Here is a 144,179-nt window from a genome sequence, read left to right as displayed (position 1 = left end):
CCAGGAGCTGGATAGGTGCAGAGACTGACTTTGGACATGCTTGGTGGAAGGCAGAAAACTTTGTGTCTCCCATAGAGAAGCTTCAGGATCCAGACTGCAGAAGCTGAGGTGGTCTGAGAAAGCCCAACTGAGAGATTCCGATGGATCTTTCTGGCACTCTGCGTGTTTGTTGCATGTGGTCCCAGGGAAGACTTCAGAACTGAGCTGAGCCACATAAGGAGTGAACTGCTCTCCACCTGACTCCAGAAGAAACTTTCCCTCTCCCTGGAACTCTTCCACACAACATGCATGGCTTCCCTTCTCCCCAAACCACAAGCTCCCCCATCTACTATCAAACTAATCTGCCATGTCATTCAAAATGTCCTGCCGGTTCACCCCTTGCCATGGTTTCCCACAACCTGACTTCGGTGGGGGCTGAGAGATGCCCCCTGAGCCCATGAGCAGGCGGTAAGTGTGGAAGAGTGGGCAGACTGGTCGAGAACAGGGGGCTTCTGCTGAGGTAGAATCAGCACACGAGACAGAAGGACATTTCAATAAATGCATACAAATAGCCCTTTGGAGATAAAATTGGAGTAAATAGAAGATTTTCAGAAGTTTCAAAATACGATTTATGAATTTAGAAAGTCAGCAGACATGAGAAATACAATGGTCCCTGTCAAGAATCGAACTCAGATTTTGGGAGAAGAAATGGGAGAAAAAGAGCTGAGCCCACTGAACAAAACACAAAGAAATAGAAAAAAATGAAGGAAGAGATAAGAATGGGCCTCACCTGGAGATTTATTATGTGAATAATAGAGTTTCTGAAGGAGAAAAAGCACTAGAAGGGGAGAAATTAATGCTTGTATAAATATAGAAGAAAATTTCCCTAAGCTGAAGAGAAACTGTTTTCTGTCAGAAGGTGCTTGCCAATTCCCAGGCAAACTTAATGAGAACAGACTTCTATCTAGCTATACATCACTGAAGTTTCTGAACCCGGAGAATGGAGAAAATGCAATGTTTCAGACAGAGAAAACACTGCTTGCATAATAAGAGAATCTAGGCTAAGAGCAAAGGGTTCCTGTGCAGACTTCTGGTAGACCAGGCCTGGGATCTGGGAGTCGAGGACAGGAACGTGCCATTCGGATGTGAGCGGAAGAAGGAGATTTGCAGACGTTCAAGAATTCAGGAATGTATCACCTTTGTTTTGTTACCAAGGAAGTCACACATACTCAAAAAAAAAAAAAAATTAATTCGATTCCAAAACTTAATGACAAAAAAAGCGAGAATACAAAAAACCGTGACAAGCATATATATTCCTATAAAATGTATAAATTTAAAATGATAAGGCTAAATGCAAATGAGCACAAATGATATATAGTTGTGCCGTCTCTCCTTCCTCCCTTTCTTTTTGCTTCAAGCACGAATTTATATCAACAGGAACTGAGGGATTCTTACTTTACACCTTCTGTCCTAATCCAATACTACTTTTTATTTTTATTCTTTTTAGAATAACGAAAAGCAATTTTACTAAAACTTAAGATTTACAGACGTTTCCAGACACGCCATACAAAATGGTCCCAAGCTTTTTCTTTTTTTCTTCTTTTTTGTTTGTTTTTTAAAGATTTTATTTATTTGACAGACAGAGATCACAAGTAGGCAGAGAGGCAGGCACAGAGAGGAGGAAGCCGGTTCCCCGCTAAGCAGAGAGCCCCATGTGGGGCTCGATCCCAGGACCCTGGGATCATGACCTGAGCCAAAGGCAGAGGCTTTAACCCACTGAGCCACCCAGGCGCCTCCCAAGCTTCTTCTTGAGGGAAGGATTCTAGTCGCAGTGTTATTAGTGAGGGCTACGAGGTCTGTCTCATTTCCCATTTTGGTTCAAATCAAGCTCGTCCATCTACAGCATCTAAATAAAGTTAGACTTCGCTGGAGAGCATATTCGAAAGAACTGGTTCGCTGCTTTTAACCAATGCAATTAGATTACCATAAAAAGGGGGGAAAGGAGCCCAGAAAATTAAAATAAAACTACCTCTTCCCCTAAAAAAAAAAAAAAAACAACAAGACACCCACACCCTGGCAACTAACCCTGACAGCTAACTACCTTCATTGAAGTGCTTTATGCTTAAACCAGGGTGGGGGACATGAATAAAAAGAGAAGGGTCACTGCCTTTAAACAGCTCACCACAGTCCAGATGGTACTTCTGGCCTCTGCTCCTGCTTTCCAGCAGTGACTCAGGACAAGAACAAGAGGTAGATTTGCTAATGGGCATTTAATCGCCAAAGGGCTGAGGATGTCCAGGCTTTTATTCTGTAATGTTTCTAAGACTGTGTCCTTTAAAAGGAAGACGTCTTGGCAGAACAGGAGAAGTGATGCCCACTTGAGGATCAGATCAATTTTAAAAATTATTGGGATGCCTGGGTGGCTCAGTTGGTTGGACGACTGCCTTCAGCTCAGGTCATGATCCTGGAGTCCTGGGATCAAGTCCCACATCAGGCTCCCAGCTCCATGGGGAGTCTGCTTCTCTCTCTGACCTTCTCCTCACTCACGCTCTCTCACTGTCTCTCTCTCTCTCTCTCTCTCAAATAAATAAATAAATAAATCTTAAAAAAAAAAAAAATTATTCACGGCAGACAACCTAGTCCATGCTCCAGCTCTCCGGCGGGGGCTTCGGTGGTCTCCCGCTGCTGCGCTCCATCATTTGCTAATGCATCGTCTGGATTGGGAGCGTTGAACCAAGCCTGGATGGCCAGCAGAACTGGGCGGATCTGCAGGGCCAGGGAGCACTTATCTTCCAACATAGCTAAGCATATTCTTCCCAACGTGTCTGGATGATAAGTTTTGGCCATGAAACATACTTTAGGGACTGCTATCGGGTAATTTTCTGGTAGGAATAGTTCAAGCTTAAAGGTCCCTCTTTCAAAGGGGGAACCCCGGGGGTCCAACAATGACTCTATGAAAATAACAGGCATGGTTCTCATCTGGTTCTGCTTTTATGCCAGGAACTGGTTCTGCCAGCAAATGCTGTTTCCCTGCTAATCCCTTGGGGGCAACCCCGCTGTCTTGTCGGATCCTGAGTTCCGCCTCTCGTCTCGATTCTCCCAATACTATTTTTTAAACATCTCTTTGCTCAAATTGTTATTATGTATGTATGTATCGGGAGGGAGGGAGGGAGGGAGGGAAGGAAGACAGGAAGGAAGAGAGGAACCCAAGTACCTTGTGAACATGGTTATTTGCCTACATTGCCTCATTCCAGGCCATTGAGGTGAAGGCAGAATTGAAGATGAATCTTGAACTCTTTTTAGTGATCTGCTTATTTTAGCGGCATGGACAAAGTAATTCTGAAACTACTTTAGCTGGATTCGAAAATGGAGCAGACTAAACGCCCTGGTTATTGGGAGCCAAGTTCTCACTACGGAAGAAGGGACACACAGATATGACTCCCACCGCCAAATCTGACACAATGTGAGTGCCAAAATAATGAAGCACAGTACTGAATTACACTCCATTGAAAACAGAGGGATTCATCAGTCCATGCTAATAGATTAGACTGATTAGACTGATAGGTAAACAGAGAGACGAAATAAGGGCTCTAGTTTGCAGCAGAATGCCAGGAGCTGATTGGTCAGTGTGCAGGGGGTGACGGAGCTGGAAAAATCACTCTTTTGCAAGCATCAGAAGTAAGGACTGAATCAGGCAAGAGTCATCCGTGAATGATCAATCTGGAGGGGATTTTGATAAGGAGCAGGACAGTTGCATAGCAGTGAGGTAGAGCACTCCTGACTGATTATTAGTGGTGAGGGAGAGAAAGAAAACCATAATGACAGAACAGAAAATAAGACAGTGGTCTGCACTGGCGATCAAACTTCACATCAGCTCCGGAGGCCAGGTGGGAGGAGCTAAGGGAGGCCCAAGCTCCCTTGAGGAGAGCAAGATGAGGAGGTGTAATCTGAATTAATCATGACGGAAGACTCAGACAAGCACAAAATAAGCAACCTTCTATTTTTTAAAATGTCAAGGGAAACTCTGATCCTATAAAATGTGAATGTTTTCCAAGAAGACATCCAGATAGCTAGCAGACACCTAAAAAAAATGCTCGACATCACTCATCAGGGGAAATGCAAATCAAAACCCCAGTGAGAGATCAACTCATGCGGGTTAGGATGGCTGAAACCAACAACACAAGAAACACCAGGTGTTGGTGAAGATGTGGATAAAAAGGACCCCTTGTGCCCTGTCGGTGGGAATGCCAACGGGTGCAGCTGCCGTGGAAGACAGTATGGACGTTCCTCAAAAAATTAAAAATAAAATTACCATATGATCCAGTAATTCCACTACTGGGTATTCATCCAAATACAATGAAGACACTAATCCCTAAAGATATAGGCCCCCCTATGTTTATTGTAGCATTATTCATAATACCCAGATTGGAAGCAACCAGTGTCCATTTATATGTAAGTGGATAAGAAGAGGTGGTAAATACACACACACACACACACGCACACAAGGATACTACTTAGACATAAAAAGAATGAAATCTTGCCAGATATATCTAGAGGATGTAATGTTAAGTAAAATAAATCAGAGAAAGATAAATACCATTAAATCTCACACGTATGTGGAATTTAAGAACCAAGACAAATGAACAAAGGAAAAAGAGCAAACAGAAACAAAAAAACAGACTTAAATACAGAGACTAATCTCATGGTTGCAGGGGTGGGAGGGGGCACTGAGAAATAGGTGAGGGGATTAAGAGAACACTGAGTAATGTATAGAATTGTTGAATCACTATATTGTTCACCTGAAACCTGCTATAACCCTGTGTGTTAATTACTCTTCAATTTAAAAACTGTGAATGTCATAAAATACCAAGAAAGACTATAGAAATTTCTAGACTAAAGGAGGCTAAAGAGGCACAATCAAATGTGATACTTAACCCTGCACTGGTGGGGGTGGGGAATGCCCTAGAAAACATTACTGCCGGAAGTCAACTGGCAAAACATGAATATTAACTATACATTAAATTAAAATATTTTAACAAAATGTACAAAACGGATAAGTATTGCCATGGAAATTGTAAGAGACTATCATTCTTAGTAAGGACACAAAAAGAGTAGATAGAAGGGTATTTATGTAACTTACCCTCAAAAAATAATTATATCCCTTTGTGTGTGTGTGTACAGGAAAGTAAATGATAGAGGAGATTGGGGTAAAAATGTTAATAAGAAGTCTGACAAAGGGCATTGCAGATGCTTTTTGTACTAGTTTTCTTCTTCTTCTCCTTTTTTTTTTTTTAAGATTTTATTTTTCAGTAATCTCTATACCCAATGTGGGGCTTGAACAACCCTGAGATCAAGAGTCACATGGGCCACCAACCAAGGCAGCCAGCCACCCCCCCCCCCGCTTTCCTAATTTTCCAATTTTTCCAATCGTAAAATTGTTTTCAAAAAAAAAAATTAGAAGATGGGCACCTGGGTGGTTCAGTGGGTTTCACCTCGGATCATGATCTCAGGGTCCTGGGATCAAGCCCCGCCTCCTCTCTCTCTCTTCCTGCCTCTCTGCCTGCTTGTGATCTCTCTCTGTCAAATAAATAAATAAAAATCTTAAAAAAAAATTAGAAGAAAGGATCCACAACTATGAATTCTAATTTTACAAACAAAATGTAGATGTCAGGCATGCTTGGCCGAGAAGACAAGGATGATATTAAATCTTTAGAGCGTCAAGGGGACACCGTGGTTCCAGCACACCGGTAGGGACTTCCAACTTGAAAGATGACTTAAAACGTAAGAGCTATAGAGTAACAGGTGTGTTGCCTGAGACAAAGGAGGATGGGGAAAAGAATTTGAAAAATGAATGTTCCATCAATGTCCCATTAATCTGGAAGAAATCTGAAAAGGGGAGAAGCATGAACAACAATAAATATAGTAAATGGCAAAGATACAGTAAAAAGGAAGGAATCAAACTACCACAAGAGATGGGAATGGAGGCAAGTGCAGGATCAGACAACAGGGACTTTCGGGCTGCATAAAGATACAATATGGCGCTCTTACACTCTCTAGGAAACATGTTTTCACAGAAAATTTGAAAATTAAGGGAAAGGTAAATATTAATCAGACATATGCAAACCAGAGAATATCGGATGAAAGGAAATTCCAAGGCAATTGTTTTGAGATTACCTGTAGGAGAGCCACATGGGTTTATAGGCGATGAGAAATCATTGTAGACCCCCCCATCTCCTGTCTACCCCTCAGAGGGTCTCTGTTATTTCCACAAGTGAAAGCTTGTGAGGTGCCTGGCTGAGTGGGGGGGTGGGTGGCGCTCAGTTGGTTAAGTGACCAGCTCTTGGTTTCTGCTCAGATCTGATCTCAGGTTCGTGTGATCGAGCCCCGCATCAGTCTCCACGCTCAGCACGGAGTCTGCCTGAGTTCTTCTCTCTCCCTCTGCCCTTCCCCCACTAAAATAAATAAATAAATATTTTTTTTAAAAAGGGAGGACTTGTCTCACCATGAATAACATGAATGATGGCTGCCACAGGCCATAATTTGGAAGCGATCCCTCATTAAATGTTGAACCTAACCTAATAATGCTCTATTGCTGAAGGCATTCTGATTTTTAAAATTTGTTTATTTATTTATAAACATATAATGTATTATTAGCCCCAGGGGTACAGGTCTGTGAATCGCCAGGTTTACACACTTCACAGCACTCACCATAGCACATACCCTCCCCAATGTCCATAACCCCACCATCCTCTTTATACCCCCCTCCCCCCGGCCACCCTCAGTTTGTTTTGTGACATTAAGAGTCTCTTATGGTTTGTCTTCCTCCTGATCCCATCTTGTTTCATTTATTCTTTTCCTATCCCCCAAATCTCCCATGTTGTATCTCCACTTCCTCATATCAGGGAGATCATATGATAGTTGTCTTTCTCTGATTGGCTTATTTCGCTAAGCATAATACCATCTAGTTCCATCTACGTCGATGTTAATGGCAAGATTTCATTTCTTTTGATGGCTGCATTATATATATATATATATATATATATATATATATATATATATACCACCTCTTCTTTATCCATTCATCTGTGGTTGGACATCTAGGTTCTTTCCATAGTTTGGCTATTGTGGACATTGCTGCTGCAAACATTTGGGTGCACGTGGCCCTTTGGGTCACTATGTTTGTATCTTTAGGATAAATACCCAATAGTGCGATAGCTGGTTCGTAGGGTAGCTCTATTTTCAACTTTTTGAGGAACCTCCATGCTGTTTTCCAGAGTGGTTGCACCAGCTTGCATTCCCACCAACAGTGTAGGAGGGTTCCCCTTTCTCCGCATCCTCGCCAGCATCTGTCATTTCCTGATTTGTTAATTTTAGCCATTCTGACTGGTATGAGGGGGTATCTCATTGTGGTTTTGATTTGTATTTCCCTGATGCTGAGTGATGTGGAGCACTTTTTCATGTGTCTGTTGGCCATCTGGATGTCTTCTTTGCAGAAATGTCTGTTCATGTCCTCCTGATTTTCTTTTTAACATAAAGAACCGCAAATGCATGATTTGGGGGAGTTGTACTACTGATCTCAGATATCTTCATTCATGCTGAAGAAAAGATAAGATAGCTTCAAATGGTGTGTCAGATCTACTAAAGTTATGGCTGTTACAAGCTTCAGGGTCTTTTTTATAAATTACTAAAAGCAAGTAGAGAACCCCCTACAGGGCAGTTCCCAGGCAGGCTTTAGGGACTGGCTCCTTTTTTCATGTCTGAGTTTCTGCTGCCACCTACAGTCTAGTCTGGGCACAGCACTTTGCCTTCTGGTGCTGTTTCACAGTTGCCCAATGGTCCCTTAAACACCTGTATGTGCTGCATCTTGCACAGTGAATATGGTGTGTATCCAGGACTTACAGACATACATCTATGTGTCAGGGAAAAAATGGAACAATTAATTCATACCGGGAACATCTTCCCAGGCCCTGAGATGACCCCTGTGTAGACTCCCAGGGTCACCCATTCTCAGCCTGGAAATTCCACGTAGTGCACACTACCCCTCCTGAGTTAGCCAGAGGTTGAGATGAGGCCACACCCCACCCACCCCGACCCCCCCAGTGGAAATAAGAATGACAAAATTCACAGGAAACACCAGCATCTATTTCCCGCTTCCTCTGAGCCAGACCTCCCGTCCGTTCATCATCCCACCTGCTCCTCACAATCAGATGGCTACTCTTACCCCTTCTTTACAAACAAGCAGACAAACCAAGGTTCAGAAAAATCAAGTTCCCTGTCCAAAAAAAATAATACAACTAGTAAATGATAAGCCCCAGGTTCAAACTCAAATCTTGGGTTTCAGAGTCAACAGCTCTTGATAGTATGACGTGCTTGATTCGCTCACGTACCTGGGAAGATCACCCCATGGCTGAGCAACCAGGAGGACCACCCCCCCCCCACCACGAATGGTAAAAAAGCCATGAGGCTTTTCTATATTTTATTTTCCTGATGGTATCTATAGAGAAATGTCCCATTCAAAACACCTAGGGTGGGCGCCTGGGTGGCTCAGTGGGTTAAACCGCTGCCTTCGGCTCAGGTCATGATCTCAGGATCCTGGGATCGAGTCCCGCATCGGGATCTCTGCTCAGCAAGGAGCCTGCTTCCCTCTCTCTCTCTCTCTGCCTGCCTATCTGTCTACTGTGAACTCTCTCTGGGGCGCCAGGGTGGCTCAGTGGGTTAAGTGTCTGACTCTTGGTTTCAGCTCAGGTCCTGATCTCCTGAGTGCAGAGATCAATCCCCCCAGGGCATCCTCATTCAGTGCAGAGTCTGTTTGAAAATTCTCTCCCTCTACCCCTCCCCCCCCCCCGTATAAATAAATAAATCTTAAAAAGAAACTGGAGCAACTGGGTGCATGACATTGCTAAGTTCACTCATCAGAGAAGTCAGATGAGTAAAAGGGCCATCTGAGGTGACTGCCCTAGCTGCCGGGAGCTGCCCCTCGGGTAAAGGACATTACCATTTCCCCTCCCCCTCCCTCCCTGCTTTCTTTCCTTTTTCCTTCATTTCTTCCTTCTTCCCTCCCTGCCCTTCCTTCCTTCTGTCCCCCGTTCATTCATGTCAACAGGTTCCTGGAGCTGTGTTGGCCCCAGAAAGCAAACCAGGATGCAATGCGGTGGTTGCACCGACAGGGCCGCGTGGGCTCCGGGGGGCACGGTACACCATCATCCATCACCGTCCGTCTCCAGTCCATTACCGCACTTCCTTCTTCAGATGCCTTCTTCATGAAAACGGTCTGATAGCTTCCCCAAACTACAAAGGTGATACAAACCTTTCTTTTTATTGGTATGGGTTTCAGAGTTTATATTTTCTTACTTTTTTCCACTTTCACCCAGTTTTCCGCCTTTTGCTTGGCTTGGCTTCACTCTATCTTCTCCCTGCCGCACGTGCCTCAGGATGGCCCCCACTTAGCAGGATGACGCATAGTGCAAATATTACATTTATTCCTCCACGTTTCTATATTCACACGTGGACATATAAATCCTTACACCTTTGGGAGGAGAAAAGTCAAGAGAACACTTCTTTCTGCGTGTACCTATAAAGTGTGCAAAGCTATTGCTTTTCTGTTGTCTTGCACCTGCTCAGCATCTGTGCACTCCTGCAGCTGGAAGTTTGCAGAAGCCACCTGCTTCAACCCCTGCCTGTGGCAAGTGACAGACAAAGCCCCCACCTTGGGTTATTCTCCTCTTAAAGATCTTTCTGATCATGGGGCGCCTGGGTGGCTCAGAGGGTTAAGCCTCTGCCCTTGGCTCAGGTCATGATCTCAGGGTCCTGGGATCGAGCTCCACATCAGGCTTTCTGCTCAGCAGGGAGTCTGCTTCCCGCCCCCCCCCCCCCCCTGCTTATAATCTCTTGCTCTCTCTGTGTCAAATAAATAAATAAAATCTTAAAAAAAAAAAGAAAAAAGAAAAAAAGAAAAAAAAAAGATCTTCCTGACCAAAGTCTTAGTGTTGACCCCAGGCAGGTGAACCCAGACAGGTCTGTGTTTTGCCTTTTAGAGCAGATACGATGTTTTCTTACATCTAAGTAACAACTCTCCAGCTTCATTTAAATCCCTTTTACAGAGTAAATATTTATTGGATCCTGTGTTTCTAAAATCCGTAAAAGTTATTTGAGAAAGTAAAGCCTATCCTCAAGGAGAAAGTACTGATAATTCCAGGGGAAATTCAAGGAATGGAAAGAGCCCAGGCTCTGAAGTCTCAAACCCAGCCCCACACCTGTAGGCTGTGTGGCTTTGGCCAAGCCAGTTCACCTCTCTGAGCCTCTATGTAGACATTATAAACTCCTTATTATCTCACAATTGAGATAATATATGCAAAGTGCTTCGCAAAAGCCAAGACGCGGACGTTAGTGATAAACTTTAAAGAATACTGCTGACCCAGTTTTCTATCCCAGAAGAGATGCTCCCGTTGGCTTGGCAGAGAGAAGCAGAAGGGAAGCAAACAGGAGAATGCAACAGGGTGACCAGGAGAAGGAGGTTCTAAGTCCACATCCCTTGTCCCCACATTAACCGTAGGACTTGAAATAACAAAAGCCCCCAGAGGAGCTGAAGATCTGAAGACTGGAAGTAGCCTCTATCTTACCTCCTGCGTGAATCCGGGGCGACAGCAGGACCAGGCATCCCTTCCCCGAAATGGAGAAGATGCCAGATGAGGCACCAGATGCCCCCACACGCACCTCGACTCTGAACCCCCTGTGGAACTTAGATGCAATGCTGTAGGGGTGAGGGGTAGCAGTGAGAACCCTGGAATTTGCAGCAGAAAACCTGATTTGGCTAACATGGCGTTTCGACTCTCCATGGAGTGTGGGCCCAACTATGAATTCAGATAGAAAAAATAACTGATAAACTTCACAGGAAGGGCTTGTGTCTGAGACCTGAGCAATCTGTTTCTCTTTTGCAAATAAAGCACTAGCTGGCTGTCATAAATGCCCCATCAAGGTTAACGATGATGGTCGCTAATGACTGTACAGGCTAAAAGAACAATGCAGTGAGGCAAGATGAGAAAGTTCTTTCAATTGGTTGTTTTTTTTTTTTTTTTTAAGATTTTATTTGTTTATTTGACAGATAGAGATCACAAGTAGGCAGAGAGGCAGGCAGAGAGAAGAGAGAGAGAGGAGGAAGCAGGCTCCCCGCTGAGCAGAGAGAATGATGCGGGTCCCAATCCCAGGACACTGGGATCATGACCCAAGCCGAAGGTGGAGGCTTTAACCCACTGAACCACCCAGGTGCCCTGTGGATGAGAAAGTTCTGAATGACAAAGGTTCCCAAGTGTGAGGGCCCTGGAGGTGCACAGCCCAGACCTCCTCCTGCAAGGAGCCAGCTGACTGGCCGCCCTGCGTCTCCTCTCCAGACTGCTCCAGGCCAAGGCCAAGGACTGGGGCTCTTCTGACCCTGCTTCAGCTCTGGAACACCACTCTGCTCCAGCCTCGCCAAGGACCGCACTCACCCAGCGGCAGAAAGGACCGAGGTGGCTTCATGAAGAGGGCAGCCTGCGGGACCCATAGGAAATAGACATGGCCCGGCTTAAATTCAGGGACTGAGCACTCAGATCCCTGGGACCTTTGGAGCAAGTGTGGGACTGGGCTCTGGACCGTCTGCTCAAGGTCTGTCCACCTGCAGACCTGGTTGAGGAGGCTGGGCTTGACGGTGCATCCTTCCAGGGAGGTATTGTCACCCAGCGAAGCAGTAAAGCATCGAGGCCCCTTCCCAGCCATGCTATCACAAAGCCCACCAGACACTGTGCTCAGAAGACACGCAACTGACAATCAGCTCAGGAAAAAGTCCCTCCCATACACAACTTTCCGAGTATTTCAGGAGAAGATCTAACATAAAAGCAAAAATGAAGTAAAAGAGACAAAAATAAACAAGTAGAAGCCAGAAATTCAGAAGAAACAGAGAGAGAATGCAGGGAGTGAAAGAAAATTCCATGGAAATGTTGAATATGGTCGGAGACATAAGCCAGCGCGGCATTTGACAAAACGAGATGAGTGTAAACCTTTAAAAAGAACGAAGAACAAGGAAAGCTTTGGAAATTAAAAATCTGATGGCCTATATATTTTTAAAAATCAGGACTAGTGTTGACAATAGATCTCTCAGGGCACCTGGGTGGCTCAGTAGGTTAAGCCTCTGCCTTCGGCTCAGGTCATGGTCTCAGGGTCCTGGGATCGCGTCCCCTGTCAGGCTGCCTGCTCTGTGGGGAGTCTGTTTCTCCCTCTGCTCATGCTCTGTCTCAAATAAGTAAATACAATATTTTTTTTAAAAGAAGAAAATAGACCCCTCAGATAGTTTTTTTAGAAGACAAGGGGAGGTGAAGGGTAAATGGATCAGGGAATCATGGCAGGAAGCAGGGCAGGAACGTGCACATTCGGTGGCCAGAAGTGTCAGAAGCTCAGAAGCGAAGGGCTGTGTGGGAGTAGAGAGAGAGGCACCCAGGGAGAGAGAAACAGAGGTTTTCCTCATAGTCAGCTTCTAGTACCAGACAGTTCAGACCATTTTCCAAAATCCAAAATTAAAATCCAAAGCGCCTCACATCTTTTCAGCTCATGGTGAGGCATAATTCTGCGAATTAAGGGGTGGGGATTGAGAGGGTGGGGAGTGAGGAAAAGGGCATTTGGGGAAGAGACGCCCCCTGGTGGCCTCGCACCTTCAATGCAGACGGATTTTAGATAAGAGGACAAAGGGAAAGTGATTTACCTGTAAGCAAAGGTCTGAAAACCACCTTGGGAGAAGCGCTTCTAAAGTTTCCGTGCAAGGTCAGGGCTATGCATATCTCCGTTCGAAGACTACTGATTGGGAACTCCAGGACTACAAGATCTTGCTAAGAGTACAGCATGCTAAGAGAAGCGCTTAGTTAGGCGAGATGTGAAGGGACTTGGCAATGATGCACTTCTGTAGGGTCTATGTTTCTCCAAACGGACTTCCGGGGTCACCTGCATCCAATATGACCCAGGTGTTTATTTAATATGTTTAAAATAAGCATTTCTAGACTTCACCCCAGGCAACTGACCTGGAATCTAGGAAGAGAGACCTGTTTTTCCTTAACGAGCAAGCCTTGTGTTTCCTAGGCACAGTAAAGTTGGAGAATATTCTCTTGATCATCTAGTTTCTATTTTTTTATCTAGCTGAAGCACCAGAGGGCATGTACTTAGCTGTATCGTTAGCCCACCGCTGCCTTTACTGAATTTCATCTTGTCTGAAGACTATGTAAAAGTTATGAACACATGTATATATGATGCACTCACATCAGTTTATTACATTGTTATAGAGCACACTGATGTCTCTGTCACTCTGTCTCCTGCACTGTAAGCCTTTTTAAGGAATTTAATTTAGAAAGCAGTGCTTAGAAATATAGTATTTCCCTTGCTGGTCTGGCATGAGATGCAACACACTGTAACGAAAATGTGTTGACCCTGTTTTTTTCTTTTTTTTTGCCCTAACTGCCAGAAGCTCATTAAGTTAACTTAAAGTTTAATCACATCAACTATGCTGAACTTTGTAATTAAAAAAGGGATATTTTTTCTTACTGATCTTGAATTTGTACATCAGTTTCATAAAGCCATTGTGTTTTTGTAATAAATGGTATTCAAATATAAATTTTTAAAAAGTTTTATTGATTTAAGCCATTTCTACACTCTGCATGTGTCTCGAACTCACAACCCCAAGATCAGGAGTTGCTGAGTCTGCCAGGTGCCCCTCAAATCTAAGTATTTCGCAAGACTTTCTGCATGTAACTTAGGCCATAAGGTTTAGTTATTTCTTTTTTATATTTTGTTAGTTATTATTTTTTGTTTTTTAGAATAACATAGATTAATTATACACAATTTTAGAGAGCCTGATAAAAGTATAAAGAAGAATCGATCTGCAATCTTATCGTTCAGAGACAGTCACAGTATTTTCTTGCTTTTCTTTCCTTCCTTTTTTGTATATATGGAGAGTTTTCAGGGTTTGGGGGGTTGTTATTATTGTTTTTACAGAATTGGAACCATACTATGTGCTGTGAATCCTGACTTATTTGAAAATTTAACGTGATTCTATCTACAGAAGCTTTTAACCCTGTCATTAAATATTCTTGAGAAACCTAACCTATGTATCCCTTCTTCTGGATATATCAAAATATATAGATCTCTTCTGGTTGCTTCTAGTTATCTTCTGCTATACCAATACTGTGATAAGCATATGATATACATATTTTATGTTCACCTGTGATCATCTTGAGATAGACTTCTAGAAGTAAAATCACTAGATCAATGGGTAGGAACATGTAAGTCTTTTGTGATGTTGTGTCATTACACTTTCTAGAAACGCTCTCTGAAGCTTGTTTAATTCTCTAGCTCCCCAAACTCCATAAAAATAAAACCCTTAGTTCTCCCTCTGCAAGTTTCTTTTATCCATTCCCGCGGCCCTAGTTCAAGTCCTGCCATCTCTTACATGGGCTGTCGGAAGCCCTCCCTACGTACGGGTGGTCTCTGATTCTTCTCTTCCTGCTCCTCCTCCCCTCTCCCCCTGCCCCCCTTCCTCTGCCCTCTCTCCTCCTTCTTTTTAACTGGGATGCTTTCTTTTCAGTATTTTGTTTTCCCTATACTCAAATTAGCTTTTCTTCCTCTTTTAATGAGGGAATAGTTGTCCATTCCATAGCACAGAGCCGTCCAGAAGTGGCTAGAGTAGTGAGCAATGTTCTTTGTCTTTTGGTTAAAAATGTCCAATTCCTTATCTTTATTAGGCGAAGAGCTTGAATGCCCTGTGTGCCCAAGAGGAAAAGAAGCCCACATTTGGCAGATGTGTCCAACAAAGCTTGGACAGATAGCTTCTCTAATCATGGATCTGGCTCTCTTTTTTCTTCACTTAAAAATGTTGAAAGGTTAATGTTTTATTACAACCTGGATGAAGTCCATGTTTCCTGCACCGTAATCAAGAGCATCAAGACCTGTTCCCAGCGTGGTTTCTGACGTTATCGCTCGTGAACACGCCGTTCTTCCTGCAGCCTAAGGGCCCCAGTGGTTCTGCTGAAAATGCTCCCAGTCTGGCATCTCATCTTTGATGTACTTGACCCTAGAGTCTCCCTCAGTCCAAATTCTACACAGACATCAGCATCAGTCTGCATGCTCCCCCGAGAAGCTTGGACTCAGTTGCTTGTGTTGCTGGCCGCCACAGAATCCCGCTTTGCCTAATGCTTCCAAATGGCTTCCTTTGCCTCCATCACAACCCCGGGGGAGCCCTCAGGGCGGGATCTATGCCTTCTTCTTTATTTCCGCATCTCCTAGCCCAGAGGCCAACGCATGTTTATGCTCAAGAGATATTTGTTGTGTGAATAAATTAATACTAAGTGGGAAATACAAAAACGAAGAACATGGAAAGACTAGCGAGGACCCTCCCCCCAACTGCCGCCATATAAGGTTAGTACTTCATTAGTACACTGCATACACTGAAGAGATCCATGATGGGATTTTCACAACCAAAGGGTAGCCTCCGGATCATCTCTATCGGATGACATTTGTTTTCCCATATCTTAAAATTAGGTACTGAGACAGGGTCTGTGGTGGAAAAGGCAGGATAATGGAATGGAGGTCAGGGTCATGCCTTCAACTTTTGGAACCATGGGCTACCAAAGTGGACTGTGTGAACACCTATTTGCTGAGGACCCTGTAATCCACTTAGAAAATAGTGACAAGAACTTCGGGATACTTCTCAGAACGTTCACTAGTCTGATGAATATTGATAAGCCAAGCCTGGAGACGGTCTCTAGTCCTCTGAAGTGGGGGGTGGGGTAATCCCAGAGAAGGACCAAAAAACCCTGCTTATTTGTTAGTCAAGTGCTTTTCGACCCCACGTCTACGAATTTATCTTGGGGCCCTTCATATAGGAGATTGTAAACTAAAAGAGTCAAGTTACCCGCCGGAAGCCTGGTGAATTAATGGCTGGAAAGGCGGTGGGTGAGCAAGGTCGGGAGAAGGTCCTGAAGGAGGAGGGCAGGACAGCCGCAGAGAATCTAGCAATTGCTCGTTGTCACCACCAGGTGGCGCAGCGGAACCTGAACGCTCCGCAGTCCCGGGCAAACCCCTCCTTCGGCGGTTGTCCGCAAAGAAAAGGTTGGGAAACGGAAATTTGCCTGAAGGAGGGCTCAGAGTCAGACACCCCTGAGACTGTAACCCAACACCTTAATTTCATCCTTCTCCCAATTTTACACTCTGATAGGCCGGACTCATGAGAGCCAATCGCTAAATTTTTTAAAATTAGAATCAGATTACATAAATTTACAATGAACTGGATTATATTTAGAACAAAGGCAAGGAACACTCAAAACGTCTTGGGTCCTAATTCTTTTATCACGTGTTCCCACGTTCTGTGCTCTTGAGGTTATACCCATCTCTCGTAGCGAGACGATACTATAAAATGGTATAAATACGAGATGCTGGGGAGTGCTACTGACCGCCTTTTGTCACGTGAAATTGGCCACTTGGTAATTGGCCCCGGAAACTAGCAAATGCTCCAGATCGGCTCTTCGGAGAGCTGGTTGCGAACATTCACCCGACAGCGGTGAGCGCGGAAGAGGGGAGGCTCCACAGGAACGGTGCCCCGAGGTCGAGGGAGAGGGCAGGGGCGTTACCAGGGGCGTCTGATAATAGCTCAGACACAGCAAAATGCAGCAGCTAAAAACTCGTGCTCTGCAGCCAGGATTGGGCTCTGCCCCCTGCTAGCTCTGTACCTTCAGCTACTGACTCTGGTGCCTATTAATCTATAAAAAGGAGGTTATGGTCCCCTACCCCACCGTAAGGCCATTGTAAGGACTCAATGAATTCCTGCACGTGTAAGGCACCTGACAGAGCTACATGTGTTGGAGATTAAGGGCAGGGCTGCAGCGAAAGTCACGATGATGCAAAGAGCAGAAATACCCTCGAATTTTACAACCCTAGGAACATCTATCAATCTTGTTACATTTTTGCATTTTTATTCAAAGATTTTATTTATTTATTTGAGAGAGAGAATGCACACAAGCCGGGTGGAAAGCAGAGGGAGGGGCAGGCTCCCTACTGAGCAAAAGCTTGATGCTGGGCTTGATTCCAGGACCCTGGGATCCTGACCTGAGCTGAAGGCAGATGCTTAATGACTGAGCCACCCAGGCATCCCACATTTTTGCGTTTAATTTCAAATAGTGATTTAAATTTATTTTCTGGAAAGAGACTAAACACAATGTCAAATTTCAGTCCAGAATAATACATGTTTACTGACATACATTCTGTTTTTAATATTTGGGAAGTAAGTTTAAAGGTACTGGGCTTAGTACTAAAGGCTTGTATCCAGATTTCTTAAATATTTCATAAACTTCAGAATATCGGTTGGGTTTTCCCAAAAGCATGCCATTTAACCCAACAGTGTATTTTAAATTGTCAGAGTCAAACAGAGATGTTGCTCAAAAATTGGGGTCATAGAAACTCCATGTCAAAAGCCTCTAATGAGGGATTAAGGATTCTTCTTTATATCTGAATGGCAGCAGCCTTCGAGAATAAATTTAGGGAATGATCTCTCATAGTGACAGAAAGGAATGACAAGAATTAAGAATGATCAGACATGTGATTCTCTTCCAAAATCAGAAATTAAAGGAAAGACCCAGGTTGGTGAAGTGAGGAGCTTGATCCATTAGGACTGAATTTTGCATGATATGAAATTGAGGATGTCCGCTTGCACCTAGTTGTGAAAAGCCCTTTCTGGAAGTTCTGGAGAATGTCAGAGTACTGCCTACCCTCTGAGATCCTGAAGTCTTAATGCTTTGCTGCTTGGAGCCAGAGGAAAACTCAGTGAATCACCAGAGTCACCTCCAACCAGCAGACACTGGAAAGCTGTTAACTACATGGGTCAGAGACGGTCAAACCCACTGCATTCATCCAGACTTTCAAGTTCAGACTGCCCAGTGTTCTACTCTACTCACGCCCAGTCCCTCACCCTTTTTTTGATTCACTAGCCAAACTCTTCTTTAATGGCTCTTTATGATTTTTGCCCCAAATTGTGAGAAATGCTGTTTTAAAATTTATATTTAAAACTATCACTAAAGGAAAAAGAATGCTTTTCCAAGATATGCAAAGATTAAGCAGGCAGGTTCTATAAATCTGTAATAAATAACAATTTGCTTTAAACAACAACAACAACAATGACTCTTTAACAGTGCAGACAAGTCCAAGTCCATCGCTCTGGTACTCTCATACCCCCAGAAAATGACAGGGTGTTTCTGCACCAGAGTATGCACATTCTTAGGATTCCTTCTGTTATATGATATATGCATGGCCTCGGGGGACAAACATGGGACACTCGAAGACATTTGAGACTACAGCTGTCTTACTGTCACGATCCCGTTCAGAACTATTTTGGCCCTGCCACAGCTGCTGGGAGGGCCCAGATGGGTGTAACCAGGCAAGAGGAGAGTAGTGATAAGGACAAGACAGCTGAACTGACAAGGTGCCATCGTCACATCAAGGGGGACAGCCCTTGATGGCACCTTTGAAAATTTTAAATAAGTGTATGTAAGAAAAACAGACACATGCCCGTGGTTGCCTAGGTATAAAATATAAAAAGCATAAAGAAGATGAATTTTCTTTTCTTTTCCCCCAGCTTTATGGAGATACAGTTGACAGACAACATAGTATAAGTGTAAGGTGTACAACAGGACACCTAACTTGATCTGATGCAAGTACAGGTTGTAAAATGTTTACCACAGTTAGGGTCGTTAGCTCATCTTTCATCTCATGTAATTACACGAACATACAAGATCTACTCTCTTAGCAACTTCTGAGTATACAATAGAGTGTTGCTACCTGTAGGTACCATGCTGTACCATAGATTGCAGAACTGACCTTTATAACCAGAAATTTGTGCCCTTTGACCAACATGGCCCCATTTCCCCGATTCTGGGGAAACGAACCTTCTGTTTTTGGAAGTTTCGTTGTTTTCAGATTCCACATCTAAGTGAGAACATACAGTATTTGTCTTTCTCGATGCCCTCAAAGGTCCATCCGTGTTGTCACGAAGGGCAGGATTTCCTTCCTCTTTAAGGCACAATAATATTCTTTTGTGTCTATAAGCCACATTTTCTTTCCTTTTTTTTTTTTTTTAAGATTTTATTTATTTATTTGACAGACAGAGATCACAAGTAGGCAGAGAGGCAGACAAAGAGGAGGAAGTAGGCTCTCCGTTGAGCAGAAACCCTGATGCTGGGCTGGATCCCAGGACCCTGAGATCATGACCTGAGCCAAAGGCAGAGGCTTTAACCCACTGAGCCACCCAGGCGTCCCATAAGCCACATTTTCTTTATCCATTCATCTATCAGTGGACACTTCGATGGCTTCTGTGTCTTGGCTATTGCAAAAATACTGCAATGAACATGGGCAGATCTCATTTTGAGTTGGTGTTTTCATTCCCTTTGGATAAATACCCAGAAGTGGAATTACTGGAACGTATGGCAGTTCTCTTTTTTAAAATTTTGAGGAGCCTCCCTACGGCTTTTTCATAGTGACTGCTTTCATTCATTCCCACCAACAGTGCACAAGATGGCCTTCTCTCCAGTCCTCGCCAACACTTGTTATTTCTTGCCTTTTTTGGGTCCTAACCATTCTAACAGGTGAGGTTATCTCTCTTTGTGGTTTGGATTTGCATTTCCCTGGTGACGAATGACGTTGGTTATCTTTTCAGGTACCTGTTGGCCCTCTGTCTGTCTTCTGGAAAAATGCCTGTTCAGATCCTCTGCCCATTTTTAGCCAGACTGCTGTTTTTTTTTTTTTTTTTTTTTTTTTTTTTCGCTACTAAATTGCATGAGTTCTTCATTACTTGGGATACTAACCCCTCATCAGATATATAATTTGCCAATATTTTCTCTCACCCCGTAGGTTGCCTTTTCATTTTGTTGATGGTTTCTTGTTCTGTGCGGAAGCTTTTTAGATCAAGGTAGTCCCATTAGTTTATTTTCACGTTTGCTTCCTTTGCAAGAAAATTTATTTTGAATGTAATGTCCCACCATCTAGATATAAGCACGATTTGCACTTTGGCAACATTTTTTTCAGACGTGTACCTGTGTGTTTGTGTGGAGAGAGGGGGGATGGGGGAGAGAGACGGAAAAAGAGAAGAAGGGAGGGAGACAGGAAGGGAGGGAAAGAGAAAGACATTTTTTCTTTTTCCCCCTCACTAGCTCTCCCACTTATTTTGAAACAGTTTCAGGCTTACAGAAAATTTGCAAAAGTAGTACCAAGAATTCCAGTTTACTCTTCACCCAGATTCCCTAAATATTAATGTCTTATCATATTTGCCTTCTATCTCCGTCCTCACATATGTGTTATATTTTTCTGAGTCGTCGGATGGAAAATCACAAACTGTTCCTTGGCTTCTGAATACTCCCGTATGTATTTCCTAAAAACAAGACCAGTCTTATGTATCGGGGTGGGGGGGGCATATGTATCCCTCCCCCCAGACTCCACAAAATTGGAAAATGAATGGCAATACCACAATATTATATACTCTACAGAATTTCACCAGTTGTCTCATTGCTCTTTTGGCAAAAGAAAAAAAAATCCCACCCAGGATCCAGTCCCACATCAGTTAAAAGAATTTAGTCTCTTGGGGGGGGGGGGTCTAACGTGGGCTGTTCTTTAGCTTTTCTTGCTGGCTCTTGAAGATTTTCTTGCTGGACATTTTTTTTGAAGATTTTATTTATTTATTTGACAGACAGAGATCACAAGCAGGCAGAGAGGCAGGCAGAGAGAGGGGACAGGAAGCAGTCTCCCTGCTGAGCAGAGAGCCTGATGTGGGGCTCTATCCCAGCACCCTAGGATCATGACCTGAACCAAAGATAGAGGCTTTAACCCACTGAGCCGCCAGGTGCCACTTATTTTTTTTTTAATAAAGATTTTATTTATTTATTTGACACACAGAGAGAGAGAGATCACAAGTAGGCAGAGAGGCAGGCAGAGAGAGAGAGAGGAGGAAGCAGGCTCTCCACCGAGCAGAGCCCGATACGGGGCTCGATCCCAGGACCCTGGGATCATAACCTGAGCCAAAGGCAGAGGCTTTAACCCACTGAGCCACCCAGGTGTCCCCTTGCTGGACATTTTTGAAGGTATGAGCCAGTTATCTTGTAAGACAGTTCGAAGTTTGTTGCTGTTTCCTCGTAATTAGATCCACGTGTCTCTGTCTTCAGCAGGAACCGCATAGCATCGAGGCGGTACTGTCCTCGGGCCATCGGATGCCAGGGTGTGGCACATTACTGGTGGCTGGTCGGTTGAGGTGGGGCTCTGCCAGCATGTTCTACTGTAAATGATACTATTTTACGCTTTGTAATTAAAAACTATCTTGTGGGATTAGAACTTTAATACTGTGTAAATATCCCATGGTTCTTGTGTTACTTTTACCTATTATTTTTACCATCCTGGCTGATTTTGGCCTGAATCGATCATCATTGTGGTGGCTATAAATACTGATAATTCTCTAATTCCATTGTTCCTTATTTACTAGCTTACATTCTCCTGTGAGGAAATGCTTTCCCTCTTCCTCATTTGTTTACTTATTCACTTATTTATTCAATATTCTCATTTTAGTTTCTATTCTGATGCTCACGTTGGTTGACTTGGTCCGTGGGCGCCCCTTCAATCTGGCTCCAATGTCTCTCTGGGATGTGGCCAACATCATTCACAGACATCCTTACTTATCTGCACAGTAAGAAGCTCTCGCCCTGGAATCAGCCAGTCCTCCAAGTACTCTAGGTCCTTTCCGTGGAGAATGACATTTAAAAACCAGCCACTTAAAAACCATGGGCCCTAAAGGTGTTCATTGTTCCTGGGGTGCCATTGTTACAGACATTCTCAGCAAACAGAACCAGGTCTATGTGTCCTGAGAGTCGTGTTCATTTCTGAATCTGTGTATTTATATCCGTATTTACACTAACACCTCCAATTCCAGTACAACCCCACAGCGTACATTCTAGGCTTCTCCTTCTGTGTATTTGTGATTTTATTCTCTGATGGTGAAAAACCTGGATCCCATTATTTGTTCAATCTAAGAGTCTCCATAACGTAGTCTCAGAATTGCTAACATATACCACTGTGGGGTCGGGGGGGGGACCCAAACCCCCACTAACTACAATAATTTCAATAGTTTTTGTCTTCAGCCTGAGGGTATAAAATCAAATTACTGTGTTCAAAAATTACTTAATTGATTCCCTACGCTCCCTTTCTGTAGGGTTGTCATCTGTCTTAAATACCATTAGGATTATTTGTTTCTGCTCATGGCCTATTTGCAGTTTTTATCCCACATTCCAGTGAATTCTATTCACTAATGTGTTCGTCTAGTTATTTATTTCTTCTTTGAGTGTGTGAAGAATAAACATGCTTCTCAAAGTCAAAACTATACAAAAAGCTTCTTCGGAAAAGTGCGACTCCCTTTGTCTCTTCTACTCCGTTCCCTCTAACTCCCTACAGGTGACCAATCTCATTTATTTCTGGGCTATCCTTCCTATGATTCTTCTGACACAAATGAACAGATATAGGAATATGTTCTCCTTTCCCATTTACACAAAAAGTAGTAAAAAATAGAGACTCCTTGGCACCCAGCTTTGTCACGCAACAGTATATTTTGAAAATTATTCCGGATCAGTCCATCGTGAGATTTTCATTCTTCTTTTATAGTAGCACGGTACCCCATTGTGTGGATATATCTCACGGTGTATTCAAACCCTCTTGTATACAGACCCTTGGGCTGTTTATGATATTTTACACAACGCTGCGGTGCATAACCTCGCGTATCCGTACTTTCATTTTGCTGGAGTTTATCTGCAGGATAAATTCTTAGAAGTGCAATTGCTGGGTCAAATTATAGCTTTTTGTTGTTGTTGTTGTTGTTGTTGTTTGGTTGCTAGTTTTTTCAAAAGATTTATGTATTTGAGAGAGAGCGTGCGCACGCACAAGCAGGGGGAGAAGCAGAGGGAGAGAAACTCCAGCGGACTCCCCGCTGAATGGAGAACCCACCCCGGGGCTTGATCACAAGTGGAAGATCATGACCTGAGGTGGGGCCAAGAGTCAGATGCTTAACCGACTGAGCCCCGCAGGCACCCCAAAAGGTAATTTAAATTAGATAATGTGGTTAGTAGATATTGCCAGAATCCCCTCCTAGGCACTCTACTGGTTTCCATTCCCACCAGCAATGCATCAGCCTGCCTATTTCCCACAATTTCCCGAATTGAGTATATTGTCATACTTTTAATTTTCACCAATCTGGTAGGTGAGAATTGGCATTTCAGTGAAGTTATAACTTGTATTTCCCTAATTGTGGGTGGGGTTGAATTTTTTCTTTTAAGAGAACAAATATTTTTCATGTGTTCAAGCTATTTTGGGATCTTTTTGGTATGTAAATGATCTTTTATTTATTTATTCATTTTATCTAGTTTTGGTCTTCTCTCCCTTAATTTTAAACAGTTCTTAATATATTGGGGACATTACCCCTTAATCTGTGATAAATGTTGCAAATATCTCCTTGCAGTTTATCAGGTATATTTTGATTTTGTTCATTTTTTTCAAGCAAAAGATTTTATTTTAATCAAAAGATTTTTACCATCTTTTTACATTGCATGTCAGAGAAGTTACTGCTTATACTCACTTCTAGGATTTTGATGATTTTGGGTCTAATATTTAGGTCTTTATTCCATTTTCAATTTATTTTGATATATTTTTGCATATGGAGTAAGAAAATGGTCCGGTTTCATTTTTTGCATGTGGCTGTCCAGTTTTTCCAACACCATTTGTTGAAGAGACTATCTTTTTCCCCACTGGATATTCTTTCCTGCTTTGTCAAAGATTAATCGACCATATAATTGTGGATTTTTCTATTATGTTCTACTGCTCCATGTGTCTGTTTTTGTGCCAGAGCCATACTGTGTTGATCACTACAGCTTTGTGATATAACTTGATGTCTGGAGCTATGATGCTTCCAGCTTTGCTTTCTTTTTCAAGATTGCTTTGGCTATTTGGGGGTCTTTCATGGTTCCACACAAATTTTAAGATTGTTTGTTCTGGCTCTGTGAAAACTGCTCTTGGTATTTTGATAGGGATTGTGTTAAATCTGTAGATTGCTTTGGATAGTATAAACATTTTTTTAAAAAGATTTTATTTATTTATTTGACAGAGAGCACAAGTAGGCAGAGAGGCAGGCAGAGGGAGAGGGGGAAACAGGTTCCCTGCTGAGCAGAGAGCCCGATGCGGGGCTCCATTCCAGGACCCTGGGATCATGACTTGAGGGGAAGGCAGAGGCTTTAACCCACTGAGTCACCCAGGCACCCCTAATCTAGACACTTTAACAACAGATTTTCTTCCAATCCATGAACATGGAATGTCTTTCCATTCCATTGTGTCATCTTCAATTTCTTCCACCAGTATTTGATAGTTTTCACAATACAGGGTCTTTCATCTCTTTGGTTAGATTTATTCTTAGATATCTTATTACTCTGGGTGCAATTGTAAATGGGACCATTTTCTCAATTTCTCTTTTTGCTGCTTCATTATTGGTGTATAGAAATGCAACAGATTTCAATAGATTGATTTTGTATCCTGCGATTTTGCTGAATTTATTTACCAGTTCTAGAAGTTTTTGGGTGGAGTCTTGGGTTTTCTGGATATAATATCATGTCATCTGCAAATAATGAACATCTTAGTTTTTCTTTACCAATTTTTTTTTTTTTTTTGCTAAATATTCTTACATATATAGCTTTGGCCATATTTCTGCAAAGCTGGGGTAGATTCCTCAGAATGGGATAAAATTTGGATACACTGATGGCTTTGATAGATATTCCTAATTGCTTTCCAGAATGGTCCAACTTCCACCACCGTCATGGCCTCAGTGTATGAGTGCAAAAGAATCAAGCATGAAAGGTGCACTGTTCCAGAATGTTCACAGCACTAGATGGTACAAGATGTCAAAACTCGGGTGGGTTTACTGACATGGTCCCTCTTAGCATCTACATTCTAAAATCCAAACAAAGCAACACGAATCTCTTTTAGATTCCATTTGGGGAGTTTAGCCTCAGAAATGGCTCACATTATAGTCTGTTTCAGCCCATGTTCAAAAACACGGGTTTCAAGCACAGCATTCTACAGACGTCCCCGGGTGTAAATATTACTGATGAAGCCAGATTTGCTGCTTTCCTTTAACTACATTGAATTTTTACAAGACATCACCCTCGCACAGAAAATGTATCACTCCTCCAACCCGTCCACTTAAGAACTTGAACATTTAGTTCTTTTCGCTTGAGTTTAAAAATAACACTAGGTTAAAATCCTTGAAGGCCAGTGACCACGTGAGTTGATTCATTAGCTGTTAAGACTCTGCTGCTGAGGAGACATGAGTCCGAGAGGCTGGTTCCTTCAGACCATGTATGGGTAAGAGGAAAAGTGTCACGGCCCCACCAAATCCCATTTCCTTAGGTCCCTGTGTGACCGAGGCAGTTAGTCACAAGGAGAACCAGGCCAGAACCTGTGTGTGGTTCAGGGCAATTAGAAAAATGACCCTGAAGTTGAGGAGTCACCTCCAGTAATTTTGTAGTGGTGGGACAATGGTCTCACGTACTCCCATAGATGTGACTCAAACCATGGAAGGGAACTTGAAGAATTATTGAGTATGCAGATAAGCAATCTTAAGAAGTCAGAGACATGCCCAAGATCCCATAGCTAGTTGGTGGCTCTCTGGGTCTTTAACTAGGTCTTCTGATTGTAAGCTAAGTACCCCGTCCAGTACAACCTTGGCTGCCTCTCTGGCTCACATCCACGAAGTCTTGTCAGTGTCAGAGGAGCTTGGCAGAACGGGTTGAGAGGGAAGCCTGGACTCGTGAGAAGACCTCCCTTATTATTTATGTTGCTGTCACCTGAAAATAGTGGAATTTTCTGGTGCAGCCCCGAAGCTAACAGTCATCCACTTATCCTCATGTGCATTCTCAGGAAGAAATAAAACGCACTTGAGAATTCAGTTCTCTGGCCCCTTATTTATAGCAAACCCCCTCTACGTGAGGGGATAGCTCGAAATCAAGATTCTTTTCCGATGAGATGCAAACCGATCTGCAGTGAAACATGTAGTCAGGGGACTGTAATTTCCTGCCCTCGACATCATTAAACCTCAGCAAGGCCATCCCATTAGCTTGTTGTCGTGTAATTGTATAAACACAGGTTTGCCGGTTCAAAGCACTTGGAAGTATTTCATTATGCCTTCTTCATAGCTAGGCAATACTGACCACATGCCCAGGCTAAAAATAAATAAATAAATAAAATGAAATAAAAAAACTAGCTCGTCCCAGTTAGTGATGATTTGGAGTTGTAGGAAGGCAGCTGCACAAGCCTTCAGATACTCGCCACCATTCTGCAGCCATCTGCTTGGGTGTGGAAGCTGGGAATGAGGGAAGAGTGTGAATGTTCTCCTTGCTTTCCCGGCTCCCTTGTTCCTCTAGGTTGAATTTAATTCAATTGAACCAATTTGCATTGAAGGAATCCTGGGTGGAAGGTTCAATGGTAGGCCGGGGCAGGAGGAGGAATCAGGCCCACTTCCCGTTCTCAAGGAGTTCAAGTTCCTGTAGACGAGGGAGGCATATAAACAAACTCTAACTCGGGGCACCTGGGTGGCTCAGTGGATTAAGCCTCTGCCTTCAGCTCAGGTCATGATCTCAGGGTCCTGGGATCGAGCCCCGCATTGGGCTCTCTGCTCAGCAGGGAGCCTGCTTCCTCCTCTCTCTCTCTGCCTGCTTCTCTGCCTACTTGTGATCTCTGTCTGTCAAATAAATAAATAAAATCTTTAAAACAAAACAACTCTAACTCAAGGCAGAATGGCCGGAGTGTCATGATGGCTATGGAAACGCTACATAGCAGAACAAAGAGGGAAATTAATTTTGCTTGAGAGATTCTGGAAGGCTACATGGAAAGGGGTAGCATTTAGCAGGGGAAGGGAATTCTATGAAGAGGAACCACTGTGAACAGTAGGAGGAGTCAAAGGCACACGGCCCAGGGAGTGCAAGGGCAGGGCACGGGGCTGGGGCTGAAGAATTCAGCGTGAGCGTGAATATTATCATCTCTGACCACAAGATCAGGTCTATGCCGAGGTCCGATGTGCCTCATCTAGTGCTGGATCTCCAGCGGGCCAAACAGCACTGAGCGTGTCACAAGGGTCCAGAAACAAAGTGGGGGAATTCCTGGGAAAGAGGTCCTGCTCCTGCCGGGTATTTTTGGTGCATATACAGAGATCCATTCAAGTTACTTCTAGCAATGGGTGGCTCATTTTAATAACGTATTTGGACTGCAACAATGGAGACAACTCTAGGGACCCCAGACTGTCTCCAGACCCACTCACAGCAAGTGCGGTCCTTGGAATGCTTTTCGGATTGGTCGGCTCTCCTCTCCTCCAGCCAGTGTCCTCCGTTTCAGCCCAGTCTCAGTGCAGAAGTGGTTCCAGTCTCCGATCTGACCCCCTCTTTCCGTGTCATAGCATCGCCTCTGCTCCTACTGTTGGTTGGCTTGGTCTCCTCCATGTAAAGTGCTAAGAGCGGGACACTTGCTGGCCTGGACGATTTTTGCACACCAGCACGCCAGACACCCCTGCCTACTTCAATCAGCAATGCCGGGCTGGCAGAGGGCCAGCAAGAGCTGCAGGCAAATGTGCCTCCCTTAGAATTAGGGCATGGTTGCGCTGAGAGTCTTAAGGACACAGGCGGAGGAAATAGAATTGAGTTAGGTTTACCCCAATTGTCCAAGGAATGTGAACTGTGTTTAGTAGGCACACTGTTGTTGAAGGCTTTTATCAGCACAGCCTGCTGACTCCATATCCTTTTGAATCCTCAGACTCTATCATGCTGTGGGCCAGCAGTTTAACAACTCTTTGCTGTATAATATATTCCTTTATTTCAGTACTGTCTTCACTTGAAAACCTTATCACTCCATCCTCAATTTGGCTCCATCACTCCCTTTGTTCTCTGAGTCTTTCTCATATATGTCTGTACCCTCAGCAGATTGCCCACCATGAGTGGGCCTTGTCTAATCAGTTGAAGGCCAGAACAGATCAAAAGCCTGACCCTCCCCTGAGTAAGAGAGAATTCTCCCTCCAAATGGCCTTCAGACTGAGACATTGGCATATTTGGTGCTTGCCAGCCTCCGTAATTGTGTTAGCCAATTCTTTATCACGAGTCCCTTTCTAATATATATTATTGTTTCTAATTCTCTGGTGTACCCTGACTACCACACTGCCCTAAAAGAAACCCATTACCCCAGTAGTCGTCATCGCTTATCTCTCCTCTCACAACCTGAGCTAAAATTGAGAGTGGGATGCTCAACGGACTGAGCCATCCGGGTGCCTCTCTGTTATCAGTTATTGATTTGAGAATTTCCTTTTACAGGCCTGTCTATATGCAGATTCCCTTAGCTATGGCCTACAAGTTTTGGTGTGTTGTGTTTTCATTTTCTTCATTTTCTTCTTTAACCCATTGGTTATCAACCCCTGTGTCATTATATTTTTGTTCATGTCCCAAATTTCCTTTCCTTCCTGACAGATTGACTTTTGCACCATGAAATGTCCCTTTTGTCTCTAGTAGTGTCTTGAAATGTGGGTGAGCTTCAATGTCTATTTTGTCTGGTATTGGCAGAGCCAGCTCTTCCTGGCTGTTTTTTGCCTGGTGTATTTTTTTCCATCCTGTTACTTTCTACTTATTTGTATCTTCACATTAAAATCTGCCTCCTGTGCAGAACATAAATTTTTAATCCACATAGGCAGTCTTTGTCTTTTAATTAAGTTGTTTAATCTCATTAGGGTACCTGGGGGGCTCAGTTTGTGAAGCGGCTGACTCGGGGTCATGGGATGAAGCCCTGCATCAGGCTCTGTGCTCGGCAGGGAGTCTGCTCGAGGATTCTCTGCCTCACCCTCTGCCTCTCCACCCTCCTCACTCAATCCCTTTCTCTCTCTGTAGTAAATAGATCTTAAAAAGAAATAATCTCCTGATATTAATGATATGGTTAGATTCACATCTGTCATATTGATTTTTATCCTCTCTATATCTCACTTTCTTATTCCTCTATTCATCCTTTAGTGCCTACCTTTGCATTAAGTGGGTATTTTCTAGTGTAACATTTTAATTCCATTAACTTCTTTTTTTTTTTTTTTAAAGATTTTATTTATTTATTTGACAGAGAGAAATCACAAGTAGATAGAGAGGCAGGCAGAGAGAGAGAGAGGGAAGCAGGCTCCCTGCTGAGAGCCCGATGCGGGACTCTGAGATCATGACCTGAGCCGAAAGCAGCGGCCGAACCCACTGAGCCACCCAGGCGCCCAATTCCATTAACTTCTTGAATATATTTTTAAGTTACTTTCTTAAGGGGTGTTCTTAATCTTACAACATATGTCTTCACTTACCAGAATCTACTTCAGATTCCTATTAGCTTAGTTCCAAGGAAACACAGACACTTTATTCCTACATAACTCCATTTCTCCCATGCGTTTTTGTGCTGTCATTGTTAATTTATGTGCTCGGCAAGTTTAAAGAACTCTGAGTTTCTTGGTTTAAAAGAAAACCAAAAATACACAACGAGGTTCCCAGATGAGGAGTTATTTCCCTGTACTACTCTCTTCAGCAGAAGGGGCAGCAGTAGGACAGAGGATTCGCTGCCCCCCCCTCCCCGACCCCCACCCCACTCAAGGGCTGTGAGGGCCCAGGGCCAGCTTCCCCAGCCTTTGGAAAATTCTGATGGCCACACCTGGGTATAGCTTTCCAGCGGGGAGAAGGTGCGTCCCGGGCCCCCAGAGGCTCCAGCTGCCTTCTCAGGTGGAGGGGCCCAGAGTGGGCTTCTCTGCTCTCAGTCCCTCCCCGGAGGCTGGGCTCCTGTGGGAGCGGACACTTTCCCTTGCCTCGGAGCCAGTACCTGTAGGTCTGGGGACTACAGACCCCTCCCTGCGGCCCCGGCAATGTGCTCAGTGGTGGCAAGGCCTTCTGTTAAGAACTCTCTGGAAAGCAAGGTCTGCAAAGGGAACTTGCAAATGTGTGCTCAATTCCCAAGTTAGACTGAAGAGTACCGCGAGTTGCTGATAAAAGGTCTGATTGAAGAGAGAGCCCATATTCAAGCACTGAATCTGCGCTCTGGAAAGAGGCAGGGTTTTAAACAGGGACCTGTCAGTGTTCCTCGTGGGGGCTTCATCCCCCAGTAGCACGGCCACCATCCATCTCCCATCGGTTCAAAAGCGACTAAAAAAATATAGAAGTTATTCCTAGAACTGAAACAAAAGAAAACAACAACCACCAAAATAAACCCAAATAACTAAACTCTGCAAATAGAATTGTTTCACCATTTCTTTGTATTTTTATTGAATTTTTTGACTTTTTTTTTTTTTTTTAAATTTCTGCCCAGTCAAGACAATTCAAGGAGAAACCACAATTACAATTTACAAACTGTGGTATGAAAAAGAACACACACACACACACACACACCCCATCGGGAATTATACCAAACCCTTTCCTTTTCATTCATTCAAAAGAGCCCAAATGCACAAATGTCAAACATGAGCACTGTCATTTTTTTCTTTCTTTTGGAAGGGGGGAAAAACATTTATCCTGGCAGGACTGTTACAATTCTAGGAAGTGGTTTTGATACCACAGATTGCAGGAATAGAAACTGTAACTAATGTGTAGGGTGTTTGCGAGGCAAGGGACAACTCGATCTGCAAAGTCTCCCCTTGTGCTAGGCCTTGGCTGGCTGTGTCATCCCAGGTACGCAACCACCTGCATCGAGCCTGACCGTTCCAGCAGAGCAGAGCGTTTTCCGTCATCTCCAACCCTCCCCCGACCCTGAAGCAAGGTCTCCGGCTTTTCTGGAGTTGCTTCTGGTCACGTGTGACACCGAGATTTCTCATTATACCGCTTCTCTAAGGTTCAGATGACAGCACAAAACATCACTTGTCCAAAAATAGCAGTTATTAAGAATGTGGGCATTTAAGTTCATAAGAATAACACACATTTTGCAGGGTATGTCACCCAAAGGAACATTTTTTTTTTTCCCATTTAAAATGGTCCCCTGGGGAGTTAGCCCAAAGTCACATCCTTCAGAGTCCTTGCAAAAGACTGGTCAAAGTCAGTTCATTTGACAGTTTCGGAACCCTCTCGTGCCAATTACAAAACTCCTATGCCCAACAACTCGATGGTCCCTAAAGCAATTAAATGTTACCATTTGGCTTACACGCACACACGCGCGTGTACACACACGCGCACAGAGGCGCACGCACGCACACGCACACACAAGAACTGTGACCAAGGGATTAAGCAGGTGAACTTGTGACTGTGTTCTAACAGGACATGAGATCTCAAAATCGAGGTGGCATATTCAAGTATCCAAAAATGCAGAAATAGTCTGAGATCCCATTTGATTTTATGACCGTGAGAAATCACACTCGTTTAACCGAGGTTCTGGCATTAGTCAAGTCGACTCCTGGAGCACCCAATCTACGGACGTCAGCTAGGGAACTTTCCCAGGGCAGCCACTTGCTAGCTGGTTATTCTTTTTAAAAATATGTTGAGACCTCGTATACTGGCATTGCAAGAGTCAATACTTTATAGAAGAAGGAAAAGAAAAACATCAGCTGACTCACTTTTCATGCCTTACACTACAGATTAACAGTTTGTTTTACACCTTTTTCCATCCACACGCAGAGGAGACAGCTGCAAACAGAGTCCTCTCCCTTCGTCAAAGAACGTGTCACTACTGTGGCTGATACGTTTGGCCCCGATTTGGAATGGAAGAGAGAGCAATTTGCTCTGCTCTTCATGTTCTACTCTGTGGAGACTGAACAACAAAGGTTTTACTAGTTCCTGGCAGGTGACCATCCCTGTTGGAGGCAACTCACTGTCTTAAGGTCTGCCAGCCAGACGTGGAGGGCTATCCTGGCGCTATGCTAAGTTTCACAGACTGTTGCAGAGAGACAGAGAAAAGGACTCGTTAGCAAAGCTCTCTGCACAATTCACAACTCACTCCCGATTACCTTGCGCTATTGAAAGATTAAGGTTTCCCATGGACTGTCCCTGTCCCCTGAAGAACGCCAGCACCGGGCCTCCATCAGCACACCAGCCTGTGACAACTCACTGTCGAGAGGAAACCCAGCCCGGAGCAATGACCACTTGGCCCGGTGCTGGCAGATAGGCGGGCAGAGCGACCCCGCAATCCCACCAGGCCCCCCAACAAACTGGCTTACAGGCAGGGGACCCTGATTTAAAACAAGGGGAGGAGACACTGCCTGCCAAGAACCACATTTAAATGTGCCAAGAACCACATTTAAGGTTCTTGCTGATTCCTGGTCACCTCTAGGACCCCCACACTTAATCCGTGGACAGAGAGATATTTTTTTTTTTTGTAATCTCAGAAGGATTAAAGAATAAATAATGAACAAAAAGGTCTTATGCTAAAATAAGAAACCAGCCCCATCTTGGCACAGTTCTCATGCAGAATATCGCACCCAGTGTGAACTAACGCTAGAAGCATCAAACTGTATAAATTTAAATGTATTTGCATATTATAAAAATAAAGATAAACATATACATATTTTACACTAGTCACGGAACAGCAATGAACGGTCAGTCGATCCCTCTTTCACATTTAACAGAACTGAAATCTGAGTGCTCAAAATACGGCCACCTAAACGAACTATGGCTTTTATGTGGACAGAAAACAAAATCCCTGAGAAGCCATTCGACTTTTTTTTTTCTTTTCTTCAAGTAGCGCTCTCCTCGGAGGATCACAGTTCTGAGGTTCAGGTTGTAAAACATTTGCTCCATGTTCTCCCCTAGCCTCCCCCCTGCCCTCCCCACTCCCTCTACAGGCCAGGTCTGTGCCCTCCTCTGCAAGCACCCCACGCGTCGACTGGCTGGAGTTCATGGGACACGCGCGCAGGAGCGTGGAGGGTCTGCCAGGTGTGAAAGATGGTCCAGGTGAGTTCGGATGCTGTCTTTTCTTCACGGAAATTCCACAGCCATAGAAGTCACTGGTTTCTGTGCTTTTCACCAACGTTCTTCCTATATGGGTAGATGAGAAGAAGGCAGAGCAATGACAAAAGGTGACAGGAGGAGCGTCTCAATGATAAGAACTGGAAGCAATCATAGGACTTGGGTTTTTTGCAGATTTTAATTTCTACTTCTGGAATTCCTTATAAAAATGTAAAGGTCAGGGGCACCTGGGTGGCTCAGTGGGTTAAGCCTCTGACTTTGGCTCAGGTCATGGTCAGTCTCAAGGTCCTGGGATCGAGCCCCGCATTGGGCTCTCTACTCAGCAGGGAGCCTGCTTCCCCCTCCCCCTCTGCCTGCCTCTCTGCCTACTTGTGATCTCTATCTCTGTCAAATAAATAAATAAAATCTTTTAAAAAATGTAAATGTCAGGCAACTCATGATTCTTCAAAGGAAAACATTTTTCCTAGAAAGCTAGGCAAAGGCTTCCGTTTATAACCCGAAGTTCAGACATAAAGGCGAACTCTACTAATCAGTAATAATCACCTAATCCATTGTCATTTCACAGCTGAACTAGACTTCTAATCAAGAGGCCTAAACTCTAACCCTGGGTCCTTTCGAGAAACATCTACGGATGGATGGACGGGGACACACACACACACACACACACACATACGCGCGCGCATGTAATAACCCGCTAGGAGTAGGCATCTATCCTGAAAAGGGAGAACTCTTGGTTTAGGATGTCTATCTCACCTAAAAGGCACCCTTAAAGCGTCAGAGGCAAGGCTGTCAAACCAAAAGGCAGAGACAGATGAACAGAAAATGAAGAAATGCCTGCACGGCCACCTAATTAAACCGAGTGGCATTCAATTCAGACCAAATGGTTAGAGGGGAAAATGTCCAAGGCCCCCATCCCTTATATCGGCTTTCCTACAATGACACGCAGACCCTCCATGCTCTCCCTCTCTCAGGGATGCTTGATTTTAAAGAGACTGAGTCTAATATTAGCAACATTACCCAAAGTCTGCACCTTCCGTTTGCGGACTGCTTACTCCATGCTAAGACTCACACCACTCACTGCGGAGCCGTATTTGATGACTCCTCGATCCTGTAACAAGCCCATGAGGTAAACCCCATCCCCTCTGCGTTCACCAAGAAGGAAATTAAGGTTCCAAGAGGGGACGTAACAGTGTGCGGCAGGGCAGCCTTTAACGAGGGTTTCTGGACTCCCGAGAGCGCTGGACAGCTCAAAGCAAGGTGGGGATGTTTGGGGCCCTCCGGATAGTTTCCTGTTTCTCTGGCACTTGGCCCTGAGGACTTGTGAAGGCCTATTATTATAGTAAACGTCCCAGTAGGAAAAGTTTTGAAAATGGACGCAAATTCAAGTCATAATACAACAAATCTAATTCTAAAGAGGATGGATGGCAGTGTGGAAACTCGTGCCTCCGCCAAGCAGTTTACCTTTGGTCCTTGGAGCGCTGTGTGTGTGTGTGGGGGGGGTGTGTGCTGGGCAAACGCTTTCCCGCGGACTCGAATGAGCCTTCAGCAACGCAGACAGCTGTGTCCGGCTGTCTGTTCCCCTGAGCCACACGTAGGACAGAAACACAAGAATGTCTAAGCAAGGGTGCCCAGAGGGAAATAGCCCACTCTTGAGAGGGGGAAAAAAAAAAGGAAGACCAGTTTGAGTGTACTTCCCCACTGATAGCACTTTTCATGCTCGGGCCCTCGAGGAAAGGAAAGAGCCGTCACCTCACCCACCCTCCCCCCCTCACACGGCTTCTCCATCCCAAAAGACCCGCCGCCAACGCTACTTCCCGGAACTTTTCTCAATCCTTCCTGGCAACGTTCTTTGCTCTCGGTGCCCACAGGACTTTGTTGATACGCCCGCTGTGGCAGGGAGCACATTCTGGTTGTAATTAGAGCCTCCTGAGTTTGTCTGGTTATGTCTCTGATTCCCCTTCTCCCCAGAGACGACTGGATTCGTGAGGGCGGGGTCTGGCTGGTTATTTCCGCAGCCTCCGTACCTGGCTCGATGCCTGGAGGGTAAATCCTTAACAAAGTGTTGCTGAATGAATAATGAATAAGATGTGATGAGAAAGTCACGGGTGAGAAACAGCTCAGATACGAGACCATTACTGTCAGGGTGGCACGTAAGACGTGAGGCGAGGTGTCACTGATGCCAGGCAGAAGGGTGAAAGATGGTGTCTCCAAGGAGAGGACACATGACCTTGGCCCTCAGGACGATGGGCCTTCACCAGGTAGGCGAGGAGGGGTGGCAGCCCACCAAGAGCTGAGAGCCAGCCAGGCGTACCCTATGGTGGACCCTTCCCACGGTAAGGGAGTGTCGCGTGTGTCAGCAGGGTCGCTGGGGGCTGTGAGTCGTGCCTGGGGGTTTAAACGGGGGTCTGTAATCACCAGGAGGCCATGTAAGGCTTTTAGACAGAGAAATGGCAGGATCTGACATTGAAAGAGAATATTGGTTTGAAGGAAAGAAAGATGAGAGAGATGGAGGCAAGTTGGGACTCAAACACAGATATCCTGGTAGGGACAGGAGCATCAGGGCCAAAGAGAAAGTCACCTGGCCTCGTGTCAAGGCACACTGAAGACAAGGGAGGACAGGCCTCGGCAGACGGCCGCATGGGGGGAAGTGGGAGAGGGAGGCGTTGCAGCCGACGGACTCTTAGTACAGCAGACGGGGGCAAAGCAGCGCCACTCCCGAGGCGGGAAGGACAGGCTCATGGAGAACACGGAGGGCGTAGGCCGTAATTCACACCTACAAAGCGTATGGGGCCTCCCAGGGAGCTGCAGGGGCCCGCCGGAAAGAGAGGTCCGCCCGGAGGCTCAGCCCCACACACCTCCCAGGTGATCGAACCAGCTTTCCCTGGAAAACAGCACAATTCTTCAAGGCAGTGAGACGCTTAGGCTGAAACTGCAGCTCTCCCGTGTCATATCAACAGGTCTCTTGTTTTCTGTTTTCAGATGCTTTGACATCTGGGCCCTGGCTGACCCTGGAGGGACTGAGATAGCGAACAACTCCAGGCCAACCCCGCAGAGCCCACACCCTGGGACCACTTCCTTTATCAGGCTGCAGCAGCACAGGCCCCTGTCTATCTGCCTTCCTCACTCTGGGGCCACGTACCAGACACCTAGCGACTACTGCCGTGCCCCACAGCCCATTGAAACGACTCTGCCTGGCCACACCCGGCCAGCACCTTCCCACAGAAAACGCAATACAGGCTCCTGCCCAGTTCCTCCCGCTCTGCCTCAGGCCCGACCCCGGCACTTCCCCAGGGCACTGTCCATCACAAGCTATCTTGTCCATGGCACTCTGTTATGACACTACGTTTTCCAACAACCGTGTAAGAACTTGGTGTGAAAACAGCACCGACCTCGGAGCCACGACATGGGTTTTAGGCCCAGCTGCGCCGTTCAGTACCCGTGGCTGTCAGAATGTGGCTCGGTCTGGCGCCCAGAGCTTCCCCACCCGATAGAACGTAAAGGGCTGTTGGGAGCATTATGGGTTAGGGGGCTTTGCTCTGAGGGTCCATCGGGCACCGCAGGCATTGATGATGATGATATGAAAGAAATGATACCACTCCCCTCCTCTTTCTCCCATGAAGACGGGGTTAGGACACCGCAGGGGCCCTTAGACACAGACCCTCAAGGGGTGAAGGGGAAGCCAACCTTCTTCCCTACCTCTGCAGCACACAGCTTACCTTCCCGGGCAAGGACTAAGTGCTGCTAGGTAAGTCAGTGAGCACACTTCATTCTAGGATCTAGATCTGCATTTCGAAATTCTGTCTTTTAGGAGTACCTTGATATGCTACCCACAGGGCACACCACCAACATCCCTGGCAGGAAAAGCCGCAGCCGAGTTTACGGAGCGCTGTGCACTCTGTTGGCCGTGCCAACCGCTCCCCTCGCAATGGTCTCTCTCGATGCTCCCAACAGCCCCCCAAGACAACGCTTCTGGACCCTGCAGCTGACAGGGTCTACAGTCACGGCACCAAGAAATCGCGGAGATTCAAACTCGGGCAGCGTTAAGTCCAGAGCCCAAACAGCCTTGAGAAATGAAAAGTGAACACTCCTTTGAAAAAGCTATTTGCAAAAAAAAAATAAAAATAAAAATAAAAAGCTATTTGCAGTGTGATCTGCTTGAGATTTTCCTGATGTTACATCCATGCATCATGACTTTTTTAAAATGACTTCTTTTTTCCAGCAAGGAACGAAGATGACTCATGCATGCAATAGCATCGTTTCAGGCAAAAGAATCAAGAAGTTTCTTTATTCGTAATTCCCAGAGGCTTCTTGATTCTGGATAAGCAAAGGGTTGGTCATCTTGAAACGCACCGCTGTACGACATCTCTTCATCCCAAACCCTACCCACCCCTGTTTTCCCCCTAAGTTCTTGAGTCCTCCGGAAGCCCTTATCTATTTAAGAAACCCTCTCTGCTTCCCAGAGACTTACCCTTAAAAACTGGCGCTCTTAAAGTCACAGATTGGATACAGTAAAAATGATGACAAAGGGGAGAGAAGCACTATCTTTTCCACTTAATTTTCCAAGAAAGTATGGAGATACCTAAGCAGAGAGGGAACAAATTCTAGTATCAGTGTGGCTGGCGGGGCACTAAATCACCCGAGAGACACTATTTCTCCTGGCCTGTGAGCACAGCGAGGCAATGAGCTGTCTTACTCCTTACAGAAAACACAGCACATCCGCGTGATACGCTCCCCAGGCCACCTCCACATTTAGCTCCCTTCCTTCCGAAATACCATCCCCACCTGTTGTGTTTTACGGCTCTGTGGTCAGTGAAAGATTCTCCATCGTTATAAAGCCAAAGTCATGTTGCTCTACTGATTTGAAAAAAAAAAAAAAAAGAAAAGAAAGAAAATGATCAAGTCCCTACTAACTAATCTGAGGGCAGTCTAACATTTTTGCCTGTTTATCGGATGAAATAAAGGCCACAGAGTCTTCCTCCTATTTTTTATAAAAGGCTGTTTCCATTGGTCTTAAATATCCTTATGTCATAACAAGGAGAATGCCAAAATTCCTATGTGAGGTCATCACTATATCTTTGGGACTACTTATAAACAGTAAGAAGCTGGAATTTACTGGGGTCTTGCTTGAATGGGAACGCTACAGTATGTACGCAATGACCCAAGTTTCAAAAGTGGCCCTGAAAGGCAGGGTCTTGGCCCTGCCTTTCATCCTCGGTCATACTTTTTGGAAAAGGAGAAAGCTTATTAGCTCAACAATCTTCAAGCCAGCCAGTGTTTTCCAATCCGGCCACACACGAACTGCCCCGATCCCGACTGACTTCCATGGTTGTGTCCACCACCCCACACAGATGTGGGATTCCACCAGAGAAATGGCAGCTGGCAGGAGATAAAAATGATCTGGTCCCATTTCTTGTATGTTCAAGGGTAAGTCCATTAAGAAACCACATGGAAGGGATACCTGGGTGGCTCAGTTGTTAAGCGTCTGCCTTCAGCTCAGGTCCTGATTGGGATTGAGCCCCGCATTGGGCTCTCTGCTCAGTGGGAAGCCTGCTTCTCCCTCTCCCACACCCCCTGCTTGTGTTCCCTCTCTCTCTGTGTCTCCCTCTGGAAAATAAATAAATAAAATCTAAAAAAAAGAAGGAAGGAAGGAAGAAAGAAAGAAACCAACCAACCAACCAACCACATGGAAGAATTAGATTGCATTTTAGGATGCCTTAAGGTAACACGTTTTTATACACTGACCTACTGAATTCTGTCTCTTAAATGAAACTCAGGAGATACTGGGTCATCTGGCCATTTACTGGAGTCTATACTTTACTTGCTAGCGGTGGGTTGGTCTAAACCTCTCTGGAAATGAAAGAGAGGAACATTCTATAGGCACCTAAAAATAAAAAACAAACAGTGAGCTGCCATTCGCCTAAAGAAGTTCACACACCCCTTCTGAACTGGAATTTTATGCGTCTCAACGTGTAGGGCAGGCAGGATAAAGGTATGAATTTACAAATAAAATTTTTAAACATAAACTTAAATGAACTTTCTCCTTACTTTCCCCACCGAAAGGATATTTTCGCCTCTTGTGAGACGTGTAACGTCCAAGACTCAGTATCCCTTTCGTGTCTCAGCATCGATTAGGCTGACCATTCAGAATTCCTGGAGGACGAGTGTGTGAGGTGTTGGAGGGGCTGACAAATGAGATGGCGAAAAACTGTTCACAACGTACCGTGTATCAAATCACCGCGATGAACGTTTCAAATATCTTACAATTTCACTGACAATTAGACTTCACTAACGCTGAAAAAACCCAAAAGATCAGTGGCTGCCAGCGATTACGGAGGGAGGGAGAGGCATCCTCTGACTTTCAGGGCACTGGAAATAACAGTTTGGGCACGATAATGGAGGCTCCGTAAACCCCCGGGACGGAGAGCACCGAGTGTGGAGCCGGATGTAAACTGTGGTCTCTGGGCGATGACGATGTGTCCGTGCAGGGTCGTTCACTGTCACAAGTGTGCCCCTCTGTCTGCTGGGGGACATCTATGCGGGGGAAGCCGCGGTGTGTGGGGGTAGGGGGACATTGGATCTCTCTGTACCATCTGCTCAGTTTAATTGTGAACCTAAAACTGCTCTACAAAATAAAGTTTGTGTTTTGAAAAAAAAAAAAAATGTCATCTATACTACAAAAAAAGAAAAAGAAAAAACGATCTGAAGAAGGCGGACGTCCCCCACTTCACCGCTGATGTCCAACAAATGGGGGGCTGGAAGCAGAGTGGACGAAAGACTGAACTAGGCCAAGAAGAACACTTTCTAAGAATTGCTTTGAAGCTCATAAATCTGCTTCATACCAACACACCAGGCGGCAAAGCCATTCCTGAAAGTGACACGAGACATTTCTTGACTGCGCGGAACTAGGTGTTGCGGGAGACGGTAGTGGCTGCCAACGGGCACACGTTTCCTTCAGGAGTGATAATAACGTCCTACCTCTAGACCATGGTGGTGGCTGTGTACCACAAAATAATGTGTCAAAAGCCACCACATTATTTAAAAAAACACACCAGACAGAATCCATATAACCTTAAGGAGGACAGAATTTTTCAGCCAATGTGCTACGAGGTGATCTTTCCCCTCATCTCAAGGGCAAATATCCTTGAAAATCAGCCCCGAAGAGCCAAAGTCTGAAGGTGACTCACATTTCTATCAGTAATCGGTGAAGAGCACAAGAAGCCACTGAGTTCCTCGGTTATCCCCCGGGAGGATGAGGGAGAAGAGAGGCATCTCATTCACGGACCTTTTCCCAATGGAAAGCTGGCTCGCCAATCACCAAGGCAAAAGGGAAAAGGACATTAAAAAACCCACTAACCTACTCTTTTATTCTCTGTCTCTTCCCACAGGTAAATAACACACAGAAAAATCTCAAAATGAGAAATAGAAAAGCTTGGAATTTTTAAGAAAGAGCCCATCAAAGAACAGTGGTCGATGATTTTTCTAGCACACGGTAGCCCCATTATTTTATTCATGGTCAGAGGCAGGCTCCAAGTTCGATGGCAAGTCTCTGTTCTGACCGGTAAAGGAGAGGAGTAAGTTGGTTAAAGAGCTTGGACTGTCTTCTCAGAAACCACCATGAGATGGAGATCAAGGGTGCTGGAGGAGAGGGAGATGATTCTGATGGGATTCTGGAAGACTTTTCGAGCTGAGGCCTGCTGTGCTGGCGGAATTACTAAGAATGCTCCTGTCACCCTCAACCCTTTCCTGATTTGAGCAGTAAAACACTGACCCATGTAGCACGGATCAGCGTTGCCTTGGTGCTGACAACTGGTTACGGACCAGAGAGAGCATCTGTAGCCAAGGATAAAGACCACTGGCGAGGGAGCACCCCCTTTGAGTCAGGGAGGGGACCCCAGCGACCAGAAAGCGCAGCGTGCACATATTTGTGATCAGCAGGGGGATCTACCATTTTTCAGACCCGCGCCTGGCCCTTCCTCCTGGAAGTTCTTATCCATAGGCCTGATTCAGAAAGACAGCTCTCCACCATCCACCTGCGTTTTCTGGGATGACGGAGAAGTAAAAGATCTCTCTGCCACGACTTGCTCAAGTTAACCTGGCTGGAGTTCCAAAGGCAGTGCAGCAACAGCCCAGCCTCCCAAGTTCTCCTGCCTGCTGGTAGCCCCAAGTCTAACTGTCAGGGGTCAGACCCAAGCAGTGACCCCACGATAACTGTCTCCTGTGGCAGCTTTCCTCCTCAGTACCCCCAATCTCCTACTTTCCATGCCCTGTCATCTGTGTGTACATCAGACCTCTGCTGGGCAGGGCCAGGCTTGCCTGTATGTTGGTTTCCATGGATATTCCTTTGTGTAGAACTGAGACTCCATGTCAACCCTGCCGTCCACTGTATGAGACTTTAAAAAAAAAAATCCATTTTGAAATAAACTACTCCCATAGCTAGGTCAAAAGTAGCTTGATCCCTATAGGTATTCTCTGCAGCCTCCAGACATTGGAGGCTACATGGCTCTGATGACCCAAGACCTTCAAGCTGCTTATTCATGTAGGTACAACAAAGTGTGCAAGACGGACGGGCTGAGAGCGCTTTCTCCCGGCCAGCCTATGGCCGGCCTAAATGTCTTTCTGCGGCAGGACAGCGAGCAGCCCTGGGGAGAACGTCAATCAGCAGGCTCGGTGCCGCGGCGGTTTTTGTGCAAATGGACGTGTTAACTTCTACCTCTATCTCTCTCGCCTCTTTAATTGCTGAGCTCAGGAAGATCTCCGCCAGCGCAAAGCATAGTGCAAACTACTGCCCTCCAGGTCAGAGCCGCGATGCCCTTACCCTTTCCCCACGTGTGTCTGACAGAAAGGGGCAATCCCATTGCTATGGGGTCGGGGCAGGGGATGCTCTGGTTCGTATGAAGCTACTGTGTAATCCTAAGAAGTGCCTCGCGATGGCACAGTGTCTCGGGAACCCGTTAGTGACAAAGGAGACCGTAAGCAGCAGGTTTGCTGAAGCAGCGTTCTGCACACCCAGCCTTAGCTAAGCGGCCCCCTTGGGCACTGAGTGATGTTTTCCAGCAAAGACGAATTATGGGTGTTCGAATGAGTCACCCCACAGCTACGATGGAATGAGCGCCCGCTGACCCTTCGCTCTGCAGATGACACATGTTGGTGTCATCTGGAAAAGGGACACTTCGGGGCAGAAGCACGAGCCCACTCCACCCAGGGCTCTCTGGAACGCAGCTTCACAGCAAGTTTCTCAAGATGAGGAGGATGGGTCACTGTTTTCAAACGCAAACTTTGGAAGCACCCTATAAAAAGCTTATATATATGCAGAAAAAAAAATTCTATGTGTCAATTAGAAAGAAAAAAGGAAAGTCTGCTGTCTGACTACTCTGCGGGACAAATCGCGTCGCTGCCGGCCTCCAGATAATGAGATCTGCTCCAAGAAGCCTGTGGCTGCCACTTTCTAAGATCTGCGGTGAAAAGGTATTTCACCTCAGTTTAGCAGTACCCTGTTTGCTTCCTAATACTACAAAAAGAGACAAATAAAAGCTGAACCCAGGATGAGTCTGATGTATAATTACCAAGCTAACCCTGTGTCCGAGTTAGCTCATACGTGTACGTTCTCCGTGTTTAAGTCTGTCTGGGGAAAGGTGGAAGCTTCCTTCTGCACAACCCCTGATTATTAAGGACTGAGAATCAGAGACCCACAGAGAAAAATAATTTACGACAGATTTTCTGTAGGCTTTTCTTATTTAATGAGCCCGCACTGTTCTCACTATCCATTAAAAAAAAAAAAAAAAACCCAATAACCTCTTTTTGGATTCATATACCTGCAAATATACTAAAAGTCAATTAACTGCATGCTTTAAATGAGTGAACTGTCTTGTATGTGAATGACAGACAGATAGCTCAATAAAGCTGCGAAACACTCTTTTATCAAGCAAAGCAAAAAAACAAAAACAAAAACAAAACCCCACAAACAAGAAAAAAAACCCCCTCCGGGGTGCCTAGGTGGCTCAGTGGGTTAAAGCCTCTGCTTTCGGCTCAGGTCATGATCCCAGGGTCCTGGAATCTAGCCCCGCATCGGGCTCTCTGCTCAGTGCAGAGCCTGCTTCTCTCTCTCTCTCTCTGCCTGCCTCTCTGCCTACTTGTGTTCTCTGTCAAATAAATAAATAAAATCTTTAAAAAACAAAAACAAACAAACAAAAAACCCTCCTAGTTTGCTAGGAATAAGCAAGCCATAGTGTCTCTATCACCTAGAGATCTAGGTCTGCAGGGGGGAGTGGTCAGGGTTTGCCAACACATACTTGAACTTTGGCTTTCTGTTGTCACAACCACTGAGGCAGGATGGGGAGTGAGGGACGGGGGTACCACATCTGGAACTCACTTAGAACAGGGGCTGATCACAGTCGGTGTAGGTGGGTAAACCAAGGCAACATTCACTCGCTCGCTGCCGTTCTTAGGGCAAATGATCTCTGCCACTCCTTCCGGTCTGGGCTGACTCAGCAGCTCCCCTGCAGGAAGAGAGAGAAAATGCATCCGTGAGATGTACCTTAGGAATGGGACCATTTCACCGTTACAGCGCTGGGGGGTGGGGAAGCAGGTACAGAGGAAGCGAAGGGTCCGAGAACAAATATGCCCCTGGGGATCACAAAACTGGCCCCGCTCCCACTCCGCTGCTGCCTAAATTCTCATCTGCGTCACCATGGAGAATGGTCTTGTGGTTGTGGCAAAAGGGCCATCGTTCCAAACAAAGACAGCCTCTCCCACCATTTCCCTCACCTTCTTTTTCACAGACTGGCGCCGGAGATCTTTATCTAGATGTCACGGCCAAGAACGGAGCCAGGATCCCTAGAGCCCCGGCAAGCAAGGTCTGCCAAGGAGCTTCCTGTAATTAGCATTCGGGACAGATGGGACTGGGGCAGACCGCAGCAGCCTTTTGACAAAGACCTGCAGAAATGGTCTCGAAATGCAGCCCACTGGAAATGCTATAAAGGTAAACAGCCCAGCTCCACACCGGCAAGAGGGCAAGAGGATTTCTTCCATAGGTGTGTGTGCGGATTTGAAAGCACCAGCTTAAATACTATGTGATGAGTAAAGGGGTCTAGTAAAAACAGACAATTAACTTAATGGATCACCACAATAGCCCCGGGGCTCTGCATGCCTGGGATATAATCTCTCTCCGACTAGATCCTTAAATCCCTAAGACTTCCCTTCCTTAGTTTCCTCTCTCATCCACTTACTGGGCAGCTGCCTGCCCTCTCTCTCTCTTCTTCTGGCTACCCCAGTGCTCTCACTCAGAGAAGATGCAATAACCAGCTCCTAGCTGAGGATGGGAGCTGTTACTGCCTAAGTTCCCCTACTTAAACCGGGACGTTAAATAAACCAAACCAAGGACACAAAAATGTATGTCAACTAGGCAAAGATACTACTGAAAATAAGACGTCAATTCTTTGGCAGCCATCACTTATAGAATGGATCTGAGATTCTAGCGATCCCCAAGTTAAGCCAACAAAGGATAATTAAAAAAAAATCCTTTGCCTCAAAATATCCTATTTCTAAAGGCCCCACCTTCAGCAGAACCCACAGTAATAAAAGCATGGCCATGTGCTGACCCTTGAACTTTGAACCTTGAGCTTTAAATGTTATTTATTTATTTTTAAACTTAATTTAATTTTTTTTTTTTTTTTTTAGATTTTATTTATTTATTTGTCAGAGAGACAGCACAAGCAGGGGAAGTGGTAGGCTGAGGGAGAAGCAGGCTCCCCACTGAGCAAGAAGCCTGATGCGGGGTATGATCCCAGGACCCTGGGATCATGACCTGAGCCAAAGGCAGACACTTAATCCACGGAGCCAGCCAGGCTTCCCAAACTGAGAGCTTTAAATGTACATCTCGTTTCATCTGTGTGATGTCTCTATAAGGGTTACCCTCATTTTACAGATAAGGAAGCTAATGGTCAGGACGTTATATGGTGTACCCTGAGTCAAGGGCTAGCAAGCTGGCAGACTCGGGATGTGACCTTGGGAAGTCCTCTCTGGGGAGCTTACTCTTCGCCCTCACCCTCCGAGACAGAGTAGGAACTGCTTCTTCTTGCCAGAGCACGTCTCCTAGAAGAGTACTTTTAAAACAACTATTTTTAAATAATAAACTAAGCATTGACATATTTGTACTTTTATGATAAGGCATTCGTTTCCTGCTTTGAGCATTTTTACATGGTTTTGGATGATATGAACTGAATATAATTCGAAGTTCCTTAACCAAACTACTGTCAACACCCAATTACTGCAAAGTTAATTTAGCATGACTAGCTTATGTCATGGATACATGGATATCAGAGCTAAGCTCTGACACCAACTAGGAAAAGAGTCCAAAATATAAAAATGCAAGTTAAGAATGCAAGCACTAAATGCTATCAAAGCAATAAAACGAACCAAAGTAATAGCACGTTAGAGCTGGATGCAAAGTTGGAAGTCGTCTGGCCCGAACACTATGTTCTCAGAAACTCTCAGAGAGTCAGAAACTCTCTGAGTTTAACGCATTTGTTCCAAGTCCCACAGTGACCAGCGCGTCTTTGACCCAACCCAGCTGCCACGCAACCAGGACCACAAGAGGGTGCCCCGAACACCGCAGGCCTGGTAACATGCTGGTCCTGGACCGTTTTCCCCGGATCCTTAAGGAATATTTTCATTTTGCACTTTCTGTCCCAAGACTACCGCCAAGGCCAGAAGCTTCTCCTGAAAACACTCCTGCTTGGAAGTTCACGCAGCCTCTCAGTGGCCCAAGAGCCCAGGATCCAGCTGTGGGTGCCCAGCCCCCCACTCAGGCGCCCACCCCCCTCACAGGGGCTCCCTTGCTGGCTCTGCTGCGGGTTTCCGAGAGCAGACCCGTTTGCCAGAGCTGAAATAATCTGTAGTAGACTTAGTACTAAGCATCCGTTATCAATTTTTATTAAACCAACAGCTTTAGTGCTCCCCTTCCCAGATTCCTAGTATCAGACAGAACCAGGTAAGCGGCTCTGTTTGGGTCCCCCTCCTCCCAGCAGCACCGCCAGCCACAGAGGCGGCATGAAAGTTGGAGGCACCAAGAGGGCTCATGCATACAAAAAATCCATGCAATGCTTCAGAACATGGAGCAGTGGGGCCACACGTCTCCAGCCTGTCTGTGCTCTCCCACAGGCTACCGCATGCTGCCGGCATTCCTAGGATGGGAGATTTGGCTAAGATTGCTGTTGCTACACTGAGAAAATAAGGCAAGTAGCTTGTTCTTCTCAAAAAATGTACCACAAATACAAAAAGTGGTACATTACTCGTGTTGTCTACTGAAATAGAAGCTCATAGTCTCAAATTGCTTTAAACAAACTTGATTTTCAAACTAAAGGGTGCCATGCCTTGGGCGCAGGTCAGGATCTCTGGGCCCTGGGATCGAGTCCCACATCTGGCTCCTGGCTGGGCAGGGAGTCTGCTTCTCCCTCTCCCTTTGTCTCTCCCCCTACTTATGCTCTCTGTCTCAAATGAATAAATAAAATACTTTTTTCAAAAAACCCTAAAATACTGAAATTACTGAATTAAGATTCACTGAGTATCTAACTAGGGAGATCTTACAGTGTGTGAGGAGACGCAGGGGATACAGGAGTCTAAGTCAAGACCTCTGATACAAAGGGTCCCCCCCATCCAAGAAAGTCAAACATCCGTACAAAGAACTACAGTCCCTGTGATAGGGACCCCCACGCAAAGTTATGAAATGTTAGAAGAGCAATGAGAAGGACAGACTAACGCTGATTTGCAGGACTAGAAAAAACCTCAAAGACTGGAGGACACCACCTCAGAAGCCCAGTAACGCTCATGACCATGTGTTCTACCTTATCATCATGCTTATATACATCAAGGTGAATGACACCCATTGATCCCAGAAGGAAAAACGATGATCACAGTTGCAGCCAACACTGATTGAGCATTTATTATGTGCTAATGCTATAAATGCATTATGTCACTTAGTTCGGATACAGCCCTACGAAGGTAGGTACAATTTTTATCTTCAGGAGAGAGAGTCTCAGAGGGGTTAACTACTCACCAACATACACAAGGAAGCAGTGGCAGGGCCAACATTTGGACCCAGGACTATCTGACTCCACTCTTAACCACCACACACTACTGTCCTGGGCAGGGATATCATGATAATTAAATTAGACAACATAAGAAGTACTAAATGTTGTATCTGGCATCTAGTAAGTTCCTGACACTCTTACTATCGTGATGAAATTTTTTTTTTTTTGAAAAGCTCACTTTTCCAACTATATAAAAAATTCATTTACAAATATATGATCAGTAACCAGATTCTCTATAGTAAAGTAATACGCAAGGATCAGACCATAAGTTATCTGCCTGCAAAACACCACGTCCCCAGAGATTTGAAAACTTCAAATGAAAAAGAAAAATTAGATTTATTACACATCTGTCATCACTAGCAAAAGCAAATAAGAAATAAATTCCAAAGTTGGTAGGAGTTGTAAAAAAACAAACAAAAAAGCTACATTTATAGAAAATATGCTAGTAAAGTGAGGACAGATATACATGTCACCTGGCATGTTCCCATTTTCAGGATCTTGCTTCAAGCCCTTTCCTCTCTGACAAAAATTATGCAATGATTGCATGGCCACAGTATTTATAAAACAGTGAAAACTTGGTAACCTTCTCAAGTGTCCAACAATGGGGACATGATGAAAAACTATGACATGCTATTAAGAGGGGATCCTTCCTCTGAGGTCATTAAAAATTATGAGACTGACCTTTCTGGGTGACAGTGTCAACTGGAAAAGTACCCTCTGATTAGAGTATATGAAACTCACAAACGAGCTTCAAGTGAAACGGGTCATTCAAGACGAAATGGCCTGGAGGTTATTTATTTATTTTTATGTTTGAGTCTGTAGCAAAGCAGGATGGTAAGCATGTTTCACAACTGAAGGGCCAGGCCAGCTGTAAATGCTAATGCTTTCTCTTCTGTCGGAGATCTTCTGTCCGTGGGCAGTAAGCACACAGAGCCATCGAAGGAGCAGAAATTTGGCCTGACGCACAGAACACTGCATTCTCTGAAGCAGTATTAGGCCACTAAGTTATGAAGAACTGTTCTTAATGACTCTGGCTCAAGATTTCTGGCATTAAAAAGCTACCACATCAACTGTTTCCCCTCCCACCCCTGCCATACAAGAACAGAACACTAAGTTTTATTATGATTCTTAAAAAAAAAAAAAAAAATCAACAGAAGGTGAGGGGAACGAACTCTTCTCCATCTTTTTCTACTAAGCATCAGGATTCTCAAATGTGGGGCACATTACTCAAAATACTACAAAGTGATCATACTAATGACTCAAATCATAATATTAAACGCCCTGCACATTTCAGTGCAAATGAAACCCACTTCCTGATCCGGGATAAAGATCTAAATTATGAATATCCCTCAAAACAGCCAAAGAGGTCTAGATAGTAAAACAAACAATGATAAAGTTTCTATTAAGGAAGGAATGATCTGGAAGTCTTCGGAGCGTCTTGAGCTCTACTTTCTGAAATTCACACTCCTTGCCCCCAAGTCCACTGCTGTATTGTAATTAAGTGTAACTCTTGAGTAGTGGCTGTGAGATACGTGAATGCCTGTTTCCCATATCTCCATAGGGCAAAGGCAGCATCGTCTGAAACCATGAGCAAGAAGGTTCCCCGCTTGGCAAGCCTACTGAGTTGTCAGAGACAGCAAAGACCAGAGAACTCCATGGTCACTTCATATGGAAGAGGAGAGCCAGAGAGGGGTAACCTTGTCTTAAGACGAAATAAAGCCCAGAAAGTATATACACGAGAGAAGTAAACCTTCAACATCCAAACGTTCAGCTTAAAAACATGACATCGTGCACACTTCTGAGTGTGAGAAAAGGCAGAAGAGATCTCCTGGTACCTGCTGGTTCCAACATAACCATTTGTAGACTCGGCTGCATTTGAGAGGAAGGTCCCCCGTGCCTGTACCCCCTCCAACCGGTGCCTCCCTCAGGATCATGGCTGGGCGGCTCCTGACTGGCTGCTGCTCCAAAGAAATAATAGAAATAGACCTGGCTGTGTGTTTTGGTAGTCTTTAAAAGAAATTCCATTTTCTTAAGCAGCTTTGGTCTCAGCCCTTTGATTATGAACTCTTTTTTTTTTTTTTTTTTTTTTTGGGCGGGGAGAAAGTGACGCACAGGAAGGAGGGTAACGAGTCTTTGTAAAGAGCAGAAATGGAGCTGGGTCTTCTGTTTCGGAGTCCAGAATTGTGTTCATCTTTGGCAGTCATCTTTCTCACCGTCATCTTTTTTAGAACAGGGTAGGATCTACCCTGGAACCACAGGTCAGACGAGTCCACGGTTGGCTGGCGGAAGCCGGTAGGCTGTGGCACCTATCCTCTGGGTTCTGGAAGCTGTCTAGGGGCTGGGGAGCAAGCTGTCAAGCTCACTCAGAAGCTGTGGGGGGGGCACCAGCTGGAGTCCTTGGAAAGCTACCTCCATGGTCTGCTGAATTCATGGGAAAGCCAGCTGGGACAGCCTCAAAACTCCCCAGAAGCTGCCCACTGAGCCTGCTAGGAAAGCGGCTGGGTCCCCGGAGATTCAGCGGGCATCTTCCGGCTGGGTCTCCAGAAGTCAGCAGCGATGCCTGGACACATCGTTCAGCCCTTGGCTACATAAACTTGTAGAGAGTTCTGGGACTCTGAGAAGGCTCCCCAAAACTGCGGGGAAGCTCCACTCTTCCTGGGAGCAGAGTCTGCTTTTGGCTCAATTAGCACCTCTTGGAAATGAGTCAATGGATGATAAGACCACTTAATAACGGGATCCCTCTTGAGGGATGAATTCCAAAGGCAGCCACAGAAACTCACACCATCAGAAATGATGAGCTTCTTGTAAATTGTGTTTCCATTTTCACCAAACAGCCCTGCGATTCTTCAAAATGTGGAAATCTACCGAGTTCTGAGCAATTTAACAAGGTGAAGACATCTCTGTCTCCAGCCATTTGCTGAATTCTCAAAACCAGTTTTGATGCTGAAAGCCAGGATTTCTTATAAAAAAAAAAAAAGGAAAGAAAGAAAAAATGCAAATGCCCTTATGTGCCTCGATGCTTCGGGGACAATTTGTAAAGTCTTATCAGTAAGAGAGCACAACCTACGAGCCAAACAGAAGCAGGTCAACTGGGGTTCTTGGACATGCCCTTGAACTAAAGGTGCAAGTCAGATCCCACATTCAGTGAGTTTTCGGGGCCTGCTCATCAGACCGCACTAAACAAAGTGAACTTCAACACTTTTGCTTCCATTTCTGCCCAACATCCTCCAAGGTGGTGGTGGCGGTGACAGAGGCAGAAGGAGAAACAGAGATCACGCTCTTTGATGACTTCTGTGACTCACACAATGATTCTGACCTGCGGAGTCCTCAGATTGTCCTAATGAGTAACAGAAGCCAAGCCAAGCAGGAGCCCCACATTGGGCACAAATGATTGATACCTTTAATTCTGCCTTTTATGGAAGATGCTCCGTCTGGAGTGAACACGCTCAGCTTTTCCTTGTTTGGCTCAATTCCCAAAAGACGAGTGTCCTAAGAGTAATGTCTGCTTACTAACTACATAAAGCTTTGTTTGCTTGTTTGTTGAGGGACAGGAGGAGGTGACGAGCATCTCGGGCAGGCTATGCCAAGCGGGGCTGCATTCAGACCCTCCCTGATGGAGAAGGACTCTGGTCTCTTCTGGATCTAAACAGTTGTGACCTAAGATCACAGCACCCCTTCCAAAGCGTCTGACTGGAGTTGAACCAGGAGAAAAGAAAAACAAAAACAACAACAAAAAAGGTTAACATGATTTCTTTTCAAATCTCTGCCTGAATTTTGTCACTTTCTTCACATTATAAGCTCACACTTCCTTGTCGTCAAGTCTGTTTTCCTTTTTTGTTTTTTTTAATCACACACATCCAATCCTCGGTACGCTTCTTTCCTACCACTTACTTCCTCATGCTTGGCCCGATGCAGTCGCCTTTCCTTCAGCCCCTGTTTCCATCAATGGCCGTGGAATCCGAGCCCCATCACCCCCTCTCCTCCGGGCTGCTGCTCTGCCTAGACTCCGCACCTGCTGGAAAAGCCTCAGTGTCTCCGAACCTACAGTCTCCTTCCCCCAAGTGTTCACCCCAGCACTGGGACGAGAAGCCAGGTAGAGGCTCCATGAGGATTCCCCTCTCAAGTGAGGTTCCAGAAGACACAAGATAAACAGTCCTGGGGCTGGAACAGCAGGCGAACCTGGCCGTGGTGGCCTTTACTACACGGATGAGAAATGACTCCAGCCAAGTTGCGGGGAGCTCGGGAGCCTCCTCCCAAGGGCTCCCGAGCTCCAAAGACTCTGCCTTTGGATCTAGAAGAATGAACATGAGCAAAATAAAAGATTGTATCAAAGTTCTTTACCCTTTCTGGTCTCAGAGCTATTATCAGTCCCAGATTAGCCCAGAAAACACACAAATTGCAACAACACGAAAACAAGACACCCTATCTTTGGATTATATACAAGATTTCTCTCGAGTGTCTAAAAATAAAGCACCCTGCATCCTGAAAAGGCAGAACCAGAGGCACCCCCTGAAGCTTGGATGAGGCAGGCTTCTGACAGGAAAGCTTTCGGACCACGGCAAGCACAGGGTAAACACTCACTACCCACAGGGAGGGCCAAGGGCTGGTCCAGAAAGCGCCGACAAACTCATGTGAGGAAATCAATCACGGACACACTGTGGGAAGGTGAGGCATCCAGAGCTGAAGCTACAGAGGACAACAAACAACAACAAACATGAAGCGAATGAATCCCCTCCGTGTGCACACACATCCCACCCGAGCTGCGATCTGAAGTTAGCCGGTCGGCTGCTGGCTCAGGCGTGCTGTTCGGCGATGGCCCCGCGTCCCTCAGAAAACGCCCATAAGGACTTATGTCCTCACTGACCCTTAGAAGGTCTGCCAGGGTCTGACCCAAATCAAAGCTGGCCCGGGGCTGAGGGCCTGACTGCCCCTGACTCTTCCATCACAGACTCAACTCGCCTCTCCTCAGACGACGCGCCGGCCACTTGGCTCCATTTTCACTGCTAAGGGTTTATATAAATACAAATCCACCCAAGAAAGGAAAAATATTTCCCTTTTTCCTGCTCTGGATAAAGTTCCAAGAGACTTGGCTAAGGATTAGACATGCTTCACAGATCAAAGTGTGTAGGGGGGACGGTGGCGGGGGAGTGGGGTGGGGGGGGGGGAAGCAGGGCCCAAACCCAACCGGCCTTCCCTCTCTCAAAAGGCAAGCGAGGATTCCAAAAAGCCCACCCTGCTGGACAGAAGTGCTTTCGAAAGGCTATTCTTTATTTGGATAGCCTGTCACCTACTTCTTACTGGAAACGGTTCCAGGCTCAGAGAAGTGATCGCGGACAACACGAAAGCATTCCGACTAGAACTCTCTCTCCAGCCACAGCTTTCCTGTCCGCTGAACATGGAAGGAACTTTTAGGACTGGAACTGAAACAGGGAAAGGCCCAACAGCCTTATCAAAACCGACCTGATCTGGAAGGGATGGGATGATCAGAAGCCGTAGATTCGCTTGTCTCCTCATAGCGAAGATGACAAGATTCCCACAAATTCATTTTTCTTGGGGGGAAAAGGAGTGAATGTCGGGCTGGGTTGGGGGAGGTGGACGGAGCCAAGGAGGCTGTGCAGGGGCCTGGGAGACCAGAGAAAAGGGGGGCCGCGAGGAGCACTGAGATGGTCCCTCTTGCTTATTGTGCACACGGCTGTTATCTCCCACGCGCATAAACAAACACTACAGGAGAACCTATAGCGCGTGCGCGGGGGCGGGGGGGGGAGGACTGCCCCCCCCAACACGAGAGTCCCTTTACCTACCCCACCCCTGCCCAAGTCTCATTCCCAGAAGATCCAGACTGGACTTGGGGCCATTAGAAGCAAACAACAAGCGTCCGTGATGATCTGAAAAGTATTAAATGGCCCTAATGGTGGAAACCCAGAACTCCTTGGCCACTCTAACCTCTTACAAGTTGCAGTTATGAACAAGAAAGAATTCTTCCTATTTCAGTGGCACCTCATCTTGACGTAGATACAGCTGGCTTCCAGACTGAAGGCTAAATACAGATAGAAAGAAGAGAACACAGTGCTCGCTTCGGCAGCACATACACTAAAATTGGAACAATACAGAGATTAGCATGGCCCCTGCGCAAGGATGACACGCAAATTTGTGAAGGGTTCCATATTTAAAAAAAAAAAGAAAGAAAGAAAGGAAGGAAGGAACATAATCATGAAAGCATTAAAGCCAATTAGGAAGTATGGGATGGCCCAAATGGGCTTGGCTTCCCATGAGGAAAGGGTAGCGCCAGGGAGAAGCCAGTTCTCCGAGCAGCTCGGTCTGTGTAGAACCTGCCACTCAACTAGGCCAATTTGCCTTCGCTGGGCCTCCATTTATCTTGTCTTGAGCTTTTCACTGAATATGGGACTAAGATCTGACGACCTCTTAAACACGGTCACTTGGACACTGACACGTCCAAAATCAAACTCTTGATTCCATTAGCCCTACTTCCCCAAAGTTACTCCTTTCCAAGGCTTCCCCATGTCCATAAATGTCCACTGTGTTCTTCCAGTGACTCTGGACAAAAAACACAGAGCCAGCCCTGACCCTCCTTCCCCTAACGTCCCACACCACAGCCCACAGCATCGGCACGTCCTGTTGCTCCAACTCAATCCCAGCCAGCCCATCAGACCACCTGCTCAGCTCCCTTGCCCACACCACCATCAACGGGACTATCATGGTGCTCTTCTAGCCCACGTCTGGCCTCGCTGGTCCACTTCCCTGCTGAAGCCAGACGGGTTCTTTTAGAACGCAGATCGGGTCATGCCACTCTGCTCAGAACCCTCCAACGCCTCCTGTGTCACTGGGAACAAAGCCCAAGTCCTCACAAAGGTCTCCAAGGTCCCATGTGATCTGCTCCTGTTTACTTCCTGCCCAAGCACCTTCATCTGGCTCCCTGGCCTGACTCTGATCTGCACCCTGCCCTTGTCCCCCATATATATTTCATTCAGGTCTCTTGTACAAAATAGCATCCCCACTCTCCCAGTCCCTCCATATTCCATTTCCTGATTTATTTTTCTTCACAGGACTTGTGTCCACCTGACATAGAAGGGTTGATGGTGTGTCTCTTGTTATAGCTCGTAAGCTCCACAATTATGGAGATTTTTCTTGCTCATATTGGATCTCAAGCTCCCAGAACAGTACCCGGCACACAGTAGGCCCTCAGCAATGGCGGAATCCACAGACAGAGGGCACATACATCGCAGCCTCGCAAGTTCCCTCAGGTCTGTGGTTCCAAATCTGACACTGGTCAGTGCACAGTCACGCCCTCAGGGCCCAAGTCTATAGCCTCTTCTTCGGAAGGGTATACAAGTCACCCAGCCAGGGGCCGTTTCCAAACATCCCCCCACATGCGGCCTCCTCCAAGCACCATGGCCAGAGGCAATCACCCGTAGGGCTCCAGGAATTCACCCTGCTTTTCTGTCTTACTTGATCCTGCCATCTTTTCAAACTGGGAAAAAAAAAAAAGCCACGACAAAGTCAAAATCCATTTGGGAGGAGTCTAAGGCCAACATCTTAAAGTATTTTCTAAACAATGACACAGTTCAGAGATACATTATGGAAACCTCTAAGTGTAGCATAAAACGTCTTCTTCTGAACTATAGCTGAAAATGGGTTTGTTTGAGAGTAGTAGGGGTGAGCGGGGGAGACAGGAGGGAGCAGAGGTATCACAAGTTAATTTAGTGCTCTGGATGTGGGGTAGGGGAGACTCCAGCGGGAATAAGTTCTTAGAGCCCCTTCCTTTCCCAGTCGCCTCGTTTCCTCTCATGGGCGTATCATGCTGGGCTTTCCGAGGGGATGTTCCCGCGGATCCCTGGAGTTGCCTCTCTTCCCCTCTCCTCTGTGCTGCTAATTCTACAGCTCTGGTTCCCCTGAGCTGCCAGCAGGCCCTGTGCCCTCCCTGCCCTGCGGCACAGGGCGCTAAGCTGGGGAAGAGACGGGGCTCACGCCCTTTGTTCCCCATCTCTCAAGCTCACGGTCCTCTGCTGCCTTCTGCTCGCTGCTCGGGGTCTTGAAAATCATCATTTTTTTTTTTTTTAATATAGGCTTTTTTTTTTTTTTTTTTTAATTTGACAGACGGAGATCACAAGCAGACAGAGAGGCAGGCAGAGAGAGAGAGGGAAGCAGGCTCCCGGCTGAGCAGAGAGCCTGATGTGGGGCTCGATCCCAGGACCCTGGAATCATGACCTGAGCCAAAGGCAGAGGCTTTAACCCACTGAGCCACCCAGGTGCCCCGAAAATCATCATTTTATATGTTGCTGCTTTGTTTTGTTTTTCTCAGGTGCGAGGGTCAATACGACCTCTGTTACTCTGTCCCAGCTGAAGGCGGAAGTGTGGCTACTGGGTTTGAAGTACTTTCTACATCATGAATGAAGTCGTTTCTTTCTAAATGGTTAGCCTGTCATTGAGGTTAAAAACGCCAATGCTTCTAAAGACACTGAATTGCAAGACAAGTCATGGATGGGGAGAAAGTATTTGCAAAGGATATATCTGATAGAGGATTTGTATCTAGATTATATAAAGAACAGAACTCAAAACTCACTAAGAATATGAACAACCCAATTTTAAAAATGGGCAATAAATAAATCAATTAAATTAAATAGGGGCACCTGGGTGGTTCAGTCGGTTAAGTGACTGCCTTTGGCTCAGGTCATGATCCCAGGGTCCTGGGATCAAGCCCCACATTGGGAGTCTGCTTCTCTCTCTCCCTCTGCCTGCCACTCCCCCTGCTTGTGTTCTCTTGCTCTCAAATAAATACATATTTTTTTAAAGAAACAACATACCATCTAATACCTAATAATAATTGGTAGGTGATGCCTCCCACCAATGGCTATAGAATTAGCAGGTCAAAGTAGTTAAAGGGAATTGATGGTTGTCAACTTCTGAGGAACAGCAATAATATGGCAATAACCAATGGCAGCTTCTAGAGGACACACATGCAAGAGCTGACCTACAAGGTAAGTCAGGGGGGTCACACCTTGAATCACACACCTGTAAACACCTAGAGGCATGGAAGCTTGGTTTCTTTCTCCTCTCCTCTTCCACTTCAGAAAATTACTCTCTGCCTATTACAAGGTTAAGAGTATTTATCACACGAAGTGAGACATACACTTTAGTTCATCCAACGCTATTCCAAACTTCTAGAAGACAAGGCTAAGGGTAAAGACACTGGCTCCTTTCAGTCTTGAAGCACAGGACTAGTCCAGGGGCTGACCCACAAAGTCAACTCAAGAGACCACTACTGTCTCTCCACTTAGACTGGAAAGTACACCAGAAAAAGCGACCATAATAATCTCTAGCATCTATAAGAAAATTTGCCCTGCTTTTTATGGGGGGAAAATCTCCTTTATTTCTTAAGCTGAGAAAGTATGCCCCATACTGAAGCCAAATTTGCATTTGGGTTTACTAGTCTAATAAAGCCATTTGAGACAAAAAAGTGTGGGCGGCTGCCAACCTATGAATATTGGGACTTTTGAAAATAATTACTGGCCTCATTGCTCTCAGCAGTGATGCTTTTAACAATTCCAAGCAACAAGCCTTCTACTGCCCTGTCTCCTGGGTCCCAGCCCCAGCCTCAGTGCAGCCAGCCATGGCCCTGAAGCCCAGCCCAGCCCTCAGATGTGGGAGCTCTGGCCTTTCCGATCTTCATCCTCACTGTGGGCTCTCGCCCGTATCTATCCCTACGTTTTCACATCCTCAGCCACACACTCCACTATGGACTAACAGTGCCAAGACATATGGCCACAAATATTCTTTTATAACTTTGTAGGTTATATGGGCTTTGTGGTTCGGCCTGGATGCCAAACCAGCATTTAGAACATTGTCCCTACAGAGTTGTGTCTTCCCCTTTAGAGTCGGCAGACGAAAAAGAATTTTTGGAACACAGCCCTTTGTAGGTTGTGGACAATCTACATAAACCAACAATAAACTTTGTCCTTCCATACCACAGACCCATATAAAGGGATTTCTTAGGCACAAGCAATATCACATGTCTAGAGGTCAACCATAGGTGACATTGGTCTTTTATAACTCGCTCATTGCTCTGGTGCACCCCCAGATTTTCTGCAACATAAGAGCTACAGAGATTTCTAATTTTATTCTAAGAGATAGGGGAGAAGGATCAACATGAGCATGAGTGCACTGACAAAGTCTGAAAAGTGGATTTGCCACTTACCACTGTGTGGCCTTGGGGAAATTACCTAGCCTCTCTGAGCCTCACTGTTCTCATGTCTGAAGTGTGGATAAGAAATGTCAAGCATACACCTCACAGGAGTGCCCTAAGAATTAAACTGACCTGACCCCCTCTACCTGGCACACAGTAGCAGCTCACTAAATGTTCATTTCTTCCTCATATCCTTGTTCATCTGAAACCAAGGTTTATCCAAAAATAACTCTGGAAAGAGATGGGCCTATCACAGGAGCAACTGAAAAGGCCTGACTCTCCTATCCCCTTACCCCAGATCCCTGTTGCTACCATTATAGTATACCCTGCTTCTAAGGCAGCACGGGTCCTCTAAAGGACAGCTAGCACTTTCGTACATTTCTGGAGGAAGAGTCAATGTGTACCCCTTCTTTGGAGAGAAATTTTGTATTCCATTTCAAGGTATTTATTCTACAGAGATACCCACAAAGGTCAAAGGATAGAGTCCCAAGTATTTCTTCAGTATGGTTTCCTACTTTAAGGGCTGAAAACAACTTAAATGCTCACTGAGAGAAGCCTGGTTAAATGCAAAGAGCTTAGATAACAGAATATCATGTAACCAATAATAATAATTAAAAAAAGAACCAGATAGCCCTATATGTATTAGTATGCCCTGAGTGTATTTTTAACCTTAAAAAAAAAAAAAAAAGAAGAAGCCCCAAAGCAGTGTGTCTATTCTGCTACCATTTGGCAGGGGCTGAAGGGGTAACCTCCCTCTGTCCCTATTTATATAGGCAAATATATATTTGTAAAAACACAGAGCATCTGAGCAAGGATACCCAGGAATCCTGGCTGTCTCCAGCGGAGGAAATGGATGGCCATGGACAAGAGAGAAGACGTTCTTCTCCCCACAGAGCCTTTTGCGCCTTTTGAAAGGTCCCTACCACTTACACAGACGACCAAGTACACATAAAACTTAAGTCAAGTCTGACTGGCTCAGTCAGGAGGGCGCACTCTACAGGATCTCGGGGTTGTGAGTTTGGGCGCCATGTCAGGCACAGAGATGACTTGAAAAGAAAAGAAATGAAATGAAAAGAGAAGAGGGGAAGAAAAAAAGAAAAAAGACTATTTAAAATAAAAAAATAAAGATAAAACTTAAAATAATCTACCCCAGTATAAGTTCAATTTTTTCCTTTTTTCTCTTTAGAATAGCTTTCTTCTTTTTTTTTTTTAAAGACTGATTTATATTTATTTCGAGAGACAGAGAGAACATGAGAGAGAGGGAGAGGGAGAGGGGCAGAGGGAGAAGCAAGCTCTCCGCAGAGCAGAGAGTGTGACACAGGACTCGATCCCAGGACCCTGGGATCATGACCCGAGCTGAAGGCAGATGCTTTAATGGACTGAGCCACCCAGGTGCCCTCTATTTATTATCGCAATTATAAATAACTTAACACTTGCTGGTTTCAACAAGTAATGAACATAAATGTATAAAAGAAAGGTGAGAATCACTTTCCTTCTTACTTACTTACCCGCTTCGCAACTATCCAGTCTGCTTCCTTTCCTCTCTCCTTGCTCAGCTCAGACATACCGAGGGCTTCTCTCTACACACCTGGGATTTTTTTTTTTTTTTGGCGTCTTTTCCATCAGGCAGAGGCATACCCTAGCACAATGCAATGTTCTTTTCTTTCCTCTGACTGCATACTACCTGACGGCAGTGTCAGAGCGAGGGCTGTATTTGTTCCCCACTTCTTCATTCGTCTGATATCAATGTCTTTCTCTTCCCTGACCCTCCCCTGCCCACGCTCACACAGTTTTACATAAGCAGACTCATGTCACACGATCATTTCTTAATGGAGCCCTTTGGTTTGGTTGCTTTTTGCCACCACTCCCACCCATTTCCTGAACAGTGTCGCATGCCCTTGGAGGGTGAATTTGCATGCCCAGGTCCCCACCCTGTGGTCCTCCCCAGGGAGCCTCTACCCCCAACACCCCCCACCCTCAAGGCCGGGGCTGGCTCCTGTGCTGGGGGCCTCTCGGAGACAGGGGAGCCCTGGGGCAAAGTGCAGCCAGCTGGCCAGGCAGAGAAGCCGGGGCTCTGGCGAAGTACGGTTTCAGACTCAGCGGTGATGCCCCATGCATCATGGAACAGAGCGATCTAAAAGGAGAAACCCCTGGGAGCTTCTCACAAACCCAGTGTGTGAGAACCTAAGATCACACACCTAAGAAAAAAACAGCACAAGTGCCAGAGAAAAGCTCCTCCAGCAATCAGAGGCTTCTGGTTTCCGTACCCTTCCCTACCCCTCTTCCTTCACAAGGCAGCAGAGATGAGCCAGCGTGTGAGTAGGAAGGGGAAGGTCCAGTCTAGGTGACACAGCTGGCCCCTGGCTGCGTCTCAGGGGCTCCCTGCCTGGCCTTGGGGCGAGAGGGAGCAGCTGCCGGATGGATCGGGAGGAGCCAGGAGGAAAGGCTGGGGGATTAGCGGCTTCTGTGCGGAGTTCACGGTGCCTCTGAGGTCCCTGTGGCAGGAGGTCAAAGAACGAGGCGAGAGTGGAAACAGAGGTTCGCTCACTGATAAGCCCATTTCCACCCTCTGCTTCCCAGTTCTTAGATTTCATGGCAGCAAATTTCACGGCATTCAAGGAAGTACTTAGCAATCCTTGTTCAGCAAGGAGAACAGTGCACAAAGGATCACCTCCCTCCCAAATACGCTTACAGGTCTGTCCATGTAAGATCTTTCCGATGCCAGGGGCTATGAAAATATAAATCAAGCTCCATTGATTAAAAATTTGATTTCTGCCAGAGCTTTGCGTCTTCCTTAAAAGAGGTGGGGTGGGGCTTTTAAAAACCCCGACAACCCACTTGTCATGTTGAAATCTCAGTTCGGCATTTCTGTAAGGACTTGACCTAGATCCAAGAAAACCTCCTTGGACCCCAAGTGTGTGAAGATGTTAGCAGATATCACGCAGGGTCTCCAGCAAGGTTTTCAGAAAATCCTACTGATCTCAAGTCTACTGACAGCCCAGGGGCTTTAACAATAACTTCTTAAACACATGCAGGAGACAGCTGGGTCTACCTAGCGTCAGGGCACAGCGACTTCTGGGGAGGGCATGGATTTGCTTCCAGAGGAGCCCAGCATGAGGAGGAGGAGCGTGCGGTGCTGACCCTAGGAGCTGGCTCCCATCTGGACCACCTACTGGCCACAGGTCCCTAAGCAAATGGCTTTAAGGACACTAAGCCCAGGTCTCCACATACCACCCCCCCCCACACACACACAGAGGACACTGCACGCCACACAGGCCTGTCGTGAGGCCAGAATGAGGTCATACACACGGGTGTCCAGCTAGAGGCCAGATGCCTTTCCCAGGGCTCCTGAGCCCCCCGACCACAGGCGGCCCCCTCTGAGAAGTGGCAGCAACTTGCAGCCCGGTGAAAAGAGGTGAAGTTGGCAGGTCAGATGGCTCCGTGGGGAACTGGAAATTGGGGTGAGCGACAGATTTAGTGAGTGAAGCACACAAAGGCTGGGGCGGTCACCTGCCTCACATGTCAGTTGCAGAGGAAGCTGGTCTGAGGGGAGAAAAAATGGGGGCAAGTCCTGAGGGAGAGGCAGAGGGACAGAAGTTGGAAGGGAAACCAAGCAGGGGACGGAGATGGGGCAGGGGATCTAGTCAGGGGATCAGAGATGGGAGTCCGGTGACTGACAAGCTGAATGACAGGACCTGAGGGCACATCAGACAGTGGATGTGGAAGGGGGACTGAGAGAGACTGGTCCAGAGGGACGGAATGACACAAACCAGTCCCAAGTTCCAAATCAACGTAAGGAAAACTTCGACTTGTTTCCTTTCCTTGGATTCTGAGGATTGCTGTACGCTTGACATAATCCTGCTTTTCTTCCCTTAAATTAACTCGCAAATGCTGACTGGAACATCATAATTAATAAACGGCTCTTATTGAGCATAGCCATTTCTTTCATTAACTACAGGGTATTATTTACAACTAATTACAAAGCTCTCATAAGTTATTATAAAAACCACTTTGAAGACTTGGCTTTATGAGTAACAAGGTATTTCTCTGCATTTAGGAAGGTGCTTTGGGGAAGCCCGGTGAGCGTTGCTGCTGCAAAGGAGACAGAGGAGAGATGACACTGAGACCTGGGTTCTGCTCCCAGGGCCGTACTGACTTCCTGCAAGTTCCTGACAACCCCGGACTCCTCTGGGCCCCGGTCCATCAGCTGCAAAGGGAAGAAGCTGAACTGGTTTATCCTCAGAGTCTGTTAGGCTTAAAATAGTCCATTCCAGCTTAAAATACTGTGAATATGTATTTTCTACTGAATTTTCTAGGTTTCTCAAGTTACACTCGCAAATTTAGCATGAAGTAGAACAATCTCTTAAAGAGGCCAAATGAACATGGCCCACCCCCCCCCCACCCCCGCCAGCCACCCCCCACTCCAACCCCTGCCAGCCACCCTCTCATTGCTTCCCTACTTTATGGCCCTCATGCTTCCAAACAAGAGACAGCATTCCACTGGTACCCAGAAGGAAGCTACCCACGGCTCAGTCTCACGTTCAGCACAGAGAACAATCAGGGCCCGGAGAAAAGAAATGCTATGGCCAGTAAAGCCTTCTCAGAGATTCATCTGTCTCCCTAGGCTTCAAAGAACTTGGCCACCTCTCTATATAGGAGTTTGAGTGCTCACAGAAAACGTCTGTTACTCTTCTCTAACACGGCAAGTTCCCCAGAGTGAAAAAAACAATCACAAACTGTCCAAAAAGAGCAAGATTTAATTTTCTGTATAAATAAAAGTGCTTTTCATTCCCCACTTAGTAAAAACCAGTAGCTTTCAGGAGCTCACAGCTGTGCGCATCAAGCCAGACCAAAATATGTCCACGTGTTCGGCTCTGTGCTCTAACACCGGCCTGCCTGCAAGGTAGACCAGCTGACCAACGAGGCAGCCAGGTCCTACCCAGGCTACACACTTCCTGCGAAGAGACTGGCGGGCAGACAAGCAGACCCCACAGACGAGGCCTCCCTGTCCAGAGGCTTAGCAGGGACCATGAGGCTGACCTCTGCTCACCTTCTGTAAACTGACATCTACTGGATGTCTGGAGAGAGGCCTGGCTCTCTCCAAACACGGCGCAAGGGTAACCCCGCAGTCATTGTCCACTGGGGCAGGGAACATGCCCCCCCTCCCCAAAATTCAAGTCTCCCTTAAATAAGGACCATTGCAAACCACTTCAGAGTCTTCTGGTCCTGGCAGAGGCCAAGGTTCTGGCTCAGGCAGAGAGCACGAAGCTGGAGGTGTTGCAGACCCCAAAACTGAGACTTCAAGGTCAAGAGTTCTCTCTATCTTACACACACACACACACTATCCCCGCTCCATCAGAAGTGGAATATAATTCCTGTCAATATGTACTTTAAGGCGATGCATATAATACGGGATCCCAACCAATCAGGGGCAGATCATCTGTAAGAGACAAAACTGTGTGTGATCAAGATGGATTTAGCCATCAGAGGCCAGAGTGAGGGACAGCATCCACTGGTCCTAAAGTTCAAGGAAAGAAAAGGGATGAGAGACCAGGCAAGCAAGCTGGAGGCAGGGCTCCAAGCAACCCGGGAATGGTGCGCCCACAGCACGGAGGCCCTCTGGTAGGGCCTGTCAGAGATTCTGTCCCAGCACACATTCAGGATTTCCAGGTTCCCAGCCTAGACTCCCTGGGGACCAGCTTTCACCAGGGAAAAGAAGACAGGAGTAGCCGCGCCTAGGGCACTCTTGACTATCCTAAGTTTCTTTCTTTCTTTCTTTTTTAATATTTTATTTATTTATTTGACAGAACGATCACAAGTAGACAGAGAGGCAGGCAGATAGAGAGGGAGGAAGCAGGCTCCCTGCTGAGCAGAGAGCCTGATGCGGGGCTCAATCCCAGGACCCTGGGATCATGACCTGAGCCGAAGGCAGAGGCTTTAACCCACTGAGCCACCCAGGCGCCCCTATCCTACGTTTCTGTAAACCCCGGACCTATTCCCACCAAAGTTTGAAGGGATAGAAGAATGTATTCATTTGCTAAGGCTGCCATAAGCAAGTATCACAGACCGGCAGCTTCAAGAACTGAAAGTGGTTTTCTCACAATGCCGGAGGCCAGAAGTCTGAGACGGAAAGGTCAACAGGGTCGGCTTCTCTGGAAGATTCTCTCCTGGGCTCACAGATGGCCATCTTGTCCTCTCCCTGCTCTTCCTGTGGCCTCATGTGGTCTTCCCTCTGTCTGTGTCTGGGTCCTAATCTCATCCCCCCTTTTTTTTTTAAAGATTTTATTTATTTATTTGAGAGAGAGAGCGAGCATGAGCGGGGGTCTGGGGGGGTGCGTGCACAAAGGGAGAGGGAGAAGCAGCCCTATTGAGTGGGGAACCTGATGAGGGGCTTAATCTCTGGACCCCCAGATTATGACCTGAGCCGCTTAACTGACTGAGCCACCCAGGGGCCCCTAATCTCGTCTTCTTTTTTTTTCTTTAATTGCTTTTTGTTTTTTTTTTTTAAGTTTTTTATTTATTTATCTGACAGACCACAAGTAGGCAGAGAGGCAGGCAGAGAGAGAGAGAGGAAGAAGCAGGCTCCCCACTGAGCAGAAAGCCTGATGCAGGGCTCGATCCCAGGACCCTGGAGCCGAAAGCAGAGGCTTTAACCCACTGAGCCACCCAGGTGCTCCCTAATCTCATCTTCTTATGAGAACACCAGTCATATTGGGTTAGGGCTCTCCCTTATGACCTCATTTAATTTTAATCTCCTTTTTTAAAAAGGTTTTATTTATTTATTTGATAGAGATCTCAAGTAGGCAGAGAGGCAGGCAGAGAGAGAGAGGAGGAAGCAGGTTCCCCGCTGAGCAGGGAGCCCGATGCGGGGCTCGATCCCAGGACCCTGGGACCATGATCTGAGCCAAAGGCAGAGGCTTTAACCCACTGAGCCACCCAGCCGCCCATTTAATCTCCTTTTTAAAGACCCTATCTCTGGGATGCCTGGATGGCTAGTCAGTTAAGCAACCAACTCTTGATTTCCGCTCAGGTCGTGATCTCAAGGTGGAGAGACTGAGCCCTGCACTGGGCTCCACGTTCAGTTTAAATAAATAAATAAATAAATATCTTAAAAAGAAAAACCCTATCTCCACATATAGTCACATTCTAGGGTACTGGACGCTAGGACTTCAACATATGAATTTTGGGGAGGGGGTCATATTCAGCCCAGAACAAAGACGACTAAATCAGAACATCTTCAAAATGCTAGGTTTCGGGCGCCTGGGTGGCTCAGTGGGTTAAGCCACTGCCTTCGGCTCAGGTCATGATCTCAGGGTCCTGGGATCAAGTCCCGCATCGGGCTCTCTGCTCAGCAGGGAGCCTGCTTCCTCCTCTCTCTCTCTGCCTGCCTCTCTGCCTACTTGTGATGTCTCTCTGTCAAATAAATAAATAAAACCTTTAAAAAAAAAAAAATGCTAGGTTTCTTTTGCTACTAAAGAGGCCGACTCTTAATCTTCTTCGGTTCCTGGAGAAGCATAAATTATAACTTGAATATTTTGAGGAGGCTCAGACCCAGAAGGAGTCCAAGATACCAACAACTGGCAGGACAGCTGTACCCAAGGGGTTCTGATGATGTACTGATGTCACCTTCCCATCAACTTTCTTCCTTTACATTTAATACCTATTCTTTATTTTTAAAAATGTCCCAGGACTTGACCCCCGCAGGCACCTGCTGGGGGCACCACCAGCAGCTCGAGCACCCTAGCACTCCAGCAGGGAAGGAAACTGGAGGCAGCGGAAGTGGGCGGGGCTTGCGATGCCAGGGGGGGGGGGGGCGCCACCCCCCAGCCCAGCTGTCGGGGAGCCCGTGGGAGCCCCTGCCGTGCAGTCCATCCCAGCGGCAGGCGAGGAGGACACAGGACTGGAGGACCCTGAGAACCTGCGCACCTACGTGGAGAGGAGACAGGGCAGTGCCTGACCTCTCCTAGCCCAAAAACTCAGTGGGAATTACCAACATAAAGTGAAAAATAAATATCCTTCTTTCTCCTGACTGCTGGTTGGTCCCGCAGTGGAAACTAAAGATAGTCCAGGACTTACAATGGTGCGAAAGCGATATGAATCTGGCGGAAACCATACGTGGAATTTTGAATTTGGATCTTATCCCCAGGATGGCGACCTGTGGTGTGATCCTCTTGCGTGACCATGGCAGTGAGCTGTGGCTCCCGGTGAGCCATGTGATCAGGAGGGTAAGCAAGCCATACGCTTGAGCCGTTCTGCACCCACGCATGCACCTTGATTCCCACTTTTGGTAGCCCATCAGTTACATGAGGTATCTAACACTTTCTTATAAAATAGGCATTGTGTTCGAGTCTGCCCAACTGTAAGCTAATGCGAGAGTTCTGAGCTTGCTTCAGGTCGCTGAGCTAAGCTATGATGTTCGGGAGGTTAGGTGTATTGAAAGCATTTCCCACTTACGATATGGCTTATCAGGGCGTATAATGGATTTATCAGGACATAACCCCATTGTAGGTCAAGGAAGATTGTACTGTTATCCATTTCTCTAGTGCCTTCTAGAAATACCGTATGCAAACACAGATATTGTGTGTGTGTGTGTGAGTGAGAGAGAGAGAGAGATAGAGAGAGAGAAAACAAGAAAGAGAGTGAGACACTTCTAGCTGCCCACCTAATATTCCTTCTCCTCTTCTTCCATAATCACAGAACCCTGGATTACACAAGAGGAAGAAACATGTGCCTAATTAAAATTCTTACCTTCGCAGATTCCTTTAAAGATCTAGAGAGCCATGGGGTAGTTCTAACCAACAAAATGTAAGCAGAAGTCTGCTGAAATGTTTTGGCTTTTGTGATAAAGACGCCTTCCCTTCCTCCTACTTTTCTCCTTCTGTCTTTTTCTCACCTGGAAATCCAGAGATGGGGCTTGGTAGAGTACAGCTATCTTGCTGTGATGAAGGGGAAAAAAATATATGAGGACAGAGGCCCACGCAATTAGGAACGTGGAAATGAAAGATGGAGCATGCGTGAGGCACAGATGGTGGCATACTTGGGTCCCTGTACCAACCGTGCACGGCCATCACAGGCAGATTTCTTGCAGCATAAGATAAATACAGCCACTCGGGCTTTTTATGATTTGTAGTTAATACCTTCCTGACTGATACTCATCTTTTTTTATAAAACACATGACATCAGACTATACACACTGGTTTGCTTTTCCATTTAATATCTTGACTCAGTCAGGATATTGAGAATTGCAACATTTAAAATTTAAAACAAAATTTTTTTTTTGTATTTTTAAGTAATCTCTACACCCAACATGGGGCTCAAACCTACAACCCTGAGATCAAGTCGCGACTGAGTCAGCCGGGTCGCCCCAGAAAACTGCAACATTTGTTTTTTGATTGTTTGTTTGTTTAAATCTAAGATTTTATTTATTTATTTGACAGACAGCGATCACAAGTAGGCAGAGAGGCAGGCAGAGAGAGAGGAAGGGAAGCAGGCTCCCTGCCAAGCAGAGAACCCGATGCGGCAAGCAGAGAACCGATGCAGGGCTCAATCCCAGGACTCTAGGATCATGACCCAAGCTGAAAGCACAGGCTTTAACCCACTGAGCCCGAATTGCAACATTGTAATCATCACACAGCATCCCACCGTGTGCCTAACTGACATGATTTGCTTTCATTTTTTCCTATTACAAACACTGTTACATCAAATATCTCTGTAGCTATTTTTGCATACTTGCTGGAAAATATTTACAGGGTCAGTGAAATTCCTGAGTCTAAGGATAACAACCTTTTAAATTGTGATAGATATTGTACAAATGACCTTCAGAAACACTCATAAGCTACATACGTCTGCCTCTTTCCTTGTATCCTCAGTAATAATGGATATTACCAAACTTTGTCATGGTCCTCTCACAGGTAGAAAAGTGAGATCTTGTTGTTTTAAACTGAACTTCTAAACAGAGTAAAGATTAGGATGTTTTAATATGCTCATTTCTGTCAACATCAGTTCAACCTCCTCATTGTCCATCTTTGTTCTTACTGATTTTTAAGAATTTCCACATGAAAAGAACTGGCCCTCTGACATACATGCCACAATTGTTTTTCCAAGTACATTCTTTGTCATTTGACTTCATTCATGGAATTTTTGCCAAACAGAACCTTTTAATTTTCATATGAAATGTGGAAAGTTTGTCTTTCCTTTACAGCTTTTGTGTTCTGGGACATGTTTTGGGGGGAAAAACATCTTCTGTCTCCATTGCAGGCTATATTTAAAATTTACTCATGCTTCTTCTAATAGTCTTTATGATTTTGTTATTAAAGTTTAACCCTTAGAACCATCTGTAATTTATTTTTACATATTTTATCTAAAGTATGAGGACAGACTCTAGCTTTCTCTTTTTCCAACAGGTATCCAGCTGTCCCAAACACCTTGCAGTGATGAGTTTGCTTCTCCCACTGATTAGAAATGCCATGTTGTTCACACCGAAAGGCACAGTGCAAAGCAGGCGACATCTGGCAGGACTCAGATTCAGGTCCTATCCTCAAAGGCATCTCAATGATGCTGGTGAAAATATACAAGGGAGCTCATAAATCATTCAGTTAGCTTATAACCAAGACAATGAATTAACAGGATGAAACCAGAGATTAAAAAAACAAAACAAAACTCAAAAGCCTGGAGCAACAGGAAACATGTATTAAGATAATGTTTGATAGAAATATAGTTAGAGCCTACAGATAGATGCAGTGAAATTAACAGCATCAAATTCAGAATGGGAGGTAACATGGAAGCAAAGACATGTCAAGTGTTCTTTGGATTTTGTGAGTAGCTTTGAATGTACGATTGTTAAAAAGTAAAAGTGATGATACATGATCTTAAAAGAAGCAGGTCCATATCTTAGGCCATTTTAATAGAAAGGAGGTAACAGACTGCTCAGGTAGCCTACATTATCTGAAGCACTTAATTCTGCTCTGGACGCCACCCTCTAATGAGAATATTTATTAGATCCTCTCCACGAAGAAGAAAGCAAATGATAAATTTAAATTGTTTCAGTTAAAACAATATCACATTAAAAAAAAGTTTTTAAATGACAAAAAAAATTAAAAATTAAAACAGTATCACATGAAGAAGGAACAAGTTGAGATGTCCTCCTGCCCCACTAAACAATGAAACTCTGGGGTGGGGGGCAAGGCCCATGCCTTCTTTATTTATATATCCCCCAGCCTGAGTGAAGTCTCTGGAAAGAATTGGCCTGTAATAACTAGGTATTGAACCAACGTGAGGAACGTAGGGAAAAGGATTTTCTCTTTGGTCTTCTGAGGCAGAGCCATCATGGCCCTCAAGGCCAAGCCCTAGCTGCTCACCTCCAATTCGGTCCTCATCATCTTTCCTTCCGACTGTCCACGACAGGTTGAGAGTGTCCCCTGCCTCCAACTCACTGCCCTCAGATTCCTCTCGCATCGCGCAGCTAGCACTTACCTTCCTAAAACACACGTCTAACTCCCCACTGTCCTAGATTAAATAAAGTTAACGCCTTGGGCACTGCACGGATGGGGCCTTTGTGAGGTGCCACTGTCCCCGTCTCTAGTCTCCCTACACAACAGTATCAAACTTCTCCCTGTCCCCCCAGCACCTGACCCCTCTCCATGGCCTCTGCAGAGCCCCGCTCTCTGTCTGAGCCATCCCACATTCGTCTCTCTCCAGAACCCCTTCCCCACACCCAGCACACTCCAACTTAACCCTTCACCTGGAGGCCTTGCCCAATGCCCCAATTCGGACAGAAATCAGTCCCTGCCTCCTCCGTGCTACCCCAGCACCCGACCCATGAGCTTCACGGAGGTTACACATGGCGCGAATGGACGGTCCTGTTCCTATACTAGATGGAGTTCTTCAAAAAATGGGATTGTGTCTTACTGATCTCTGTGTTCTCCGTGCCTGGCACACAGGCAACACTGGGAACACAGACTACAAATCAATTTAAAAAAAAAAAAAAAAAGGAACATGAACAGAACTATCCACCCATGGAACAGACCGTCTCTTTGTGGGGTCACCTTCAGAAACGTCTAGAAGCCAGATGGTCTGGTGGGAAGGATAAGGAAGATGATTCTTACCGTCCAACTCGAACTGAGCTTCTCAACCTCTAATACACACACCTGTGAATGTCTATTCGGTAGGTTTGGGATGTGGCCCGAGAATCTGCACTTCTAATGAGTTCCCAGGTGATGCCAAAGCAGCTGGGCCAAAGAACACTTTGTAGAACAGGAGGCTAGCTGGCCTCTGATTTTCTCCAGTTCGGAGATTTATCCACGGACCTTGACATAAAAAGTAGCCGGCCCCGCAGCCTCTGGCCCGGGGAGCCATTAACTGAGTTAATAACTTAAGAGTTATGTGTTGAAACACCAAGCTAGAATTTAGGCCAAAGGAAGGAAAAACTATCAAAACTCCTAAAATAAAGAGTCTAGCTGCCCTTTGATATTTCCTGAAGCATTTCAGAAAAGTACCACTAGAAGGATACAAAGTTATGAAGTGCCAGCCACCGTTTCCATGAAACTCTTTGGGTTTTCAGCACTGTTTTTGCTTGGCTATTTTAAAACTAACCACCCCATAGTGTGCAAATTAAAGATAAAATGGTTTATGATCCATATAAAATTACAAGTCAGTTAGACTCAGATGGGACATGGGTGAGCACTATTCTAGAATCCTCTAAGCTGAGAACCTTCTCATTTCACCGGCAAGGAAACTGAGACCCAAGGTCATCAAAGTTGACATTGAAGCATAAGTATCACTTGTTCCTTATGCTCAGTATACTTTCTCAGCCTTTAAAGGCAGTTTAATATCCAAATCTGAAAAGAAATATGCTAATTTCAGTTTTCACAGGTACAGTTACTGAATAATACATTTGAAAAAACAGTTGTATAAAAGAAATCAAAGGTAAAAATACATCCTTCTCCATTATACTGCCTGATTGCAAAGATTTTATTTATTTATTTGACAGACAGATCCAAGTAGGCAGAAAGGTAGGCAGAGGGAGAGGGAGAAGAAGGCTCCCTGATGAGCAGAGAGCCCCATGTGGGGCTCGATCCCAGGACCCTGGGATCATGACCTGAGCTGAAGGCAGAGGCTTTAACCCACTGAGCCACCCAGGTGCCCCAGTATACTGCCTGATTTCAAAACTGATCATAAAGCTCCAACGGTCAAGGTAATGTGAACAGACGGATAAACCAATGGAACAGAAGAGACTTCAGAAAGAGACAAACCCCATCCATGGTCAATCGATTCTTGACAAAGGGTCTAGTTAGTTCAGAAGGGAAAGCACAGTTTGTTCAACAAATGGTGCCAAAACAACTAGTATCCGATGGGAAAAAATCTCAACCCTGATCTCATGCTGTACACAAAAAATAACTTGAAATGGAACCTGTACCTAAGTGTAAAAGTCAACACTGTGACATTAGAACATGGTATTTCCTTCTAGAGGAAAATCTAGGGGAAATTTTTCTTAATCTTGAGAGAGCATAAAGAAACAAATAAAAAGTACTAGCCAGAAAAGAACCTGGTTAGGTAAAATTTTAAACTAGCTCTTCAAAGGACACTAGGTTAAGGAAATGAAAAAGTAAGAGCAACTGGGGAAAACCCTTTTTTTTTTTTTAAAGATTTATTTATTTGTTTGTTTATTTGACAGACAAAGATCACAAGTAGGCAGAGAGGCGGGCAGAGAGAGAGGAAGGGAAGCAGGCTCTCCACTGAGCAGAAAGCTCAATGTGGGGCTCGATCCCAGGACCCCGAGATCATGATCTGAGCCGAAGGCAGAGGCTTACCCCAGTGAGCCACCCAAGCGCCCCAAGGGAAAAACCTTTTCGTACATAACATCTGACAAAAGGCTTGCATTCAAAGTATATAAAAACTCTTATAACTCAATAATAAGATACACAACCCAATTAAAAAATGGACAAAAGATTTGAACAGATACTTCACACACACACACACACACACACACACAGACAGGTAAAATAAGCATATGCAAAGATGTTCAACATTATTCATCAGGGAATCGCAACTTGAAACCATACAAAGATATACAACATACCCAGTAGTAGAATAGCTAAAATTTTAAAAGCTGACAATACCAAGTTCTGACGAGAATTGGAGCAACAAGAATTTACATACACTGTTGGTAGGAGTAATGGTATGAGCACTTCAGAAAAGTCTGGCAGTATCTTATAAAGTCAGACAAGGGTTATTATATGAGCTAATAATTCTAATCTCAGAGAAATGAAAATATATGGCCTACACATGGGGGCTTACACATGAATGCTTATATGGCCGTGTCATAATAGCCCAAAAAATGGGAACAACCCAAATGCCCCCCCACCAAATGAATGGATATACTGTGATATTTCTGAAAATGGAAAAGTACTCAGAGGGGGCAGAAAAAGGAATGAAATACTAATATATCTAACAACATGAATAAATCCCAGAAACATGATGCTGAGTAAAAGAAGCCAGATCTGGGGGCACCTGGGTGGTTCAGATGATTAAAGTCTGCCTTTAGCTCAGGTCATGGGATCGGGGTCCTGGGATCGAGCCCCATATCGGGCTCCTGGCTCAGTGAGGAGCCTGCTTCGCCCTCTGCTCATTCTCTCTCTGGGTGTATCTCTCTCTGAAAATGAGTAAATAAAATCTTTAAAAAAAAAAAAAAAAAAAGAAGAAGAAGAAGAAGCCAGATCTGTGGTTCCCAAACTGTGGACTAAAGTCAACCCAGGGCACCATAGCAGACTCAGGGGTGTACCACAGAATACCTCAAATTTAGGAGGGAAACATAGCAACAACTTAATACCATGCCAAGTACTTCAACTGAATTCTCTGGACCTAATGGAACTCTTAGGGTATTGCTTTTGACTTACCATGAAAAAAAAAATTATTGATTCTCTAAGGGCACATTATGAACCAAGAAAGTTATTAATCTCTGAGCCAGATACAAGAGAATACACACTGTATGATTCCAGTCATATGAATTTTAGAATGGGCAACCCTAATCTACAGTGATGGAAAGCAGACCAATGGCTGTCTGGGGTTTGGTGAGGGAGACGGCTGACACACCTTTAGGAAGATGGAGATGCTCCTTCTCTTTATGGAGATGACGGTGGCACGTCAAAACTCATGGAATCTGTCATACACTTTAAAAAGTTACACTTGTACTGTATGCAAACTATACCTCAAAAAAGTTCATCTTCAAGGAAAATGCCCTTCAAAAGTTAAAAACATACATTCACAAAAATATCCTCTCTCATGGCCCTGATTTTCTTTCCAAGATGGTAAGCACCTCAGAGCAGGAACCGTGTGACAGCCATTCAACATCCTGGTAGCCAGCTCAGCACCCGGTCAAGTATCGCCTCATGCTCAGGAAAACATTTGTTCGTTAATTTCCCAAGTGTCTTCACAATGAAGATGTTTCCACAAGGAAATGAATGAAACAGAAATTGAATTCCAAATTTGTTATATAATTATCTTTTTATGAGAACCAATTTTTATTTCAGCAATTTAATTTTTAGCATTTATAAATATTTATAAAGCTTTTCTCCCTTACTCCCCCTGGATTCGAGTCATTGAATAAAGGTTCAAATTAAATTAAGATTTTTGCAAAAATCTCTTAACCCTCCGAGGGCTTCTGGGATCCCAAAAATACCACGTAGAAGGGTCAACATTTACAGACAGCTCTCATTAACCATGTGTTGAGATTAAATTATGCATGACCCCCTGAGAGAACAGGTATCAGCAAAGTAAGGCCTCCTGTCTGTTCTTATAAATAAAGTTTTATTGTCAGTCCTTTATATATTATCTGTGGCTTCTTTTCAAGATGGTAAAACCCTGCTTTCAACTCTGCTTCAACAGCAGAGTTGGGTAGTTGCCAGAAACTCTATGGCCTGCAAAATTAAAAGTATTCTATCTACCCTTTACATAAAAGTTTGCTGAGCCCTGATCTGGGATATATCTGACTTAAAACCTATGCAAGACAGGAGAAAACCAAACACTGAAATGAAAGATGACATGCACGTTGTGATTGAGGAGAGAAGTTTGTTATTTCAAATGCAAATTTCAGGTTCTAAACTTTTTAGAAAGAGTACCCAGATTTCCATTCTAAACACTTCCTGGGTGATGGATCTGTATGTCCATGAACTCAAGGTCTTCTGCGCAGTATTATTTCAGGAAAGAACAATGACGTGGAGATGGCTTTCCTTTGTCCCCCTTCAATTTACATGGGTCTGAAAAATCGGATTCTTTTTTTCCTCTTTGAATTTCATCATTTTTCTGTAAGTGAACTAAACTTTCTGTTTTCCTCTTTTCTGTCCACAGTAACAGTTCTCTTGTTGTTCATTTAAACTGGCTCTTTACATGGGCGCCTGGGTGGCTCAGTGGTTTAAGCCGCTGCCTTTGGCTCAGGTCATGATCTCAGCATCCTGGGATCGAGTCCCGCATCGGGTTCTCTGCTCAGCACGGAGCCTGCTTGCCTCTCTCTCTCTCTCTCTCTCTCTGCCTGCCTCTCTGTCTACTTGTAATCTCTCTCTGTCAAATAAATAAATAAAATCTTTAAAAAAAAAAAACTGGCTCTTTACATGTGTATGAAACTCATTTTCTCTCTAAATGTAGGGACTAAAACATAGTTCCATGTGAAAACATTTTATGTTAAAAAAATAAAACAAAACAAACAAACAAAAAACCCTTTAGATATTTTTAGAAAAGTTTAACTATGTTAGGGAAAGAATGGGGGAATGGTGACCCTGTGACTTTGACAAAACGTAACTGTGTTCCATGTCTAAAAATATTCATTTAGCATTTGAAATATGAACTATTATCATATGTAATCAGCAACTAGATGTTCATATTACTGTGGTTTTTAAATGAAAGTTTTACAAACTTTCTGCTAAGGTGGACAAGCTCTTCTTAAACAGATGGCCAAACAAGTTATACTGCTGGCCTTTTAGGACAAAGATTTTTAAAAGCAATGAGGCAATGCTTGATTTTCTCCAAAGAAGATATATAAATAGACAATAAACACATGAAAAGACACTCAACATGAGTAATCATTAGAGATATGCAAATCGAAACCACAATGGTTCATACCCACTGGGACGGCTACTATCAACCAAACCAAACCAAACCAAACCAAACTCAGAAAATAGTGTTACAGAGGATGTAGAGAAACTGGAAGCCTTGTGCACTGCTGGTGGAAATGTGTGATAGGGCAGCTGCTGAGAAAAATAGTGTGGCTGTTCCTTAAAAAATGAAAGATTTATATGATCTGAAGAGAAACCAGAGTATTGGCTGCTCCTTAAAAAATTAAAAACAGAATTACTATATGGCCCAGCAATATACTCAAAATGCCCAAAAGAATTGAAAGCAGGGTTGGGTGCCTGGGTGGCTCAGTCAGTTAAGCCTTTGCTTTTGACTCAGGCCATCATCCCAGGATCCTGGGACCAAGTCCCACACTGGGATCCCTGCTCGGCAGGGTGTCTGCTTCTCCCTTTGCCCCTTGTGTGCATGCACATGCATGCTCTCTCTTTTGCAAAAATAAATAAAATCTTAAAAAAAAAAAGAAAATAATTGAAAGCAGGGTCTCAAAATGACACTGCTATACCCACATTCATAGCCACATCATTCACATTGGCTGAAACACAGAAGCAACCCAAGTGTCCACTAACAGGGAATGGATAAATCAAATGAGGTGTGCACACACAATGGAATAGTATTCAGCCTTAAAAAGCAAGGAAAATCTGACACATGCTATATTGTGCATGAACCTTGAGGACATTATACTAAGTGAAATAAACCAAGTAAATACTGTATGATTCCCTTTATATGAAAGACCTGGAGAAGTTAAATACATAGAGACAAAAAGCAGAAAGGTGGTTGCCAGGGGCTGGGGAACAGGAAGAATGGGGAGTTGTTATTTCATGGGTACAGAGTTTCAGTTTTGTGAGATGAAGTTCTGGAGATGGATGGTGGTAACTGTTGCACAATAACATGAATGTACTTAATGCCACTGAACTGAACACTTAAAAAAATGGCTACATTTATAAATATTATGTTATGTGTATCTTACCACAACAAAAAAAGGGGGGGGGGGAGGGTAATGCAAGAAAGGTCTTGCATTCATAGTATATAAAGAACCCTTCGAATTCAATAAGAACACAAACTATCCAACAGAAAATATGCTTAAGGTTTTAATGAACACTTCACAGAAGACAACATGTGAGTAGACAATACACATGAAAAGATGCTCAAGACCCTTAGTCAAGAAAATGCAAATTAAAATCACATATCCACTGGAATGGCTTAAGATAAAGATCATGCCCAATGTACCTACACACACTCTACAGTCCTACTGGGAAAATAAAATGATGCAACCCATTTCAAAAAAAGTTTGACAGTTTCTTTTAATCCGTTGAATACATGCTTACTATGTGACCTAGTGATTACACTCCTAGATGTTTACCCAAGAGAAGTGAAAACATACGCCTGACACACACAGACTTGTAACTGAATGCTCATAAAAACTTAACTTATAATAACCTAAATGTCTATCAGCAGATGCATGAACAAACACACTGTAGTAATATCCCAAATGAAATGTACTCAGCAATGAACAGGACCAGCTACTGATACTGATTCTGGATGAATCCCAGAAATATCACACTAAGTACAAAAGCCAGACAAAAAATAATCTTTTATGATTCCATTTACACGAAACTCGAGAAAATGCAAATCTCGTTTATAGTAACAAAAAACACACTGGTGGTCGGTAAGACTGGAACAAGAAACAACTGACTGGAAAGGGGGAATGTTTAGGAGTCTGTATCATCTTGAGTATAGCAATGATGATACATGTGTATCAATTTGCCACAACTTACTAATGGTAAATTTAAAATGGTATATTTTATTTTACATAAATTACGCATTAATAATTTTTTTAAGTTATTCTGTTGGGCTTTCGAATCAAAAAAGTTTTAAAAGCAAAGTAAATGGCCTGTCCTTCTTCTCTGAGTACCCTCATCTCTCTAAAAGACCTCACACACAAAATCCATATGATATCCTCAACTTTCTCTTTTCCCTTCCTGAGTACCCATCATGACATTATTTTAGAGGACTCTCTCTTTCTTTGCTCTAACACAACGAAAATTAAGCAAAGGACTACATAGTGATACACACAGGACTTGGCTGATGCTTAACTCTCTGCATGTTAAAGAGAGACTTGAACTTCAGTCACAAGTTGCTGCTTTAAAACATAAATGCAATTAAGAAATGAGAATAATATTGACAAACGAGAGCCCTAAATTTTATGAGATCAGTAAGCATTTCCTACAGGAACTATTTGTTCTGGATAGTAGTTCCTGTTATAAGTAGTTCTTCTTATCAAGAAAATCACGCCTGGGGAAGGAATAAAAAGAATAAAAATAAAAATAAATAAGTAAAATGAATAAAAAGAACAAAATAAAGACAATAAGAAATAAGGATTTTAAGTTTAGATTTTATGCAATAATTAACTGAAAAAAGAAAATGAAATAAAACTGGTTCTTCTCAAGACTCAACAGCCATTAAGTCATTTAAAGATAACTTTATCATTCAACTTGTGAAGAAAAGACAGTATTTGTGTGAATGTGAAAGACTTGTCAAACTGTAAAGTGCTACACATTTCAAAGCTACCGTCATGAGCCAGACAGTCTGCCTTTTTTTTTTTTTATGATTTTATTTATTTATTTGACAGACAGAGATCACAAGCAGACAGAGAGGCAGACAGAGAGAGAGAGGGGAAAGCAGGCTCCTTGCTGAGCAGAGCCCAATGTGGGACTCAATCCCAGGACCCTGAGATCATGACCTGAGCCAAAGGCAGAGGCTTTAACCCACTGAGCCACCCAGGTGCCCCCCTCCTTTTAAAAAAGTTAATTAATTAATTAATTAATTTAAAGATTTTATTTATTTATTTGACAGATCACAGTAGACAGAGAGGCAGGCAGAGAGAAAGAGGAGGAAGCAGGCTCCCTGCTGAGCAGAGAGCCCAATGCGGGGCTTGATCCCAGGACCCTGAGATCATCACCTGAGGCGAAGGCAGAGGCTTTTACCCATTGAGCCACCCAGGCTCCCTAAGATTTTATTTATTTATTTGGCAGAGAGACAGGCAGAGAGAGAGTTAGGGTTTTTTTTTTTTTTTTTAAGATTTTATTTATTTATTTGGATGGTCTGCTTTAATATGATGTAGTCATCAGATTCTCCAGAAAAACAGGACCAATAATGGGAGGGGCGGAAGATTCTATACAAAAAATCAATAAGGGGCGCCTGGGTGGCTCCAAGGATGTAACAGGACGGCTCATTACCGTCCACACTGCCCTGCCCAAACCTCAAGGGAGGGGCAGCCATGAAATCCCTGGTCGCAAGACTACCTCCGAACATATCGGCCTACACATGAGAGCAAAGTGTCCTCCCCTTGCTGTAAGGCACAGACTTTTGAATGGAGGATCATTTCTTAAACTTTCTTGCAGGGACTATTCCATGAGTGGGATGCTACGGAGACTTAGAATCCCTGCTCCCCAAACCCCACATCACTGCCCCTCTACTGTCATTCTATCTGCCTGGAAGTCTAATTTAGTGACGTGCTTTGTTTTGGGTTGTAAGTGTGCTCCAAAAATGACTGTATGAAAGGGAACACTTAAGAAAAAATTCCTAAAGGAAACTGCTGATAATGCATATGGCACCTATTATAAATCCTTTTGTAAACTCATCCACTTCTTATACAAAAGTATACTCACCCACTGGGTTGGTTTAACATTATGGGTAAAGCTAAGCATTAAAAGCTTATTTGTAGGGTGCCTGGGTGGCTCAGTGGGTTAAGCCGCTGCCTTCGGCTCAGGTCATGATCTCAGGGTCCTGGGATCGAGTCCCGCGTCAGGCTCTCTGCTCTGCAGGGAGCCTGCTTCCTCCTCTCCCTCTCTCTGCCTGACTGTCTGCCTGCTTGTGATCTGTCTGTCAAATAAATAAATAGAATCTTAAAAAAAAAAAAAAAGTTTATTTGTATGTAATATTTTAAATACCTTCATTTAACCCTAAATAACTAAAGAAAATAATAAAATGCAGGGCAATTATAAAGCAAAGCTCCCTAATAAAAATCAAGCTTCAAATGCAACATCTCCTTAAAGATACTTGCTAAGGGGCATCTGGGTGGCTCAGTCAGTTAAGTGTCTGACTCTTGATGTCGGCTCAGGTCATGATCTCAGGGTCGTTGGATCAAGTCCTGTGTCGGGCTCCGTGCTCAGAGCAGAGTCCGCTTGAGGTTCTCTTTCCTTCTGCCTCTTCCCTCCCACCAGTTGTGTGCACACACATGTGCATGCGCACACACACACACACACACACTCTCTCTCAATAAATAAAATCTAAAAAAAAAGGATACTTGCTAAAAATATTGACAGCAGACTGTACAAAGACACTTCTTTTTGTTGTCTTGTGGGAATGAAACCAGCACACACAAAACACTAGCTCCAAATAAGCAAGCACACTTCATGCAAGAGGCAGCAGGAGTTCGCCAAGACCTTTTCAATAACCAAGCAGAGGATCCTTATCTCAGAAATGGCAACACTCAGACCTGTAGGGTCTTAAGGAGCTCAGGCTAGGTTAGAGACGGATCAGCAATTAGGAGGCCGCTCTCCCCTGTCCTTCACTGCTCCACGTCTCCCCGACCCCCACGACACCACACCACTCCGTACTTGTTCTGTGTTGATCATACAAAAACCCTGATCTTACTACTCTAATCCCAGAATATGTCATCCCTTCTGTTGCTGCACGATTTTGGGAAATATGCCATCCTGTTTTGGCAACTTTATGTAAGATTTTCTGAATTTAAGGAAAGAGGGGTATGTGTTCCGTCTTGGTACTAGAAATAAAGAGGCTTCCTCAGTGTCAGCGAGGCATGCAGTTAAAAATAATCAGGGCATGATTCCACAGTAAGAGCAGCAATGAGAGGGAACGTATACACAGGCTTTTCCTTTCTTAATAACCTGATCTAAGTCATCGACTTCCTGAAGCAGATTTTAAAGGGAAGCTCAGGAAGAAGCACGTCCAGTCCTCCACACATTTTTGAGAGACCATAATAATTTCCAGTGACTAATTTAGGCACTGTAATGCTCCCTCAGTACACAGTATATCACTCAACTTTTAAATGATTTGCAAGGAACATATAAACACTGCTAAAAAGTCCATACCTCATAGCACACGGACAAGTGTGGTCTGGCCCAGCAGCACCTGGGTGCTGGTGAGGAATGCAGGACCTCGGGCCTTGACCCAGACCTCCTAGATCACTATCATCCATTTGAACGAGGTGCCCAGGTGACTTGTGTGCATGTTCAAGTTTGAGAAGCACTGCCTTATCCTGGTAACCACCTGCATTGCCCCAAAGAAATCCCAGGATGCTACCTTGAATTTCTCCCCAGCTGGCATGTTAAGACATAAGGATGCTCACGACATTCCTTACCATCTCTTAGTTTTTCTCTCTTATGTTCTAGCAATTTTGGTTTGCCAACGGGTCTGGCTCTAGCCAACAGGAAAATAAGAAAGTAGGCATCTGGTTTGCATGCAAGAAAATGAGAGAGAAAGAGAGCGAAAGATAGGCTCAGGGTGGATGGCCGAGGCCATGAAAAGGAAGAGGAGAGGAGGGAGGGGACGAGTGTGATTATTTCCGCCCTGCACTTCACCTTGTGCCCCCTCCCCACAAGCACTAGGAAACTCAGCCGTATCTCACAAACTAGAAAAACAAGACTGACATTAATCTTAAATTTAGCCTTTTACCCTAATGTCAGTGATAAGGAACCAAAAACGGAAAGAAAGAAACTGAAGAGTTATCTCTCTTTTTATCATTATCTGGGCCAGAATTACTTGCCTAAAAGGATAAACTATAAATAGTAAAACCATATTTTTATGAATGATTGTAGGATCAGTTTAATAGAGTTAAAAATCTGCTCTTCTCTAGGGCTCTGTTTGGGCGTCATGCTGAAAGACATGGAGACACAAATTCTAATCACTCAGAAGAGCAGGAGGGATGGAGAGCAGGGAGCCTTCTCTGCAGTCTCGGCCTCTCCGCCCACGAGAAGGAGAGCCTCGGACAGACGGTCCATCTGCCATCAGCTTAGTCATTCCAAGGAATGAGAGAAATCAAACCAGACAGTCCCCAAAAGTTCGTCCCTTTCAGCCCCAAACCAGTAAGATTCTAAGTCATATAATCATGGTTCCAACATTACTACATCTTGTAAAAATGGGAAAAACAACCCACAGATGTTCTCACCAGATGCAGGCTTCAAATGTGTTATTCGTTCGCTTTGGAAAACAGTAGAACCTTCTTCAAAATACGACTCTATTCACACTTGAGCAGGTTTCTTTATAAAAATACAAATAAAACATGCATGGGGACATATATCACTCCTGACATTGTTTCAAATTAGCATGACTCTTGTACTGGGTTCTAATCTGAGAAGATCTCAAGCTACACAATTAAGATGCTGGAAGTTTTTGTTTTTGTTATTTTTGTGGTTTTTTTTTTCTTTAAGATTTTATTTACTTATCTGACAGAGAGAGAGCACAAGCAAGGGAAGGGCAGAGGCAGAGGGAGAAGCAGGCTCCCCTAAGCAAGAAGCCTGATACAGGGCTCAATCCCAGGACCCTGGGATCATGACCTGAACTGAAGGCAGACACTTAACTGACTGAGCCACCCAGGAGCCCCAAGAGCCTCGAGTTTTGCAGAGGCAAGCTGGCTTCCATCCCACAGCTGACCGTAAGCCAGGAGGCCATGCAGGGTCAGATCTTGATTTCAGATGCTCCCTTCTCAGACCATCCCATGCACTGCCATCCCTCACTACACCTGGCTCTCTGTATTTATTCTCCAAACGAAGTCACATATTTGCATACTGGACTAGTACCCACTCCCCACTAGATTTCCAGCTCCTGGGTGCAGGGGTACTGGCTGTCACTGCTGCACCCCCAGCCATCACACAGTGCCTAGCACACAGGGATGCTCTGCAAACACTGCTAAATCAGCTAATTTAAGTTCTAATACTTAGAACTTAGTCACTTTATTTATTTTATTTTTTTTTAAAGAAGGCCCAAGGGGCGCCTGGGTGGCTCAGTTGTTCAGCTTCTGCCTTCAGCTCCGGTCATGATCTCGGGGTCCTGGGATCGAGCCCCGCATCCGGCTCCCTGCTCAATGGGAAGCCTGCTTCTCCCTCTCCCACTCTCCCTGCTTGTGTTCTCTCTCTCTCACTGTCTCTCTCTCTCTGTCACATAAATAAATAAAATCTTTTAAAAAAAAAAAAGAAGGTCCAAATATTGTCAGCATCACAAAGCAACTCTTGGATGAAGTTATGAACAACAGCAAAAGATGAAAAGGGAAGAAAATGAGAACTCATTTCAGTTGTAGTAAGAGGAGGAATAAGAAGACATTCAGAATGGACTAAGCTATAACCTCCTTCAGCATTTTAAATGCAGACATAGGGGCGCCTGGGTGGCTCAGTGGTTAAGCGTCTGCCTTCAGCTCAGGTCATCATCCCAAGGTCCTGGGATCAGGCCCGTATGGGGCTCCCTGCTCAGCGGGGAGCCGGCTTCTCCCTCTCCCATTCCCCCTGCTTGTGTTCTCTCTCTCTGTCAAATAAATAAATAAACTCTTAAAAAAAAAATAAGTAAATGCAGATATGTTTCTTTTTCCCTTAACTCTAGGGACATAAATGCAGATACTTCTTTTTCCCTTAAAGCTAGGGACAGAGATTTAAACTGGCCTGCTTTCATCCATGTACAAAGACAACAAAGTAGATTAAAAAAAAAAAATACTCTACCTTCAATATTGTGATTCTTTGTCAGCTAAACAAATAATGGAGTTTCCCAGATTAGTTCGCATAAAAATGAGAAACAGTTCTGAAAGGAAGGAAGGGGGGCGGGGGAGAAAGGAGCGGAGCTATTTTCACAGTGAAAACCAATACTGGCAAGATTGCAATTGATCCATCAATGATGTATCAGAAAATCCATATTCCTTTGTAGTATTAGCCCCGTCACACAGCACACTGGGTGGCAAAGTCCAAACCTGCTGCAGACCCAGTTAGAGCCAGACACAGGAACCCTTTGCCTTCTGGAAAAAGATTCTCAATTAGAAGCCCCCGGTTTAATTAAATTGCATTTTAGGAGACTCTCTTGCTGGGGCTCATATCATGCTCCCGAGGGTGCTTTCTCCTAACTGGCCTTTTCTGATCTTTAGCCTAAATTTTTCTTTCCTTGAGTCAGTGTTTACATAGCTTAAGCTTAGCACTGCCTTGAGATTTATGAGTAAAAGTACACTTATGCCTATAGAAAAGCACTGGGAAGATTAAATGAGCCAATAATAGCTTTTAGTAACTACCATAATAAAAAAATAAATAAGTTCCACACTCAACTTTTTATTTTTTCCCCTCAGACTTTCCTCTCCTCCCTGTCTTTCCCGCCTTGATAAATGGCAACTCCATCATTCTAGTCGCTCAGGCCAAAAACCTTTGTCTCTCTCTCTTTTTTTTTTTTTTTAAAGATTTTATTTATTTATTTGACAGAGAGAGATCACAAGTAGGCAGAGAGACAGGCAGAGAGAGAGAAAGGAGGAAGCAGGCTCCCCACTGAGCAGAGAGCCCGATGCGGGACTCGATCCCAGGACCCTGAGATCATGACCTGAGCGGAAGACAGCGGCTTAAGCCACTGAGCCACCCAGGCACCCACCTTTGTCTCTCTTTGCTGCTTTCTCTCATAACCCAGGGCCAAACCATCAACAAACCCTTTCACTCTATTTTCCAAACAGAGCTAGACTACGACCACGTCTTACCAGCTCGTTGGCTAGTATGTAGACCAAGGTACCACTATCTCTTGCCTGGACTACTGCAAAAGTCCTACCTCACCTCCTTGCATTTACCGTTGCCTATCCCCATACAACCTCTAGGGTCTTTTAAAAATATTTAATTTAAAATAGTCTCAGCTCAAAACCTGCCACTGGCCTCTCAACTCTCATGGAGTTGGTGAGATTACAAAGGTCTTTTATTTTCTCCCTTCCTACTTATGCATGGACAATAAATATATTTTATTGTCCCTGGAAGGGGCAGCCACAGGATTTTCAGTTTCTGTTTCCAATAAACTAGTCTTGAGAGATAAAGATTCTCAGAAGTAGAAAGGATTTACTTAAAATATAGAAATATGAAATAGAACAGAAATTCATTGTTGATAAGCAAGCAGCAGTTACATACTAAGAAATAAAAACCACCCAGGTTTAAAATCATCATGTATTAACTACCTGAATGAAGACATCTCATTGCATGTATATAAGACAACTTTGCTGAAAATTCCCTACACATTCCAGGCCTTCAGAAATCATGAATTGACTCAAATTCTGCCTTATCATAAAGGATGAAAGGAATATTTCCATTCTCAACCACGTCAGATAGCAGTCATCTAAAGGCACATCACTCTGCTTCGTATCACTGATACTTGGTCCACCCCGTATAGCTGCATATCCGCAATTTCCCACCACATTCATGCTTAAGAAAAAAAATCGGCAGCCACTGGGAGGGGGAGTATATTTGGTACAGCGTGAGTAGGCACAAACGGGTACGCAAGCCACCCCCCCACCCCCCGCCCCGGATTTTGGCCTGTCTTCTGCCCTGCTGTGATCAGAGGTGAGAAAAGACAAAGCATCAGCTAGACACCAAGGTAACTGCACCTTGGAAACTCACCCAGGGTCTGTGGTTTCACACACAGGCGGCCCAGCAGGGCAACGGCTAATCCCTCCACTTCTGGGTCTTTCCATGCAGAGGGACACAGAGGGTGTCCCACCCGACGGCAAATGGCCTGGGATGGCCACTTGTGTCCCACTGTACTCTCATCTTTAATGATTTCCAGCACATTTATCCTAATAGCATTCCTCCCCTTCTTCAAAGAAAGGATTATGACCCCAATTTGCACAGCTCAACATGTTAGCCATTTTGAGGGAGTGACTCCCCTGTCATTTTCTAAAAAGCCAGTCAGGCTTAAAAATAAGAGTCATCCAATTTCACTTCCTTCTCGATCTCGAGACACAAATATATCAGCAAACAGAACTCATGGGGAACTCAAAATCCTCCCATTATTAAACTTGAAACTGAAATATTAAAATACTCCATGAGATCAAGGCCAGCGGTCTGACTTGCAGCAGAGCTGGATAATCATTTCTAAACAGCAAGTAAACCATTCAGGAGAAAACTGGAAAAGCTTTTCTGCCCTTACATAAGGATTTTTGTTTTAGGTTAAAAAAACAAACACAACAACAACAAAACCCCAAATGACTGAAAAACACAGCCGACTATAGCAAGCTACTAGCCCACAGGCCACCTAATGCAAAGAATTAAATGTCCACACAGCTCCTTCTAGCAAACACAATGGAATGTTGGCTTCCACACACAAGATTGGTCTGCAAAAAAGTGGTTAAATCAAACAACTTCTCTTTTTTCCCTGAAGGGTGGGAAGGAGGTTTACCTCTGATTCCAAACATCCATTAAACCTACTTTCCTCTTAAATTGCTTATCGCACTTACTACGCCACCCCACACACCGTGGGTAAAAGTACACAGGGAAGTAGAGCTCTCTGAAAACACTGTGAAAGTGGGCAGGTCACAGACTTTCATTCCTTCACCGAGCCAGCCACATACGTATATGCGTAGGTTGTATCTCTACATACACATGCGTAGGTATATTCTAGTTGGTAACATATAGTACCATAATGACAAAGTAATATAGGGGCGCCTGGGTGGCTCAGTCAGTTAAGCGTCTGCCTTCGGCTCAGGTCATGATCTCTGGGTCCTGGGATCAAGCCCCGTGTCAGGCTCCCACCTCAGTGGGAGTCTGCTTCTCCTTCTCCTTCTGCTGCTCCCCCTGCTTGTACTCTCTCTCTCATTTTTTTCTCTGTCAAATTTATTCATTTGAGAGGGCTCTCAAATGAATAAATAAAGAATCTTTTTTAAAAAATGACAAAATAATATAAAAATAGTAAGATACGGGGCACCTGGGTGGCTCAGTGGTTTAAGCCTCTGCCTTCAGCTCAGGTCACGATCTCAGGGTCCTGGGATCGAGCCCCACATGGGGCTCTCTGCTCAGCAGGGAGCCTGCTTCTCCCCCTCTCTCTGCCTGCCTCTCTGCCTACTTGTGATCTCTGTCAAATAAATAAAATCTTAAAAAAAAAAAAAGAATAGTAAGATACTTTACTAAATAGCAATATAATATTTAGTAACATAAAACTACATAGTAACATCATATATATTGTGTTATATTAGCAATATACATACGGTGTATATATGTATGTTAGTATGTATATTATATATACACACATACACATATATGTAATACATATACATATGTACACACACTTATCTATGTATATACACACACATACTATGTCAATGAGAAGAATGTGAGGTTATTATAAAGGTGTATACTCAGTTGCACATTTGTATCCTCAGCCTGGGTCTGGCACCAAAAGAGCCTCCTGGGGCCTGAAAATACATTCTGTCTCTTGGACACAAAATGTACAGCCTAAATAGCTGCTTTACTGTGGTCAAGGGACCTATGCTTTTGTATAAATACACTACTCTTTTCTTTAAATCACAAATAGGTAGGGGTAGATAAGTTTTACTTTCCAGCAAGAGCAAAAGTTATCTCCTTTCCCTTTCTCTCAAAGGGAACCAAACCCTGGGAGATAATTTATGGCTCAAAGCCCTAGTTGCCTGGTATGACCCAGGGAAAATTCCATTTTGAGAAAATGTACTTTCCTTAAATACTCTGAGACAGAAAGCAGTCAGGCCACTAGACTTTCTCAGGATTAGGTAGAAACTTTTAGAAAATCAAAGGAATTTAAAATACAGAAACCTAACACTTTGAAATCTTCACCCTGAGCAACAGTGATGGCCAATATTATGCCTGTTCTAATGAAGATAATTTTATAAGAATCATCTACCTTTGATCAGGTTTGAGGCTACAAAAACAAAAAAAATCCAATTGTAAACTTTTCAGCCCAGTGGCCATGGCTCACTATTACACGAGTTTGCCCTTATAAACCACCAACCCTCAGCTACAGCCCTTAGTAAATGTTAATAGTCACTTCAAGTTCTCTTTCATTAACTGAAATACAAACAACGTTAACATGGGTGTGACCACACACACTAATAATTTCCAACTTTTTATAAAATGTTAACAGTAAAAGTAAACTTTTATAAAAATGTTAATAGCAAAGTAACTTTTAGAAAATGTTGATAGCAAAAGTAACATTTATAAAAAATGTTAATAGCAAAAGTAACTTTTATAAAAATGTTAAGAGCAAAAGTAACTTTTATAAAATGTTGATAGCAAAAGTAACTCTCACTGAGCTAGAACCTGAAAATACTTCCCGTATTAGAGACTTTGGCACTGACATTTTCCTGATAGTGTGTTTCCATGTGAGAGCAGAATTTTAAACCGGAAGAGACTTGAGAGGTCACTTAATCCAGCATCTTAGATTGAAGATTAACTGGCAGGACCTGAGCGTGGAAATGTCCAAAATCAGAGTTTATATGTAGAAATAATACCTGAGGTCCCTGAATTCCCAGGCCACCACACCATCCATTAACCCACCTAACCCTTCACTGCTAGTGTAATCTCAACAGAACTTTTCTTTTTTTTATTGTGATTTTTTAAAGATTTATTTATTCACTTGAAAGAGCGAACATGAGTGGGAGCAGACTCCCCACTGAGTGTGGAGCCCTCACTGGGGCTCGATCTCATGACCCTGAGATTATGACCCGAGCTGAAATAAGATCAGGTGATGAACTGACTGCACCAGCCAGGCGCCCCTCAGCAGAGCTGTTCTTTGTTCCACTTCCCACCTAGCAACTCCCTCTTCTAGCAAGTCCTAGATACACTCCAACAGCTCCGTGGATGGTTTTACTGCTCTGGGAACTCGTGGCCTGTTTAGCCCATCAGCTTCTCCTTGGAGAAGCTTCATAATACAGAATCTCACCTAGGGCTATGAACTGAATGAAATCTGCCTCAAGGGCTTAGGAGAAAAATCCAGAGCCAGATGAATTACAAAAATTACACATCCAAAGTGTGTGGGCGCCTGGGTGGCTCAGTGGGTTAAGCCGCTGCCTTCAGCTCAGGTCATGATCTCGGGGTCCTGGGATCGAGTCCCGCATCGGGCTCTCTGCTCAGCAGGGAGTCTGCTTCCCTCTCTCTCTCTCTGCCTGCCTCTCCGTCTACTTGTGATTTCTCTCTGTCAAATAAATAAATAAAATCTTTAAAAACAAACAAACAAACAAACAAAAAAAAAAAAACCAAAGTGTGTTTTCCCAATTAAGCTCTGCTTATTTTAGGGATTCCCAAAGAAGCTGCCCGTTGCATTTGTGCAATGACTGAGATTTGGGTGTGAGGCACAGGAACTCAGTTTATCGTCTGATCCCAAACACTGATGCTTAGTATCCTTAGTATTTCTGGTCCTTAATATTTGCAAAGTTTCTGTCATTGCAATGAAAAGAACCCTGGCAGGTGAGGAGGACACTGGGCCTCAGACAACACACGATGAACAGTTAGCAAAACTCCTGCTCCATGAGTGCACGGATCGCTGCAGACGGCCGCAGGAAGGAAGGTCTGGATGCTGCAAGACAGGCTCTCAAAGTGCCTGTGGAGTTGCAGTCTAGGCTAAACGACTGATTTGCTTGGCTGTTTAACCAAGTTAAATACACCATGTAGTACTATAAAATGCAGTTTCAGTGTCTTGTTCAACAACCAGGGAATAACAAGCTTACAGTACTTATCTGTAGTTGCAGAACAGCAACAGAAATGAGAAACTCTATGCTTCCATATTATACCCCTTCCCTTGCTTTATTTTTCTCCTTCCATTCACGAAGTAACACTTTAACCAAAGAATAGGCTTAAAATAAAAACAAACACGGGAAGTTAATCTGAGCAAAACACTACCAATGATGTTAAACTAAGGCACATGGAAAAGAGGAAGTTTTGATGCCTCCAGTGAACAAGGTTTTCTGGCATGGGTAAGACTTCAAGAACAATCACCGTGCCCTCCATGCTCAGTAAGGCCTTGGAGATGGAGAATAAATATTTTCTCTGGGCACAACTGAAGCTGGAGTGTAAATTCCCCGGCATCGAGTGCATCCCTACAAAGGGCTGTACTGGGGGTGGGATGCCAGCTTCCTCTCAAGGGAGCCAGCCCCCTACCAGGAATCCTCCTCCAGAGAGCTGAGGTGGCCTCACTGCCTGGCACATTACACGTGTGATTAGCCCGACTAGGGATTCTATCCAGTATCTGCTGCTTTCGACAGCTTCAGAACCACTGGTGGCACTTTGTTGCTTTGCAAATTCTGTGTTCTCAGGACACCAGCATGCCCTCTCTTAAGGCTGAGATTCCAACTTCCGTGGCCATTTGCCACTGATGCTCTTAATGCCCATACATTGATTTGGTTCTCAAGTCTAGAGAAAAAGCTTTCTATTTTTGCTTTCCCTAACAGAGTGCAGCCAACAGAATACACCCCACCCTGCAAAGCTCTAATTTGGCTGACATCTGGACAAAGTCGGCTAAATGGTTTCTTATATTAGGCTGCAATTGTTTTTAGACTTAACTGAGTCAAATTTATATTCTGGGAGAAAGGCATGAGTCCTCACTTCCAAATATTTAAGGTCAGGACTGTTTACATTTCCACAAAAAACCATTAATACCCAGACCTATTTCAGAGTCTTCCTTTGTGGATGGGAAGATGGCCTAAAAAAAAAAGTATTCCCCAAAGGAGGCAGGAGCTCCTGATTCTAGTCTCAGCAGCAACCACATTCGAATCAGCCTGTGTCTCTGCTCTGAAGCCCCTGATTTCACGCCTACCTGCTCCATTTCTCTACCAGGAAAATGAGGAGATTATCATTCACGCATGCTGACGTGAAGGCTTATGCACACTCTGTATATACACTGACCCATACACACATACTCACACATGCCGCAAAAATCTGGAGGTTTAAAATACCCAGCACCGTCATACTCTGCTCTGACCTCCTCTAGCTCAAGAGATGACCACCTCCCTTCCTGCCTGTCCCTGCTCACCTCTCAGGAAGGAAGCTGGGTGCTGGAGACCAGCAATGAGAGGAACAGAAAAGCAGAAAGGGAGAAGGGGAACAGTCCCTGACGCAGCCCCGGTTCCATAATCCCAGACAACTACTTCATCTGGCCACAGGCATGATCTCCCAAGATGGCGGCTTGGGAACATAAGAAACTTGGATTGAGAGTGCCTGGCTCATGGAAGGCAAGGAACACGAGCCAATCCTTTAATTCGGGTCCTCACTACATATTTCTATAATCAAGGCTATCTAGTTGTTGCAGGTGAAATGGTCCATCTGCACTAATACAACTTGTGAAGGGGGTAATTACTCTTATTTGCAATTTCCATCCTACTTTTCATGGACATGACCAGTACCCCTGAACACCTTGATTTGCCTTAGCTGTGGACATTGTAGAATTTTACCGTTTAGATTAAAAAAAAAAAAAATAGTTTCTAAGTAATGGACATTATAGAGGGCTGTCAGATGTAGCAAATAAAAATACAGGATTACCAGTTAAATCTGAATATGGCCAGGGACATAGTTATCTTAAAAAATTATTTGTTGTTTATATAAAACTCAAGTTTATTGATATGTGAATATATGGGACATATTCAGAATCAAACTAGCTGTTATTTATCTGAAAATCAAATTCAACTGCCCATCCTTATACTATCTGACAGTCCTACCATCGCACTAGGCTCTGGAGAACAATGATGAGTAAGATATGGTATCTGGGGGCACCTGGGTGGCTCAGTGGGTTAAGCCGCTGCCTTCAGCTCAGGTCATGATCTCAGGGTCCTGGGATCGAGTCCCGCGTTGGGCTCTCCGCTCAGCGGGGAGCCTGCTTCCTCCTCTCTCTCTCCCTCTCTGCCTACTTGTGATCTCTCTGTCAAATAAATAAATAAAATCTTTAAAAAAAAAAAAAAAGATATGGTATCTGTCCTCCAGGAGCTCACTGTCCGGTGAGAACCAGACCTGAACAAGAACAAGGTTAGGACGAAGGATTACAGGCACTTACCAGGTACTTTGAAAAACACAGGTAAAGGAGCCACTAAATCCTAATGCAGCACACCAATTAATTATCTACCCTTCCTAATAAAAAGAAATACTGAATTGTTTTAGAATTAGAATTAGAATTGTTTTATTCTAGAATTCTCTATATTCTATAGACTCTATCATCCTGATTCAGGAACTTGCTTAAGCGTTCCAAGTGTTCTTCCCCTGCAGTGGGACATCACCCAGCATTCCTCCTTCAGGAGTATTACCTACAGCGTTAAGAAGTAATCCCCAAGCTGGCTGAAATTTCGGAAACTTCCAGGAATTGCTTAAAACTCAGAGAGCTGTGTTGGTAACTTCAAAGGAACCCATATGAAAGCATGGGGGAAGGGGCCTGCATACAGCAGGTGCTCAGTAAGGGTCATCTGGATAAGGAAAAGAACTGTACCGATGCCACATCATCTTCATGTGTAAACCAAAAACCTCAACGATTGTGAAGAACATTCGTTAGGCTTTCTGCCATTCCTTGCATCTGAAGCAGGTTAGTGTGGAGCTAATCTAAAAGGACTCAGAGCATACTGGCCATGGTATCTGAGAAAGAAAGATAAACAAATAAACCGAGTTCTTTACAATGCCAAATAATCGTCATGACTCGTATGCTTTGAGAGTTAGCACGGTCTGCCTGTTTTAGGTACAATTTAGAGGATGGTCTTCGCCACCTCTGCTGAAATGAGGGACTCCCCCCACACAACTCATGTACACAGCTCTGGAAGTAAGATTGGGGGGCCCATATTGGGAAAATTAACTCTCCCTTTTATATCTTGAGGTCTTTTTTTGGCGCCAGCAGCCAAGGGAGTTGGGCAAGGGAGAGAGTGGAAGGTCAGGTGAGGTCAAGCAAGGACTGTGCTGGAATGGCCTGGCCACGTGATTCTCTCTTAATGGTGCTCTGGCAGGCGGCCCCTGCCCAGCCTGGCACAGACATGCCTCCAGCCTTCAGGCCCCTGAACCTACTTATGAAGGGCTACTTCATTTCCCCTTGAGAAAAAGCAACAAGAAGGTGAAAAGAAAGCATAAAAGCTGAGAAACAGGTGGTGTGTACCTATTTCCTGCTGGAATTGCCTTGGACTACGGAAAAGAGGACATGACGGCTGCCAGATGCATTAGGTAAGGCTTTGGGGTCCACTGGTGGAAAACCTAGAACATATCTAAGACAATAGTTCCAACACAACTGGGTAATTAGCTTAATGCCATGTTACTCACAAGGTCTCATGTCTCGGTGTTAAAAAATACTAACACTTTAAAAAATAAAACTGGCCTTTTGTCCCCAGCCCATTCATCTGTGCATCCCCAGCATGTGGCGTTGTCACGGCGCATAGCAGAGATGCCATGATGTCCAGTAAACTGATGAGCTCCTGGATGAGGCCCTCGAAGTTGCAACCCTAGCGGCCAGGGCCCCTCTCATGGGCACTCCTTGGGTACTGCACGCGGGCGGCTCTGCAGGTTCTGTTGCTACACTTTCCTAACAACTGGCATCACTCTCTAGGTGGTGAAGAAAAAGAAGTATATTCAAAGTCTCAGCTTTCAAGGTCCAACCTTAGAACTCACTCAAACCACACACATTTACAAGTCAGGAGAGTAAAAACATGATTTCATAATGCATTTCCCCACCAAAAAAAGTCAACCTGTTTGTAATTTTGTTTTGGAGGCACTGCAGAAGGAAACATTTTGGAAAGGACTGCCAAATTCTTTTAAAAAAAAAAAATTTTTTTAAAGCCAAAAACAAATTAAACAAAGGCCATTAAACAAAGTGGGGGGGCAGACTGCATTAAATTCAAATTTAAACAGAAAGTTTGTGAAAGATTTGATTCCAGATGTGGCCTCACTAATTAACTATTAAACAGTCAACTTAACGTTCATTGGTTAGGATAGGTTTACTTCTAATTTAATATCCCTTTCAAATCTCTGACTCCATGATGAGATTCCTTGCAAGCCAAAATATGCCAACTTTTTCTGACTTGAAATAAACAAGTCAGTTTTCTAGGGTACCTAAGGGAACTTTCTAGTACCTAAGGGTACTTTCTTCTTCCTCTTTTTAGCTACAAATAATCTGGTCATCTCAACCACATTCAATAAGTAATGTTCAAATAAAAACAGATACATGTTTGGGGTGCCTGGGTGGCTCAGTGGGTTAAAGCCTCTGCCTTCGGCTCAGGTCATGATCCCAGGGTCCTAGGATGGAGCCCCGAATCAGGCTCTCTGCTCAGTGAGGAGCCTGCTTCCTCCTCTTTCTCTTTCTCTCTCTCTGCCTGCCTCTCCCCCAAATTGAGATCTCTGTCTGTCAAATAAATAAATAAAATCTTTAAAAAAAAAAGTTTGTATATAACATATATATACATAAGTAGTATACAGATAACACAAGTAACATGCATATAAATTAAAAACAAAAATGAGTACAAATAACTGACAAGTGAAATTAATTAAAATAATGAAATTAATTCTAAGAATAATTTTAATTAAAAATGAATTCAGGGGCCCTGGCTGGCTCAATCAGTAGAGCATGCTACTCTGGATCTTGGGGTGGTAGGTTCGAGTCCCACATCAGGTGCAGAGATTATTTAAAAATAAAATCTCTTAGGGGTGGCTAAGTCGTTAAGCATCTGCTTTTGACTCAAATCGTGATCCCAAGGTCTTGGGATCGAGCCATGCATCGGGCGGGAAGCCTGCTTCTCCCTCTCCCACTCCCCCTGCTTGTGTTCCCTCTTTTGCTGTCTCTCTCTCTGTCCAATAAATAAATAAAATCTTTTAAAAAAATAAAAATTAAAATAAAATCGTTTAAAAAAATGAGTTCAAAATTAATTGGTCTTCTGTTTTGTGACCTTGATAAATATATATGACTTTCAACTCTGTTAACCTAACAAAGTGTGACATTTACAAAGTAATTTTAAAAGCTGCCTAAAACCTAAAGCAAGTGCTGCTCTCTAGTTAGCCAGTACCATCTGCTCCTCTGCTCCACTTACTGATATGTGCACGACGTTACCAATAATCCAGCAACACCAACTTTTGGTAAAACTTTCTTTAAACAGATTGAGAAAAACCAAGATGACCCAGATACTTGAGCTGCACCAAGCAAAATGCCTAACTCTGCTCTGGGTCAGTTCCCTCCCTCCAAGCCCGACAACCTTTGATCCAACCTTTGACCCACCTGGACACCAATTGGAAGGGGGACAGGGGGTGACTAAGGAACCAGGAAGGGAAAGAAGGCAATGGTCTAGTGAGTGCCTACAACGGGCCAGGCATGGTGATGCACTTTCACACACATTCTCCTCTTTGCTGTGTACAACAGCTCTATGCAAGAGATTTAGCTCATATACACTGAAGGAAAAGACTCTGATGTCTCTGTGTCATTTAAACATAAATAAATCAAAGTGCTTTTCTTCACCCCATTTTTTATTACCCTCTGAGATATAAGAAAATTCTAAATGGCCCATCCAGTTTTGGAGACGAAGAAAGATTCAATATTGAACTATTTATTGGGACTAGAGCTACAGACGAGGTCTATTCTACTTAAATTGATGATGTGATACCAAAATTACTGTATTAAAATGATTATGCCTTTTGGGGTGATAAACATGTTCATTATCTTGATTGTGGTGATGGTTTCATGGGTATACACACACATCAAAACATCGGGGGCAACACTGTTGGGATCCCTCTCACTCTTTTTTCTTTTTTTTAAAAAATATTTTATTTATTTATTTATTTATTTATTTGTTATTAAAAAATATTTTATTTATTTATTTATTTATTTATTTGAAAGAGAGAAAGATATCACAAGTAGGCAGAGAGGCAGGCAGGGAGAGAGGGGGAAGCAGGCTCCCTGCCGAGCAGAGAGTCTGATATGGGGCTCAATCCCAGGATCCTGATGTCATGACCTGAGCCGAAGGCAGAGGCTTAACCCACCTAGTCACCCAGGCACCCCAGGACCCCCCTCACTCTTGCAAGAGTTTTCTGTATCTTCACTTAATAGATTAAAAAAAAAGAACAAAACCGAAAACCAAAACAAACAAAAAAACCCCTTATATTGGGGCCCCTGGCTGGCCCCTTTGGCAGATCATGCAACTCCTGACCTTGGCGTTGTTAGGTTCGAGCTCCACGTTAAGTACAGAGTATAATTTTTTTAAAAAAGTATCAAATTGTACACTTGAAATATATGCAGTTTATTATAGGTCAATTGCACTTCAATAAAACTATAAAAAGAAAGTTTATGCAATGAATCAGAGCTAAGTAGATATAAGGAAAGTGAAAATATCCATAATTGATATTCTGGTATTCATAACTGGTATTCTGAGTCAAAAAAGCTATACAATGAAAAAAAAAAAGCTATACAATGAATATAAGCAAGATTTCTCTACCAGCATTTCTCAAAGTATATACCATATAACACCAGCCCTAAGAAATGTTACGAAGTGTTACACACACATGCATACATGCATGTACACACACACACACACACACACACACATATACACACACACACATACACATACACGTACAGGTTCTGGGGTCACCTAAGTTTGAGAAATGCTTGTCTAGACAAGGCTCACCATGTTTGTTAACTGTGGAACTTCTCAGAGGCTTTCTCGCATCCTGACATACCTGGTGCTTTTCAAAAAAACAGCTCTGCAAAAATATAGCTTTTCCAAAACTAATTTGACCAGAAACCTTTTTATCAGAGGATCTCCTGGGATTGCTAATCCACACAACACACTGTGGGAAATGCTGCTCTCATTCACGGGCTCCTGGGGTCGGACAGGCTGAGAGTTTAGAGAGCAGTGAGGCTGGGCTTCTCCGATCTCAGCCCCAAGTGTAACTGCGGCTCTCACTTGCTCACGAATTCCTGCTTCCTTCCAGCAACAGGGGACAGTAAGCACAACTCAGAGGCAACAGAGGACAAGGAAGGTGTGAGCCAAGATCCCTAAATCAGGTCCTGCTGCAGAAGTCCTCCTGATCGTGTCTAAATGAGTGTATGAGGGCTGCTGTGACAAAGTACCAGACACTGAAACAGGAATGCACCATCTCATGGTTCTGGAAGCCAGAAGCCCCAAATCCAAGAGTGTGCAAGGCCGGTTCCCTCTGAGGGCTGTCAGGGCAAACCTTATCCCAAGCCTCTCTCTCTCCCCTTAGCTTGTAGATGGCTGTGTTCTCCCTGTGTGCTTGTCTGTCCCCAAGTTCTCACTTTTTCTGAGGACACCAGCCCAGGTGGATTGAGTCCCTCTAATGAATTCATTTGAACCTGATTACCTTTCTTTCTTTCTAAGATTTTATTTATTTATTTGACAGAGAGAGATCACAAGTAGGCAGAGAGGCAGGCAGAGAGAGAGAGGGAAGCAGGCTTCCCGCTGAGCAGAGAGCCCGACGTGGGACTCGATCCCAGGACCCTGAGATCATGATGACCTGAGCCAAAGGCAGCGGCTTAACCCACTGAGCCACCCAGGCGCCCCGAACTTAATTACCTCCTTCAAGACGGTCTCCAAATAAGGTCATATTCGGAGTACCAGGACTTAGGACTTCAACACAGGAATCTGAGGGGACACAGGCAACCCAGAATACCCTTCATTGTGGTTCTCATCGGGCGGGAAATTGGTGAGGCTTCCCGTTCACAAATGCGCCCTACCTGTGGAAGTTGTAACCTGCCGGATGGCGTTCTCTCTCTGAACATCCTTCTGCATTCCCCGATGCACTCACTGATACTCCGGTCTGGTAAGCTATCTTTATTATAGAAATAGACTAGAAAAAAGCTTTCCTTCATCTGATATCAACGTTTTGGGTAGCTTTTACTATGGTTTCTGTTAATGATCTCCTGAGCCCACCCCGTAAGTCAGGCACATTATTCGTCATCCTCACGTCCCATTAAAGTCAGTATTTTTCACATTTAAAGAGAGAGTGGTGGGTCCGGTAACTTTCCCAAGGTCATGCGGCTAGCAAGGAGCCGAAAGTCGGGCTGTGGATCCAAGTCTGGCTCCAGAGTCCCCACTCGTTCTCGCCACCACACTCCAGTTCTAAATCTGGGGCAGCCGCATTCTCCCTACACCGTTACCAAGGTCTAACTCAGTCGGCAGGGAAAGAAGTTGTCTTGAGAAGGGGGGGGAAATCAAGAGCTCTATTTTAGACACAGGATGCCTGGGAGATATTCAAGGGGAGGTACGAAATAGGAAGCTAAATATGGTAGCTTCAGATAGAAGGAGTAGAGCTGGAGACCCAAGTTTCTGTCATCAGCACACGTACAGTGTATGAAGACCAAGGAGGGGGTGACCTTGCTCCCTGATACAGGACGCTTGTCCGCAAACCAGTTCAGCCAAACAGGCCAGCTCTTCTTTTTGTATGATCTGTGAGCTAAGAGTAGTATCAACATTTTTGAGATGGCTTGAAAAACTAAAAAAAAAAAATCTGAAATTAAAATATCAGGGTCCCTAATAGTCTTCCTGGGACACAGCTACACTCACTCAAATGTATGTAATTCCAAGGGCTTTTGTGCTATGGTGCCCGAGTAGAGTAGCTACAGCCGGACAGAACGGTCCACAAAGCCCGAAAGACTCATTATGTGGCCCTTCACAGACATATCCCTGGTGGCCTGCAACACGGGGACACTGGGGTGAGGAAGCAGCCCCAGCAAAGGTGACTGGGCAAAGCAGGCCATGCGGCAAGAAGACCACCACATGTAGGAATATTCCCCAAAGCAGCAAAGGAACAGGAAGCCAGGGCAAGGCAGTGTCTCCAGAAGGATGGAGGGAACAAACAGTGGGAGACAAGGCCACTGACCACACAGGCATCACCAGAGAAGCCCTGGAGAAATGGTGGGGACAGTCTGACTGACAGAGCTTCAGAGAGAGTCACCTGGGTGGCCCAGCCGGTTAAGCAACTGAATTCAGCTCCGGGCATGATCTCAGGGTCCTGGGATCCAGCCCTGCATCGGGCTCTCAGCTCAGCAGGAAACCTGCTTCTCCCTCACCTTCTGCTGCTCCCCCTGCTTGTGCCCTATCGCTTGTGTGTACACTCTCTCTCAAATAAGTAAATAAAATCCTTTAAAGCAAAAGGCTGGGAGGCTTCAGAGAAAGAAGCAAGGAAATAAATACAAAGGATGAACAATGTTTCTGAGGAAACTGACCATAAACAAGGTGGAGAGAGCAAAGAGGGCCATCAGGTAAAACATGCTTTGGTTGTTCCAGAAAGATCTTACAGACGGATGGGAATAAACGGGTGGAGGGGAAAGTGATGCGCAGGAGAGCGGGAAAACACTCCGTGTAAGAACTGAATGCTCCAGAAGACACAAGTGCAGGTGTCCCTGAATAAGTGGCTGGGACAGGGGTGGCTTGTCTAGGGGACAGGCAAGGCGAAGACAGGATATGGGGACGGATACACTCAGCGGACAGAGGCAGTGTCAGGCAGATGAGGACATTCTCATCCTACTCCTTTTCTCCCAGTAAAATAAAAAACAAAAGACATGTGCAGACAGGGGGACGAAGGCTGCTGCACACTCACAGAGAGGAGAAACTGTCACCCCAGAGAGGGAGAAGGCACACCGCCGAGGGCGGCCTCGCATTCTCAGGGGACACTAGAGAGTGGTGAGGTCGTATGCTGAAGGGGAAACCACACCGCGTGGCTGTTTGCCTTCGGCTACATTCAAATACTGAACACCAAAAAGATCGTGTTGATGAGGGAGCAGGAGGCTGGCTGAGGACAAAGCAAAAGCTGGCACCCTGCACCCCCTCTCCACCGGCTCCCCTCAGTCATATGTGTCACATTCCTCAGGCACCCCTGACTACCCTAGAAGGAAAACAAATAGTTAACTTGCAGAGATCACAATCCTGCAAGGCAGGAGCCTCTCTTGGTTTACAAATGCCCTTGAGATTTACCACAAAGAAGTTACCTTATCAATAGCCCAATTTCCAAAGGCACAGAACTCAATTCCTCAAGCCCTAATGTCACCCTCCCCTCCATAAAAACTGAAGGAGGCTGAGGTAGAAGGAAAAGTAAAGAAAGTTAAATTTCTTCTAAACCTAAATCTCACTGACAAGGACGCTTGATAGCAGGAATGTGACATTCCACCAGGAGACTCCTAATTGTCTTTCTGTTAGTGCCTCATTAGAGGGAAAGTGGCCTTGGCTTGATAGTAACCAGGCCTTCAATATCCTGACAGTCTTCTTTACCCCAATAGCCCTTCTGAACACCCCCTTGTCCTCACCTACCCAACTCCTGTGTGTATAACCAGCCACTCCTCACAGGCCCGGGGCAGCAGCATCTCCGTCTGCCCACGGGTCCTGTCCCCGTGCTCTAATAAACCACCTTTTTGCACCAAAGATGTCTTAAGAATTCTTTCTTAGCGGTCGGCTCCGAACCTCACCCCACCGAACCTCACCTAGGTTCAAGAACTTCATCAGTGTGACGAGGAAGCGGGGCTGAGGGAACCGAGGTGAACAGACAGGGTGTGCAAGTGGAAGACGGTGTCATTGTCTCATTTCTGGGGGCTGGAAAGCTGAGACCCAGGGGCTGGCTGGCTGGTCCCACCTCTGAGGGCTGACCCAGGCTCCCCCAAGCTTCTGGTGGCTGCTGGCAATCCCAGGTGTGCCCTGGCTTCCACTGCACCCCCGGTTCCTGTCCACACAGTGTTCTCCCGCGTACATGTCCGAGTCTACACTGCCCCTTTTTATAAGGACACAAGTCACGCTGGATTAGGACAGATCGTAACGTTTTCATTTTGACTTACTTCCCTCTGTAATGACCCTGTCTGCAGATAAGGTCACATTCTGAGGTCCTGGGGGTTAACGAAAGCATATCTTGGGGGAAGGAGGCACAATTTAAGCTATAACAGACAGCAAGGCTTCTTTATCTTAGTTTGGTCTCCTAAATTAGAACGCAGATAACCTAAGGGCAGAGAGCCGTTTTCAAAGAACTCCGCGTGCCTCTAATGATGGAGGGATTTTATACGCAAAGCACATATTTTACAAATTTGGTAGGGCTAATGCGAAATGTGGCACAAAACACAGTTTTGTTAAATTTCATGTCAATGCATGATTCCATTAAAAAGAATCTCTCAAAGCAAAGGAAGTAGTTTTGGAATTAGACTTTCTGCAGTTTGGCATCTCCAATGCACAGGAATATGGAAGTAGATCCTGAGAAAGGTGGAAAGGGAGAAGAAAAAAAAGAAAAAAATTCCATATTGCCCCCCTCCGCCAACCTTCTAGCCATAACCTAGAGAAGTAATTCCTAACAGATAGCTGTATTTTATCATAGCCGAAGATTTTCCTAAATTTGGGGTGATATAAAATAGAAATTAAGCATAATTTGTACCCCAAGACCCTTTTCAGGAAGAAGGCTTTGTGACAGAGGGAGGGTTATAAAGGGGCAGCAGGAGAAGTTTTCTGGGGAGTAATGGAATTTTTCTGTATCTTTTTTTTTTTTAAGATTTTATTTATGTATTAGAGAGAGAGAGACCATGAGAGAGGGAACACAAGCATAGGGAGTAGGAGAGGGAGAAGCAGGCTTCCCACAGAGCAGAGGGCTCAATGCGGGGCTCAATCCCAGGACTCTGGGATCATGACCCAAGCCGAAGGCAGACACCCAACAACTGAGCCACCCAGGTGCCCCATTTTTTCTGTATCTTGATGGCGGTGGTGATTATATGAATCTACATAGGAGTTATAGTTCATAGAACTGTATGCCCAGAAGAGTTAATTTTGCTGTATGATAATTTTAAAAAGAATATTTAATGGGGATGCTTGGGTGGTAGAGTGGGTTGTGTGTCCAACTCTTGGTTTCAGCTCAGGTCATGGTCTCAAGTTTGTGAGGTCGAGCCCAGTGTCCGGCTCTGGGCTCAGCATGGAATCTGCTTGAGATTCTCTCTACTCCCTTTTTTTCTCTGCCCCTCCCCCTGCTCAAGAGCTGGCTCTCCTTCTCTCTCAAATAAACAAATCTTTAAAAAAAAAATAAAAGGAATATTTAAAAAAGAATATTAGCACTTGGTGTGTATTTTCCAACAACTTTAAGTGACGTCTGATATTAATCCCATTTTTCCGATAAGGAAAATGGCAACTTGAAATTAAATAACTTGCTCAGAATTAAAACTTCTTACACAGAGGATGTAGGGTTTGAAACCATATTTGTCTGGCTCCAAAGCCTGTACTCTCTTCTACTGTTCCATAATAACCACCAAAAAAACTACCTAAGTGCTTCATTTGGCTATGCCTGCCCCTTTTCATAGCTGCAAATCCTTAATCAAAAGGCTATTGTCCGAGGGAACACACACACAGAAACCTGAGATTCCATAAAGAGAGCACAAGAACAAAACATGGAAACCCATCCCATTTCCATAACATCGTTTCTTGGGTACATTCTCTTCTGTGGCAGATGTCCAAAAACAAGAGCCTATGTGTCAACAATCTAATCCCTAATTGCTAGGATAACTCCATTCCACATCAAAAGAAGAACCACCTGCCCTCCCCATCCTCTGCACTCCATTATTAGAAAGAGGAAAAAATAAAACATAGTTAGGAAACACGTTCCCTAACTATGAAGAGCATACACTCTGCTCTTCTTTTCCATTTTGCTTGAATGGGTCTCCACTTAGAAACCTAAGAAAACTGGGCCTCGAGTTGACCAGACACTGATCACTGCTGCACTGAGTTCTCTAGAACATGCCTTTAGGAGTGAGTCTCCCAGGGTTCTCCATGGAGTGTGGGCCCTGTCACCATCTTAGCAAACAATGAAGTTCAATCATAGAATGAAGTGGCAGCTACTTGTCCAACATCTTCTGCACTCCAGATGAAAGACCATGAAGATACCCAGAAGCAAGTCTCAAGCATTCATCATCTCACTCAAGACAATGGCCCAATACACTCAACCAATAACTAATGAGTCAGTAGGAGGTCATGCACCAAGTGAGGGCAAACTATACCGACTCCACTTGAAAACATAAGAGAGGCTTGCTCTTGGCAGAGTGGTCAATTTTCAAGCAAACTGAATTGTTGGTCTTATTTCCACTTTTTCTTCAGGTTCATATATGCATATGTTTATGTACACAAATCCACAACCCCTTATTTCTTCAGTAAGAAAACCCAAATACCTTCTTATAGTTGCTACAATAGAGACAATGACAATCAAGCACTGTATTTCAGTCTCTTGTCTATGACTATGACAAAGTCCACACCGGACTTTTAATTTCATCACCTAAATTCCTTTGGGCAGGAGTGGTAAACTCATCTGTATATCCATCCACTCTAATTCAAGCAAAAGGCCCTGAAAATGGCAGAGATCTATAAAGTATCTACTGAGCTGAATTAAAGTACAATGAAGTAAAATAAAACACATAACTTAGAACGAAAAATGGAGGCTTCTTGTCCTACAAAACCCTTGGAATTTAACTACCGCACATAGTCTTGAGCTGTAACCTGTGCCCAAAGTCTTTCTGATGAATCGGAAAGCAAACAAAATGTCTTCTATTAGTTGAACCATATGAAATTGCTGCTGTTTTGTAGGTCAAAAATTACTGGATATCAACAACTTCCTGTGGTTCAATCTAATAAAGTATTAATCAACCACACAAGCTAAGGTAGAAAATCTGGATATATCTTCAGTAACATGTTTTACCAAACTTTTCACCTAAAAAGGATATGATCACACACCATATATCTGCGTTCATGTGAAAAGGGGGTATGTTTCTAGAGATCTAAGGAAATCATTTTTCTTTTTTTTTTTATTTGACAGAGAGAGATCAGAAGCAGGCAAAGAGGCAGGCAGAGAGAGAGAAAGAGAAGGAAGCAGGCTCCCGGCTGAGCAGAGAGCCCGATGCGGGGCTCGATCCCAGGACCCTGAGATCATGACCCAAGCCGAAGGCAGCGGCTTAACCCACTGAGCCACCCAGGCGCCCCTAAGGAAATCATTTTTTAAGAAGCTTTAATGAGGTCTAATTTCCATGTAACGAAATTCGTTGATTTTAAGTGTAGAATTTGATGTGTTTTGACAAATCCACCCTCGTGACCTCCACCACAACCATGGTGTGTCATATTTGTATCACCCAACAAAGGTTCCCTTGTAGCACATCTCCTCCCCACATCACTAGCTTCCTGTCAATGTAGTATTCTGCCTTTTCTACAAAAATTTCTTACAAATAGACTCATATAGTAGGTGCTCTTTTTTTTCCTTAAAGATATTTATTTGAGAGAGAAAGTCTCAAGCAGACTCCCTGCTGAGCATGGAGCCCGGGGGCGGGGAGGGGGGGGACATGACCCTGAGAGGCCCCCTGACCCTGAGATCGTGCCCCAGTCCAAACCAAGAGTCAGACTCTCAACCAACTGAGCCACCCAGGCCCCCCTAGTGTGTGATCTTTTGTGTCTGGCTCCCTTCACTTAGCACAAAGCTTCTGAGACTCAACTCTCTTGTTTTACTAGTAGTTCATTTCTTTTTATTCCTAAGTAATAACCCACAATTTGTTTACTCATTCAATGTGTTTATTCATTACCCACAAGTTGTTCCCAGTATTTGGCCATAATGAAAAAAAAAAAAAAGCCGATATGAACATTTGCATTTAAGTCTTTTTTTTAAACATAGATTTTCATCTCCCTTAGAGTGAATACGCAGGTATGTAGTTGCTGTGCTGTATGGGTAAATGGATGTTTAGCTTTTTAAGAAACGACCACAGGTTCACAAAGTGATTATATCATTTTGCCTCCCCAACAGCAATACAGGAGAGCCTGAGCTGTTACACATTCTCACCAATACTTGATATAGTCTGTCTTTTTAATCTTAGCTATTCTAGGTGATATGTAGCAGTATCTCCAAGTGGGTTTTTTTTTTTTAAGATTTTATTTTTTTTATTTGACAGAGAGAGAGAGATCACAAGTAGGCAGAGAGGCAGGCAGAGAAAGAGGGGGAAGCAGGCTCCCTGCTGAGCAGAAAGCCCAATGTGGGGTTCGATCTCAGGACCCTGGGATCACGACACGAGCTAAAGACAGAGGCTTAACCCAATGAACCACCCAGGTGCCCCAGAATACCTATGTTTAAATAATTTAATAACTTCTGACTGATTCTCCCTAGGACAGTTCACTCCTGGTAGACATATCCTAAGACCTCTAACTGATGCTATTGCTCTTCCTATCACCACCCCACCCCCATTTTTGTTTAAATTAACAGTGGTTCCTTCCATTCATATCAGGAGGGCTTCAAAGCCCTTCATCTACTTCCTACTAAGACCGGGCATAAAGAATTCCAACCCCGTCGACCTTACCAAGAATGGGCTCTCCACTATGCTGTTACCGCCAAAGCTCTTTTCTTGTTCTACCACCCAGGACCTCCTCGACTCTTGGTTTCCACTCTTCAGATTTTTTTCAGATCACATTACCAAAAAGTTCTTAACCTCTGTATTGATCATCTGATTCCTACAACTTTGGCCTATCTCAGAGGCTCACGTCCCTGGGTGTTGGACCTAAATCCAGACTGGGAGCTGGTTCACTCTGAATTTGTACTTTACCCCTAAGCAGCCATAACTTACAGATGAATGAATCAATGAACAAAGTCCTTCCACTTGCATTCCTAACAGGCCTGCTGCTAATGGCCTTGAGGGCTGTGCGTTGCCCAACTCTAGGTACATGGTTTCTACTGACGCAATGGATTTGCGCAACACAACGGCCCTGACCCCACTCCGCCAACTCTGCTCCCCTCCTCACTCACATTAGATACAATGTCTTCATATTAAAAATTGCCAAGTAAAAATACATTTAATGTTCCTCGGGCCAAGTTCATACCCTAAATATTCTCATGTTAACTTTGATATGTTCCGGGCAGGGCAAAAATGCGGAACCGTTGAAATAACTGGTTTGGTAAATCACTTCCAAATCCTTTTTTCCTAAAATACTCAGATATATTTTTACCTTACCTCATAAGAACCACGATAAGCATGAAATTAGCTCTTCCCTTCCTGTGATGTATACCAGCTTTTTACCAGATGGTTTTGCAATTTATTTACTTTATTATGTAAAACGAATTTTCCCAGCTGCATCCCAGGATAAAACCTGTAGGATCTGTGAATCATTTTACCTTTAAATTCACCTGTGCACTTTAGGTTCTGCTTAAAAAAAGAAAGGTGGGCAGATAGACGGAATGAAGGAAAGAAGGAAAAGAAAGAGAAAAGTAGGAAGTGAGATATGAAGTTCTATTACAGAGCCCTGAAGTTTCCTCATCCTAAAGATAACTTGATTTCTTTTGGCTTATGTATGAATCACAGATCAGCTACTACAAAAGGATATCTAGTTTCCAAACTAATCAATGAGGGGTCCACCTAAGGTTAAAAAAAAAAAGCTTCATCCTCAAAATGAGAAGATTGGAGGCTGTTCCTAGCTCCATTTGTTTAAGAAACAAAACTCCAAAGGCAAAAAAAAAAAAAGCTGGGAGGCTCCTGGGTCCGACGGTTCACAGCCGGAAGGGAGACAGAGAAGGAGATTACGAGTTACCCACAGTCAGGTGCCACACTAGCTCACCAGACCCAACCCAGGTAAGGCTGAGGGTCACGCTGAGAAACAGCACGTGACACATGACCTTCATTCCTCTCTGGATGACTGCTCTTCATTTCAGAACGTGGCTGGCGAGTACAATTTTTTATCACTCAACTGTCAAATCTCAGGCTACTCAGGGTGAGTGACCTGCAGCTTCTCGGGAATTGCTGGTATATGTTATAGAAATCCACTTGCCAACATTAAACCGACAGTCCCCTAGCCCCACTCCTATTTGTTCCCAAATCTGACGTTCAGGATCTCAGAAGCATGTAACTTTCAGAATCCAAAAAGGTCAGAAGCTCGGGGCGCCTGGGTGGCTCAGTGGGTTAAGCCTCTGCCTTCAGCTCAGGTCATGATCCCAGGGTCCTGGGATCGAGCCCCACATTGGACTCCCTGCTCAACAGGGAGCCTGCTTCCCTTCCTCTCTCTCTCTGCCTGCCTCTCTGCCTACTTGTGATCTCTCTCTGTCAAATAAATAAATAAAATAAATAAAATCTAAAATAAATAAATAAATAAAATCTAAAAAAAAAAGGTCAGAAGCCTGGTTTGTGTAACGGTTGATGTCCTATCATTTTACTCGGGAAGACAGAAGCACGAGGACAGGAATTCTTCCCACGACAGAACAGAGGTCCTCCATCCACACCTGCTCCTCACTCACTTTGCTCCGGATGCTGCCCTGATAATGTGGCACACAAAAGCCCCAAAACAATGTCAAAAGGAGGTGATGGATGACAAAGAGGCTCCATGCCTGGGTCTCTTAAGACTTGGCTGGGCAATTTGGGGGAAAGATTACACACTGAGTACCAGCCTCTTTACCTGCACTTACCTGCACTGACCTAGCCACTTTACCTGCCCCAAGCACTCTAACTGAACACTGTTTTTGCAGAAGGTAGAACTCCAGTGTTACAAATGGGGATTTAGAAGAGGAATCTATGTACGGTTACCTAGTAAAGATCACTCTGAGACCTGGTAGGAAGGATTGGTGATACAAAGGGGCCACTGATTCTCCTCCAATCTCCTACATGGTCTCACACACCATAACTGCTTCATTTGTCTTCTGCAGAGGACAGAACTGCATGAATGTGATGGAAAACGTTCATGTCCCTCTTTGGATGTCTCTGGTCTTGTGAACTGCCCTACGGAACAACTACCTCGAGGAATCCTAAAATAAAATCATGATTGTGAAATTTGATATGAGTTTACTTGCATAATTAGCCTTCTATAGAGAACAGGGAGGTATTTATCTGACACCAGACCATTTTTAAAGTAGAATCCCATCGTCTGCAAAATAACTAAAAATTTAGAAGGTGACACCAAGCCAGAGAGGACTCTTTTCAGTATACAGCTCAGCTACACAACATAGTCACACTGTGTTCATTGCTAAGAAGCATTAGTATAAGAAAGGGAAACAAAACAGGACTTCAGATTGAAGGAAACATGATAATAAAGCAGATAGATGTAGCTCTTCAAGTCTGTACTGGCAGAGAATACAATTAAACAAAGGCGATGGTTTTATTAAAATCACAATGGTTAATAGTTTAGGTAGACCCAACCGAATTCTTCACCATATAAGCTTTGTTACATTATTATGGCACAAATTAAAAATTAATCTCACACTACTGGAAGTATGCCTTTAGCTGTTCCTAAGATAGCAAAAACAAAAACAAACCAAACTCAAGAGTTTCCTAAAATAGCATAAAAATAAAAGGAGGTACATGTGTACTTTACATGTATCACATAGAAAAAAATGTTTAAATAACCAATGTTTCTCATCCTGCATTATTAATTTATCCCCAGGATTTTAAAAGCAAGGCAAACTATGACTCAATGAGAATGAGCTAACAGTCATTCAAAAATTATGAGTTAAAGCCCAGGAATCTGCTGATCTCTCTAGAAGAAAAAAGACCACGCATAACTTCTTTATTCACAACACACCACTAAGTGGAATTCTAGTTTCTCCATGACCTGATCAGCTGGAAAGAGTCTCTTCCTCCTCTGGATTCCTAGGGCCCTTTGTCTAGATTCACTCTAGAATCTACCTGAGTTATACACGAGCCTCATCTCCCTTTCCAGAGCAAGGTCCTGAAGGACATCTCTAAGCGGGCTTCCTACTAGATCCTCCCGGTGCCTGTACAATGCGGGAAGGCCACAGTGAATTCCTCCTGAGTGAATGCAGGATTAAGCGAACGAACATCCTGACAAATGTCTACCTACATGTTAACAGTAGGTGTTATGTCATTTCTCTATATTGCGTGAACACAGCGTTGTAGCTTTGGGTTAATAATGTTGACGAACAGAGTTAAATGATTTTTCTTGGAGGGACGCCTGGGTAGCTCAGTGGGCTAAGCGTCTGTCTTCAGCTCAGGTCATGATCGCAGGGTCCTGAGATCGAGTCCCACATTGCGTTCCTGCTCAGCAGGAAGCTGCCTCTCCCTCTCCTTCTGCCTGCTGCTCCCCCTGCTTGTGCGCTCGCTCTCGCTCTCTGCCAAAGAAATACACAAAACCTTAAAAAAAAAAAAAAATGATTTTCCTTAGAAAGATTTTTTTTAATTTAGTATGAGCTAGAACCATAATTAATCACGGAGATGACCAGCCGCAACATTTTTCAACTGACAGTAAACTAAACGGACTAGTACAGCACAATCAGTCCTCAGTAGACGTGTACAGCAGAATCCGTCCTCAGTAGACGTGAACTTCGAGGCGTGGCCAGGGGCCTCGAGCTTGCTTCAATGTGGAGCCTCTCCCAAGGATTCAGATGTTTGCCTTGGATCATCCCCACGAGGGATCATCTTAGGGAAGGGGAGACAGCTCACCCACCCACCATGAAATACAAGGGCAGGCCCTTTCTAATTAGCTCCAGGTGGGGAAGGTCCGGGAGGCTCCCCCTCGTAAAGTAGGGAGCGGCTTTCACTACAGAAAGAAGTTGTGAATGACTAAAATAAGCAATGTTATAACAGGCTTCTGCTTTTAGTCATCATTACTTCATGCGTGAAATTTAAACAGTACCTTTGATACCTTTCTCAGATCCCAAAGAAATCTTTGCTGGGGGGAGGGGCGGGAGGCGAGAACAGGCACAAGCCTAACTCTCTGCTGTGTTTTCGTGGTTTTAAATCCTCTCTACTTGCAAAAGTCTAGAGCAAATTCGTGGGAGAACAGATCCTGGGTGTGTTCTTCATAATTTATTCCACTTTATTTTATTTATTATTGGGTTATTTATTATTTATTATTATTTATTTATTATTAGTTAAGGTCCAACCTGCTCTTACACAGAGCATGAAGATCTTGGTGGGACTCACTGTCCTGACAAACTGGAAGAGGGCACAGCAAGGAGGAAGGGGAGGTCGGGGAGAGACGAGATCCACTTTAGAAGCCCAGGGAGCCCAGAAGAGGTGTGCCCGCGCTGAGCTCTGCCATGAGCCGACCTACAGCTCTCACCACCGGGGGTGGGAGGCTTCCTCTCCTGCTCTCCCACATCCCACCCTACTGCAGACCCAGTCCATAGAGAATAAGCAAAGCACAAACAAAAGCAACTAACAGAAGAGGACGGCAAAAGGCAATCACCCAGCACCAAACAGAGCTCCATAATGCATCTGCGTTGACCTCTTCATTTGCAAGCACCACCACTGGAAATAAGCTAGAACAAAAGATGATTCGCCCTGCGCAGCCATCAAGAACTCCAGGGCTCGCTGCATACATAATTCATGATGCAGAGGAAGCGGCCGTCAGTGTCATTTATCCTCGCCATCGTTTAAAGTGGTGAAAGGTTACTAGATATTCAGAAAGTCTCTGATTTCTACAAGACCCCTCCAAAGTCACGAACAAATGGGGAACTTTATTTTTCTGCAAATGTCGTTACTGACCAACCGAAGACTGTAAGTTCTTCTAGGACTCACGAGGTATCCATCGCAGGAGGGTGGGTTAGCAACCCTCATAAACCAATTCAGTGAGCAAGCAACATGCATGGGTCCTGTTGAAGCTCACTCACCTACTCCGATCACTTTGGCTCTGTGTTTCACAAGCAGACGCCCCAGTGTGGTTCCAGTTCACCCCACCCCATCCCCTCAGATCAAGGAGAGAGGCTGTGCACCTCACAGACAGGAAACGGAAGCCCAGGAAGGTTACTTGACCTACCTGAGCCCTCAAGCCGGGCAGAGAGGGTTAGGACTCTAGTCGTTAACATCCTGGACAGTTTCCTGCATCCCCTGCCCTCACTCCCAAGACCCGCAACATTTACTGTGTGGGATTGACCTCAGAGCACCTCTCCCCACCCCACTCCTTCCTTACTTCCTCCACCCAAGCGATCTTCCGATCTTCCGTGCTGCCCTGACCCGTCTTAGAAAAGGGCCACTTGGCCCTTCAGGATTTCCCTCTCACCCTGGGGGGAGGGGAGGGGAATAATCAAATCAAATCAAATCAAAATATTTCAGCTTTATATTGATCTGCCAAGAATTGTGCCAAGAATCTTAGCTAATTGGGTAGACAGGCATTGGCACTGTGCAGTGGACAGAGCGGACTCCTGATAATCTGTCCCACCTTCTCCCCCCAACCCCGGCTGCAGAGTCTGTGACACTTCGGTGGCCCTGGTGGTGGCAGCAAGTCCCCAGGCACCACCTCTGCTGGGCGGAGATCTGTCCTCAGGCAGGCGACCCCACCCACCTGCCTCCAGACAGGTCCCCGCCTCAGCCCCCTCCCGGCCCCCAGAGACAGGCTCCTCTCGGCCCTTACAGCACAGGCACCACCCGCCGGCACTGCTGCTTCCTGGGATCAGAGCCTTCTTCACCGCTGACTCCCCGTCGCCGGCCCGAGGTGTCACTGCAGACGGCCAGCTTATGCTTTCGGGCCAGCACGACAGGTGGAACGCTCGTGATTTCCCCACAGGTTACTCTGTGTTTCATTCAACCAACCACCCATGTCTGAGGGGGGGAAGCTAGCATTCTCCTGAAAGGCAGTATGGGCGGGGTGACAGAGGCCATATGCTCCGGACGAGGGGAGCCCGGGCCCTGGGACGTAGTCTGTCACCTGGCTGTTACTCAGCCAACCTACACCTCAGTGTTCCTCGCCCACAAACAGGGCTCATGAGCCAACATGTATTAAGCGCTTACTGTATGGATTAATGGATACCGGGCACCCATTAATTCGTTTAATCCCCACAACATCAAGGGAGGCTGTGAGAGCAAGAACAAGTGCTAGATAAAGGTTACAATGATTTCTCCTCAGGTTCCCATGGAGAAACTGAGGCTCAGGGCAATCTCTCCAGAGGTGCGGGCTTCTCTGCTCCTTAATCCACTGGCTTTGAAAAATAAAAGATGTAAGGCCTCTCTCTCTTTCTCTCTGATGCGGCCTTAGCATAGGGCAAGAAAGCGGGAAGGCCATGCTCATCTCCACCTGGAGTTAACGAGACATTTGTCCTAGGTCACCCTCCCCAGGACACTATGCAGACTCCTTGGGGTGAAGACCTGTCCATTCCGGAAACAGGATGCGCTGGAGGAGAAGTGGGGAGTGAAAGGAGTGAGAAGCTGTTCTGACTTTCAGTAGCTCACCCCGAGATTCCAAGCACCGTACTATTATCTGCCTGATGCGTGCGCCTGCCCCCTTGCAGGGAGAGGGAGCGCGGGGGTTTCTGCCTGGGTGTGAACAAAGCCACCTACACACCACCAGATTCTTCAAAAGCAAATATTTGTCTGCAACCGAAGAACCAGCGTTCTTTTCTAACAAAGGACAACGCGTGTCATTCTAATTCCTGATTCCTGCCCCGGGTTCACAGTGGGCTCTGATTTCAATGGAAATCCCCCCATGAATAACCGTGTCTTGAATCACAAAGGGCACAATAAAGCAGAAGTTCTACAGACGGTGAATAGGGATGGCCTGAGTATTCCAGTCTGTCTCGGGACTACCTGGGGCCAGGTATCCAGCAGTTTCTCTGGACTGGCAACAGGCATCCTGTTGTTGTTTGGTTTTCTGTTTGTCCCTTTGGCTCGGTGGGAGAATTTGAATTGCCCTGGTAATCAGTGAGCTGCAGCCCTCCCTGCTCTTTGGGTAAGCTTGTAATGCTGCCCTAAGCCAAACGGACAAGACTCCGAGGCCAGAACGGGTTTCAAGAAATAGCAGCAGGCTAACAGATCTGATAAACTCTGTCCGCCTGCAGCAAAGCCTGGCCCCACAGCCTCCAAGGCAAATTCCTGAAATGACCAAGCAGAAAACAAGCAAATTTTCCCTTTCTCTATGCCAAGGAAAAAAAGAGATGGAAACAATGTAGTAATCAGGGAGAATGCAAGTTAGGTTACATAGTAACCAGACGGCATGCATATGTTTTTCTCCACGAAGGGAAAAGGCGAACATAGTCACAGAGGCTTAATGAAAGAAATAACCTCAAAAGAACACCTGCCCTAATCTGGAGAGGGCTGGGCTGCAAACCCGCCAGCTGGGGTTAGCAATATCAGAAACAGGGACAGATGCATCCATACACGGGCTTTGCATCCCATTTTTTTTTTTCTTGTTACTGTGCCCTGGGCACAAAATGGCCCAGCTCTCAGCAGACCTGTGAGCTGTTGGAGCATTACAGTGATCTTCTATCTCTATCTCTCTTTTTAGTTCTTCCCTATGCAATTCATGAGCAACGAGTCCCCCTAATGAAGAGCACCACGGCAATGCCAGGCCAATGTGCAGCCAAGGTAGGACAAGAGCATTCCAACGAATATATAGAGAGATATATATGTATATATATCTATACATATATATATTTAATAACATAGTCAGAAAATGTGGCATACTCTTTTCCTCATACTACCTGCGTTGATTCGGACATTTAATATGAGATGGCAAATTTTAAAGACCAAATCTTTCAAGGAGCCCTGTTAAAAAATCTTTCTCTAGGGGTGCCTGGGTGGCTCAGTTGGTGAAGCGTCTGCCTTCAGTTCAGGTTATGATTCCAGGGTCCGGGGATCAAGTCCTGAACCAGGCTCCCTGCTTAGCAGGGAGTCTGTTTCTCCCTTTCCCTCTGCCTACCACTCACCCTGCTTTGCACTCTGTCTCCCTCTGTCACATAAATAAATAAAATCTTTTTTAAAAAAATCTTCCTCTAAGAAAATGGAAATTTTGTTAGCATTAAACAAAATACACAATTAAGTATCTTTTCAATTTTTTAAAGATTTTATTTACTTATTTGACAGAGAGAGATCACAGGCAAGAGAAGCAGGCAGAGGTGGGGGTGGAGGGGTGGGCGGAAAGCAGGCTCCCCACTGAGCAGAGAGCCCAATGCTGGCCTGGATCCCACAACCCTGAGATCATGACCTAAGCCCTAAGCCAAAGGCAGAGGCTTAACACAATGAACCACCCAGGTGCTCCATCAATTAAGTATCTTCTCAACACACCAGATACCTTGATGAATCAGTTGGTTAAGCCTCCGACTCTTGATTTTGGCTCAGATCGTGATCTCAGGGTCTTGAGATCAGAGCCCAGCATCCAGTTCTGTGCTCAGTGGGGAGCCTGCGGGAGATTCTTTCCCTCTGCCTCTGCCCTTCCCCCTCCAAAATAAAAAAACCAAATCTTTAAAAATAATAATAATAAACACAAAAGCAACAGGATTGAATTCTTTACTATTTTTACAGGTCAGACATTTTAGTGTGCTGGGCTGGACCCATCCTTTATTCTACACACACAGAAGAGCCAACAGCTCAGATTATCTCTTAATTTCTGAACCCTTACTGGTACCAGAATAAAACACCCAGGGCACATCTCCTGTGCATTACAACCAAGCTGAGGTCTAGAAAATACATTATGGAATGCTAGGACAAGGTTATGGGACAGAAATGAAGATTGTCCCACTAGCACAGACAGATTTTTCTTTAGGTGACAGCTGGGGTAAAAGGAGGAGCAATGTTTTGGATTAATGAGATTATTAATCATGATCAATTCTTTTTTAATTGCACACGGGGCACAGCATTATTCTTGTCACTGTCTTATTCTGACCTGTGGCATATTTATTTGCAGATACGCAAGGTTTGTTGGTATGGCTGTCTAAACATGACATCACGTTAAAATGCATGAATGGGGGGCACCTGGCTGGCCCAGGTGGTAGATCACGTGACTCTAGATCTTGCAGGTGTAAGTTCGAGCAATGTTATGTGGAGAGAGGACTTAAAAAAATAAAATCTAAAAAAAATAGTAACAAAATGGGTGTGAAATGCATAATCACCCTGAAAACAATGGTATTCCAATAGGCATCACAGAAGCCAATTTAAAAGACTGCCCTTATTTTAAATCACAAAGTTAAACTTTCAGAACTCCCAGGCCCCTTTTTAAAATCCCTCCATCTTGACTCATATATTTGCCTTTTTCTAATTGTATCTCTACACTGTTCTAAGCATGAAACTGGGTTACCAACCCCAAAGGAAATAAAATTGAGTATTTCTCTAGGCACCCACGTGGCTCCCTCTGTCACATAATAAATGTGAGTCCAGCGTTGGACTCATGGTTTCAGCTCAGGTCATGATCTCAAGGTCCTGGGATAGGGGCCCGCAATGGCCTCTGCGGTATGAGCACAATGGCGCTGAGGGGTGAGTCTGCTTGAGGATTCTCTCTCTCTCCCTCTGCCCCTCCCCCTGCTCTCACTCTTAAATAAGTAAACAAATAAATAAATCTTTTTAAAAAGTTGAGTATTTCTCAAAATTCTGGAAACTGGAGAATTTACTTACTGTAAAGTTTATAAAACAACCTTGAGAGAATCAAAGGTTTTTCAGTATATGACCAACCAAACAGGACTGCCATTGGTAGAATATAGCTGAAATACGAACATAGGTCTGTAACTACTTACGTGAGAGCATCTCCTATATATATATATATATCTCCTATATATATATATATTTTTTTTTAAGAATTTATTTATTTATTTGACACAGAGAGAGAGATCACAAGCACCCAGAGAGACAGGCAGAAAGAGGAGGGGAAGTAGACTCCCCACTGAGCAGAGAACCCGATGCAGGGTTCGAGCCCAGGACCCTAAGATCATGACTTGAGCCAAAAGCAGAGGCCCAACCTACTGAGCCACCCAGGCATGTCTCCAAAATATATTTTTAAGTGGCCACATGTAAGGTGCAAAACTGTTAGAGTAGCATTATCTCTTTCAGTTTAAAATATAGGCAAATACATGCTTTCTTGGAAGAAATCAAAAGAAACGTTTTACAGAGGAGAAAGAAAACTCAGGGTGAGGGTTATGAGAGATGGGATTTTTGCTTTTGAATATACCATCCACATACAAATGTTAGTTTTTTTTTATTATAAGTAGAGGTTGTATGGGTGGAGAGATTATGAGTCCTTCTGTTACTTCTCTCAATTTAGAAAAATAACAATGGTATTTCATTTGATCATGAGGAAATGATCAATGTTTTATATTGAATAAAATTCAAGACATCAAAACTTTTTTAACCTTGAAAGGGGAAGCACACTAGAAAATAAACACCTTATATGTAAGACACAAAAGGTTATTATCTTGAATACTGGCAAAGAGTTAATATAAATTGAAGTCTGTGGTTTTAAGAGGTAAGAAATCACTGTGATTAAAAACAGAAAAAAGAAAAGTACCATGAAGATGATGCCAAAAGATATCAAGCAATTCACAAAAGCAATAAAACCGGGCAACACTCATAGAGGAAAACACTCACATTCATTAATTAAAATTTTAATCATCAGTGAAATATTGTTTTCCATCAAATGTTAGTGGATTTTTGAAATGATACCCAATACTGAGGAAGTACAGTGAAACCAATCTAGTGTCCTCAACAGATAAGAATATGAATTGGGATCCATCATGGAGAGCAATGGAGACATGACCCTATTGGACCGTAGACATCCTTGCCTTTGACCCAATGATTCCACTTTGGGGATTAGTGCAAATAATACTTTAGGGATTAATAACAAATAAGAAAGAGCTTTTGTAAAGAAATACAGCCATCAGAGAATTACGCATAACAACGAAAACCTGAAACAACTTAAGAGTCCTATGGTAAAATAAGTAAAGGTAAAAATCCCCTTGATGTATTGTTATGTGAATATCTATAATTATGTGTAAATACCAATAACAGGAAACTGTATTCATGATAGCCCACTTAAGTTAAAAAAACTATTTAAATACGGTGGAATCACAGCTACTTATTTTAATAAATTTAAGATTAAAGGGGGAAAAGCTGAAAAGTTTTGAGTAATCTGTGTTAATTTGTGACATTAGATAACAGTCATGAGTAATTTTTTTCCCTTTACCCTTCAAATTTATGTATGTTTTAATAAAGGGGGGAAAAGGCACTTTTAAAAGAGCCTAAGGTGTTAATGACTAGAGATCACACTGTACTTACACTCCTTCCACAAAATAAGAGTTTTACCCATAAGCTTATTAGATTTTCAAGTGTTATGTTTAGACTTGTGCTTTCTGAAATCTTCCTAACATCTACTGAGCTCCTGCAATATGTCAAGCATTGTTCAAAGCATTTCACACATACAAACCCAGGCCTTGGGACCACCCTGTGACACAGAAAGGATTATGATGCCCCAAGTCACACCGCTAACAAGCAGGGGGAACAGGGAACCCAGCCCAGCCCTCCACTCCGGAGCCCCTGCAGCTGACCACCATATTGTACTGCTTCCGTTTTAAAATGCCCCACGAAATTCCACGTGTTTCGAGCAACTCAAAATAGAAAGGAAATCTGAACAAAATAGAAAATAAACAGTTAAAACATCGTGCACTTCCTAGGATTTCAGTGACAATGTAACTTTGATCAACGAAGGGGCGAGGAAAGAGGAAGTAGAACACTGTAACTAACAATGTGCGCAAGCCTGTCAGAGTGTGGGCAGCAGCATCAGAACACATGAGACGCTTGAAATACAGCTTCCCATTACTGCAAAATTAATTAAAAAAAAAAAAAAAAAAAGCTTTTTCGGTCAGTGCCACCAAAAGCACAAAAATAAGACGCTGAGATTTAGTCCACAATCAAATGCTAATTGTGTTACGTCCAAACTCAGCTCTATTTGCAAGATCTGTTATGGTAAGATTTAGAGGAAGGAAAATCGATGTTCTCGGATACATTCGCAGGGATTACGGAGGCATGCAGCCATCCAGCTGTTAGAATAACCAACTCGCCTTTCTCCCCGCTCTCAGACATGGAGAAAGTGGCCGGTGGCAGGTTTAGACATGGATCTAGGGGGCAGGTGTTCTGTCTGCCCAGCAACAACTTGATTATAAGTCTGAGCAAATCACTGGAAACTGCTCTTCCGTTCTCAGAGCCATAAATCTCTTCTGCGGTCTCAACACAGCACTGCTGGATGGAACAGGAATGGACCAGGATGCTGCTTCCAACTCTAGGGTATGGGCCGGCAGTGATCGCTGGCAAACTTTTACCAGGTCATAAGGGTAACGTAAATGAAGAAGCCTTTTTCTTAATATGATTGCTTAATGCTTTCATGCACACGCCCACCCCCAGGCACGGCCCACTGAACCAGCTGTATCACTCTCCAACCCTAACTTTTTAAATCCCACTTTAATTTGAAATATCCTTTCCACCTCCTTCAGGTGGTTAACTGGAAATCACCCTTTAATGCTCAGCTGCACTGTGGTCCTTCCAGGAACCTCTCTGAGACCCCATCCCCCCCCAGCACCTGACTGGGACCTTGCTGATCTCCAAGTGGGTGGGTCCCCGGCATTAGCAGACCACCCCCGCCCCCAGGCCCAGCATTCAGTGCTACAAAATGAACATGGAGGGAGTCGCACACGTAGGAAGCAGGGACAGAGCAGGACAGTGGGTAGGAGCAGAGGGTCAGGGCTGCAATCTCAGGGCGCTGTCACTCAGGGACAGTCCCTTAACTTCCTAAAGCTCAGTTTCTCCACCTGCACACGAGGACGGTGATAATACCTCCCCAGCATTGCTGGGAGGATTAAACGAGATCATCCCTAAGAAGCACTTAGCACTGTCTCTCCACCACGGTGAGAACTCAACAGTGTTCCTGACTCCCAGAGTCTTCCCAAGCCTACACCCTTAGAAAGCCTGGCGTGATGATTAATACAATCACAGCCTTTATGGCATGAAAAATAAAAATCATACTGAAACTACAAAAAAGTTGCTAAGTCCAACAACAGATTGTGGGAAAATACCTTTTTTTCCCTGATTTTATTATTTTCTCTCCCTATTACTTTTTTTTAAAACTCTCTTTTCAAAAAAAAAAAAAAAAAGGAAGGAAAAAAAAGAAAGTCAAGAAAGAGGCTTGTTCTGGGACACTCAAATTCACGACTACGGTGATGCCGTACTGAGACAAACTCCTCATTTCCAGGGTGGGGAGGATCTAAGAAAATTAACTCTTTCATTCTCTCAACGTTTAACATGCTAAGAACAGAACGCCACCTCCGCAACACTTCCTTCAACAAAGAAACCTATAAGCAGCAGCCATATATTTTTTATTACAACAGCATCCAATTTAATTTGTACTGTCTTTGGACGTGGTGTTCATAAATCTTTGGTGTCAGAAATGACTGATCACTTCAATCCTTCTCAGGAGGAAGCAAACACATAAAGGGTTCTAAGAAACGTAAAGTCTCCTGAGCAGAGGGCACTTTCCTCCTCAGAAAAACAGATTTGTTTTCAAAGTTTTTAGAAAGCCTCACCTCCAGTGCATTTTCTTCAAGATTTCTCTCCAAGATCTGCCTGAGATTTCTTGCAAACAAATGATCCAGACTGAAAATCAACGGAAGAGAATGGCTTGGGCACCACTTTGCACCTACTACTCTATATCAAGCAAATTCGAAGTGGTAGCTGACTTTTCTCAGTACAATCACATTTTTTTTTTTCCAGGAAAAATCAAAAGCCAGGTTTTCTTTTTGAGTAATGATTCAAACCTGCAAATGAATTTCTCCATATGTATCAGATTCCCTATTTATAAAAATCAAAAATTAAATCAACCCAAATCCCAATTCAGCTCCCTAGACCATGTATCTTTTTTTATTTTATTCTCTTCCAACTCCTAGTTCAGTACAGACTTCTGCATACAGCAGGCATTCCAGTGATTAATGACAGAATCCAGCTAATAAACTTATGGTACACTTGTCTGTCTAATCTGGTAATAACCTAATTTTGTTTCAATGCAAGTCCATCCCCTTAACTCTCCTGCCTATGGTCTTGTCAATCATTCCAGAGCTCTACTCAACATTTTTGTAGAAAAACAGCACTGCGGGGCACCTGGGTGGCTCAGTTGGTTAAGTGTCTGCCTTTGGCTCAGGTCATGATCCCAGGACCCTGGGATTGATCCCTGCATCAGGCTCCCAGCTCAGCAGGGAGTCTGCTTCCCCCTTTCCCTCTGCCCTTTCCCTCTACCCATGTCTCTCTGCTCTTTCAAATAAATTAATTTAATTTAATTTAATTTAAAAAGGAGGGGCGCCTGGGTGGCGCCTCTGCCTTCGGCTCAGATCATGATCCCACGGTCCTGGGATAGAGCCCCATGTCAGGCTCTCTGCTCAGCGGGGAGCCTGCTTCCCTTCCTCTCTCTGCCTGCCTCTCTGCCTACTTGTGATCTCTGTCTGTCAAATAAATAAAAATAAAATCTTAAAAAAAAAAAAAAAAGAAAGAGTAGAAAAACAGCACTGCACAGAAGACAAGTGATTACACAATACTTATACGTGCTTCTCTTCTATGTGTCTTCACAGTCAGCCCTCCCCCCCCATTAAATCACAAATGCCACAGAACAGACCGGAAGGCCCACGAGCTTCTCTCTATCCTCTCATCGACACCAAGTAAGAGGATGGTCACTGCAGCCATATTAAAAGATGTTCAACAACATGGTATCTCAAGGCCCAGCATAAAAAGCCCTACTCTTCTCAAGTCATGCTTCCGAAGGAAAGTTTGCCACAAAGAGCCTGGTGAGAGACTTTTCCAGTCCTTTTGCCCCAGAAAGGAAGCCAGCAGCCTCCCCTGCTCGACTCAAGATGCTCTTGACTTGAGGTGTCGGGGCCCTGACAATGAGTGACAATGACTAAATGCCATGGAATCTTTTACTTAGGGGCGTCTGGGCAGCTCAGTGGGTTACGCATCTGCCTTCGGCTCTGGTCATGATCCCAGAGTCCTGGGATCGAGTCCCACATCACATCATAGGGCTCCCTGCTCAGTGGGGAGCCTGGTTCTCCCTCAGCCTGCCGCTCCCCCTGTTTGTGGGCTCTCTCCGTTACAAAAAAAATTGATAAAAATCTTGGGGAAAAAAGGAATTGTTTATTTAAAAAGTTAATTTCCTGTTATATGGATATTGATTTAAAAAAGGAGGAGGGTTGGGATGTCTGGGTGGCTCAGGTGGTCGAGCAGCTGCCTTCAGCTCGGGTCGGGATCTTGGGGTCCTGGGATCGAGTCCTACATCGGGCTCCTTGCTCAGCGGGGAATCTACTTCTCCTTCTGTCTGGCTTTTCACTAATTCACTCCTTAAGAAACCAAGCGCCAGCATGGTCAGCTAAGAGATCGTGCTGAGAAAGGAAAAATGAGAAAATGTCTTCAAGCCTCCAGTGCCAAAAATAAAAATAACTAAAAAATGTTCCTCCTGCCTCTCCTCAAAGAAGTCAGGCTGGCTGGCCGTGGTGTCTGGGGGCTGTTCTCCGTCACCTAGGGCACAGGCAGGACACACGTCTGCATTCGCGACAGCCTGTAACTCCTCCCGGCTTCCATGAACTCCAACCTGCAACCCCAACTCCGTGCGGAGCTTCTGGAAAGCGACAGCATGGGGGAGCAGGAGAACAGCTGGTACAAACCAGGGAGAGCCTCTCCCCGAGACCACCACCAGCGCCCCGTCACTCTCCTCACCTACACTCGGTCTCTCTGGGGGACAGAGACAAGGAGGGGTGGGGAGAAAGCTGTGGAGCAGTGGGGGGCTGCAGTGGGGGGCTGCAGTGGGGGGCTGCAGGGCGGTGGCAGAGCTCACTGACTGACTCCTGGAGGAGAGCAAATGTGAGATCAGGGGAAGAGGGCTTTTCGACAGCAGCTCCTGCCCCTTCATTCACCTTGACCTCCCAGCCAGCTGCTCCTTTGCCCACCCCTCTGCCCTGTCTGCCGGAGCTAGGAGACCCATAGAGGAGGCAGGAATGGAGGTACCAGGAAAATCACATGAGCAACTTACATACGTTTACCTTAAAATACACACTTTAAGGTAAAGAACCTTATAAACAACCCAAAAAGCTCTTTGCCGAGGAATCAATTAAGAAACACTAGAATTTCTTGAGTTCTTTAAAAATAACCAATCTCTACTGAGCCCACCCGCTTCCCCCATCCAAGCTTCTGAGCCCTGTGCCACGCACTGTCCAGGAGTACTGGGCCATCACAGGGAACGTCAGGACTCGGAGGAAGGGTGTAACCACAGAATCATACCGCCATACCTTACGTGGGACAGTCTTTGTGGAAAATGTCACTACGCGTGCTCTGCGGTAGTCTGAGATGCCTGTGGATGGCTCTGGGTGCTACAGTTGTGCAGACATCAGAAGCCAACCGGGGATCAGAGGGCAGCTTCTTTAATGCTAGAACAGAACTGGGGAATGTGGGTCAGAATGGGGCCCCGTCCTGCTAACCCACTAATGCAAAGGTAGCCAGCCCCCAGAGGACTGTAAGTCTAATGGCCCAGCCCCTGGTTTTGTAATCAGAGCTGCTGAACCAGGGAGAGCAGAGAGCTGGTGGGGCCTGCCCCAAGCAGACCCGACCCAGTGCCCTTTCCACGGAGCCCAGAAACACAAAGAACTCTTCTCTCCACCCCAAGGCACAGGAGTGCAGGGCTGCAGGAGAGTGAGCCCGAGAGGAGGTCCATACCTGTCCTGGCCTTTTTTTTTTTTTTAAAGGACTGTCCATGATGGATGACCATGTCCTTCATCTAAAGAAGCACCCCTCCCCCCCCAAAAAAACAGGCTCCCATGGAGAGAAGGAAGTTCATGGGTGAATGGAGAAAGCATCCAGAAATGTTCACCCCAATAGCAGCCTTGCACCCCTCTCCTATATTGTAGAGCAGAAGGCCCAGGCCCCGCCCCACTTCTTCCAAGACACAGAAAACCACTTTTCTTCAACACATTTTCTCACCTAATCCCCCAAACAGCATTTTAGGTGGTAAAGTGAAGTATGTGATTAAGAACAAAAACAAGTGAGGTTTACGGGAGGTAAGGTGAGCGCGGATCAGAACAGGACCTGAAACACGGGCTGACGAATAGGAACTACTTTCTTGAAGTTAATTCTAAACTCCTTGTGCAGAGATGGGCTTGGGATTCTATTCGAGAGTTTAAAGAAGAGGCACCTAATACTTAAAATAATTTAAATACTCCAAAGGCTTTTCAAGTCTTTGAATTCTATTTTGCCCCATAGTTCTTTCTCCCAGAGCATGATGAAGGTTTTGATTTTTATATGAAACAAAGCCCACGAGAGTTCAAAGAGCACTGCTCACAAAATAAAAGCCAAGAGGCATCCGTGTTAATAAAGCTAAACCAAAAAAGATACTTAATAACCTTTGTGAAATTAAAAACAATGACTAATTCAAACCAAACAACTAGGGCATGCTCAAATTCCAGGAACTCTAAAACTGAGCTATAATAAGGCAAGAATTCTCCTTTGCTTCAGTGGTCAAAATGAAGGGCCCATTCAAGGGAAAGGCCAGTAATACACACACAATGGGCACACCAGAGGGACACTTGCGGGGTGGAAGAGGGAAGCTGGGACACAGGACAAAGCGAGATGATCATTCCTGGGCCACCTGGGAATTTGACAGAGAATGTGAATAACAAAGGGAAAAAAAAAAGGTATTTCTCATAAAAGACCAAACAATCATTCAGCAAACATCTGAGCTCTTACAAAAGCCACAAAGCCTCAGGCAGGCCTCCTGCTCTGAGGAAGCCAGCGAACAACCTAATCAAAGAGATAGTGTGACATCCAGAAACCCCCAACAGAGCAAGGCAAGGATGCTGAATGCCTCAGAGGTATACACAGCGCACAAGAAATGGAACAAGGGCGAAAGGCACTCAGGAGACGAAAGGCTCCGAGTCACTGAGTGAAGGAAAGAGACCAAATATAACAGCAACTGTATGCTACTTATCTGTCTACTGTTTTGGGCAGCTTTTCCTAATTGTTCCTAAAAATGACCTTTAAAGATTCGGAGAGTAGGATATTTAGTGAAAAATCACCTGCAAGCCAAGTTCAACTCACTAAGACCCACTCTTCCGATTGAAAAATACACTTCCTTGGGGCGCCTGGGTGGCTCAGTGGGTTAAAGCCTCTGCCTTCAGCTCAGGTCATGATCCCAGGGCCCTGGGATTGAGCCCCGCATCGGGCTCTCTGCTCAGTGGGAAGCCTGCTTCCTCCTCTCTCTCTCTCTGCCTCTCTGTCTGTCAAATAAACAAATAAAACCTTAAACACACATACACACACACACACACACACACACCCCTCCTCCATTCCACCCCTTGAATGGAATCTTCGAAAGACAGGCATCTTGCTAGGACCTATATCCTAGCTTCCGCATCGGACTCAGTATGCCACACATCATGCAACCTCAGGGGTATTCAGCTCTCCTGCTCTAGATGCCCTATTGGCAGAAAAGAACAAAAGCATAAATAAATACACCACCGAAAGAAATGTACCCTACCAAGTACGGAGGGTAGGGTACCTGGCTGGCAGAAGCTAACAGGAGGTCCGTACCTGGAGAAAGCAGGCAAACACACACCGACACTCTAACCTCTTCCGAGTTTCCAAAAGCATCTCTGTTGCACAACCCTTCCGGCTTAAACCAGATTAAGGAGGTCATCTCTCTAACAACATGAAGAGATCTTTTTTCACTAGAACTTTTTTTTTTTAAGATTATTTATTTATTTATTTACTTACCTATTTATTTGAGAGACAAGAGAGAGCAAGAGCGGGGCGGGAGGGGCAGAGGGAGAGGGAGAAGCAGACTCCTCGCTGAGCAGGGAGCCTGACTCAGGGGCTCGATCCCAGGACCCTGGGATCGTGATCTGAGCCGAAAGCGCCTCTCACTAGAACTTTTAAAACCAAGTGGTCGTTGGCTGAGGAGTTTTTAAAACATCACATTGTAAACTGAAATCAGGAAAGAGAAATCCAGCATTATGTCTCTCTAGGCCAAATGCATGAGCGCAGCTCAGGCCAGAAAGGATAGTGTCAACTATCCTTCTGTTTCCTTTTAGTTTCAACACTGAACAGGACCAACCAGGTCCTTTACCCTCCCACCCCCTAAAACACCTTTAAAAGATAGTAATGCAGTTTTCCATTTCTTCTGTATAAAATCAAGGGAGACAGTAATTTGCTATTGATTCTTATTTTAATGTCTTAAAGGTGAAAAAATTAAAAATCCACTTTTTCACCACTGGGAAAAAATAAATGAATTTTTCCGCCAGTAAACTTTATTTTAATGGATCTCAAATTTCTCTGACAGTTGTCTGCTCAAGTCATTTCTATGAAAAAGCACCTATTTTAAAAACTAATAACTTAAAATTGCCACACATACACAAAATAAATGGTCCACAAAACATTCTCCTTCGATTTTATGTCATCATATCTAAAATTATTGAGTTTACAGGGGTGGCTCAGTCAGTTCAGCACTGGACTTCAGCTCAGGTCATGACCTCCGGGTCCTGGGATTGAGTCCCACATTGGGAACTCTGCTCATCAGCGAGTCTGCTTGTCCCTTTCCCTCTGTCCCTCCCCTTGTGGCCATTTGCTCTCTCTCTTTCAAACAAATAAATAAAATCCTTAAAAAAAGAGTTTACAAAGGATCTTGATACTTTAATTGAATGTAAAACTAAGTAACAAATTGTTTCAATGTCTCTAAAATACAAAATGACCTCTTAAAAAGACAAAAAGTCTACCAATAGATTCAAAGGTTTCTGCTGACTGAAAATCTATTTTAGTGACCCTGGGACTCAAACGTATTTTTACATGGATGCCCTAACGGAACACTCAACATTATAATTCTGTTTGTACATTGCCTTCTAGTTTATTATTTTAGCTCTTCCCAAGTTGTTCAGAATTGTGATAAATACTATCAAATGATGGCTGCTACAGAACAATCTGAAAGAGGAAAATGTGTTTTTTTCCCATCTTCTGTTACTCATTTTTTTAAATTGAAGTGTTTTTAACATATAATATTAGTTTCAGATAAATAACATAAGGATCTGTGTCTATCGCAAAATGATTGCGATGCTAAGTCTAGTTAACATCTGTCACCATACAGCTACCTCCCTGTCTTCTTAATGTCATGAATGTACCATAATGTACCATATCATCTTTTTCCCACTATTCTGTGCCCTTTGCTACTTTTCAAAGAAATATAATCCTAAAAAAAGCAAAAAAAAAAAAAAAAAGATAACTTGGTCCTCCAACCACAAATAAGACAGAAATGCACAATCTTTGTTACCAAAACACCTAATGACTTATTCTTACTCAATAGACAAGATAATTCAATAATTTTCAACCATTTATGGTTTGTTTTTTTTTTTACATTGAGAAAAATCATCCTTTCCTTATAGCCTAGATTGCAAACCAGGTGTGCCTCCTTTGAAAGGCAAACAGGCAAAACAATAGCAAGATAATGGACTCTCAAGGTCCATAGCATGGCACATGCTTGTTGGTGGAACTCATGACTGTTAAAAATAAAAAATAAAGAGATGAGTTTAGAGGGGAAAAAAAATCCGGCCCCATGATTAACTCCTCAAAGTTCCTGGAATTCCCCTACACAGATCTTCACTTGTCCAATAATCTGGGTCTTTCCCTTTGTTGATAATAGCAGATTTATTAATGCTCCATCTTTAGATTAGGAATCAGCTTTAGGTAGCTCCTTCACTAAGCAACTCTGTGACTATGTAACTCTTCACCACTTTATTCAATCTAGTAACACAATAAAGAAGTATTTGCTTCTGTGAGAAAGATACAAAGGCAAATATAAGACAGACTAAAGAGTCTACCGTGTCAGGGACAATGACAAGACACCAGATAATCACTCACAAAGGACAGCTCAATGGACTGGTAACTGAATAAGGTGGTTTTTTTCAAGCTGGAGAATTAAACCCCGTCTAGATCTAGGGCAACAGGAAGATGTTACCCTTGGAAATACAGGTGTCCAGTTGCTTCCTGATACTATTACGAGTTGCATTCAGACTAGGACAAAGATCTGAATGGCCGGCAGTCTTGCATTTCAGCACGGCTCTGCTCCCTGAGGGTGGGAACCGAGGGGAGAAACTGGCTATGATGCTATCATGCGGGTTTGTCCTCAGGTCACTTGGAATGTTGTTAACGATGCCTACACCCACAAAATCAGAGTTGTTTAAAGAATGCTCCAGTGTGAAAAATGGACACATTCCCAACTAAAGACTCAGGATATCAATTAACCAAGCTCCGAAAATCCCAGACCACAAGTCCTGGAGTTCTTCCACTCACCTATAATGGTTTAAGAAAGTAAAACAGAAAAAAAGTCTGTGGCAAAACATTCCCTAAAAGAGAAAAAGGAAAACACACACACACACACACACACACACACACCTCTCTTGTCAGCTTTTTGTCCCTTCCATCTCCAACCAAATATTACCAAAGAGCTCCACTCTCTACGACTCAGCAAAAAAGCAAACCTTTAGACCTCTATAAAGCACGAAATTGGCAGGAAATACCCAGAAAACTCCCCTCAGAGATTTCAGTAATCCGTCCTCCCAGCCTGCCAGTGTGCTGGGTAACAGTGATCTTAGCACTTAGTCACGCATTTCAGACTGAAATTCTGGTCCTTCCTAATCCATCATTCACCCTGATTACAAAGCATTCTTCTCTAGAATTTCCTAAGAAAAATGAGCAATAATCTTTACGTTATGATTACACGGAATCCAAACAAAAGATGGTGAAAATGACATCTCCAGCCGAAAGCCCCCCTTGGAGACGTGTCTAAGAGGCACAGTACCTCAGGGCTCGGCATGAGGCTCATGTCAGACACGGCCCATCTTCTGTTCAACCAGCTGAAATTCCTTCCATGAAAGGTTGGCTCACTGGGGAAAAAGAGATCCAAAATCCAAAAGTGGGACCAGAAACCACTTTTGGAGTCTGGGTTTTTATTAGGAGAGTGTGATCCTGGGGACAATTTAATCTCGCTCATGTATGTACTGTCTTTTGCTTATCCCCTCAGCTACCTTGAATTTACCCTTAAGAACTTTCCCAGGGAACCTGTGAGGTTAAACAAATAATCAATTAAATGAACCACAAGAACCTTAAAAAACAAAAAAAAAAAACAAAAAAAACAGAACACACCTTAAACCACTGCCACAGAAGAGCCACGTCCCTCCCTCCACTTACCTGGGAAAGCGTGTGGATTGGGCGACCCTCTCTTAAGGCACTTAGAACAGAGAATGTGCACGGTATAGTGCAGTCCAGGCCATTCCTGAAGCAGGACATTCAGTTCCTCTACCAAGGGGGTTATGGCTTGCCATGCCGTCCATATGTTTGGTAATGACGCGTGGCTGGCAATGGACAGAGTGTCTGGCTGCAGGAGCCCCTTGGCCGGTCTGTAACTGACCACCACCGGAACCTTCCCCCGATACGCAAAGATCTGAAGTTTCCCGTCCGATCTGTGCACTACGTGGCTGTTGATCTGGACGCTGTAGCGCGCGAACAGGCCGGGTGGAAAGGTGAAGGGGAAACTGTATTCAATCTGCAACTGCTCGGCCACGAAAGACTGCCCGGCCAGGTTGGTCCCGTTAATCCAGGCCTCTGCATGGGGTACCTCGTTCTGCACATAGCACGGGAACTTGTACCAAGCCGTGGACCCATTCAGAGGCTTGCCTTTGGGCTTATTGAGGCAGTAACAGAGTCCCATCTTCTCCAGCAGCTCCAACAGCAGCTGCAAGTCCTGCTGGGCCTGGACGTGAGGCTTCAGCAGCAACCGGATGACATGGGCTGGCAAGAGCCCGTGAAGCAGAAAGCCCTCCACGTAATGATGGAGCTGGGTGGCCCGCAAAAGTTCCTGGCCTGGGGTGGGCGTCGCCATCAGCGGGGAGCTGTCGCCCTCACCCTCGCCCTCGCCCTCGCCGCTGGTGCCCAGGAGCAGCTTGTGCAGCAGCAGGGAAGGATCCCTCTGGAAAAAGACATTGAGGATGTCGATGAGGCGGGTGAGGTTGTGGAAGACGTGCTCCTTGAGGGCTGGGCTGTCCTCGAAGTAGAGCAGCTTGCCGCTCTCGTGCAGGTACGAAAGAGCACTCTGTAGCCGGTCCTCGGTCAGACCAGCCTGCAGGCCCAAGCGGGCCGAGTCCCACCAGCTGAGCCACAGCCTCTGTGCCTGGGGCGGCTGGAAATGCAGCTCCTCCAGCACCTGCCAGGATCGAGGCAGTACTCTATGTAAATTGGGGAAGATCTCCCGGTGCTCAGCTACGGAGAGCAGCTTGTCCCGAAGGCGCTGTAACTGGCGAGGGTCTCTGCAGCTGACGGGCAACACCGGAGACAGGATCTGCAGCCGGTGGTTGAGCAGGTACTGAAAATGGGCCTTGCGCCGCCGGAGGTTCTTGTCTGAAACCCCGTAGTAGGCAGCGTGGGGGCTGGCGGAGCGCAGCTCAAAGTCCCAGGTCAGGGCCTCGTCCACCACCTGGGCCAACCGGCTCAGTCCCTCCGCGTCGTGCTTCTCCTGCAGGGCGATCTGGCGGTGAATGTCCAGGCACTTCTCCTCCAGCTCCCGCTCCCCACACAAGTCTGCATGCGTGCCCACAATGCACACCACGGCATGGGGAACCCGGGCCCCGACCCGATGCAAGAAGGAACCTACGGTGGCGGGAAAGCGACGGGGCTCATAGGTGGCCAGGTTCACCACCAGCACGTAGAGGGCTCCCGGGGAGAGGAAGAAGGGCTGGATCACCTCGTAGCTTTCATCACCCGCTAAGTCATACACAATGAACCGCAGCCCCCGGGAAGCGTCCGCCGTCCAGCTGGTCACCTCGATGCCTTTGCTCACAGAAGGAGCTGCAGCGGGGCAGCTCTTTTCCTTGTCCCCTCCTCCCTGGTTTCCCTCCACTCTGTCCTCAGTGAGACAGTGACGGAGCAAGGTCTTCCCCGCGGCCTTGTGGCCCATCAGGAGCAGCTTGAGGCGGGGCTGCACAGCGGGCTGGGAGTGCGCTAGCTCCTTCTGGTAGGCTGCGATGTAGGGGATCCCCTTCATGCAGACCTCGTAGGGGGGCTGGATCAGCGGGTTGTCCTTGATCTTCCACAGGCCCACCCTGGAGAGCTGGCCGAAGTTGTCGGGCAGCACGGCGATCTGGTTCCCTTGCAGCACGAGCTCCTCCAGACCCGTCAGTTCCACAATGGAGTCGGGCAGGTAGCGGATCCGGTTATGATCCAGCCAGAGGGTGAGAAGCCGGCCCAGGCCCGAGATGAGCGGCGGCACGCAGGTGAGCTGGTTGCGGCTCAGGTAGAGCTCCTCCAGCCCAGCCAGGGGCAGCAGCGCGGCAGGGAACTCCTCGAAGAGGTTGGAGGAGAGGTTGAGCATTTTGAGCCGCTGCAGGCGGCTGAACTGGGCGGGCAGAGCGTGCAGCCCGTTGTTGTCGAGCATGAGGCTCTCGAGGCCGGCCAGCTCGCAGAAGCCGCTGGGCAGGGTGCCAAGCTCGGCCCCACTCAGCCAGAGGATCTTGAGGGCGCGCAGGGCACTGATATCCTCAGGTAGGCCCCGCAGCCGGTTGCTGGACACGTCCAGCTCCTCCAGGGCCGCCAGCTGCAGCAGCTGCCGGGGGAAAGCCGTGAGCTGGTTGTGGTCCACGTCGAGGGTGCGCAGGTGCAAGAGGCAGGAGAGGGAGTCGGGCAGGTGTGCCAGCCGGTTGAAGCTGACATCCAGCTCCTCCAGGTGGGCCAGGGTCCCCAGCTGGGCGGGCAGGGCGGGCAGCTGGTTGTGGCTGAGGTTGAGCTTGCGCAGCTCCCGCAGGGCGCTCACCACCTCCGCGCCCAGGGTGGTCAGCCGGTTGTGGCTCACGTCCAGCTCGGTGAGGTGGTGGCCCAGCTCGGCCACGGCCGGGGGCAGCCGGGCGAAGCGGTTTCTGCGCAGCACCAGGACGCGCAGGCTGCCCAGCGCCGAGCCCAGCCCGTCGGGCACCTCCTCCAGGCCGTTGTTGCCCAGGTTCAGCACCTCAATGTCCCCGATGTTGGCCGGCAGCACGAGCTGGGGGGCGCCGGGGGAGTCGAGCTGCTCGGCGCCCGCCCCCGGGCAGCCCCCGGCCGCGCTGAGGGTGAGCTGGCGCAGGTTGCTCCGCAGCTTCCTGGCGCGCAGGGCGGCGTCCCGCCACAGCCTCACCGTCTTCAGGTTCCCGCTGTCCTTCGCAGCCATGGCAGGGGCCCCGGGCCGGCAGCCTCACGCGGACGCCCGCAGCTACATGCCGCGCTGCGCCCGGCCGGGCGCCAGGCTCCCGGGCCCTCTCGCTCCTCTCTCCGCACCGGCCCTCGGCGAGCGGCGGCCGGGGGTCCTAGCGCAGCCAGCGGCCGGGCGCCCGCAGCTGGGGGGCGGCGGCGGCGGCGACGCGAGCAGCTCCGGGGGGCGCCGGGCGCGCGGCGCGGGGGGAGGCGGCGGCGGCGGCGGCGGCGGCCGGCGGGCAGTGCAGCTCGCATTCTCCTTGCTCCCGGGCCATGGGCGCGCCGGGGCAGCAGCAGGGCCGCCGCCCGCCGCGCCGCGGAGGATGCCTGCGGCTCCTCCTCCCGCTCTCCCCGCCTCGCGGCGGCGCCTCGGTGCCCACTCCGGCCCCGCTACCCTCGCCGCCGCGGCCCCGCGGCCGGCAGCCTCGTCGCCTCCGTGAGCCCCGGGAGGAGGGCGGCGCTCGGCTCGGCGGCCGGCATGTTGCGGGCGCAGGGCCGGGGCACAGCCGGGGAGGAGGGGGCGGCGGCGCCTCCTTGTCTCCGCTTCCCCGGGCTCGGGCGGGAGCGCGGGCGCCGCGTCCCCGGCGCTGGGAGGGCGCGATCGGGAAGCGGCAGCGCCGCCCGGCGGAGCGGCCCCCACGTGACCGGCGGAGGCGCCGCGTGTTCCCGGCACCGCCCCGGGGGCGGGAGCGGCGGGCGAGCGCCGGCTGCGGGGCGGAGTGCGCCCGGGGCGGGGGCGGGCGCGGGACCTTGGACCGCGGCAGGCTGGACGCGCGCGGGGAGCGGGGGCGGGCTGCTGCGCGAAGCTTCGGCGTGGTCCCGGTGGGGCTCGCCTGCATCGGGCTCTTTGTCGGCCCCCTGCCTCTGAGCATTTCTTTCTCTTCCCTCCCGTGTCGGATCCGGGGGCTTCCCTTCCTCATCCTCACAGTCCTTCTCCTCGTTCCACTTTCCCTGCGTCCACACCGAAATGGAAAGGGCAGAACTGAGGGGCCTGGGTTCCACTGGAGGAGCTTAGATCCAGAGTGTGACCAAACAAAAGGACTAAAGCAGGCAACCATTCATTCATCTGGTAAATATTTATTGAGGCCCTATTTTGTGCCAGACCGGCTGAGACAGACGTTCTCAACTCCCTTGGGGAAGGCTTTGAGCAGGTTTCTTGCTGGCTTCACTGTGGGGGATAGGGGTGGGGGGCCAGGCCCTGCAAAGCCTTTCCGATGTGGGCTAGCCCATTTATCTTCACAACACCGCCCTGAAACAAATCCCATACCCCCATTGCACAGTTCTGTTACTGTTCGTTCTAGGAAAGGGTGCTCAATTTTAAGGTTTATTTTTTCTCTGTGAGGACGTTTCCTTCAGCTCACATCCGCACTAAATAAATAATGTCTTCAGAACTTACTGGAACCTGGAAGCCTACTAGGTGTCTGGATGTCACCTCCATCACTGATTCTAAGTTGGTTAATAATGAAGAGAGCTTTCCGAGACATGAGCGTAGATGTGATTTGTTGAATGCACCACCAAGCACTGTTGCTCTCCCTTCACATGAGGTTGTTGTCCTCCCGGGACCCATATTTGGTCCAGTTATTTCAGTAGAAATAGTTTGTCTCTTCAAAGAGCGCTACTGGACGTCTTGGTCTGGAAATCTGCCCCAGGGATGGTTAGCCAGCCTTGGTCCTACACCTTGTAACTGGAGAATGCTCCTGGGGCTAAGCTGGTCCCAGAAGCTACCATACCACAGGTGAAATGTGGGTGGTTGATGGGAAGAGTTGAGCTGTGTCCTGAAGGAGATCACATTGCTCAAGGATTCCCCCAGGCTCCCACCCCAACAAAAGTTCTAGATTACCCATGCTGAACTTTTAATTTTGCAGAGTAAACAGGCCCCACGTAAGTGACTTCTCAATCGGCCAGCCAGGTAAAGGGCAGACCCAGGTGTGCTAACTCCCCATGTGGCTTATTTCTTTGAGTACCTCACCTTCGTAGTGTGCTTAAGTCAGACCCTAAATTCTCTACCTTTAGCTCCTTCCAACCCAAATGTGACCCTCAACCTGAGGAAAGAGATTGGAGAAGGCATCAGCTCCCTACCCCACTTTCAGTGTCTAAACTGAAGTCCTAAAGTGGTTTGGATTAGATCTAAATGACTATGCTGAACTGGTCCTCTTTAGAAGCTATCAGAAGGGGTCCCTGGGTGGCTCAGTCATTAAGCGTCTGCCTTCTGCTCAGGTAATGATCCCAGGGTCCTGGGATCAAGCCCTGCATCCAGTTCCCTGCTCAGTGGGAAGCCTGCTTCTCCCTCTCTCACTCCCCCTGTTTTTGTTCCCTCTCTCACTGGGTCTCTCTGTTAAATAGATAGATAGAAGCTATCAGAAAATTATCCTTCCAGGGGCGTCTTGGTGGTTCAGTCAGTTGAGCATCCAATAACCAGTTCTTGATTTTCAGCTCCAGTTATGATCACAGGGTCTTCAGAAAGAGCTCTGTGTGAGGCTCTAGAAAGTCAAATCAGGAGATCAAATAAAACTCCAGGAAAATAAATTGTGTCCAGTATGGCTCTAAAATCCAGGCAGGAAAATTCCTGCCCTGGGCATCCAACCTTGCTATATCTTGTCTTCCTCTTGCCACCCCCACCCACGCCTTGTGGAAAAGTTCCTGATGGGCCAAGGAGAATGATGGACATGCCCCCGCAACCTTCTAGAATACACTTGGTATGAAGGACCCTAAATTCCTTGTACAAACAGCCTCATGCCCGCTGCGGGAAGCGGGGGCAGTCTTTCACAGTCATTCAAGAATTGCTGATGTGTATGTACATCCCAAGCCAACCCCGCATGCCACAGTCTCTCCCCTGTGCTGGAGGGGACCCAGGTTAGGATGAGGGGGGTGTGGGTGGGCCACCCTTGTGAGCCCAATGTAACATATTTAGATATTTAGGCATATATTATATGGACCTCCATTTATTCTCTTGCTCCAGGTCCTGCAAAAGTTAGGGATGGCCCTACACGTTAGCGTTTTCCTAAAAGCAAAAAGTAATCATCTCAGTTTGGAAAAGAGGTGTCCTGATTTTTCGAAATTTTTTGCCTTCAATATTTAATGTCATGGACCTAATCTATAAAATTTGCAAATCTTCTCATTGACCCTACTTTTCTTACTCTGAGGTTGTTTTCATTTTAAGGTCTGTCATGATTGTAATAACATTCCATGTAGATGGGCTTATGTGCAGACCCTGCTTGGGTACCAGTCATTTCAATCACCTGGGGGAATGGCAAGGCACACTTGAGGAGGCTTCGCCTTAAGCCAGGCCTGAAAGAGGTGGCTGGCTAGAGGAGAGAATCCTGGGCACTCAAGCAAGAGTCTTCCACTTAAATATCTGCCAATAATGGCCTAAGTGGCCCTGGGGACAGTGGTACCCTACTCCTGCTAAGCCTAGAAACAAACTCCAGGTAAGCTCTGGTTTCTTTCACTGTGTCTTCAACATACTCAACTTTCCTCCATCTTGACAGATTTTTCCCTTACCTTGCTAACCCCCTAGCGATTGCCTCATTGCTTTACTTCTTTGCCATGTCATATATCTTATATAGGTGGTCTGGAGCCAGTGGTCAGGCTCCTCTCCACTGGTTCCCTCCTTGGGCCCCATAATCTGGCTTCCATCCCCTCTACACCAGCAACATTGCTCCATAAAGTTGAACTCACCCTTTCTCCTTCCTTGACCTCCCATTGTGAAACACGGTGTGCAACTCCCTTTGGAAACTTTGTCCCTTGGGATATTTGGTGTCATGTTAAGTTTGGGGTATTCAAAAAGAGCCTTCTAAAGGCTGATTATTTCCTGTAGGAATTAAGTTTGCAGTTAGAGTAAGTGCTATGAAATGAACCACTACAGCAACTACAAGGACAAGACTGCTAGGACTTACGGAGCTACGGACAACTTCTTATGAAAATATTTAGTCATTATGCTTTTCCTGTTTATGTTTATACTATCCTATTTATATTAAAAATGCTTAATTTGGGAAGTCACATAAGCTCTTTCACTGAATTTTAATTTTATCGGCCACAGCTTAATCGAGTCTTTATTTTAGGGTGACCAAATGTTCCAGTGTGCCCAAGACTGAGGGGTTTCCCAGGGTGGGAGACATTCCCCACCTAGATCCAGGCCAATCCCAGGAAGCTAGCGCAATTAGTTAACCTACTGGATCTTTCAAGAGAGCCCATTTTCCTGCTTTCTCTTGACCCTTCCGGAGTTCAAAAAGCACAGCTTTCCAGAAATGCAGCATTCTACTTGCTTTCACTGCTTCAGACTTTCAAAATAGTCCTGATTTACTTAGTAAATAAATGCTCACTAACTTATCAACAAGGACAGTCACAAGCTTGAGGTTCTAACTGCCTTTGGAGTATGGAAACTATCTGTCTAGTCTTAAAAGGAACTTTGGCTATCCCTTAAGCCTTCAGTGCAAATGAGACCTAGAGAAGTGGGTTACAACATTTGCTTAGTTCTCTCCTTGAAGTCTGGAGAGGGTGGTATTTGCAGCCCTTATCATAAAAAGAGGGAAGGGCTTCCCACACTGCACTTCCTCATAATTTTAGATCCAGCTCATGTTTTGCTTTAAAAAACCAGTAACAACAAAATGCTCCTTGGTGCATGGATAAAGGTAAGTAAGAGAAAATGTCACCTCCATGATTTTAATCGAGCTGTCTTCTTTGTTGGAGACAGAAGTGGAGGAAATCAAGGGAAAAACAAAGAGGCAAAGAACATTTTAGGCTCATCCTGAAGAAGAGGATTAGAAATAAAGCCAGGAGAATTGGCATAGGACAGTCTAGCCACAGAGAAGCTTGGAAGTCATGTCATGTCTTCACTACTGGGCATGACTAACCAAGATTGAAGATGAATCACCCATATCAGTAGCTAATGTGCATTAAAGGTTGTCTGTGTGCTCAGGCACTGTGCTGTAACTTTTTGTGCAGGATTTCATTTGATCTTCACAATAGCCTTGAAGAGCAGGCTCCATTTTTCTCTTCATTTTAGAGATGGAGAAAAATGAAGACAGAACCCTTGAGTGGTATAATCCAGACTCCAAAGGAGGCAGAGTCCAAAGCTCATGTTTTAATCACTGTGCTATTTCTTGGGAGGGGAATGGGTCTTGTTCACTGTCAGCAGACTGTGTATTTTTAGCTATAGAGAAGTGGTACCAGCTGGAGAAATTGAACTTTGTTCTTACAATATTGAAGAATGTCATACTGGACAACAGAAAGCTCGAAACAAACAGTATCTCCAAACTACAAGAAATGGGTTTAACATCTGTTCTTAAATGTTCCAGCGAGAAAGAGAACTTCTCTGCCATTTGTAGATAAGTTGTGTTTGATTTGTTTGTCTATTTGGAGAGAAAGGATTTAATACAAGTGTCCATAAAACCTATACTTCAAATAGAAGACATTTCAGAATCTGTCTTTTAGGAAAAGCATTAAACATTTTTTTTAAAAACGAAAATGGTAAAAAACTAAATTATCAAGCTAAGGTTAGATACAAAGAATCTGACATCTTTTGTTTACATTAAGAAAAATTGAAGTTTTACCCATCTTTGGACTCACCATCTTATTTGAATGCAAGCCGGTTTATATCAGCATTGGCTAAGAAGGCTGAGTGGTCACTTAACTACCAACAGAGCGTTAAAAAAAATGTGTTCAAGATGACTCCCCCAGAGAGCAAAGACAAAATTGCACCAATATGTCTGTTGTTTTTTCTTTCCCCTGAGCTACAGAAAACAAATTTATCTTGGAATGGGCAACATTCAATTTAACATTGGCTCTTTTTGTGTTTCCAGGTCAAGTGGGAACACATATGCTCCCTACTGAGGAAAATAAACTGCCGTGTATTTTTAGCACCCGTTGGAAGTACTTTCAGCCGAAGATATTCTGCAGGATCCAGACAATTTAACCGAAGGCCAAAGGATTGATCACAATGTCACCCAGAATTCTAGAACTTGCCCTGGGGGTCTCTATAGGGAGCAGTGCCCCTAAACCCCTCACCCTACCACCCATCATTCTCAATGCCAATCCTGTTGTAAACATCCTCTTACAGGGAAAAAGAAGGAATGTCATTCCAGAAAAAGAGAAATGAAAAACATCTGTGAACTAGTCATGACAAATGGCCCTAACTAGAGCACACTTGGCACTTGGAGATGAAGCATGTCAGGGAGGAGGGAATAAGGCGCATGTGGAGCAGAGAGGAGGTCCCCCACCCCTTCTGTGTCTAATGCTGAAAGTTAAGCCATGAACAGGGAGCCACTATACACTATATACACTATCTAGTGTGTTTATATAGTTTACGCTATAATCTGGGTGCCTTTGTGAATGGTAGAACAAGGCACCACTGCCACCGACCTAGCAGCTCCCTAGCGTGGTGAGTGACAGATGGTTTCAGCTTCCGGGCCCTCCCTCCAAGGGTGGTGTGCCTAGCTCTGGCCGTGGAGTTTCTGTTACTAGTCTGAAAGAAGTTTCTTCATGGGATCTGGCAACAGTGAGACAAATGGTTTGAGACTTCGCCTTTGTCTCCATAGTTCTGAAAAATATTTTTCGTTTTTAAATCAGATGCAGTTAACTGCTAGCTTTTCAATAAATGACATGGGACTCTTGCAACCTCCTTGCGAAACATTCTATTTCTAAAAAAATACAGTCCAGTGTCATCTACGACAACACAGTAGAACACGTCTCATACAGCACAGCGCACCATCAAAAATGGGAAATCTTCCCAGAGAACTAGAGTTTTGATGGTTATTGTAATAAAGCCATGTATTTATTAAAAAACAGGGAAGCCAAAGTTACCATTTATGTTCTTCCTGATATTTTATTACTCCTATAGCAAAAAGGAGTTTCTGTTTCCTCTTCCAAAATATAGAACAATGAAACTCGATTCCCTACTTACCGTACCTCATCCCACGAAATGGTGAAAGGTCTTGGAATGGGGCCATGTAAATATAAGGAACTATGGTGTGTCCAAACATAAGCTATTAGCTGTGGCTTCATTATTCACCCAACAAACATTTCCATAAGGCTCCGTGCAGAGTGCCTGAATACAGGATCACTTAAGGCGGCTTTGGTCTCTCTTGTCTTCATCAGGGTGGAAAAAATCAAGTATTGTCTACTGTTGATCAAGACCCTTCAAAAGTGTGGTCCTCTGAGAAGTTAAAAAGCTAGTGTCTTTTCAAAATTCTCAGAGCAGATTTGAGGGAAGTCTCCTAAGTTTTTGTTCCTTTGTTCCCAAACAGCAGTGGGTCTTCAGAGGTTAAAGAACAATTTGAGGAAGCTTTTCCCTTCCTCTGTAAGATAATACTGTTCCCTGGTCTTTGTGGTTCTTGAGTACAAGGATACTGACATCTAATTTACGTTTTCAAAACTAAGAATATGAAGTTTATATGTTAGGAGTTTGGGGTTTGTTCTAGAACAGAATATTAAATTTACTGTTTGTTTTTTTTTACATTGACTTTCTAAAAAAGCCTTTTAAAAACAAGTTTAACATGATGTACAAATTAAATAATAATACATGCTCAAGATTAACTGGAAAAGTTAGAGGAGCTTTATCCTAGGGGTTTAGGTTTGTAATGGAGGAAAATAATTTTCCTTGTAACCTTCTGAGGTCTTGGCTGAGGTCTCTGTAGTAAAAGACAGATTGAGGGGGTGCCTGGGTGGGCTCAGTCATTAAGTGTCTGCCTTCCACTCGGGTCATGATCCCAGGGTCCTGGGATTGAGCTCCGCCTCGGGCTCCCTGCTCTGTGGGAGGCCTGCTTCTCCCTCTCCCTCTGCCTGTGCTTGTGTTCTCTCTCTCTCTCTCTCTAGCTGTCTCTCTCTGTGTCAAATAAATAAATAAATTCTTAAAAAAAAAAAAAAGACTGATTGACAAGAGAAAACTAACGGAAGTTTATTAACATGTGTACCTCATGTATAAATGGGAGATACCCAGGGGGAAATGAGTGACTCAAAGGGGTGACTTAGAATTATGGTTTAGATCGCATCTTCAGCTGAAGACAAAGAAAGAGGTGGGGGAAGGCCAGTGAGGGGCAGTGGGATTGGATATGCACATTTAAATCAGTGAGCCTTCTCTATTGGCGAAGGTCTAAAGTTGTCCCTGTGGAGTAACAATTACGTCTGGTAGAGTGGGATACCTTTGTAAATTCAAGTCCTGCTTTTTAGGCAAACAGGAGAAGATACAAGCTTTTCTTCTATCTGCCTCTTAGTTGCCTTCAACTCAAAATAAACCTTGTGCTTGAGTGAAATATTCAAGACTGAAAGGAAGAAAGTCAGTCTTTTCATGGACCCCTGTCATAAACTGGAAACCACGAGCAGCTATCCCTAGACTATTGGAGGGACTTGAGAGAAGAAGAAAGCCAGTCTAGAAAAAAAAGCCAGTCAAGAAAGAACAAGGCAGACACGAAATGATAGCAGATACAAGAGAGAAGATAAAATTTCTTGAATTTCCAACAACAGTTTGGTTTCTTGCTTGGTATTCATGAGTCTTAGCTATCCTTCCTACCTTAAAGGCTTATTTATAATAAATCCCCAGCTTGTGCTAGAGCACCTTGAATTGCTTTCTCGTCTCACCCTAGAAATTTGTATCTGGAGGTGAGTGGGCCAGTTACAGACCATTGAAGAAAATAGTCATGTCAAAGCTGAAGGAGTAAGAAGTGAATAGTCTGGAAACAAGGAGAATATATTAAAGTGTGTTTAGTTCTTGCAGCTTTTCAAGGAAGTACAATGAGAGCAAGGAGATAGGCTTTGGGCCAGGACGTCTGGAACAAAGCAGAGTAAGAATACCATTATGAACCAGAAGGCCTTCTGACTGCAGCAGCCACCTAGCCTGCTCAACGTCAGCCTGAACAGCACTTACACAGACAATGTATGGATCAATACAACCAGATTCTGTGTTATGATTGCTTTTGAAACTATAATTTGTGAGTTGATCCAGAAAAAGGTATAATCTCAGCAATTAGTATGGAAATAGCCATGGGAAACCAGAGGTGCTGAAGAATTCCAAACCCTCACCTTTAACTCCTCAAACCCTCCGTGTGTCCCCTCCATTCGTCCTCTCAGATAAATACAATGAGGGCCGCCCCCACTGTAAAGTAGTTTAGCTCGAACAAATCTGGAGTTACGGGTGCCATTTCATGATGCATTAGAGGAAAAAAGCGCCATCATAAGCTAAAGAAAATGAAAAATGGGAAATATTTTCAATACATAAAACATAGGGTTTATACTCAAGATAAATAGGGAATTCCTACAAATTTACAAATCAGTTTGCAAATGACAAATGTCATAATTAAAAGTACAAACAGCTTGCATTAGAGAAAACACAAATAGATAACAAATATAGGAAAAATTGTTTAATTTTGATTGCAATCAAAATAATATTAAAATAGAAGGCCATATTTAGCCTATCAAGCTGCCATACATTTTTTTTAATATATATACTGAACTTTATTTTTTCCCAATATTTTAGAGATATAATTTACATACATCACTGTGTAAGCCTAAAGTATACTACATAATGGCTTGACTTACATGTATTATAAAGTGATTATTGCTGTAGGTTTAGTTAATATCTGTCATCTCATACAAATACAATAAAAAGAAAAAAATTTAACAAACAATATAAATAGAAGAATAAGGGAAGAGAGACTTCTCAGGTTGACTTACAGCTGGGAGTGTATTGGTACAACTTTTTGTAGGGTATGTAATAATATGCAGCAAAATCCCAAAGAAATATTCTATGCCTGGGATTTGTTCTAAAAGAGATATACCCAAAGATCCGCATAAAATAATATTCAGTGAGGAAAATTGAAAACACCCTGGATTTCCAATAATAGAGTAAATGATTAAGTAAATGCTGGTATGGCTATTTCATAAAAATCCATGTAGCCATTAGAAATTGTTTTCCAGGGACGCCTGGGTGGCTCAGTTGGTTAAGCAGCTGCCTTCGGCTCAGGTCATAATCCCAGCGTCCTGGGGTCGAGTCCCACATCGGGCTCCTTGCTCAGCAGGGAGCCTGCTTCTCCCTCTGCCTCTGCCTGCCATTCTGTCTGCCTGTGCTCGCTCTCTCCCCCTCTCTCTCTCTGATAAATAAATTAAAATAAAATCTTAAAAAATAAAAAAGAAAAAAAGAAATTGTTTTCCAGGGGGTGCCTGCGTGACTCAGTTGGTTAAGCAACTGACTCTTTAATTTGACTCAGGTCATGATCTCTCAAGGTCTTCGATCAAGGTTGTATGGGACTCTGCCCTGGGCACGGAGCCTGCTTAAGATTCTCTCCCTCTACCCCATCCTTTTCACTCACCCCAGGCGCTCTCTAAATAAAGAAATAAGAAATAAATTGTTCTCCAAGAAAATGTAACAACTTTAAAAATCTTACATTGTTACATTTGTTGAAAATACCAAGATATAGGGCGCCTGGGTGGCTCAGTTGGTTAAGGGTCTGCCTTCAGCTCAGCTCCCCATCCTAGTGTCCTGGGATTGAGTCGCCAATCAATCCTGGCTCCCTGCTCAGCCAGGAGCCTGCTTCTCCAGCTTCTCGCTCTCAGCTCCGCCCTTCCCCACTGCTCCTGCTCTCCCTCTCTCCAGCACACTTTCTCTCTCTCAAATAAATGAATAAAACCTTCAAAAGAAAAGAAAAGAATGATATAAAGTTTACCATCTAAAGCATGACCTGACTTTGATGTAAACAGATGTACATACATGTATGAATATGTACATGTGTGTGTAAATACATGTTAATAGAAAAAGGCCTAAAATATATGTAGCAAATTCTCAGTAGCTGTTATCTCCGCCTGCTGGATTACAACTTTATTTTCTTCCTTTTTCTGTTTTCTAAATTTCCTATAACAGGTATTACCTGTAGCATTAGATTAAGTTATATTTTAAAAGAAAATCATGCAGGGGCGCCTGGGGGACTCAGTCTGTTAGGCATCTGACTTTGGCTCAGGTCATGATCTCATGTTCCCGGGATCAGCCTGGCAGACTCGGTTCAGTGGGGAGTCTGCTTGTCCCTCTGCCTCTGTTCCTCCCTCCCCCTCCCCCTCTCCCCTGCTCTCTCTCTCTCAAATAAAGTTTTCTAAAAAAATTAAACAAAAAATAAAAATAAAAGAAAGTCATGCAAAAAAGTATATGTTTTGCTCAAGCAATCAGAAAAAGCACTTGTTGGGTTTATGTTATATTTCTAGATTTCATTTTATATTTGAGAGCAAATATGTTCACAAGGAAATTCCCCTCTGACCTGGAATATCAATCCAGGCTTCCTTCTTGGCCTTAACACAACTGTTAGGCAACATGTGTAGTTTCTCCAAGTTAATTGTGTGCGACTCTTAAAACTGGGCATTTTAAAATACCTTTCAATAGCATTGGGAATATGGTTGCCCACTATTACAATATAAAACATGTCCAGAACTCTCACTTCTAGCTACAAAAAAATATCTGGAGCACAGGAAGCTTTTGAAAATGTTGCCCTTGCTTAACTTTAATCTGGGTAAAGAGAGTTTTCTTTTTCTTTTTCTTTTTCTTTTGATTTCATCTATTCATTTGACAGAGATCACAAGTAGGCAGAGAAGCAGGCAGAGAGAGGGGAGGAAGCAGGCTCCCTGCTGAGCAGAGAGCCCGATGCGGGGCTCGATCCCAGAACCCTGGGATCATGACCTGAGCCGAAGGCAGAGGCTTTAACCCACTGAGCCACCCAGGTGCCCCAAAAGAGTTTTCTGCCTCCCCCAACAGGTACATTCTCCAGCGCCTCCTCCTTGTTCCACAGACAAAGTAGGCAAATATGTCAAGACGCAAGGTCAGGAGCCTGTAAGGAAGCCAAGAGTCTCAAAGCATGAATTCAGCATGAGAGAAAGAGAGTCTGGGCTAGTGATCCTTATCAGATTTGCCTTCAGCCATTTGAACTGAGGACAGTGCCCGATGTCCATGGTAATGCAAACACACGACCTGAAGACCCAATATGTGAGAATTTGAGGCCCTGTCAGAGGCGAGGTCAGGACATGTAGGCCAATGGGGCCACTCCTGTCAATTGCTTAAGTTTAGATGAACTCTTGCTTAGACATTTCATAACCAAGTAATAGCAAAATTCGCTTTGTAGGGGCGCCTGGGTGGCGCAGTGGGTTGAAGCCTCTGCCTTCAGCTCAGGTCATGGTCTCAGGGTCCTGGGATCGAGTCCCACATCGGGATCCTTGCTCAGCAGGGAGCCTGCTTCTCCCTCCATCTCTGCCTGTTTGTGTGCTGTCTCTCCGTCTCTTCCTCTCTGACAAATAAATAAATAAACAAAATCTTTTAAAAAAATTTTTTTAATAAATAAATAAAAATCTTAAAAAAAAAAACTAAAAAAAAATCACTTTTTAACTAGAGTGAGTTCTCTACCCTACCTTACTCTGTAGCTGTGAGTGAGACACATAGCCGCAACTAGTCTCAGATCCATTAACCATAAAAGGAAGGAATTGAATTACTCAGATGCTTAATTAGGGCATCAGACAGTCCAGGAACATATGAAATTTTAAGCAAAACTATATGCATTTTTTGAGAGAAAAGATGCATACTTTTTCAGATTCTCATTTCATGAATCCAAAGTGATTATGGCCCCCTGAGTTATATAATCTTAAAATTCCATTCAATGTTTATATTTGATGATTCTCCATTTATGCATATTTTGGATAGCACTTTTATTTAGTGGCATTAGAGAACTAACTAGTGATTAAAAAACTGTATTTTATACTATGTTCAGTTTACTGACACTTCAAGTTGGTGAATATTATCGTGTGTTCCAACTATAATATTGGAATATAAGGTAAATATTATTCTTTCCTCTCTCATGTACATGGAGTTTTGCTACAGGAGAGATTTGTTTAGGTACACAGAGCTACAAAATGTTAAAAACTTATTAAAGTAGTTAACCAATTATATTTCACATCACTTGACGGAAACTCTGCAATTACGTGGAATTGGACACAATTTGCTAATGTAGTTTAATTAATTAAAATATTTTAAAATTAATAGATCTTAAGAGCGATTTTATATTGTATTATCTCTATAGAATCCTGATGCTAATCTTAATATAACATTTTTAAGGGCTCCTGGGTGGCTCAGTAGGTTAAAGCCTCTGCCTTCAGCTCAGGTCATGATCCCAGAGTGCTGGGATCGAGCCCCGCATTGGGCTCTCTGCTCAGCAGGGAGCCTGCTTCATCCTCTTTCTCTGCCTGCCTCTTTCCCTACTTGTGATATCTGTCTATCAAATAAATAAATAAAATCTTTAAAATATATATATATAACATTTTTAAGGAATAGGTTGGAAAAAAGTTGGGAGAAGTCATAGAACTGTATTTCTAAGCCCCGAAGCCCATCAATATGTAGTTAACGTTAATGAATTTAGATCTCTAGGTTTCAATTTCCTGCTTGACATCAATAATGCAAAATACCTATTCACATCGGCTTCCCTGATGCTCTCTATTCTTTCAGGAGCCCACAGTGAAAGTGTCTTGGTGGTGGTACAGACACATGGCATCTCCTTGCTCAGCAAGCTGACTCGCAGATGTATTGGGAAATTCTGTCTAGGATTGAACACAGGCTGTATCTTTGCCAGGGGAGCTGAATCAACATGCCAGAGCCTGGTTCTTTTTCTCGACCCACCAAACTGGGCAGGAAAAGCCAGCCTTGCTGGTTGCGGAGTCTCAGCAATGATGTCTCATCATGTGACAGATATCATACCCACTAAACAAAAAAGTAGCCAGCTTCACAAACTGTGGAGTTTTATTTTCAAAGTAGGTTTGTTTTTTTTTTAAGATCGTATTTATCTGACAGACAGAGATCACAAGTAGGCAGAGAGGCAGGCAGAGAGAGAGGGGGAAGCAGGCTCCCTGCTGAGCAGAATGCCTGATGTGGGGCTCGATCCCAGGACCCTGGGATCATAACTTGAGCTGAAGGCAGAGGCTTTAACCCACTGAGCCACCCAGGTGCCCCTATTTTCAAAGTAGTTTTATTTTCAAAGTAGTTAACTTTGAAATTGCCTGAACTCCTATGAAGTTCTTTTTATTTTTAAAGATTTTATTTATTTATTTGACAGAGAGAGAGAGAAAAGAGAGCCCAAGCAGGGCGAGTGACAGGCAGAGGGAGAGGGAGAAGCACACTCCCCACCAAGCGGAGATCTTGATGCGGGGCTGGATCCCAGGACTCCATGACCATGACCTGAGCCGACGGCAGATGCCCAACCAACAGAGCCACCCAAGCTCGCCTCCTTTGAAGGTGTTATAAAGGTTTAAATTCTGTCATTTGATTCTTAGATTTCTTGTCTCTTTGGGTTTCGAAAAATATCACTGCCACGTTTTATGTGAAGCTCATGACTTGAGCTTCACATAAAAATTCAGTGAATTTGCAAATGAAGACTGAAATCAACCAGTTAAGAATTATGAGACAATTGAATACACAAATGTGGCATACACATACAATGAAATATCGTTCAGCCTTCAAAAGGAAGGAGATTCTGACACACGCTAAGGCATGGATGAAGCTTGAAGACATGCTAAGTGAAAGAAGCCAGTCACAAAAGACAGATATTGCATGGGTCTTCTTCTAGGAGGGGTCCAGAGTAGTCACATTCGTAGAGGCAGGAAGTAGAATGGGGGTTGTCATATTCCTGGGGAAGAACAGGGGGAATAATTAGGGGTTATTGTTTAATGAGTATAAAATTTCCATTTAGGAAAATGAGAAAGTTCTGGAAATGGTTGCACTGCAGTGTGAATGTGCCACTGAGCTGTCTACTTGAAAATGATTAAAATGGTATTAAAATTAAAACTTTTATGTTTTATGTATCTGAACTCTGACTGCGTAAAGGAAGTATTCGGGTTTTTTTTAAAGACAAACTTTTTTTTTAAAGATTTTAT

At 44.9% G+C, this 144,179-nt stretch overlaps 1 protein-coding gene and 1 non-coding gene across 4 annotated transcripts; one reads left to right on the top strand and one right to left on the bottom strand.

The window, feature by feature from the left end:
* Positions 1–30,329: 30,329 nt before the first annotated feature.
* Positions 30,330–129,434, bottom strand: MFHAS1 (multifunctional ROCO family signaling regulator 1). 3 transcript variants are annotated; one of them, XR_009401147.1, is made up of 4 exons: positions 126,270–129,434; positions 43,357–43,483; positions 37,456–37,566; positions 30,330–33,056 (listed from the first exon to the last, which is right to left on the bottom strand). XR_009401147.1 is itself a non-coding variant. In XM_059384482.1 (3 exons), exons 1-3 carry the CDS (start codon positions 129,271–129,273, stop codon positions 33,023–33,025), a joined length of 3,165 nt encoding a protein of 1,054 aa, XP_059240465.1. In that variant the 5' UTR covers positions 129,274–129,433; the 3' UTR covers positions 30,330–33,022. The 3 variants fall into 3 exon arrangements, 2 of the variants coding, with proteins under 2 accessions (XP_059240465.1, XP_059240466.1); XM_059384482.1 differs by lacking the exon at positions 37,456–37,566 and having other exon boundaries at positions 126,270–129,433; XM_059384483.1 differs by lacking the exons at positions 30,330–33,056; positions 37,456–37,566; positions 43,357–43,483 and adding an exon at positions 107,244–107,450.
* Positions 53,141–53,244, top strand: LOC132006638 (U6 spliceosomal RNA). Its single transcript, XR_009401168.1, has one exon. It is a non-coding gene; the product is annotated as a U6 spliceosomal RNA (small nuclear RNA).
* Positions 129,435–144,179: the final 14,745 nt, after the last annotated feature.

This window comes from Mustela nigripes, chromosome 18 (genome assembly GCF_022355385.1).
Source record: "Mustela nigripes isolate SB6536 chromosome 18, MUSNIG.SB6536, whole genome shotgun sequence".
Lineage (NCBI taxonomy): Eukaryota > Metazoa > Chordata > Mammalia > Carnivora > Mustelidae > Mustela > Mustela nigripes.
This window is presented reverse-complemented; position numbering and strand designations above follow the sequence as displayed.

Coding starts and splice junctions, on each gene's coding strand:
- MFHAS1 (XM_059384482.1), bottom strand. CDS start 129,273: ATGGCTGCGAAGGACAGCGGGAACCTGAAGACGGTGAGGCTGTGGCGG. Junction 43,484..126,269: donor CAATCCACACGCTTTCCCAG/GTAAGTGGAGGG, acceptor CTCTTCCTGCAG/GGGAGCTGCTGAGTCAGCCC. Junction 33,057..43,356: donor GTGATCAGCCCCTGTTCTAA/GTGAGTTCCAGA, acceptor CTACCCATATAG/GAAGAACGTTGGTGAAAAGC.